Consider the following 114,157-nt stretch of genomic DNA (forward strand, 5'->3'; position numbering starts at 1 on the left):
CCTCCCCAGGAGCGCCTCGTCCAACACGACCCTCTTCGCCACGGGCACCCCCGGCACGGCCCCGGACACGGTCTACGCCCTCGCGCTCTGCCGCGACAGAAAACGGGAAACTCCTGACGGCCAAAAATCGTCAAGAAAGCCTGAAATACCGTCAGAAATATGATTCCTGACGGCTCACCATCAGGAATTCGCCGACAGAAGTCCATTGTCAGGAAAAGTGAAGTTCTCCTGTCGGTTGGCCGACATGAATCCTTTCCTGTCGGTAGTTCCTGACGGCCTTCATGAGGATGCCTTGAAAGATCAATTCCAGACGGTAAAAACCGTCAGGAAGTCAGATAAAAGAGCTAAAAAAATATATACATGCATGCAGACCTACATCCGAGATTACAATTTCACAGTTCCAGCAAATCCAATTTGTATGATAGTTTCATATACATGTCTTTTACAATTTATACATACAGACGTTGGCATCCATCAAGTTATTTCCTAAAAATGACTACTGCACCACATATACATCTTTTCAGATATGTAGAGAACTTAATATATCATAGTGCTTAAAATTCTATATACAACTCCTTGTATCTATGACTCCCAGCTGGTTTTGTTAACTTCTAATCTACTCAAATAAGTCAAATAAAAGGTAACTGAAAGTTAACCTTGAAATTGAATTGTAGTGACATAAAGGATGACAGTTTGTGCTAACTTTGTTCTGCTGTATTTTTGTACCTGATGAAGAACCAAATTAACTCAATCATATTGCAGCCATGTTCAAGTTGTCAAAACTGAAAGGAACTTTCGACCTAAGGCAGAGGATGCATATTACAAACTTAAATTCAGTAAACACCAACAATGAATAAATGATCTAAAGTCTTATGACAGTTTGGTTTGGCACAAATCTACTTACATAGTTACATGAGAAACTTTGGGGTGAGTACCTACAATATATATTCAGATCAAACATCAGCAATACCTACAATATATTCAGAGTACAAATTTAATCCATCAGAATTCAGAATCCAAATTTGGGACATAGAAATGCTAGAATCATTAAATTGCAATGTTCGAAAAAGATTATATCTAACCTAGAGATTGAATTCAGCCCAACAATGAATTTGACATGATTAAGTGGCTGCTGCTGCTATGCATGCTGGTTACACCAAGTAACGTGGAGGTATAGAGCAAATTTTGAGTAGCTAGCATGTACCATGCTAATTAATCCACCAGTAAGAACAACCTCAAGTCATGTCTAGGAAAACTAAGAAGTACTACATAATAGAGGTACTCACCTTCTAGGAAAACTGAGAAGTACTACATAATAGAGGAACTCACCTTCTAGACTATATCATTAAGAACATAACATAGTCAATGTTAGAACTAACTTCCATTACCACAATTGTACATCATTTATTCACTTTCATTTCACCAACAAGATTATAACACAATCATGAAATGAAATAATTGGCATCCACTGTATGAAATATATCCACAAATGCAATTATTTCAGAGAAATACACACTAGATGCTACACTTGCAAAAAAGTTTAATGTCCTAGTCTTATCATTGGATCTCAACAGTATCTATCATACACGACAAGTGAATGGTGTTTATTTATACAAATTACTTAACAACAATATCGTACAAGCTTATTTTGCATATTTTAATTCCCTCTGATAGACAAGTAAATGGTAAATGTATTCCTGTTGGGAAACATAGAAAAACATGTAGAAAATCTCACCAGAACAATATAGTTTGCAGTCAAATCTTTACTCAGTCACCTAGAGAGAAATTAACACCACGGAAGAGAAAATGTACCATATGGTGCTGAGGAAGACGGTCTTGATGGGCACGCATCCAGCCTCATCGAGCGCCTGATGGAGAGCACGGACTTCTGTCCGGCTCGGCGGCGGCGGCGCAACCAAATCTGCGCACGACTTCCATCTGCGAGGCGCGCAGCACCCGCACCTTTTGCACCTCCTCCACCGCTAGGCTCGCTGCTGCCAAAACTGAGTCCGCGCCCCGCTTGTCCAGTGCCGGCGACACCGGCGACGCAAGCGAGATCCGGGAAAACTCGAAGGCGACCCCTAGCTTCCGGATCTGACTTGGAGGGGAGGACACCATGGGGCAGCATGGACTAGACCTCGAAGCCGGTCAGGCAGCGAGGAGTGACGTAGGGAGCGACGACGGCTTCCAAGGCCGGGGAGATCGCAATCGGCGGCGGTGGCGGAGGTCCGATTTGGAGAGCGGAGAGGATTAGGTTTGGGAGGAGAAGCAGGTTCCTGTCGTTTTTTTTCTTTTGGGCTGGGTGATTTGGTGCGGGGCTGCGGGTGCTAGGCTGGGCATATTGGGATCCTGACGGTCGGCCTCTACCGTCAGCAGGCTCCCCGTTTCTGGTAGTGCGGGGACATCGGCGCCTCCGCCTGCAACACCTGCGTCGCCACGGGCTTCCAGGACACGCAGCAGTTCTGCGCGTTTGCCAAGGACGCCGCCGTGTACTATGACTCCTGCCTCCTCTGCTTCTCCAACACAAACTTCATCGCGACCGCCGACAACGATGTTGTGATGATCCTCATGAACACCAAGAACTTCACGGGGAACGCCGACTCCATGAGGCTCATGCTGTTCACGCTGCTGAATGACACGACCCAGCAAGCGGCCGGCAGCTCGACGAGGTTCACGACCGCGCGCCTGGACATCAGCTTGCTGCCGACGATGTACTGCCTCGTGCAGTGCATGCCCGACCTCGCCGCCGGCGAGTACGCGGCGTGTCTGCGGGACTTCCTGCAGCTGACGCTCCGGTACCTCGACGGGAAACAAGGAGGTCGGCTGATCGGGGTTCGGTGTAACATGAGGTACGAGATCTACCCTTTCTACAATGGGGACCCGATGCTGCGTATTATCTCACGGGCCCCTGCAGTACCGGCGATCAATAGCACGCCGCCGGGAACGCCTATCACAGTGTTTCCGCAGCCGCCACTGCCGCCGGCGTCAGTCCCGGCCGGTCCAGCACAAGAACACAGAGACAGAGGTACGTAAGCCATCCTACGTTTTTTAGTTGCTTTTGATTGTTTGTTTAGATTAAGGCCCGAAAGGATACTTCCACGTGTAAGACGTTGGCAGATAGATAATTTAGACCAGAGTGTTAAATACACTAGTGACCCTTCAACTTATAACGAGGTGCCATTTAGGTCTACGAAGTTGTAAAATTGAAATTTGGCACCCTGATCTTTTTAAGTTGTGTCACTTAGATCCACACCTCATGACGTGGTGTCACACGACATAAATATATGAAAAAAAACCTGAGTTTCGTCATTTTCTACCTTCACATTCTAGAGGGAGAGATAGAGAGAGGAGGCAGGGCACGCCTGAGTGCCAGCAGCAGGGAGGGGTGCGCCGCCGTGGTGTCCTCCTCCTCCAACTCTGGGGAGCACGAGCGCGAGGTGGGCACCGAGGACGACGGGTTGCGTGCAGAGGACAGCAGCGGCGCGTGCTGGTGGCGAGGAGGTAGCAAAGGCTGCGTGTGCATGGTGGAGTGCAGAGGCGGGCGAGCGGCGTGGAGGTTGGCGGCTCGCCGGAGGCGGGCGTGTGGGGCATGGAGGCTGGTGGCTCGCATTCACGAGAGGCGTGCTCGCGACGTGGAGGCCGGTGGCTTGCAGCCACGGGAGGGGCTCTTGCAGCGGTGCGTGTTGGGGCCAGGGCATCTGGCGGCGGCGCACAGGCGGGCTCTGCGGGGCAGCGCACGGGCGGGCTCTGCGCGGCAGCACGTAGGCTCGGTCCCATGACGGCGCGAGTGCAGGCTAGGGAGGGGAGCTCACAGCAGGTTGAAGCGCCGCTCCCTCGCCCAGCGGGCTACAGCGCGCGGCGCGAGCCAGGGGCGGCGGTTGGAGCAGAGGCGGCGGCATAGGCAAGACGTGGAGGTGAAAGGAGGCGAGGAGGATGTAGATATAGAAGATGATAAAACTCAAAGGTTTCTTTTCATATAATCATGTCATGTGGCGTCACGTCAATGGATATGGACCTAAATGACACAACTTAACAAGTTATGTTGGAATCGGAGGCGACAAGCGACGAAGGAACACGATCAATCAAGCACACGGGACACACGATTTACGTGAAAAACCCTCCTAATGCGAGAGGGAAAAACCACGGGCGCCAGCCAGCAAACACTTCACTATTTTTAGAGTCTGTTACAATGCCGTATGGCGGCTTACAAGAGATGAATGGAGTAAGCTTTGTTCGGGCCTCCGCTTCGCTATGGCAGAAGTCGGCCAGCCCAATATGAATTTGGAACATATTCAACAAACTCCACCTTGAGACAAATTCTCTTGCAGCATCTTCACTTCATCCTGAACATCATGAAGAAAAATATAACTGGCGCCAAATAGCCTCTTGGGCTAATTAATTAAACCAACTAAGCTTGAGCACAGCTCAAACTTAGCAACAGGAACTGGTTTAGTCATCATATCAGCTGGATTATCATGAGTGTTGATCTTGCATACCTTTAGCTTACCTTCCTCGACCACATCACGTACATAATGATACTTGATGTCAATATGCTTTGTCCTCTCATGAAACATCTGGTCTTTGGTAAGGTAAATAGCACTTTGACTGTCACAATATAAATCAATGCACGAATCAGCCCCAACTAGCTCAGAGTACAATCCTTTGAGCCAAATTAATTCCTTGCACGCCTCAGCAATAGCCATATATTCTGCCTCAGTAGTAGACAAAGCCACAACAGACTGCAAAGTAACCTTCCAGCTCACAGCACAACTGCCAACAGTGAACACATAACATGTGAGCAACCTTCGCCTATCAACATCAGCAGCAAAATCTGAATCAACATAGCCAATAAGTCCCTTCTCAGTTCTGCCAAACTTCAGGCAAGAATCTGCAGTGCCTCTGAGGTACCTAAAAATCCACTGAACTGCCCTCCAATGTTAGCACACTGAGCAGCTGACAATCTAAAATGGGTTGCAATAGGAGTACTGATAGGCTTAGCATCATTCATGTTGAAACGCTGAAGAATTTTCTGAATATAATTCTGCTAACTAAGAAATAGCACACCAGATTTTCTATCTCTAGTAATTTCCATGCCTAAAATTTTCTTAGCAGCACCAAGATCTTTCGTGTCAAATTCGTTACTCAACAATTTCTTTAACTTAGCAATTTCGACTCTACTCTTGGCAGCAATCTATATGTCATCAACATAAATGAGCAAATAAATAGGCGATCCATTAACATGCTTGATGTAAACACAGCTATCAAATTTAGACCTCTTAAAACCATGCGACAGCATAAATGAATCAAGCGTTTTATTCCACTGACGAGGGGACTGTTTCAAACCATACAAGGATCTCTTCAACTTGCACACAAAATTTTTCTTGCCTGGCACTATGAATCCTTCAGGCTGGTCCATGTATATATCATTCTCAAGTTCACCATGCAAAAATGCAGTTTTCACATCTAACTGCTCAAGCTCAAGATCATGTGCAGCAACAACACTAAAGAATATACGAATGGAACTATGCTTTACCATAGGAGAGAAAACATCATTATAATCAATACCAGGAATTTGACTGTAGCCCTTCGCTACTAATCTTGCCTTATACTTTGGAGGCTCGCTTGGAGATAAACCCTCCTTTCTCTTAAAGATCCACTTACAGCGGACTGTCTTCTTCTTCTTTGGCAATGGTACAACATACCAAGTATGATTCTTCTCAAGTGACTGCATCTCCTCATGCATAGCAGAAATCCACTTCTCTTTTTCACCATAATCAATGGCCTCAACATATGCGACTGGCTCATGTGAATTCTCCACCTGTTCAGCATAACTCAAAGCATAATATGTTAGATTACACTCTTCAATAAGATGTTTAGGAGGTCCACAATTTCTCTTTGACTTGCGCTCAGCAATAGGTAATTCCTCCTCTTGCTGCAAATGAGAAGGTGAGTTTTGCTGAACACTATCATGAGCCTCAGAATCATCAGCATCATTTCCTGATCAGTAATAGACTCCTGCGCACCTAACTAATCATCTAGAAGCTCCACCTGTATACTGACATGCTGCTGTGCAACATCATCACTATCTGAAACATCTGAGGACAAACTGTCAGTAAACATCACAGATTCATTAAAAACAACGCTCCTGCTTATGAAAGTCTTTCCTGTTTCTGAATTCCACAATTTATATTCTTTGACTCCAGAACCATAACCAAGGAAAAGACACTTAATAGCTCTAGGCTCTAATTTTCCATTATCAACATGTGCATAAGCAGTGCATCCAAATACTTTCAACTGTGAATAATCAGCAGGTGTGCCAGACCATACCTCAACAGGAGTTTTCTTATTTAATTTAATAGAAGGTGACCTGTTGATCAAATAGCACGTGGTGTTGGCTGCCTCTGCCCAAAAATGCTTGCTCATGCGTGCATCAGACAGCATACAGTGCGCCCTGGAAATGATGGTCCTGTTCATGCGCTCAGCCACTCCATTCTGCTGTGGAGTGTACGGAATGGTGTGATGACGGACAATGCCTTCCTGCCTGCAATAATTATTAAAGGCATCCGAACAAAATTCACCACCATTATCAGTACAATGCAATTTCACCTTCCTTTCAGTTTGGTTCTCAATCATAACCTTCCAATCTTTAAACACAGCAAAAATATCATCTTTAGTTTTCAGAAAATAAGGCCAAACTTTTTTAGAGTAATCATCAATAATTGTAAGCATGTAACGAGCACCACCAAGTGAGGGCTTACAAGAAAGACCCCACAAATCAGCATGTACATAATCAAGAATACCTTTGGTGGTATGAAATGAGGTGTTGAACTTTACCCTCTTGTGCTTCCAAAAAATACAGTGCTCACAAAACTTCATGTCACTCAAAGTGCAGCCCTTAAGCAAGTTTCACTTCATCAATTCAGCCATACCAAGGTGACTCATATGCCCCAAATGCTTATGCCAAAGGTTAGCCTCTAAGGACATATGAAGCGTCCCCTCATAAGAGAAGACTTAAATGTGATACAAAATACCAGTCCCAGGAGGCTGATGCCACATTTATTACATCAGATGGTTCAAAACCGTACAAACCTTGGAGGACACTCGATACAGATAATAATAATAAGTAGCCAAGCTACGACATAACACCAGACCGCAAACCACATGGGATCTAGCGCGGGCTCAGAGTACTACGACAGCGAAGGCATCTCGACAGGGCCGGTTCCACAGGCAAGGTTGGGTGTAGAACGAAAACCCTACTCAACGTCGTCTGGCACGAAGTCTGGGTCTTCTTCTGTAAAAAGTAAGAATGGGGTGAGTACAAACGTACTCAGCAAGTCCAATCACACCCACGGAGGGGGTTATATTAGAATAATATGCATAGGTAAATCAAGGATAAGGTTATGGTTTAATTTACAGAAAAACGATATTTTATGCAGGGGTTTATTTTAACAGAAACCTTTTTGAAAATCAGATTTTGTAGTAACACGGGGTTCAAGTTTTAATCTGCTACCGGACTCCCCGTCTGTCGTAGCACACGGCACAACTGCCGGACACAATTCCAAAACAACTCACGCTAGCCCATCCCAAGAAACACTAGTTATGTGACCGCACCATAACTCGCCCAATACCGTGGGCACGACTATTCGAATAGTTTCTTAACTCTGCAGAGGTGTGCAACTTTACCCACAAGTAGGATACCACAACTCGAACACCATCGTATCGGTGTAGATCCCAACATAGCCATTACCCACCATAGCTAAGCCTGACTAACCATCACGGGATGCACCAAGGGGTCATCGACCGTTCACTTAGGTATAACCGGGCATAAGTCACTCGGGGCTTATCCCTTTTCCTTAGTCACCTGTTGCTCTCAGCTCTCCTGATGGCTACCACACCAACTAGTGGGATTTATGCTACGCCGTTGCCCATTCAACGGTCGAGTGGTTTGCACGAAAGTAGAGTTAGGTGAGATGACACACCAACTCGGTCCTTAGACACGACAAGATGTATATCTCCCTCCTTACTCTGCCACACAGGCACAAGCACACCAATCGGCAAATCACACAGAAATGCCGTCCATCCCGTCTATACTCCTCTTTTGAAAATCCACAATTTATCCCTTCCCACATACACGCATTTTCTTTATAAAATAAATCGTATTATGGGTATTGTCCTAAGTGTTCTAATATCGATTAACGTCCAAGCGAAAGCAGACATTAATCTAGGTAGTCAAGGAATGGTTATAACAAATTAAGGGGTGGCTATCCAACCGTGTTTTCATGCAAGTAAAACATATGCAATTTTATAAAACAGACCATTGGGTTGTGTTTATAAAAACTAGGGCAGAAACATGCATCAAAGGATGGGATTGAACTTGCCGTCTTCAAAGCCTTCCGGGAGATCCTGCTCGCGGTACGGTTCTTCAGGTTCCGGCTCGCGGTACTGCTCGGCGAATTCCTCGACAGGTTCTCCCTCGTTCACACCGGTGTCTACGGCGCACACAAACAAAACATACAATCATTACACAGAAAAACAGGCATTATCGTTAAGCTCGAATCAGAAATAATTAAGATACGGAGATAGGAGTAATATTGTTGGACGGTTTTCTAATGGCATGGCCGAAATAATATTGGGAATGGTGTGGTCGAGCTTCGGAATAATTGCATGAGATGGTAGGTTAAAGGGGTATTTAGGGAGTAAACAAGGATCTCGGGACCTTGTAAATATTTTTGAGAGTGATAGGGCTTTGATTAGAATTTTCTGGAAGTGTCAAGGCTGCCCTAGAAAATAGGTACAATGTATAGTATATGAGTTTTTAGGATCTTAGGAAAAAGAATAGATAGAATCGGAGTTGGTATGGATTAGATATTGTGGTTATAAATTGTAGTGCTTAATTAATTTCGAAAATAGAAAAAGAGTACTGCTTATGTGCGTGATGTCCTCCCAATTAATAGGTGCTGCGCGGGCTGCTTGTGCATTGGTGGGCTGGCCTGGTTCTCTAAAAGAAATAAGAGGGGGTTTTCTGGAAAAGTACTTAGAGAGTGGGGGATGGCTCTTAAAAGAAAAGGAAGATAGGAAGGGGGCTCAGCACAAAAGTGCCTTCTTCATCCTCCTCACGAACGCAAACAGAGCAGGGGAGGGGGCTCACAGTGGAGGCCTTGGCGCCGGCTCTCCAGGGCACGGCGGCGGCCGGGGCTTGGGGCAAAACAGAGAGGAGGTCGTGGGGGTCTGGTTCCCTTACTCACCTCGGCCGGAGGTGGAGCGAGGAGGGCTGGCGACAGTGGTGGGCGGAGGTGGCCGGCTATGGCCGTGGTGGCGGCGCTGCAGACTTGGGGAAGGGGCGAGCGGTAGTGGAGATGGTTGTGGTGCCCGAGAGCTGCGCGGAGGCCCTCTTTATAGGCCGGGAGAGGCGGTGGAGAGAGGGGGCGCTGGTGGCCGAGCTCGGCGGCCATTAATGGCGGTTCGGCCTTGTCGGGGTGTCGCGAAGCGGCGGCGCGATTCGCGGCAGCGTAACGAGACGGCTTAGGCAGCGGCGAGCGGCGCGGCGAGGCGGGCAGCGCGGCGTCCGTGCGCAGCGACGGCCAACGCGGCACGCATGCACGCGGTGGCTTGTCGCGGCGTGGTGCGGTCCGACGCGAGGTGCGCTCGTGGTGCAGCAGCTCGGCGTGAGCGCGGCGAGCGCGTGCGCGCGTAGCAACGGCTCGCGCGGCGCGAGCGGAGGGGCAGTGGCGGTACGCGCGGGCAGGGAGGGCGTTGAGGCATGGGAGGCGTCAACGGCGAGCGCGACGAGGCGGAGCTAGCAGGTACAGCGAGGCAGCACGGCGAGGGGCAGCGATGGACAGTGGAGCTTGGAGAGAGGAATTAGTGGTGATGGGCCGGCGGCTGGCAAGCGGCACTGCTCAGCGGCGACCGGCGTGGTCACCGAGGCGGGGACGCGGGTCTCCGGCGATGGGCGGCACGGCAGCGCAGCAAGCTACCGAGGCGTGCGATAGCTCGTGAGTGTGCTCGCTGCTGCGGCCACGACGGAGCGTGCGTGAGCGACGAGGTGGCAAGTGGGCACAACAGTGGAGATGCATGGGATGGGGCGAGCGCGGTCGTCGGCTTTTGCTCAGCGTGCGTGCTCGAGTGCGAGGGGGCCTGGCACAGTGAGTCTGCGAGTGGCATTGGATTCTCTCGAGAGCTCGTGCAGGTGTGTGGGTACTGTGCATGGAGAGAAGGATGGAGTGAGATCAGAGAGAGGAAAAGAAAAAGGAAAAGGGAAAAGAAAAAAAAATTGAAAAAAAAGAATAAGGGGAAGAGAGAGAGATTCGCTCGGCAGATTTCGCGGCAGCGACCGCGGCCGGTCGCGCACACGCGCTGGTCGGGCGTGGCGCGGCGGTCGTCGGTACGCGACGCGCGGAATAGGAAAAAGAAAGAGACGACACAGTGATTGATTTCGGGTGTCGGGGCGGAGATCCGATGGGATAGGTTTCGGGAATTAGGGCTTAGGGGTTTAGGAAGATTTTGAGCTCAACGATGAAAAAGTTTTTAACAAAAAATTATTTTTAGCGGGTGTTTTAACTTGGTGAATTTTTCAGGACGTTACAACATATATCAAAAACAGCAGCAACAGTATCAATAGAACCATGTTAAGTGCTACCTCTAAGGACATATAAATGTGACGAATTCATATCACCAATCAAACAAATGAGAGAACCTTTAGATACCTTCACGACCCCATTTGAACCAGAGTACTTAAAACCTTCTGCATCAAGAGTACTGAGCGAGATAAGATTTCTCTTCATCCTCGGAATGTACCTCACATTCTTCAGTGTGCGTGTCATGCCATCATGAGACTTGATCTGAATTGAGCTGATCCCCACAATCTCACACGGGTTATCATCTCCCATACGCACCACATCTCCATTCTGCAACGGCTTCAAGGAACTAAACCAATCTTTATTAGTGTATGTATGAAATAAACACGCTGAATCAAGTATCCACTCATCATGACTAGCAACGCAACCAGCGAGTACAGCCAAACAGTCTCCTGAATCAAAATTATTGGTAGCAGCAGAAACAACATTTGAGGTATTACCATTAGTGGCGTTTTTCCTCTTCTCCTTATTCTGCAACTTCCAACACTCTTCAATAACATGAGTCTTTCCTTTGCAATACTTACAGAATTTCTTTCTAGCAGGAGGCTTGGACTTTGAGCGGCCTCTGCCATCATTGCTCTTCTCACGACCACTGTTGTCGTTGGAGGGCCTATGCTCGGATCTGCCTCGTACATGCAACGCCTCCCCCTTGGAGAATGACGATCTGTCTGACTGCACCATGCCCTTCATCTTCTCCTTGGATTGGAGTGCCTCATAAACCTCCAAAACGGTTAGTTCATCACGGCTTAAAACAAGGTGTCACGGAAATTTGCAAAGGAATTTTGCAGAGAACATAATAGTAGAAGACCTAAGTCCTCATCATCATATAGAACCTCTATCGGCACTAGGTCAGAAACAATCTCCTTGAACACAGATATGTGGCTCATTACCGAATCACCCTCCATCTCGAGCGTGAACAGCTTCAACTTCATATGCATCTTACTGGTCAGATCCTTGGATATACAGATTGTGTCGGTACCTCAGAACCGGGGTACCCCCTCTTGCCGTGTCAAGACTCGGGTAGTTATCAGTAATTACGCCCTAAAGACCTGAGCAGCCGGACCCCTGGGCTCCGGCTCCATCTCACCAGACCAACGGCACCGAACCCGCTTCCCGCTCGGGGCAGGTCCGGTGTCGCCATGTGTCCCGGGGAAGGGAGCCCTCAGGGTAAAACGGCTGGGGGCCCCGGACCCCCCTCGGGGTCCCGGACCCCCACATACTATGCGGACCTCTCAGCGGGGAGAAAACAGGCACCCCACCCGGGGGTCCGGAGCCGCCACGTGCCCACAGGTGGTGGCACGCGCGCGCGGCCGCGATGCTTCCTCGGAAAGGCTCGCCCACCTACCACATTCAATGCGGTAGACGAAGGTGCACTCTGCTGTAGAGCCCGAGGTGACTTTTGCCAGGCTGTACTGTTGACCGCGCGTTACCAAGGTGCACAGTGCAGCCGCTGGTGCCACCCACGCCACACTCGTCAGTCTACTACGCCAGCCAGACACAACAGCTCGGCGACGGAGTATCATAACTCCTACGAGGTAGACCCACAGTCTACGCCGCAACCTACATTGCTCCAACGAGTGCCTCGCCGATGGGACAAATAAAGACCCCCTCGGTCAGAGAGTCCACAGGACGAGGAAGCGTATCCGAGAAGAGATCCCCAACCACTGTAGCACCATTAGTATCTTTCCAGTATAGTATACATCCTTATGGGGCCCATCTGCCGGGGTCCAACGCCTGTGTACGCGTCCTCCCTTGCTCTATAAAAGGGAGATGCCTGTTAGAAAAGGGCTCAGGCCCGAGAGAAGCCCGGGCGGGGCAGAGGATAGACTCATTCATACCAAGAGCAATACACCACACAGTGGATGTAGGGTATTACGCTCTGGCGGCCCGAACCACTCTAAAATCCGTGTGTTCTTGCATTCTTGCCCCGAAGCTAGGTCGGCCTGATAGCTTAGCACTTCCCCAAGTACTCCCCATCGGGGAATAGGCGGGTGCGTTCCGCCACCCGGCTGTGGGTACCTTCAAAAGCCCACAACATTTGGCGCCGTCCATGGGGAGGAGCAAGTGTTGGCTAGATCTCCAGGCTTCTGAGGCTGAGCTCATCCTCTGCAACGGCGACGGAAAGATGAAGAGAGGCATGGCGGCACCTACGCCGCATGTCACAGCGCCAAGGCAGCAGCGCCCTCGGTGCGGCGGTGCGCGGCGGCGGCGCCTGCTGTGCGTCGCCACTGCGACACCTCAGAGCCTGCGCAGTGGCGCGCAGCGGAGACGCCCGCTGTGCGCCGCCCTACAACACCCCCGCGTCGGCTCAAGGTTTTCTCTCAAGCAACCACTAGAACTCCCCTGCGGCGACATGGCGTCGGCTCAAGGCTTTCTCTCAATATGAAGCTAGGGGCCGACCACTGTGGCCCAGGGGAAGTTTACCGTCGTCTCCTCCCTCGCCAGGACCGAGTCTCTCTTGGTGCTGCTGCAGACAGGATTCCGCCACCAGGCGTGGGGGCCTAATGCCAGCACCAAGGTCGAGCCGGCGAACGACCGCCCTTCTCCACGCTCCATGCTCATCCAAATGAGCACCCAGCTCGTGGTGAGCAATCATCGGGCTGGCTTCCGATGGCAGGCGGCAGCGGCAGGGCCACTCCCATTCAAAGCCAAAGAATTTGTTCTCATGCTATCTGAGCGTGGAACAGTTCTTGTGCTGGGAAGGGCCCCGCAAGCTCCCGAGGTGATACTGGATGATGCTATACAGGCACGTCCAGACCGCCTTCGCCCCCAACAACTGAGGAATTTCCAAGGTGGCAGTTCCACTCCGACCAGGGACGAGCATGACTCACAGGGCGACAGCTGAAGGTTAACATTAGATAGGGTTGGATGTATTTCTCCTTTGTAATAACATGGTGCCTACGTGTGGTCCAGAGGGGTAAAGGTCCGCCTTTGTAAACCCGACCTCTAGCTTTATCAGGCAATGCCAACAAGTGGTACAGAGCGGTAGAGGTCCGCCCTCATAAACCCGATCTCTGATGCACACCACTAGCCAAGAAATAAAGGAGATTTGCTTCCTCAGCCTTATCTTTACATTAACTTAACAGCACTCGCCTGATCAGCTTGCATTTTTTGCTAATGATCCAAATAGAGTTGATGGCTAGTGGTCAGGTTGGAATGCCCCTTCTAGCTGGAAGGCAGTTCGGACCCTTAGGGACCTGCTCAGGAGAAGTGGTGCCCGTATCCTGGGGAAGAGAAGCTCCGCGTGGCTTAGCCTGGTAATGTACCCTAAGCCTACGTACTTCTCTGCCCTATTACGAGTCCCCTAGTATCCGAGGTTGCTGTTCCTAGGGGTCCCGGGCTCCTTTCTAGAATAAGGCTTGGTTTCCAGTACCATACCGCTAGGTCCGGATACATATCTCGATGGATCGATGGCAACACTCCAAGTCCACTCCGGTGGCTCGCTCCGGCGGAGACCGCTCGCCATGGTCGCTCCAAGTCCACTCTGGTGGCCCGCTCCGGCGGAGACCGCTCGCCACGGTCGCTCCAAGTCCACTCCGGTGGCCCGCTCCGGCGGAGACTGCTCGCCACGGTCGCTCCAAGTCCACTCCGGTGTCCCGCTCCGGCGGAGACCGCTCGCCACGGTCGCTCCAAGTCCACTCCGGTGGCCCGCTCCGGCGGAGACCGCTCGCCACGGTCGCTCCAAGTCCACTCCGGTGGCCCGTTCCGGCGGAGACCGCTCGCCACGGTCGCCACTACCAGGTCCGGGGAAGTTCTTGCCCCCTGAGCGGTCCGAGGTCCGTGTAGCCGCTTGGCTTGGTTCTATACCCCAAGCCTACACCTTCGCCGCCCAATTGAAAGCACTCTAGTACCTGAACCTGCCGATATGTGCTACGGCCTTGAAGGGGTCCGGAGCACCCGCTCTCGACATGAGCATGCCAACGCAATCAGCATTGTGTCATGATAATGGCCCCACCTGCGGGTTCGTACCTCTCCCAAGGTGGGCCCGGGGGCCACTATCGGTACCTCAGAACTGGGGTACCCCCTCTTGCCGTGTCAAGACTCGGGTAGTTATCAGTGATTACGCCCTAAAGAGCTGAGCAGCCGGACCCCTGGGCTCCGGCTCCATCTCACCAGACCAACGGCACCGAACCCGCTTCCCGCTCGGGGCAGGTCCGGTGTCGCCACGTGTCCCGGGGAAGGGAGCCCTCAGGGTAAAACGGCTAGGGGCCCCGGACCCCCCTCGGGGTCCCGGACCCCCACATACTATCCGGACCTCTCAGCGGGGAGGAAACAGGCACCCCCACCCGGGGGTCCGGAGCCGCCACGTGCCCACAGGTGGCGGCACGCGCGCGCGCGACCGCGATGCTTCCCCGGAAAGGCTCGCCCACCTACCACATTCAATGTTGTAGACGAAGGTGCACTCTGCTGTAGAGCCCGATGTGACTTTTGCCAGGCTGTACTGTTGACCGCGCGTTACCAAGGCGCACAGTGCAGCCGCTGGTGCCACCCACACCACGCTCGTCAGTCTGCTACGCCAGCCAGACACAACAGCTCGGCGACGGAGTATCATAACTCCTACGAGGTAGACCCACAGTCTACGCCGCAACCTACATTGCTCCAACGGGCGCCTCGCCGATGGGACAAATAAAGACCCCCCCTCGGTCAGAGAGTCCACAGGACGAGGAAGCGTATCCGAGAAGAGATCCCCAACCACTGTAGCACCATTAGTATCTTTCCAGTATAGTATACATCCTTGTGGGGCCCGTCTGCCGGGGTCCAACGCATGTGTACGCGTCCTCCCTTGCTCTATAAAAGGGAGACGCCCGTTAGAAAAGGGCTCAGGCCTGAGAGAAACCCGGGCGGGGCAGAGGATAGACTCATTCATACCAAGAGCAATACACCACACAGTGGATGTAGGGTATTACGCTCCGGCAGCCCGAACCACTCTAAAATCCGTGTGTTCTTGCGTTCTTGCCCCGAAGCTAGATCGGCCTGATAGCTTAGCACTTCCCCAAGTACTCCCCCTCGGGGAATAGGTGGGTGCGTTCTGCCACCCGGCTGTGGGTACCTTCAAAAGCCCACAACAGATTGATTCCAGTTTCAACCAGAGGATCGCAGCGGTCCTTTCCTGCAGCACCTCTTGCAAAATATCATTATGAAGATATAGCTGAATTAGTGACAGAGCATTACGATCCCGACGAATCTTCTCGGCGGTCCAGTCCGCCTTGGCCTTCTTCCCGAAACTCTCCAACGCCTCGTCGGCGTCGTTGTTCTGCGCGAGGATCGCGCGCATCTTGACTTGCCACAGGTTGAACCTCATCTTGTAGTCTAGCAGCGGAAGATCGAACTTCATCGACGCCATCAATCAACCCAACCTAGGCTCTGGTACTACTTGTTGGAATCGGAGGCGACAAGCGACGGAAGAACACGATCAATCAAGCATACGGGACACACGATTTACGTGGAAAACCCTCCCAATGCGAGAGGGAAAAACCACGGGCGCCAGCCAGCAAACACTTTATTATTTCCAGAGTCTGTTACAACGCCGTATGGCGGCTTACAAGAGATGAATGGAGTAAACCCTAATCAAAGGTATATGTACCATACCGCGGGGGGGGGGGGGGTCCGCACCCCCCAAGCGTCCTCGCTCCGGCCCTGCCGTTGGCTTTGCTCGGGCCTCCGCTTCGCTACGGCAGAAGTCGGCCAGCCCAATATGAATTTGGAACATATTCAACAAGTTGAGGGCGCCAGATTCGATTTTGCGAGTTCATAAACCTTATATTTGGACTTCTTTTACTAAAATGAAGGAGGCCCTTTACCTTTGGACTTCTTTTACTAGAATGGAGGAGGCCTACCTTTGCATTATTTTTTACAAAGTAAAAGGAAGAGGGGGTGCGGAATAATTAAAATGGGGGAATCGTGGACTCAGAAAAAAAAACTAGCTAGGCCTTGTCAGAAATTAAGAGACTGTTTCTGTGGAAAATATCTGTTGACGTATTTGTTTGATGATGTTGTATTTACACATAGGGCACAAAAGGAAGCTGTGGAGTATTGGTGTAGCAGTTCCTTTGCTGGCAATTCTACTCTGGTCTATTACCTTTCTATGGTTGAGGAGACGCAAGAAAGGTTTGTACTGCTTTGTGTATGCTATTATTCTTAATCTTTTACTACTCTTTGAGTCATAAAAATGTATACCAAATTGTGCTGTATATGCTCTGCATTCAGGAAACGTGAGCTTGCAGGATAGGACTGAAGAAAACGCCTTGGTTTGGAGAATTGAAGAGAAGAGTTCAGAGTTCACTCTTTTTGACCTTTCTCAGTTACTGCAGGCCACGGAAAACTTTTCAGAAGGAAATAGACTTGGACAAGGAGGTTTCGGCCCTGTGTATAAGGTGAAATAAGCATCATGCATGAGCATATTTAGCTGAGACATATGAAGCATTACCTTTTCTGCAGACAATGGTATTTAGTAACAATATCATAACCTCTGTAGCTGCGGGAATAATTAACAAAATATCATGGTTTACCATGTTTCATTGGAATGGTAAAATTATGACTACCAGCTTATCCTACACTTTCAAAACCTTCCTCCAACTTTCAATGAGAAAAAAATAAAGTAAACTCCATGCTGAAAATAGGAAAAAGAAAAGATAAGCAAAACGAAGTTCCGTCTTACATCCTGCAAACTGGTTATAAAATCATATTGATAATGTCCATGAGTAATTTCTTTGACGTTGTCTTCGATAACTATGAAATACTACTATACTTATGCAGTTATTTACTGTTTTTCCATTTGGAGCCTGTGGCCCTGTACATATGAAATGAGACAGGGTTTCCAGATATAACTTACTTTCTTAAGGCCAGTAACCTTGGTAAGACATTGTGTATGTATCAGTGACACTTTCTTTTTGCAATACTGGTTAAGTAAACACTAAATAACTTTAATGTTATTAAGCCACACTTAGAATTATATTAATATATTTTCTTACATACTTTTAGGGGCCATTATCGGATGGGCAGGAAATTGCAGTTAAAAGGCTTGCATCGCATTCAGGGCAGGGTTTTACAGAGTTCAGGAATGAAGTCGAACTTGTAGCGAAGCTGCAACATACAAATTTGGTTAGGCTCGTAGGATGCTGCATTGAAGGAGAGGAAAAAAATTTGGTCTATGAATATATGCCAAATAAAAGCCTGGACTTCTTTATCTTTGGTAAGCACCATATAGTTTGCTCAGATAAAAATGATCATGCCTGAAATTCAAATTTGTTCGTTACCGAATACACTCTCTAACTTATTACCACATCCGTGTTGCGTGTAGATGAAAATCAAAGCAGTTCACTTAATTGGAGTAAACGACGTGTTATAGCAGAAGGAATAGCACAAGGTTTACTGTACTTGCACAAACACTCCCGGCTGCGCATCGTCCATCGAGATCTTAAAGCTAGCAACATTCTATTGGACCAGGATATGAACCCTCAAATTTCGGATTTTGGGCTTGCAAGAATTTTTGGCTCTAATGATACCGAAGGAAACACAAAGAGGGTGGTTGGAACATAGTAAGCACATGCTGTGTATTTGACAAGATTGCTACGTGTCAGTATTATTATGAGATCAAACAATTCTAATATGTTGACATACCATTTTTCTCTTCCTTAATCATTATTTCAGTGGTTATATGTCTCCGGAGTATGCCTCTGAAGGCATCTATGCCGTCAAATCTGACGTGTTCAGCTTTGGTGTTCTACTTCTTGAGATCCTTAGCGGAAAAAGGAATTCCGGTTTTCACCAATTTGGAGACTTCCTTAACCTTCTTGGATATGTAAGTATACATAGATTTCTCCAAGTTGTAATGCGGCCACAGTCCTAAATATACCATGAATTCTTAATGAACTTTCTGCAGACCTGGCACCTGTGGGAGGAAGGAAAATGGCTTGAGCTTGTAGAAGCCTCCATTTCTAAGGAGATGCATGAATCAGAGGCTAGGAGGTACATTAACATTGCACTACTGTGTGTCCAAGAGAATGCAGACGATCGGCCCACCATGTCAGACGTTGTTGCTGCGCTAAATAGTGAGAGTGTTCTACCTGAGCCTAAGCATCCGGCGTACTTCAACCTAAGAGTGTCCAAAGCAATGGAATCAGCTACTGTTGTTGAGCGTTGTAGTCTGAATGATGTAACCATCACTCAAGACCCAGAAGGCAGATAGGTCATCCTCCTCGTTTTGTTTCAATGGTCGACATTTTCACCAACATTATTAGATTATCACAATTGGAACCTTTGGCATGTTCCTGCTGGTGAAAAATCTAAGGCCTCCTTTGGAACACAGGAAAGAAAAAACACAGGAATAGGAAAAACATAGGAATGCCATAGGAATACAGGTGCAAAACAGAGGATTTAGAAACATAGAAATTTTGTAGGAATGATTGTTTGGATGGGCTATAGGAAAAACACAGGAATCTTAGTTGAGTGTTAGCCATAATGCCTTGTGTTACTTTATTAGTTTAATCAGTAGTAACTATTTCATTTGATGCTCACTGGAAAATGGGCCCATGAGCAAGAGGCATGATTAACCGCAGCAGTAGCAAGTAAGTTTCTCGTTCCTTGTGCACAGGAATTTTACAAAGAGGTTCGACTGGATGCTAAAATTCCTATGGAATTGGTGTGCAAAGGGAAAGATTCCTATGGAATGCTAAGCATCGTTCCTGCAATCCAAAGGATAGGAAAGGAAAAAATCCTATGTGAACAGCATTCCTCCAAAAATCCTACAAAAATCCTATAATCCAAAGGAGGCCTAATTGAGGATGCCACTTGTGAACTCATATGGCCCCAAGGACTGCAACCACTTGTTCCTCACCTGCCCCTTTGCTTCCCAAGTTTGGTACTACCCTTGATGATGTTGACATTAAGGCTAGGGAATGAGTCCATGACAATCGAGTAATTTTTTATTTTGTATCACTCAATTTTCTAACGCAATGATTTGTTGCCATGTAGTAGTAGTAGTAGTAAAATGTCAGGATTTGGGTAGCAGGAAAGCTAAAAGCAGTCGGTTTTTGTGTAGATGAGGAACAGAAACATCGAGTGAAAACCTACGTTGCATCAATAAAAAAAAGTTGGCAGGGGAAAAGAAAAATTGACACAGCTCTGTTCGTTGCTGTCAGTTTCCGAAAATAACGAAACGGCGACGACAAACACATGGGGATAGATATGAAAAAAAACATACTTTAGTCTTACAAAACAGTAAAAATTAATATTCAATTAGCTTGATCTTATATAAAAAAATTACATCCTACAAAGACAAAATTATCAAAAATTTAAAGTTATCAGAATTTGAAAAGGAACAATTAAAGATTGAACAATATAAACAATAACATGACACATGCTCGCACTAATTTATTGGAGGGCGTAACTTGCAGACACGCACGAGCAGCTAGACGAGGCAAGTGTCGTACTAGCTGGACCGCCGCATTCGGCCTTGTTCGTGTGTGCTGCGTCGGTCGAGCTGGGTGTGGAAGACATTGGACACAAAAAATTCGACTGATGAGACATACTACCAGCTTTTATCCCAGTAAAGCCCTATTTGATTCCAAATAAATCACCTATTTATAAGTAAAAGTGAAAAATAAAGTGACTTAATTTGCCAAACAACCCTAACTTATAAGTCATCTCAACTCATAAGTTTTAAACAGCTCCACCCCAACTTAAAACTTATAAGTTCTCTTTTTCGCGTGAGGCCCACACCTTTTAAGTTACTTAACAACCAAACACCCCTAACTTATAAGTCACCTGACTTATAAGTAGATGACTTATTTAGAACCAAACAAGGCATAACATTTAGGAATTTCGTTAAGGCTACGAAGCTTCCAAGGTATGGACTGTTCTCTGTCAGGCAACCGTAAGACCATTCCCAACTCTCCTACTAGAATGGTTTCCATAGCATTGATGAGAATGCCACATAAGCAATTTGGTGACATGGCAAGTGAGTTAATGAAGAAAAAGATAGGCATGATTTCTCATGCAAGACATCATGTTTACACAAGAACCAATAAAGGGAGAACAATGATTGGATGAGGAAGTAGAGAGATGATTGGATGTGATTTATTTTCTTCATTTATCATGAAAATTATACATTAGAGAGGTAGGATCTATGAGTAGTTTCTTACTCTCTTTTTTATACATCATCTATAGACATTATGGGTTGAGAATGGCCTAATATAAGCACTATGATGGTTTCCTCCTGCTAATCTGCTGGAATAAGCACCGGGCGTATAGTTGTCCATGCAGCCCGCAGCCCGATAGCCCGCCCGATAGCCCGGTTTTTTGGCCCGGCCCAAACCCGGCCCGGCCCGCTACCCGTCGTGCTCGGGCTGGCCCGGCCCGTTAACCGTGCCCGGGCTTGGGCCGGCACGGCCCGGCACGGAGTTAACAGGCCGGCCCGTTGGCGGCCCGTTACCCCGACCCAACAGGGACCACCTCCCTCCCTCCGCCTCATCCACTCCGCCTCCGCCCTCCTCTCCTCAGTCGTTCCCCAACACCAGCGCTCCCTCCCTCCACCTCCGACGCCTCCCTCCCTCCACAGTCCACCCTCTCCTCCAGGCGCCACCGCTCCACCTCCGAGGCTTCGACGCCTCCGCCGCTCGCGGCTCGCCCGCTCCGGCGCTCCCTTTCGGGCTCCCGCTCCACCGAACCGAGCGGCCGCCTCCCTCCCTGAGCTCCCTCCCTCCATCCTCCCTCCGTCTCCGCGCATCAGCGGGCCGCGGCTCCGCCCCCTCCCTCTGGCAGAGCAACAGATCCAGCCGGCAGAGCAGCAGATCCGACCGGCGCACCAGCGGCTGGCGGGTGCGGCGTCGGTAGTAGACGCCCACAGCGGCTAGCGGGTGCGGCTGTGGGGGCAAGCGACTCCACCAGATCCCGGCGACTGGCGCATCCACCAGATCCCGGCAGGCGCCGCCGCCTCGTCTCCTCCCCGCCTGCCGCCGCCACCTCCTCGTCTCGGCCACGCCGACCCCCGCCGCCTCCTCGTCTCCGCAGCGCCGGCCGTCGCCGCCGCCTCCTCGCCTCGAATGGGCTTCGGGCGGCCCAAACACTGTTGTAGTGCCGGGCTATGCCGGGCCGGCCCGGCACGAAACAGGCCTGCGGGCCCGTGCTTGGGCCGTCGGGAGAGCCCGCGGGCTAGCACGGCACGGCCCGGTGGGATATTGGGCCGGGCTAGGCACGGCCCGATAAAGAACGGGCCAAGGCAGGCCCGTGCCAGGGCCGGGCCGGGCGGCCCGAATGGCCATCTATAACCGGGCGCAATGCCTTCACCCGCGCGCCTCTGGGCGCTTAACCCATGCCATATGTCGTGTAGTTGAAGCTGCCTCGTTGATTGGGCCGAGGCCCACATAAGTGCGGCAGATGAATTTGGCATAGGATAGGATTACCTGCGAAAACAAGAAAGTCAAAATAAAAAATCTATAGTTTCCAAATGGTATATCTAAATTAAAATTTGATTACAAATCTATGTTTGTCGCAGCAAGATTTTTCAAATCAAGACTACACTTGAATATGTTTGGATGATTCTCTAGGAGAAACATTTTTTTCTGAAAAATAGGACAATTCTATTGTGAAGGTAGAACAATTGTTCCAACTTTTCAAAAAAAAATTGTTTCAAATCACAAAATAAACGTTCTAGAAAAAAATTTATACAAGTTTAGCAAAGTGTGATCTTTCTTTAAGATCTCAACAGAAAAAATACAATAGTGCAACCAAAATTTGATTTGTACACTTAATTTGAAAAATATACACTTTCAGCATTGAATCTTCGGTTTTCACGGAAGCTTCCCTCGGTAAATTGCAATCAACCCGTGTAATGTACGGGCCAATAATGGGCCAGGAACACAAAAAAGTACAAGAGATCTGAAGAAATGAGATCGTATGGATCTTCAGCGACCTGCCATCTCCAGGTGGGGAGTATTGGACACCCCAAAAAGGGAAATAAATGCGACAGGGTAGTCCACAAAGGACCAGCAAAAAAGTAAAAGAAGTAAAGGCAGCAGATAATCCAAAAAAAGAAACACCAGCAAAGAGGAAGATGATGCTATATTGATAGATGGCACGAGGATGATAGATGATCATATCCGGGCTGGTCGTTATATTTTGCTTGTCCCAAATTTCCCCCGAACTTCTTTTCCGTGATCCTTTTAGGCTGTGTTTAGTTCGCGAAAAAGTTTGGGTTTGGTACTGTAGCACATTTTATTGTTATTTGATAAATAATATCTAATCATAAACTAGTTAGACAGTAGGTGGAGCTATATTATAGCTTCTGGTGCATGACGTATCAAAAAAAAACTGCAATCACTTATTACCTATAGATTTTCACCATATTTGCTTAAATATCATACATATTGAATGCCATGAAGTGCCGCACACCCTCTATTGTTGTAACAACTGGATTTTTTTATGATTTAGGAGTGGATCGTATCTAATTCAGTCTCCTGGACTTACAATTGAGATTAATATACAAGCCGCAACACTCAATGTTGCACTCAATCCTGGACTTACAATTAAGATTAATACAAGTCTCACGGCCGGACCCAATAACCGTGCATCAAGACTTCCAATCCCATCCCAGGGTTAAAAAAAAATAGTTACCCTGCTGAGAAAAAAACAGTTAGGCCCAATTTAGTTCGCGAAAAATAGGTGAAAAATTACTATAGCACATTTCGTTGTTACTTGACAAATAATGTTCAATCATGAACTAATTAGATTTAAAAGATTTATCTCGTATTAATCAATTAGACTGTATAATTAGTTATTTTTTAACTATATTTAATATTCTATGCATGTGTCCGAAAATTTGATGTGACGGAAATTATTGAAATTTTTTTGGAAAAAGAACGGGGCCTTATACCCTGCTCTAGCAAAAGAAGCCGCAAGTCAAACTAGGACAATGACCGTCCATCGTTAAGACGTGACAGAAGCTGAGGACAAACGTTCGGATGCGCTGGATGGGCTGGCTGGCTGGTCCTGCCCTCTCACAAAAAATCAGCCGCTACAGTGCCTGCCCTCTCAAAAAAATCAGCTGTACAGTACCAGCCAGCAAAAATCACCCATCCGAACGGGCTGGTACTACGGCAAAGCTGCTTGCGGACGTGTCAGCACACACCACCGAGTCTGGGCACTTGGCCCCTCCCAGCCACCCACGGCTACACCCCCCTCCTAGTACGTGATAAGCACGAGCCGAGCCGTGCCGGCCACACCTACTGAACCGCCCTGAAAATTCAGAGCCCCTTGCCTCGTTCTCAGCTAGCTACCTACCTGGGCAGGAAAACTGGCGGTGAAATTGTGATCACTCGAACTGCTCCGATTAAAAAAACTAACAAATGAGTACCGAAACTAACACATGTACTTCTGAGTTATAACGTGGAGAGTTATATTATCTGGTGTTTTTAGTGACTCTTGCGGATAATAAGGAGTTCATTTCAGTTAGTCCACCCATCAGCCATATTAATCGTACCAACTTTGAGAACGATGTCCAGAATGCCTTAGGATAGATTTTGAAAGTTTATTTCCGAATGCAAGCCCGGTTAAACCCTAGATAATAATATATGCATTCAAATTACTCGAAATCGTTTACTGACGAAAAGATAATTCTTATTGCCACCAAAACGGTAGGATGACACGTACTCTAGTAGAAGTAGAACAAGATAGGGTCTGTTTAGTTGCCAAATAAGTTCTTACAGTATCCGTCACATCGAATATTTAGACACATACATAGAGTATTAAATGCAGTTGAAAAAAATAAGTAATTACACAGCTTAAATGATTTAGACGAGACAAATCTTTTGAAGCTAATTAGACCATAATTAGATATTAATTGTCAAATAACAATGAAATATGGTACAATATTAAAATTCAAACTTTTTCATCATCTAAACAAACCATAATAAAAGAAAACTTTCTACGAACGATGTAGTAATAATCAGCCAGTTATTGTTTTAAAAGTCAAATGTTACTAGCTCCGTGGTGAAGGAAACATGTCCGCCGAGCCCATTTATTTTTGGCCGGTTTGGCAGCTACCTCGTCGGCGGCAGTCGGCAGACGGGCGCGCCCGCACGCAGCTTCCCTTCAAGCTTGACCGCCCGTCCGCACCACCTGGCCATCCGCCGGCATGTGGGCCGCTCCCACGTGGCCCTGCCCGACACGGCGTGTGGGGCCCACCACCGCCACCGGCCACTAGCCACCATTTCCTCCCATCATCCTTTCCTGCGCAGCGGCAGGCGCGGAGGCGCCGTTTCACACCCACCTCGGGCGGGCGAGCGTCTTAAAAGGAGTCCACGTGTCATGGCCGCACTGGATGCAGCCACTGGAGAAGCTGCCTATATCAGAGATGGATGGGGTGTGCCACCAGTCCAGCCAGCTCCCAGCTCTCCTCTCACACTGCACCACTCCCTCACCTAGAAGAGAACACAGAACCGGATCCAGAGCAGAGCGTGTTGCGCCGGCCTAGCTCTTGGGTCGTCAAGTCTCCGTTCGTTCTTTCTTTCTCCAACCGGCAGCTGATCTCCTGTGTTAATCCCGACCGGAGCTGCCTGCGATGGGCATCGTCGACGTCGTCTCCGTGTTCTGCACCCTGCCGAGGACTCGCCGGCACCTCAAGAAGAGGAAGCAGTTCCAGGTACCGACCGATTATTGACTGAATCACTTGAGATCTGTTGTTAATCCGGGAGATCGAGGATCGATCGAGAACTTGTAATTTTTTTTTTCTTCCCATTTTCTGTATCCTAACTAATGATGGGATCTTTGTTGATTGCTGTCGAACCAACCAACCAACCAACAATCCGAGCAGACGGTGGAGATGAAGATGCGGATCGACTGCGAGGGGTGCGAGCGCAAGGTGCGCAAGGCGCTGGAGGGCATGGAGGGCGTGAGCTCCGTGGAGGTGGCGCCGCGGCAGCACAAGGTGACGGTGGCCGGGTACGTGGACGCCGGCAAGGTGATGCGGCGGTTGGCGCGGCGGACGGGCAAGCGCGTGGAGCCGTGGCCCTACGTGCCCTACGACGTGGTGGCGCACCCCTACGCGCCGGGCGCCTACGACAAGAAGGCGCCGCCCGGGTACGTGCGCAACGTCGTCGCCGACCCCACCGCCGCGCCGCTCGCCAGGGCCTCCTCCACCGAGGTCAGGTACACCGCCGCCTTCAGCGACGAGAACCCCAACGCCGCCTGCGCCGTCATGTAGGAGTAGCTAGTAGCCGGGGAGTAGTAGTAGATAGAGTAGCAAGTTGCTGCTGGTGTTTGTTGCTGTTGGATCATTTTTTTTTTCCTACTTTATATTCTCTGCTACGCTTGTGTGTGCTCTAGTTGGATGTTGATTTGGAAATCCTTAGTGGTAGTAAGGCTTGTAAAGGCTAGCTAGTAGTAGTGTTTGTTGCCTTGTTGATCTCTGTTTCATTTCTGCAAAGGAAGATATTTTGACAAACGACAGTAGATATTATCAAAGCTGCATTATGGAGGCTAATGATGTGTTTGTTGAAAATTAGTACACTTGATCCACTGTATTGGTAGTTGAGCTGTCATGCATGCTGAAACAATCGAGGTGAGCTAGGACCACATAAACAAGGATGCTTTGTTTCAAAAGGGGGAAAAAACAAGGATGCTGTCCCACGGCATCATCAGGGAGGGAGCTCTGGATCAGATTTTGTTTATGCCGCTTATATTAACAAAGGGACGCGAAGTTCGAGCAGTGAAGATGCATGCATGGCCTTTTGTTGTTATGCTAGGTGAAGACCCCCCTTTCCCTCTCTGATATAGTAGAAAAGTTCAGAATCTGCACTTGGTAATCTAGGTCGTCTGACATTAGATGCCAAGTTCAGATTTAAATACAGACACGCCACATGGCGCTTAATTTGTCTGCCATTTCTGCTTGTTCAGAACATGTTATGTTGTTGTTTTTGTTTTTCCATCCATTTGCATATCCAGTTTCCTGCTAACAACAGCCAGTGTTCTTCACCATCGTTCCGAAGATTCAGAGCAAGAAACAATCTGCTTCTCTATACCTTTTTTTTTGATAATACGCATCTGTATTTTTGGTTAAGGAAAAGCGTACAAATACAGGTACGTATGAACAGATACAAGGACAGCTGTCCCGACCACTTTGCACTAAGGCCCCTAGGCAAAATGAAAAATACAGAAAAGTTCATGGACCCTGTGCTACTCGAACCCTCCAGAGGACATCGCCTATCGCTGGTTTGCCGGCCATCGCCGCCGACGAATCCTGCAAAACCTCGGATCATGAGCATCTCCTTCGCACAAAGGTTTTGACACGAGCCACAGATGATGAAGCCGCTGAAGATCCATCGTCCTGGGACGCACCCCGAGCTGCTCTGACCATGGATCGAGCATCGACGTCAGCTGAAGACGGACGCCGAAGAGAAGACGAACTCGACCCACTCACCCTGCAACCACGCACCCAGACTGCCCTGCACCTGAGAAGACAAGAGCCACCAAAAACTCACCCGGTAGCTTCGACTCCTGTACAAGATCCGAACTCGTCTGACCACACCTCCACGCGGTCCGTTGCCAGACGATCAAATTACAGTTTTCCCAAATTGCAAGAAACCCCTTATGAGTTGTTAGATTTAACTCAACTGAATATTACGTATTCGGACTTTTTGTTATCTCTGGCTCTGTGCTACCCTGAAAGATGGGCCAACTGATACCGAAACTGCACCTTGTTAGGTCTACGTCAGCTACAGGAGACATGATTGTCCCCTTGATTTCGCCCTTGCCCTGTTTGGTTCACTGGATAAACGTACAAAAACAAAGGAACTATCGAGTTCCTATCGTTTACGCACTGTAGCAGCGTTTGTATCGATGAATCGGCGTGAACCGTTCCGGGGGAACGGCGGGCAAACCTGTCCTTTTTTTTATAGTACGTATCTGTATTTTTAGATAAGGAAAACGTACAAATACTCATATGCATACAGAGACGTACATAAAGGATACAGAAGAAGCTGATACAGCTGAATTTCACAAAGGACCCTAACGAAAGAAGAAATTGCAAAGAAACCCCTGGAACCTTCGTGAATCCCCCGCAGCCGACCTCGTCGTCGCCAGCTATCGCCGTCGAGGAAGAAGCCGAGCTTCACCGTGAGCCGCAAAGGCCCCATCGCACCCTGGCTTTTGAAGGAGTCGCAGTAGAAGTCGCCGTCGGCTGTTGCCCAACGACCGGGAACACGCCCCAACCTCTGCAGCTCCCGGAACTACGCTCACCATCGATGACCGCCGCTGCCGAGGGGAAGCCGAGCCAGATCCGGCCACCCATCATCCACAAAGCCACAGCTTGCTCTGTCTCCACCAAGCAAAAGGCCAGCGGGCTCACCTGCCGACGAGCCGCCCGCCACGAGCTCCTGAACACCCCTCCCAAGGCTCGCCACCGGCGCTGGAGCGGAGCACCGACTAGACGGGAAAGAGCCCTGGAGGACAAAATCCACGACGCCACCGCCGTTGCCACCCCGCCGACGCTGCCCGGAAACGAGATCCACTCCACTGCAACCGCAAACAGTAGGAGAAAGAGCCGCGCCGTCGCTGCCGCCGCTCCCGATCCAAAGCTCTGCCGTAGACACCAACGGCGAGCAAACCTAAACTACACCTAGATCTAAACCTATCTAGACTAGTTTTCACACCGGCGGTCGATTCCCTCCTCCTCTCCTTCTCTCAGCACTGTAAAGGCCGCCGGAGAAAGAGGGGAGGCGACGGAACCGGCCCCGGACTCGGTTTCCCCTCCCTGTCGCCGCTCTCACCTGTAGCACCCAGAAGGAACGGGAGAGGAGGAAAGGAAAAATGCGCTCTTGAGCTAACTGCAGAGCTCGCGCGTGTGCTCACGCGAACAGAGCCTAGCTGGCGTTCTTTCTCACGGCAGAGCTACCAGTTTGCTCAGGAAACAGATATACCAAGTGTACCAAATCAAATCGAGATTTCAGACAACAAAGGAGAAATGGAAAAAAAAAGGAGATATTTGTTTCCATTTCTCCACTGCAACAATCTCGATTTCAGACAACAAAAGGAGAAATGGAAAGAAAAGTGGAACCACAGCACAAATCTCTCAAATTGTTGCAGAATATTCGAACCCCAAATCAACATAATAAAACAAAACAAAAACGAAAATCCCCCGCCGGTAAAGAAAACAGAGTGGAATTGGAAGCTCCCTCCCGTCCCACGACCACCCTACCACAACCCCGGCCAGGGGCGGCCGCCCGTGGCCCTGCGGTCACCTCGTCGATGCGGAGCAGAGAAGAGCACGCATCACGCGCGGCATCATCCTCCCTTCAGCAACCCAACGCTGCAACGCAACCAGACTACGGATAAGGCCAATGGTGCATGCTCTACGTTGTTGGGTGACAATTTCTATTCATCGCCCATGCGAGCGCGGGGGAGTGGACGCATCGCAGAAGGGGTGTGTATATATATATATATATGACCGTCTATTTAGCACTCCGGTTGTTAAATATTATTCAACATCTACGCAGAGCACCACCAACACTCCCGCGAGGGAATATTACGGTACAACAATGGGAGGCAGTAAAATCCTTTGACTGTGTTCTTTCAATGCATAATTAGCCATGAAGACTGTTTTGGCGCGGTTATTGACTGTATTAATGCACGACTGACTTTCTCGCACATCAATAAAACATTGAATTAACATTAAAAGTGGCGCCATGCAAGGGGTCGTTCAAATATGGTCAAGTCAGCAATTTCAGGGATGCACGGAAATGGGCGAGTGGTGTATAAAATGGCATGCGTGGAAGTAAAAATAAGTGGTTCGCCCGTTTTATTATTCAACTTCCACAGCGGAGCGCCGCCCCTCCTCCGGCGAGAGGTATTTACGGTGCTTTGTTAAGACGGGAGTAAAATGTAGTATTGAGTTTGCATTTAATGTAGATTGTGGTGGGTCTGGTAAAATTTGCATGGTTTGACGTGGGACTGGAGTATTTATTACAGTTTCAATTTTCTGCATATTTTTTAGCATTGTTTGACTAATGAATATCAGCGTTTCATTACTTTTTGAATTTTAAGTAGATGTGAAGAGTAAGTATAAACTGGATTCTGTGAAAATAAAAATCTAGGTTACAGTTACGTGTGGGTCTTGGCACCCAAAAAATTGTTGTTCCAGTCGTCTGTGTCTTATGGGCTACCTTGCCGGCGTAACTCTGTAGTATAAATTAGATTGTGTGAAAGTAAAAAGTAGTGTTTGATATAAATAATTCTCTGCGAAAGTAAAAAGATAGTTTGAGTTTTGTAGGTCGTGTGGGTGCATCTATATCTAACCTTGCCTGCAATCACGGGCCAGAAAATCGAAAGAAAGGGGGTCATGTGGGAGTTGCACTGTTGGAGTAAATACTACGACCAACAACTTTTGAGAGGGGATGGACCGAGAAAGCGTGTTTATGTGACACAATCTTTGCATGCACGCAAAATGAAGGGTATAAAATTAATGTTTTCCCTTTCATGTGTGATTTGAGAACCCCTTGAATGACGCAGAAAAAGGGCTCCATGAGCGATTAATTGCTTTCTGAATATGATGTAATTGTGCTGATGGAGTATAAACTTGAAGATGTGAAAGTAAAAAACCTAGGTTACAGGTACTCTTTTGTTGGAGACATGTGTGTATTATGGGCCGCCTTGCACGTATACCGCTAGAGTATAAATTAGAGCGCACGGAAGTAAAGAGTAGTGATTCGATGGCCTTAGCACAGTGAAGAGAAGATAATACTTGTATGAAATGATTGCAGTTAGCCGTAAAACACAATGTGATTCTCCACCGTACATATCAGAGATGGTGGTTCGAACACACTAGGATGGCACATTGCTATCATGGAGATGGTCAACGTATTCCCATACTTCCTTATCTTTGTTTTTGTGGCAGCGCATCTGCTTTACCACCCTCGGTGTTTTTGCGAGTGGGTGGTTATGTTCCGTGCATACTTGCTCGATCATAACCTTTCCAGAGTACTCCTCACCATCTGTTTCAACATCCTTAAGCTTTATCATGTGAACCTTGCACCCAGTCTTCTTGCTAAACTTGTTACGGACTCATTGCTGGCCAGGCTTGAAGTAGGGCCAATGACCTGACATTGAACAGGATATGTCACGCACAGTGCCTTTTGCCCTATCCCACTTGATTGGGAATCCAGCCTTCTCTGCGTATTTCCTGAAAAGCTCGTAAGCCTCCTCCTCAGAGTCAAAAAACATGCCAACCTTTGGGACCAGCTCCTCCGGCACGTTTGGCCCCTACGAATAAAAGTGAAGCGGACTGGGTAGTCAGTAGCTGGGGAACACATACAGAACAAGTAAAAAACTAGGTTGTTTGGCAATAAATTGTGTAGGTTAAAATGCGACGATGTTGTAATGAAATGCACTATGGTCGGACTAAGTACAGAATTCAGAACTCGCTGACACGGTAGGGAGTAACTGGTGGTTATTGCACTAGTGATGGAGGGCAGGATTAAAAAAAAGTGTGATTACATTAAAGTTTGGGACGTATTTTGTTGTAGTATATTGTCACACGAATTCGAGTAACAAGGGATGTGCAATATTTTGTGTTAATGGGTGTAGTATTTTTGTCATACGAATTCAAGTAAAAAAAGGATGTGCAGTATTTTGTTGTAATGGGTGTAGTATAATGTCATACGGATCTCGAGTAAATAGGGTTGTGCAGTATTTTGTGTTAACAGGTGTAGTATTTTGTCATACGAATTCGAATAAAAAGGGATGTGCAGTATTTTGTTGTAACGGGTGTAGTATAATGTCATACGAATTCGAGTAAAAAGGGTTGTTTAGTATTTTGTGGTAACGGGTGTAGTATATTGTCATACGAATTCGAGGAAAAAGGGTTGTACAGTAAATGATTAAATTATTTAACCGGATGCGTAAGAAACGGGCCATCCAAAATGATTGAAGGAATTCATGGAAAGAAGTAAAATGATTTATCAAAAATGTTCTTATTGCTGATGGTAAATTCAAAATGGGTAACGTTTGTAATTATTGATCTTTATTGCTGATAGCGTGAGTTTGTTTTAAGTTCACGAAAAGTAGTGCCGTAAGATGTAGGTGGGTGGTGCAGATGTACGTCATTCATGGCATTTTAATATTGCAGTAAAAAATGACGTGGGGAATAAATAATATAAGTGGCATCTGACAAATAATGTCTACATTATTGCTCGCTGGGTAATGCTAGTATTTATACTCTATGGTTGTGGTAATTTTCCATGCCTAATGCTGGTGCTTCGAGTAGTGATTGAAAAAAAATGGTGCGTGATTTAATAAAAGGAATATTTGATGGAATTAGGTGTTTGGAGCAGTAAAAAATCGCTGGACATTGAACTATAATAAAAATTGTAAGTCAGGGCGCAGGTATGGATTACGAAACAATTGGGTACGCGAAGCTTACGTGTGTGTATGTCTGCCCCTCCTCCGGGGTGGCCATTTCAGCGGCAGTTAGTGTTGCCGGAGGTGTCACTTGAACGTCGACGTCCTCTGGAGCCGGTGCGGTGGCGACATCATGTCTGACAAAAGCCGGCGTACATGATGATGTGATGCATCCTACGTCATTGATTCCTGACGCACGGGACGGGAGTGATCAAAATCTGACGATACGCGAATTTAATTTATAAATTTCAAAGATGAACCGTGGTGTTGGTACCTGATTCGCGTAGGAGGCTCTTGATGCCGCCGCTGGTGTGGATCGACCGGAGGATGCAGCTAGTGGGATTGGCCGCGTATTAATGGCATGATAATGTATTGGCATTAACTCCCGAAGATGGTGCCAAGGAGTGGCTCAATCCGCTATCATTAATTTGTTTTACTAGTATTAAAAGGGTAGTATACTGTAGATAATGGGGTGCGCACTTTCCGTGGGGGTAGTATCTTGCGTGAATATTAGATCGGGAGTAAAAAGCTAGTGTATTGGAACAGTGTTATGGCACCGTAAAAAGCTGCTTCCAAGACTGTGAAATTTATTCCGAATTATTACGGGGTGTATCTTTTCAATGGCATTGATTAATATGGAATCGGTGGTGGTGGCAGTAATTAGCGCAATGTGATTTTACTCGCTGGAGTGCGCCCGGCGCCGCCGGAGTGTTGAATAGTGTTCAACACCCCGTGTGTGGAATAGACAATATATATATATATATATAAATCTAAAGCATGTAAAATTTCCATCTTAATTTTTAGTTTGGTCCGTCTCGTGTCGTTACATGTGGGTCTTAGTCCATTTCATATGCAAGTCGGACAATCCCTTCAATCCATCCACGACCCGATCACATAAATTCTTATACATTAATGTATGGACAACTATAGTATCTGATATCTATATCAACTTTATCCGTAGCACGCACGGGCATATTTGCAATCAAAAATCTTAATCAGAATCCGAACAAATCAAATCGAATCCCAATCAAAATCTGGACAATCAATATCCCACATGGTCAAGGCACGGTTTGTACATGTAGTGAAAGAGGAAAAAATTGATGGATAAAATTTATGTTACCTGTAGCAACGCACGTGCACTATGCTAATCTACTCAAACAAAAATACCCTTTTTCACGAACCAATTATCCAAATTAATTTTATTTTTGCTATTGTGTTTCTTGCTACGAGATCTTTAAAATTAGACCACTCGATTATATTAAGATAATATTGTTTTTGAAATATTTTTTATTTGTTCTAGAACATTTTTTTAAAAAAAATTATCTTGTTCAAAAGCATTTTATTTCGTTCTTGGAATAATTTCGGTTTTTTATAGAATGCATCTGATTCATGTACAACACTTTTATTTGTTCTTGCAACAGTAGAACACTTTTATTTATTCAAGATAGATCAGTTCATGCGGCAGTGGGGAGCTCGTGTGTGAATAGAAGTGGCTTTGTTGGGCGCAAATATTAGAAGTCACGCGTGTGTTTGCCAGTTAACTCATCACATAAGACGGGATATTTTTTGTTTCCGAACACATTTTTTTTCTGGAATAATTGAAAATATTTTACAACACAAAGTTGTTCCGCAACAAATTTGACTGAATTACGCATGTAAACCGATTTGTTGACTGGTTTAGATCCAAAACAAAAAACATGAGCGAGGTGCTTGGGTCAAGGGGGTGACCTCGAGCAGCGCCCCTTTTGTTGGGTGGGGGCGGGCGGCCTGCTGTCGGACTGTGCATACGATTTTAATTGGGCTGGGCCGAATTTGTGGTACAAAGGATTAAGAGTAGGAAAGAGCTTATTTTGATGGGCCCCGTTGGGCACCCACAGATTGAAATCTGAAACTGGCCCAAACCCATCTTAATACGGGTCAGGTCCATAGCATTTTCTGCAGCTTTATAGTCCAAATTTACCCAATTGCAATTTTTGGCTTCATGTGTGTTTTGTGGCTTTCTGTCCATTGCCAATTCTGTAGCATATCAATGAGATGGAGAACTCTAGATTAGCTTAGAACGTTTACCTGCACAGCGTATCAATGAGAAACTAGGGTTGTTCTTCACTTTTACTTAGGTGCACCTCCAACACTCTTTAGTTTAAATATTTACTAATTTTTTAAAATAAGATATCACTTTGAAGTAATATAAATATTTGAACTATAAAAGGTTGGAGGTGCACCTAAAGATCATCAATTTACACCCCTAGTGGGTCACAAGCCAAAATTGGGCTTCCCCATTACAACACTCATTAGCCATCCTATGCATGTCCCCTTCAGAACTGAAATCCCATTTAGAAATAAAATTCGGTAGCTAAACTAATTGGAATTTACCGAAATATAGACACAGAATGTTGGCTAAATAAGAATATTTAGAGTGAGATTTGGCTAGACTTTTGAAGATCCTCTAAAGAGCAACTCCAATAGTTTCTGATCTCTCTTCCTCATTCTTGTTTTTTTAAGAAAAAAACTCTCTAATAGTTCTCTATCGTAATTTCTCGTCTCCTAACAATTGGCATATTGCACATCTTTGTGCGTAAAGATGTGCACGACTCCGAGACTCCCAATCGGCCTCCCCGCAGCCGATTTTTTCTTCGACGCCTTTTGCGGAGTAAAAATGGGGCCACAACTTTTTATTTTTGAGAGTAAAAATAGAGAACTATTGGAAATTGACTTTTTTGTTCTCCATACCTATTTGGAGAGTTGTTAAACCACAAATTTTGGGGGGAAAATTAAAAACTATTGAAGATTCTCTGCATCAACGTGAAAAAGTCGTGAATCGTGTTGGTAACCGGTGTGGGCGTGTACTATGCCGTGAATTGTGTCAGGATGTTAGCCACGTACTCCGCCGGCCGTCTTCCCTCCTGGAAGCTGAAAAGGGAACGAAATCCCGATCGATTTCCCATGTATACGAGCCTGACCTTCCCCATGATGGCGAGGAGCCCAAGAGGCCAAGACTCCTCGGCTCCCTCACCTTCGGTGTTCAGATTGCCCAGGTAGCTAGCTGGCCACTTGACCGTCGTGTGAACTGGCAATCGCCCAGCGTCTATATAAATCACCTCTGCATCTAGTCATTTCCTTCAACCAATTACAACCCACTTCCTCCTGCCGGCCACGATGGCGAAGCGCCGCGGCAAGAAAAAGGCCGGTGATGGGCGACCCCGGAACAAGGAGGAGGGGGCATCGGCCACGGCGGCGCCGGCGCCCGTCCTCTTGGCCCCTCCTGCCGGACCACCTCGTGGAGGACATCTTCACGCGGCTGCCGCCCAAGTCCGTCGCCGTGTCCCGCTGCGTCTCCCCGTCCTGGAACCGCCTCATCTCCTCGCCCGCCTTCGGGCGCCTCTACCACAAGGCCAAGGCGGCGGAGGCGGCGTCCGATCCGGCCAGGTTCGTCTCCGTCCCGGTGAACCCACACCAGCACCGGCACCAGCGCGCCACCAAGGTCTGGCTCGAGAGTGACGTGATGCCCAAGGATTCTGCGTGCGTGGAGTGCCCCAGGGTGTTCGCCGGCGCCGGCATGCCGTGCCACGGCGTGGTGCTCGCCGGCAGGCCGTGCCGGGGGGAGTTCTTCGTGTGCAATCCCTCCACCGGCGGCGTGCTGCTCCTCCCGCCGCGCCGCCCGCCGTGGTACTTCTACAGCGCCGGCCTCGGCTACGACGCGGGCGCCGGGAAGCACAAGGCCGTGCTGCTCGAGCGCGTCGGCGGCCTGCCGCCGGTGCCCAAGCGCTGGGAGATCCCGAGGCTCCAGTGCAACGTGGTCACCGTCGGCGCCCGCCAGTGGCGCTGGCGGGCGCCGCGAGGCCGGAGGACGCCCATCATCTGCGAAGGCTCGCTGGTGTCGGACACGACGGACCCGCTGTTCGCCGACGGGCGCCTCCACTGGATGCTCACGGAGCGGGCTGCAGACGGCGCCCAAGGTGACCTCGACGGCATCCTCGCTTTCGTCCTCGGCAACGAGTCCTTCAAGCGCATCCCGCTGCCGCCTCTTGCACTGCCGTCGGCTGACCACCCGCCAGGTTATCCGCCGCCATTGGGTGCGACTCTAGCCGAGCTCGACGGCCGCCTCTGCTTGCTGCAAGACCTCCGTCGCCGCAAACACGGTGTCGCTTTGTTCGATCTTTGGATGCTCCGGGACTTGACGTCCGGGTCCTGGTCGCTGGATCGCCGCATTGATCTGAAGCCCCATGTAGACAAGGAACTGATGCTGCCATTGCACGTTTCCGTGCTCTGCTATGTCGGTGGTGAGATCCCCGCCAAGAGTAAGAAGAAGATACTTCTTGCGACCACCATGGGGAGGGTATACTTGTATGATCAAGACACCGGAGAGCTGCACACCGTGGCCAAGAATAAGGGCTGCGCAAAACAGTACATGCGCCTTGTGCTTTACCAGGACTGCATTGTCCAATTTGATGGCATGGAGTATGGCAAAGAAGACATCAAGTTCAAGCTTGTCACGGAGGAAAGCAACTCTGAACCTGGTGTGGCGTTCCATTCAGAGGTTTAAGCGGTCTTTCTAGAGTTTCTATGCAGCAGTTTAGTTTTAATTTCCAGAAGATGGTAAGGATAGTGGTCCTGTTTGGTGCTCCCTGCATTTTCCAAAATATAAGTCATTTTAGCTTTCCAAATAAATTCATAGTGTTTGTTATGTACTTAGATGTGTATGTCCAGGTACAAAATGAAAGCTATGAATTTAGAAAAGTCAAAACGACCTATATTTTGGATTGGAGAGAGTATATATTTACCGTTGTCACCCTTCTATGTCGTTTGATGTTATTTCGCTTATTTTAATGTGTCAGGCTGCCTGTGGTTTATTTCCTCCCTTTTAATTTAAAATTTTCTTTAATTCGTTTGGTGTAAACTTGTATATGCAGGCATGCCGAATAGATATGCACAATCTTATCATCAAAATAACATCATTATGAAAGCAGCCATTGTAGCATCTGAAATTAGCATATAATTTCTTAGAAATGGTAAAGAAAAAGATATCAAATTTGATAATAGTCCCTTTTTCATTCCACATTCATTATATGTTGTCTGATTCGTGCGGAATGAAATGTCAACCATTAAGCTGTTTTTTTGCTATGACATGCTTCCTGTGTTTTTGTGTGTGTGTGTGTGTGTGAAAAAATTGATTTGCTTGTTTAAAGCAACAACACCCTACCCGCCACCAAAATATTCAGAGTTAATCAAAATAAGAACCCAAGGAGAAGGGATATTAAATTTATTATAAATTTACAAAATAAAATGATAATTGTTCCAAGTCGGATTTGGTTTAAGAAATTCACGGGTTTACGGGTTCGGATATTGTAGAAACAAACCTGAAGCGTCCCCTCATTAGAGAAGACTTAAAAGTGATACAATATCAGTCCCAGGAGGCTGATAACACTTTTATTACATCAGATGGTACATCACCGTACAACTCTATACGGAAGTGGGCAGTGTAGCGCCACTATCGCGAGGATAACAACTAACACCCACACAACGATATTAACTATGAAGAGGGGGTTATCAGAGTCTTGCGCCATACGGAACTTCCTGCGGGTGACCCTATCCACAGGCAAGGTTGGGTGCAGGACGGAACCTCTACTCAACGTCTTCGGGAACGAAGTCTGGATCTTCCTCTGTAAAAATTAAGAATGGGGTGAGTACAAACATACTCAGCAAGTCCAACCACACCCACGGAGGAGGGTATAAACAGAATATAATGCACAGGGTAAATCAAGGATGAGGCTAGGGTTTTATTTGCGGAAAGCAAAATTTTGATGCAGGGGTTCATTTAAAAGAAATGATTTTCAAAGCAAGTTTTCTTGTACCAAGTAACACGTAGTGTTGATCCACACATGATCCAAGTTTTAAGTTGCTACCGGACTCCTCATCTGCCGTAGCACACAACACAACTGCCGGACACTTTTCCCAAAACAACTCACGCCAACCCGTCCATTCCTAGAAGAAACACTAATTATGTGACCACACCGTAACTCGCCCAGTACTGTGGGCACGACTATTCGAATAGATTTTAACTCTGCAGAGGTGTGCAACTTTACCCACAAGCAGGGTACCACAGCTCGATCACCGTAGTGTCGGTGCAGATCTCAACAAAGCCATTACCCACCTTAGCTAGACCTGACTAGCCATCACGGGATCCAACAAGGGGTCATTGACCTATCACAGAGGTTTTAACCGGGGCATAAGTCACACAGAGCTAATCCCTTCTCCTTGATCACCCGTTGCTCTCAGCTCTCCTGATGGCTATCAGACTAACTAGTGGGGTTTATACTAAGCCGTTGCCTATTCAACAGTTGAGTGGTTTGCACGATAGTGGAGTTAGGTGAGATGATACATCAACTCGATCCTTAGTAGTGACAAGATGGATATCTCCCTTCCTTGCTCTGCCACACAGGCACGAGCAACCCATTCGGCAATTCACACAGAAGTGCCATCCATCTCGTCTAATCTCATCTTTCGAAATCCCACATTTTCCCCTTCCCACACACTCACACATTTTCCTTTTATAAAACAAGTTGTATTGTGTTTAAGGTCCTAAGCGTTCTAGCGGCGATTAACGTCCAAACATATTCAGACATTAATCTAGGTGGTCAAGGAATGGTTATAACAAATCAAGGGGTGGCTATCCAACCATGTTTTCAGCAGGCAAAACATATGCAGTTTTATAAAACAGGCCAATAGGTTGCTTTTATAAAAATTAGGACAAAATATGCATCAAAGGATGGGATTGAACTTGCCGTCTTCAAAGCCTTCCGGGAAGTCCTGCTCGAGGTACTGTCCTTCGGGTTCGGGGTCGCGGAACTGGTCCTCGTTCGCTTGCATGCAGTACTATTCATCGACGGGTTCTCCCTCGTTCACACCGTGATCTATGACGCACACAAGCAAGCACACAATCAGGAAAAAGAAATAAAAGTTTTATCGTTGAGCTCGAATCGGAAACAATTGAGATATGGAGATAGGAGTAATATTTTTGGGCGGTTTCCTAATGACACGGCCAAAATTATGTTAGGTTTGGCGTGGTAAAGTTTCAGGTCGATTGGAGATTGTTTGGCGCATAAAATGATAAGTTAACGGAGTGTTTAGGGTCTAAACAAGGATCCAGGGACTTGTTTGTAATTAGTAAAAGGACCTGATTAGAATTCTGGGGAGTGTTTGGGTTATTCTGGAAAAGGTAGGGGTTTATTTAGAATTAAGTTTATATGGTGGAAGGGTTAATTTTGAAATATAATAAAAGAGGGGGTTTCTTTTGCAAAATGGTTAGAAATGGGGAGGGACTCTTTAGGAAATAGAGAGAAGGGGAGGGGCCAAGGGCAAATCTGCCCTCTTCTCCTACCTTCCGACTGGGAAACAGGGGAGGGGGAGGCAAGGTGCCGGCGGCGGCCAATCCGGCCGTCTTGAGCTCCGGCGACGGCCGTGGAGGGGGGGGGAGGAAGAGGGAGGCGAGAGGATTTGATTCCCCCGCTCACCTTGGAGTGGGACGCGGCGAGAAGGCAGGTGTAAGGATCACCGGGGTGTCCGACCCTAGAGGTTCAAACTACTTGCATAAGATAAACCTAACACATCCTACACATGCTAGTTATGACTAAGGTTTATCTATGCTACCCTCTACTTACCCCTAAAAACTTGCAACCTATAGCCAATCCTAATCAAACTAACTAGGAAAGTAAAGTCATGCAAGATAGAGTAAATGCGGAAACATAATACAGTAAGCAAAGAGGTAAGTGCAAGAGGGATGCAAACTCCCGAGTAGACACGGTCATGTAACGTGGTTCGGCACAAACGCCTACGTCCACGGGACACCGAGGCTCTTCCGATCACCGTCTTGCACTACGCCACCAAGGCGATGCCGGCAAGCAAAGGCAAGTGTCCACAAGACACCGAGTCTCGTGCACCGCCACCGTCTCTCTCGGTCACCCGGCCGAAATCCACTACGGAGCTTCTCCACCAAGGAGGGGGTCTCCTCTTCCCCCGCACAAAGCGTCGTTGCCACTCCACACCAAGTCGGAGGATCACACGACGGATCACAAGGATTGCTTGCCGCAGCAAGACTTCTCTCAAGGGAGCTCTCGCAAGAACTAATCCCTATTACAAGCACTAAGCACTCTCACAAGTGTGCTTAAGCCTATATGATGTAAAATGAAGTTCTAAGGTGGTTGGAGATGATCTTTGGCTCTTGTATACTTCCTTGGTCTCTAGCACACTTCAAATGGCCGGGGTGAGGCGTATATATAGGCCACCAAGTCTTGTAGCCGTTGCTCCAATGGTCAGCTGAAAATCTGCGTATCACCGGAAGAACCGATGCCTCTGGCGGGGTAGCGTCGGTTCTTCCAGTCACTCATAGACTGAAGTAGCCGTTGAACTTCTGACAGCTGACGCGGTGATCACCGGTTGAATCGATGCTTTGTACTGATGCATCACCGGTTCATCCGGTGCTTAAGAGTCTTCTTCTAGGCGCTGACATCATTGCACCGACGCAATACTCCGATGCACCGTCGGTTGAACCGGTGCTGAAGAATCTTCTCCTGGGCTCTTGACATCGTCTCTGGAACATAGGACGCTCAATGCACCGATGCCCCTTTTTGACCCGTCGGTTCATCCGGTGCCCATAAGCTGACTTGGCTTTGATTCCCTTCTGCCATGGCGTCGGTTCTTCCGACAACCATCGGATGCACCGATGCTTCATGCGGAACCCCCGTAGGGGCGGCCCTTCGGGCCTTACTATGCCTATCTTCTCTTTCTCTTTGTCATCACTTGAACCTAAAAGCCTGAGAATGGTCATCTTAACAATCATGTTAGTCCAAGTGTTGTATTGTCATTCGATCACCAAAATCACTCGAAATGGCATAAATGGTGCCATGTTCGTTACAGCAGGGCAACGGCGGGGGCGGCAGCCGGAGAAGTCGTGCGTGGTGCCGGCACTAGAGGCAGGGAGGTGCTGGGCTGGGCGGAGCTACGGGTTGTGGGGGCGCCAGGGGTGCTCCTCGGCCCCTTTTATAGGCGTCCGAGGCGGTGGAGGGCGGGGTGCGTCGGTGGCGGCCCGGCGGGCTTCATGGTCGGCTTTAATGGCGGTGGGGGCGAGCTGCTGTGCTGCTCGGCATCGCGGAGCGGTGGCGCGGGCGACGAGGTCGGCACGGGGTGACGCGACAGCTCGGGCAGGTGGCGAGCGGGGCAGGCGGCGCTGTGCAGCTTGACGGCGGGCGGCGCGGCGAGTGCACGTGGGAGCAGGGCCTAGCATGCGTGGGCGGGCCCGGGAGCAGTGGCGAGCGGGACCGGGGGCGGCCGGCGTCGAGCCGCAAGCGGCGAGCGGCACGGCGGGCGGCACGGGGTGACGCGACAGCTCGGGCAGGCGGCGAGCGGGGCAGGCGGCGCTGTGCAGCTTGACGGCGGGCGGCGCGGCGAGTGCACGTGGGAGCAGGGCCTGGCATGCGTGGGCGGGCCCGGGAGCAGGGGCGAGCGGGACCGGGGGCGGCCGGCGTCGAGCCGCAAGCGGCGAGCGGCGTGGCGGGGATGGCGGCCGCATGAAACGCGTGCGGCGCGCGGCGTGGGCAGGCGCGCGGGCAGTCAGCCGCGGCGTGGCGCGGGCGTCGCGGCTCGGTGCGCCGAGCGCCGCGTTCGTGCGTGCGCGCGTGCGCGTGTGTGTGGGCAGGTCGGGGGCGGGGCGCGCGCGCACACAGGGACGGGGAGCGGCCGGGGTAGCCAGCAGGCGTGCGCGAGCGTGGTCGGGGCGGCGCGGCGAGGGGGCTGCAGCGCGCGGAAGAGGAGAGAGGGAAGGAAGGGAGGAGGAGGAGGAAAAAGAAAAAGAAGGAAAATGGAAAAAGGAAAAAGAGAAAGAAAAGGAAAGATATATATATATATAGATATATATATATATAGAGAGAGAGAGAAAGAGAGAGATGGCGGGGATCGCGGCGGCGACCGCGGCCAGACGCGCACGCGCGCCGGTCGGGCGTGACGCGCGTGATGAGGGCAAACAGGGAGACGGGACAGCGATTGGATGTCGGGACCGGGTTTTTAGGAGATATGGGGATCGGGCGGGGATCGATTTTGAATGGACTGAGCTCAACGATTGAAAAGAGTTTTGAAATTATTTAGCGCGTGATTTGATTTGGTAACTTTTTGGGATGTTACAAACCTACCCCACTTAAAATGAATTTCGTCCTCGAGATTCGGCTGGCTTCTAAACAGGTGGGGATGTTCTTCGAGGAAAACATCTGGGTATTCATTTACTACTGGGACTTCTTCCAAGGACTTTGCTTCCATGCTAAGCACCATTGGGTCAAATCCACTTCCCCGGGTATGGCAGGTCACTTGTACTCCCTCTGGGTTCGTTAGGTGTACCACTTTGTCAGTACAACCTATGAGACCATTGTGTCGGCTTAACCAGTCCATTCCAAGGATCACGTCTATTCCCCTAGACTTAATTGCTACTAGGTCTGCTAGAAATTCTACCCCACTTAAATTGATCCTTACCCGTAGACAACCTAGTTGACACTTGATGTCACATCCAGGCGTCCGGGTTAATAGTGGTGTTTTTAGTAGTACTGTAGGTATATTGTGCTTTTCCACAAAACTTGAGGATATGAACGAGTGTGATGCTCCAGAATCAAATAATACCGTTGCAAGAGCTGAGCTGACTAGATACTCACCGAGCACTACGCCCTGAGCTCCTTGAGCCTCTTGCGCGTTGATGTGGTTGATGCGGGTTCATCCAAATGACTACTGGGGCTGCCTCATCTGCTGACTGTTGTTGTTGATGTTGTTGTTGTTGCGGATGGGCACTCGGTTGGCACCTGACAGAACTGGCCTTGGTCCATTCACAGAGTTGGAGAAGGCTGATGTAGCAGGCTTGTTCTTGGCATATGGGCAGTTAGCAATGAAATGCCCTGTCTCTCAGCAGTTGAAACAGGCCTTACCATTGCTGTTGTTGGTGGTGACCTGGCTTACATTGATTTGCGGGGCCTTCATGGTGTTCTGGCTCCTGAAATGTGTGTTAGAGGCATGTGGGCCTGTCACCTGAGACTGGGTCCTATACCGCATTGGGGCCTGATATCTTGGTGCCATATAGCTGGAATTCCTTAGTTTCTGGAAGCGGTAATGCTGGCGGGCCTTGCTTTCCAGAAACTTACGCTTGTTATCCTTCCTTTCTTCAGTTTTGGCCCTCTCTGTGAGAATAGCCTTGTTCATCAAAGTATTGAAGTCGGGGTAGATCTGAGGGGTAAGCAGGGTCCGAAGTTCGGGGTTCAATCCCTTCTTGAACATGTCCTGCTTCTTTTCATCATCATCCACTTCCTCTGGTGCATATCAGGCCAATTCCATGAACTGATGGGTGTATTCTTCCACCGACATGCTTCCTTGCTGCAGTGCGCGGAACTCATCCGCTTTGTGCTTCATGGTGGCCGAGGGGATATGATAGCGGCGGAACTCCTTCATGAATTCCTTCCAAGTGATGGTGGAAGCATCTTCGGCAGCGGCGCAGTAATTCTCCGACCAGGCTAAGGCAGTCCCGGTGAGTTGGTGGGCTGCCAGGAGAACCTTGTCTCGATCTTGGCATTCAAACGGCTCGAGCTTTCTCTGAATTACACGTAGCCAGTCATCTGCATTCAAGGGGTTGCTGGATCCGTCAAAGGTGGGTGGCTTGGTCCTCAGAAAAGCTGTCAGCTTGTCATTCATGGTTTGCTATCGTGGCCGCTTGTTGACGAGAGCATTGGCCAGTGTTTCCAGTATGAGGGTCTAGTTGTGTATTATCTGTGCCAGGTCCCCGAGGGGTGGTGGTGGTGGCAGTGGCACTTCTCCTTAATTTTCTCCTCTGTTCTGGCTTACTTCCTGTTCTTCTTGAGGAGGGTTCTGTCCATTAGGCTGTACTCCTGCATCAGCGGCTGCAGGGGTCCGGTTGCGGGAGGCCCTCGTACTGCTTTGGGAAGCCATCTGTAGATTGGGTAGAGTCTTTGTGAGATTGGAATTAAGATTACGTGATGTTTAAGTTGTTTAATTCGTATTTTTGAAAAGGCAGAATCTTCCTTCCACCGGAAGCACACAAACAAGCAAACAACAAGTACAACGACTTTATTATTGCAGGAGAGGGTACAACACGGGGACAGGACTAGAACACGTACTACACGTCCGGGTACAGGGTCACACTTAAGGGTACAACTTAAGCCAAAGGGGCTGGGAGGGTACAATACTAGGATGGCGTCGGACACTCTACTCGCGGGGCAAACCTTCTTCCGGGGTGGAGTGTGCGAGTAGTCCTTGCTCGCCGTCCTCTAGGTTTCCGTTTTCCTGGGGTTGCGTAGCAGCTTCTCTTTCAACGGCGGTAGTAGACCTTTCAGGGTTCTCGGGTGGGGCTTGTGGGTTTCCCAAGAGTGGTCCCCATCCTATGACAGGCGTCCCGAGTAGAATATGGTCTTCTCCAATTGCCGGGACTGGTGTTCCACTTCGGGTCCATTCTTGCATACGCCGGTCTCGGGCCTGCCTGAGGCTCTCTTGGGCAACTGCTTCGCTGCTGACAGTGGCTGCGGCTCTTGCCTCGGCTTGGGCTGCCCGGATTTGCTGCAGTCTCACCGCGAGCTTTGCTTGTTCGGCTAGATGGGTCTGTTCCCTCAGAATGTTGGCTTGCTCATCAAAGAGCTGATCCAAAGAGGCTTGGTAAGTAGCCATTTGGTACGGGGGTCTTCTTCATGGCAGCGCCATTCCAGACTTCTCATGCGAGCTTCCCAAACTGGGGTCCTGATGGCCGGCGAGAAGAACCTCATTGGTGTGGGGGCGAGGTGTCTTTCAAAAATCCGGCATAGATAACGGAGCGCCTTCCTGACGGCCAAGGGATAGGTGTCTTGGTGCCTAAACCCTGTGGCGGTCACTCGCCATGGCTGGATGTCGGGGTAGCGGTCACTTCTGGCAATGACCAGGATCACCCTGCAGCAGAGGGTACCATGGTGCTCGTACTCTCTGCTGTAGTACCTTGGACGTTCCGTAACGCCAAGGCTTTCCAGGGCATTGATCAAGAGGCTGGGGAAACCAGGTGCAGCTTGGCAATTGCCCTGGGTCCATCCTTCCTCAGCCATCTGAAAACAAAGATAGGGTGAACAAGCTTGCACAAATATTTGGGTACAAAAGGGGGTAGATGGTATTTATTACAACGTGGTGGGATACAGATTTCAGGGATACATGATTATTAGGATAGGGTTCTAGCTTGGAGTGCTACTCCTATTATGGGGACTCTTCTTCGGTCTGGATAGGGCGTTTCTTTGGGGGAAGACACTGCTCCATCATAACATCTTCGGTCTGAGTACCCTTATCCCAATGGGTCTCTTCGGGTTCTTCTTCTTCTTCTTCTATCCATCCACCTATTCCTCTGCGAGCCTTGTATTCTTGCCATTGGGCTTGGAGAGCGGCTAGGGAATACTCGGCGCGTGCGGCTCTTGTCCGTTGTTCCTCCAGTTCTTGGGTTGCCTTTTCTGCCCTGTGGATTTGGTGCTTCAATTGTGCCGCTTGTTCGCGGTAAAGTTCATCCAGGCCGGTGAGGTAGATGGATAGGTGGGAGTCCGTATCTTCTAGGTCTTCCACTTCTCTTCCAAGTTCTCTCATCCAGGCAATCCATGAGCGTCCTCTTCCTTCAGTAGGCGGGAAAAATCCCATAGAAGTCCGCTGAAGATGATGCTTGTAGATCACACGCAGACGTCGCAGGGCTTTTCGGGCGGCCTTTCAGTAGGTGTCAGGGAAGCGAAAGCCAGTGGTGGAGATGAACCAGGGGTCTACGTCAAGGTAGCGGGTGCTTCTTCCCACGAAAATCATCACGTCGCACCGAAGAGTGCCCCTGGAGTCGTATTCCCGGTAGACATACTCCGGTGGGTCCACCACTCCGATGCGTTTCAGGCTGAGTATCAATAACTTAGGAAGGCCGGGCTCTACGTGGCAGATTCCGCCACTCCATCCATTGTCAGCCATCTGGCCGACCCGGCACGAAAAAGAGGCATTAGTGCCGGGCATGGGCCATGGGTTAGGCACGATGCCCGACACAGCCTGGCACAAAGAATTTATCGGGACTGATAGTGCCGGCCGCGTCGGGTCGGGCCAAAATGGGCTAGTGTTGGGCTAGGGCCGAGTCGGGAATCCTATATATCTTGGGGAAGGTAAAAATCCGCACAAATATAAATCCAGCAGCAATAAATCAAGCGGGACGGCTGGCCGGGGGTTTGGAAAAAGAAAGACACGTGCCCGCACGTGACTTGCAATTGCGTACCTGCATGCAGGATGAATGATTTATCAACCGGACATTTAAATGACCGTTACTTTCAAACCATATGTCCAATTTAAATTCCGTTTGAACCATGTGCTGTTTAGAATCAATGCAACAAAATGAGATCCAATTTGTCTATTTTATTTACTTTTTAAGTAACTCGACAAATCAGATGTACCATTTATTTATACCATTTCAATATTATTACATAAAATGTTGAACTAGTTTACTTGAAATGTTAAACTTGACTTACAAGAATATTGAATCTATTATTTAACACCGAATGCATGCTGCAACCTAGTATCTTTAACAAAAGTAATGGATTCAATAATACAAATGAAAAAAAAGAGAAAGGCATATACCATATGTCGTGTCTTCATCAATAAAAGGCAGGAGATAGATCTGCATGCTCGCGCTCTGTTGTGATTAGTAGGGGTGGTAAACGGCCAAAGATTTTGAACTAGAAAATCTAAGGACCGGGCTCTAATTTTATATATTTTAAGTTAAATAATTTAAGAGTCTTGTTAGACTGTGAAGAGGCCACTAGGACTATGACCCATTACCATCCTAGTTGTGATGTTTCGACACGTTTAAACAATGGTTGGCAGAAGTGGGCTGTGGTGGAGTGGGCTGTGTTGGGCTGTGCGATATGTTGCTTACGCATCTTCCGGAATGTGTATAGGAGCTCTCGGGCCGGGCGGCCCATTTGGAAATCTATAGCCAGGCTCCGCAGCAAAGCCAATCACGCCGAAAAGTTCCCCGCCACCAGGTAAATCTATTTGTCGCGCGCGCTGCCAGAATACGACCTGTCGCAGAAGAGCAGACGTGCGCGGGTCATGCATACAGCCCACAGGACGCAGGTCCACTCTTGCCTGCATGTGTACGGCCCACGGATATAAACGCGATCTTTTTTTTCATTGGCTGGTATCTGGTTCTTTCTTTCTTCCTCCTCACTGCTCGGAAAGGATATACATCAAGCGCTATAAATGATGGATCCATCGCCTGAAACATTCTGGTGTGATTGGTGTGTAAATTGGGCCCATTATCTTTTTCCACCTGTTGTTACGCGGCCCAAGGTAAGATTAAACTATCAATTTGAGTGGAAGGCTGCTGATACTTTTGTGGAAGGTTGTTGCGCTATAAATGTAAAGTTGCTGCTGCTCGTGGAGGGTTGTAAGACTGTTGCTACTTTTAATGGTGACAACCAGATCTTACTACTTTCTCGTTACGATTTTTCTACTTTTTCTTCTTCCGTTGCTAGTTTTATTTTCTCCGCTCTACTTCTCTTTCATTGCACTTACTCTTCTATCCATTCTTACAATTCTTTTTAGTCTTTTTATTTTATTATTTTATTTTTTCTCCTCTTATTTACTTACTTATTTCCTCTTCTATTCCTAAGAAGATGTTTTCTCTATTTTATAACCATATCATTCTCTCCTCTTTTCTTGCATGTTCACAAATTCATAATTGACTCTTTAGAAAAAAAATGTGTGTCTCACACGTTCTTTATTTTTTTATTCTCTTTCATGTTTTCTTTTACATTCTTTTTCCTTCCACTTTTCCTTCCATATTTTTCTTTCATTTTTTCTTCCATTATTTTTTTCTCCCTTTTAACATATTTTTTCTTCTTTCTGCTTTTCATTTTTTCTTCCATTATTTTTTTCTCCCTTTTAACATATTTTTTCTTCTTTCTGCTTTTTTGTACTTTTGTTTTCAGTTTTTCACCCTTGAATTTTATGTTGTCTGCTTCCGTCAGTAAGAATAAATTTTTTTTTGTAGATTAAATTGTTCCATGGTGCTTACTCATTTGTTCACTTGATAGATTAAATTTGTTCTGTGTGTCGATTCATTTGCTCGTGATTCATTTTTTATATCTATCCTATACAATCAAATGTGTGAGATGTATAATAGTTTGTTCATTATACATTATTATGTGTTTGTTCTATTTAGTTTTTTTGTTCATAAAATAATTATTTGTTCCCATGTTCTGAAATTAATTATTTAGTTCTGAAGATCTTGTCAAAGAAAGATAATGGTACAATTCAAATCTACGACAAGAAATATAATGGTGCAATCCAAATTTAATTTGGATGCGCGGTTTAATAGTTATAACTTTTTTTTTAATTTGCATGCATAGAGATAAAGTCATCTTTGTTTATTTTTTTATATACATGCGTAGAATCTCTGTCCTATTTAGCTGACAATAAGCATGTACCAAATTTTTTATTCGTGATTTTTGTACTATTATTTGTTCGTCGGGTTTAACATTTTGTTCCCGAAGAGATATGTACTTGTTCGCAGTAGTCCATACGTTGAGCTTTATCAAAATAATATTTAAAAAATAAAATTCTCGAAATATAGTCAAGTATGATCTTGTTTTGAGGATCTTGACGAAAAAAATATAATGCTGCAATCGAAATTTAATTTGGATATTCTCTCTAGGATATATGGATTTTTTTTGTTTCAAACATGTTTGCATGTGGATGATGTCATTGCTTTGTTTTATCTGCATGCGTATACATATATTTTCCTCTCTCCATACACAAACAGTCAGAACTTTTGATTGGAGAAATGTGGCCCACGCTTCTTCAGGCGATGGTGGGACAATGTATCGCCTTAAGTGATGTACAACTGCCCCCTCACTGCTACGCTGGCTTGACTTCGTGATTTCGGAGGCTCATTAAGAAAGCGCGGCCCATGTTAGTGTTTAATAACATCCCAAAAGTGTTTAAAAGTTTAAACATTTTTCTCCAATGGAACAAGTTTAAAAGTTCCAATGGAACATTTTTCTCCAGAACATTCTGAAATGTTTTTTTTGATAATTTATCAATAAACATTGTGACTTGTTCTAATTCAACAATTTGAAATGTTTCACAAAATACCTTGAGAACTTTTTGAATTCTGGAACATTCTACAAAGTTCCAACGAACATCCCGAAATGTTTTCAAATGTTTTATTGGATGTTCTGGAACAAACATTTTCAGAATATTTAAAATATTTTTTTAAAATAGTTCAAATGTTTAGAAACATTTCAAATAGTTCAAATGGAACATTCAAATATGTTCCCGAACTTTTTAAAATGTTCATGAATATTTTTTTCTCAAGAACATTCTACAAATTTAAAGGCGATGAAATCCAAAATAAAATCTTAACAACATGAAACCCGTGCTATGAAGCCCACAAGAGAGGCCAAAAAAAATATTTAAGTCCTCAGCACACGAGAGAGAAGCCCGTAATATTTAAGAACAAGCGAAACAAAAAGAAAAAAAATTAACGCCTTCAGCCCAACAAGCTTCATGAAGCCTAACAAGAAAAATATTTTCGTTTGCTGCGGAGGCGCGCGCATTGCGCCCGCCCGTGCGCCTGCCGCCAGCCTGGCGCGCGCGGCTTCTGCGATAGAAACAGTTGAAGTCGCAGAATGCGATGGATAGAAATAGGGGTGCGGTTGTATGTCACTTAAGGCGATGCATGTCCATCATCGCCTGAAAATCCGGTTGTATATGTAGTGGGCCGCATTTCAGCCCAATAAATCTGACCGTTTGCGTATAAAAAGAGAAAAGACATGTCTATGCATACAGATAAGATAAAACAATGACATCATTTATTTGCAAGTATAGTTGAAACAAGAAAAATCCATAAGTTTCAGAGGAAATATCCAAATTAAATTTTGACTGCAGCATCATATTTCTTGCGTCAAGATCTTCAAAACAAGACCACACTTGACTATATTTGAAGAATTTTATTTTTTTAAACATTTTTTTTGATAAAGCTGGAACGTATAGACTACAGTGAACAAATATATATCTCTTTGTGAACAAAATATTAAACCCGATGAACAAATAATAGTACACTATGGAACATTGAACAAAAAAATTGGGGATGCATGTGTCAGATAAATAACAAAGAGATTCTGTGCATGCATATAAAAAAGGCAACAAAGATGACATCATCTATATGCATGTAAATTTTAATCTAATAAAAATTATTACTGTTAAACCATATATCTAAATTAAATTTAGATTGCACCATTATATTTCTTGTCATAAATTTGATTGTACCATTATGATTCTATGACAAGATTTTCATAACTAAATAAATAATTTCGGGTTCCGAGAATGAATAATTATTTTTACAAACAAAAAATTAAATATAGCAAACACTCAATAACGTACAAAGAACAAAATATAATACATCACGAATATTTAATTGTATAGGATAGATATGAAAAATGAATATCACAAACAAGTGAGTTAACATCACGGAATAATTTAATCTACAAAGCGAACAAATTTATCAACATCACAGAACAATTTAATCTCTAAAACAAACAATTTAATTTTATTGGCGGAAGAAGTCAACGTAAAATTCAACGAAGAAAACTGAAAACAAAAATGGGAAAAGAAGAAAGAAGAAAAATATGTTAAAAAGAGAAAAATAACAAAAGACAAAAAAATAAAATAAAAATACGGAAGGAAAAAAATGAATTTGTGTATATACGGAAAACGAAAAAGAATGAAATGGGTTATAAAATAGTGAAAACATGTACTTAGAAATAGAAGAAAAATAAGTAAGCAAATAAAAAGAAAAAGAAAAAAATAAAATAAGACTAAAAAGATTTGTACAATAGATAAAAGAGAAAGTGTGTGACAAAAGGGGAAAATGGATGGGAGAAACCAAACTATTACTCGATGGAAAAAAGTGTTGAAAAAATAAAACAAGAAATAACAAGACTACATATTTCCTTCTTACATGTAACGCGTGATGGCATTCCAGCTTCGTGTGTGCGTAGCACATCAACTAGTGGCATGTAGCATAGAGACATTCCAGCTCCATGTGTGTGTAGCACATCAACTAGCAGTATGTAGTAGAGAGATGTGGGACTTTGAGCTAGCACCTTGGGCCACGAGAAAAAAAAGAGAAAAACGCACGGCAACCAGTGCAAATATGATAATGGGCCGAATTTGCCAAATGATACACGCGCAGATTTTTTTCAGGCGATGGCTTATCGTTTTGTAGCGCGTGTGATATATAGCCTCCGCCTAGAAATAGGGGTGGTAAATGGTCCAATATTTTGAACTAGAAAATTTAAAAACCCGACCCTAAAAGAACCGGACTCTAATCATATATATAATTTTGAGCTACAAAATTTAAAAGTGTTGTTAGGCTGTGAAAAGCCACTTGGGCCATAACCGCGCCCCCCCCCCCCCCCCCCCCCGGTCTGCCTCCCTCGTCCCGCCGAAACCACCTTTCCCGCGCAAATCGACCGCCATTCTTTTCCAGTGGCGGGAACACTTTCTTTTTCCCAATCTCGCAAATCCATTCCCATTCTCCCCAACACGACCAAGAAATCCTCCGAGCCGAAGGACCGCCATGAAAGGGCGCGCGGTGAAGCTCCGTGAGGCGCACAAGTCAGGCTCGCCGGCTCTCTGCTCCGCCGCGTGGGGCCCCTGCGGGCGACATGTCGTCACCGCGTCCGCCGCCGACACCGCCGTCCTGGTCCACGACGCCGCCGCGTTGCTCGCCGGCGGCCGTGTCTCGGGTTTGGCGCCGTTGGCCACGATGCGGCTCCACAAGGACGGCGTCACTGCTGTCGCGGTCGCGCCGGGCCCCGGAGGCTCGCTGGCATCCGGATCCATCGACCACTCCGTCAAGTTCTACACCTTTCCAGGTTCGTGGATCCCACCGCCCTGATGCGAGCATCCCGTTCGAGTCTTTCTGTTTGTTTTTCAACGTAAGATTTGTGAGGCTTTTTCGCTGCAGAGGGAGAATTCTTGAGCAATGTCGCCCGATTCACCCTTCCTATCCGGTCACTTTCGTTCAACAAGAAGGGGACCCTGCTGGCGGCCGCAGGCGACGACGATGGCATCAAGCTGATTGCGACAATCGACAACACCATCTCCAAGGTGCTCAAAGGCCATAAGGGCTCCGTCACCGGGCTGGATTTCGACCCCAGGAACGATTACCTGGCTTCTGTGGACAGCTTCGGCACTGTCATTTATTGGGATCTTTGCACCGGCAATGTGGCCCGTACCTTAACCCGCGTCGCTCCCACATTCCATTCGGATAATTCGGTCAGGAATGTCCTGTGTTGGAGCCCTGATGGGCAGACCCTTGCTGTTCCCGGGTTGAGGAACAATGTGGTGCTGTATGATAGGGACACGGGCGAGGAGGTGTCCACACTGAAAGGAGATCATGAGCAGCCAGTGTGCAGCCTATGCTGGTCTCCTAATGGGAGATACCTGGCCAGTGCTGGCCTGGATAGGCAGGTGCTCGTCTGGGATGTGAAGTCAAAGCAGGACATTGAGAGACAGAAGTTTGATGAGAGGATATGCTGCTTGGCCTGGAAACCAGATGGAAATTCTTTACTTATGATTGATGTCATGGGCAGGTTTGGCATTTGGGAATCAGTCATACCTTCAACTATGAAGTCACCTACTGAGGGTATACCAGACTTCAAGTCCACTAAAGTTTCTTTGTTTGATGATGATGATGACATTGATGATGATGATGAGAAGCCGTGTACCTCTGGTGGCTTGGAGGATGATATTGATGAAAGTCTTTGTGATTCAACTCTTTTCAGCCACAAGAGACTGAAGAGGAAGTCCGCATTTAATGGAGACAGTGAAGATGAGGATTTAATTCATCAATTGGAATCATCCAAAAGAATGAAAGATAAGCATAAAGATACAAAGGAAGATGCTGGGAAGGCAAGAGGTGATTCTGCAACTTCAGGGAGGCTTGTTAATGAAAGAATGCAAGCTGCCTTCCAGCCTGGATCAACACCGCCTCAGCCTGGCATGCGAAATTTCCTCGCCTACAATATGCTGGGTAGTATCACTACCATTGAAAATGAGGGGCATTCGCATGTAGAGGTAAGATGTGCTGCTACCTGTTGGCTGTTGCATCATAGCCAATTGTATGAACTCTCTTGATTGCACCTTGCATATGCGAAAGAATCTGATGGCATTTCTGTTCTTCCTTATTAAGTTCAATAATTGCATGTGCATTTTCCAGGTTGACTTTCATGACACAGGAAGGGGCCCTAGAGTTCCTTCCATGACGGACTATTTTGGTTTCACAATGGCTGCACTGAACGAATCAGGAAGTGTCTTTGCAAATCCATGCAAAGGTGACAAGAATATGAGCACTCTAATGTACCGCCCTTTTGATAGCTGGGCTGGTAACAGTGAGGTATGTTACTTACAAGTTGTACTCGTTATACAAGTTCAACAAATGGCAATCTTAAATTTTACAGCTGTCTACGATTATTGATACAAAAGTGATTTTTATGTTCAAATTAGTGGTCAATGAGATTTGAGGGAGAAGAAGTGAAGGCTGTGGCTCTTGGTGCTGGGTGGGTTGCTGCAGTCACAAGCCTAAATTTTTTGCGCATTTTCACAGAAGGAGGCTTGCAGGTTATATTAAGTTTCCTGCAATTTACATTTTAAATATATTTTTATTTATCTAGTCTTATTCTTGTCTGGGATTTAGCGAATAGCTTTTTTACGAAAGGAAGCTGCCTCCGTTTTAAATTAATTTCATGTTCACAGCTTCCACCTGGAGTCTTTTTTTTCCCTTCAAGGAGAGTTGTGTATCATTACATTAAGAAGAAAAAAGGGATAAGAACTTACAACACATACCCGCTTATATCTCCGTAAGGCTGAAATTTTGACAGGTATTAAATTGCTAATAACAATTTGTTTTACACCACTCTTCATTCTCACTCAAAGACCACAACCAAAACGTAAAAGGAAAAGAAACGAACCAGTCCACTGATAATGAAAGTTGAGTACTCTGTTGGTCTGACTGGTATCTAACGTTTTCTTTTACTTGAAAACTGATGAGGAAATACAATTGCTGTAGATCGTATAGAGTTATTGTAGTCTTGAAGATGCTGTGCATGTCAGGTAGAGGAGGGCAATAGTTGGCTAAGCAGGCTAAAAGAGGGGTACGATCAATTTAAGATTCTGAGTAAGACAGTTGTATAAGATATGATAGAATGCAAGCTCAAGTAGAGGTCAATGTAGTAGTCGTAGGAGGGTTAAGTCATATACATTACCAAAAGAGGTCAAGATATACACAAGAAATGGAAAAATACATCTCCATTTTTACAGTTGGTATCCCCAGTACTCCTTATTTCTATTTTCTACTGTCACTCAATGTATCTAATTGTCAACCTGCATTCTGGTCACATCCTTAGTCGCCATGCATCTGACCCTATCTCTTATGGAAGACAAAACAGCATCACAACGCTAACCAAACAAATTTGCTTTTCCGCAGGTGCATATCCTATCAGTTAGTGGCCCAGTTGTTACGGCAGCAGGTCATGGGGATCAGCTAGCTATTGTATCTCATGCTTCCGATTGTCTGCCCTCAGGAGATCAGGTATTTGCCACTTGTCAGCATCTTAATTTGTCATAGTGATAAGGATAGAGATTAAGTAGTGACCTATACATTTAGTCAATACATTTTGTTCAGGACTGAAATGATGCTGTAACTGACTAAATATTTGTGACTTGTATTGACAGGTGCTGGATGTTAAGGTATTCAACATATCTGAAAGAGCACAAACATTTTCTGGCCGCCTTCTTTTGACTCCATCGTCCCAATTATCCTGGTTTGGATTCAGTGATAATGGTCAACTTAGTTCATATGATTCCAAGGTGTGTATGATCTATGAGTATATTATTGTTGAACATAGCTTGAGTGATATCAATATTAAGGATGTTCTAATGAACAACAAAATTTCCAGGGAATACTAAGGGTCTTTTCCAGTCAGTTTGGCGGAAGTTGGCTTCCAGTATTTAGGTATTGAATATTCCTCCTGTACTGGATAAACACTTTGCTAAAGCACAGTAAATCACTCTTATTTAATTTCAGTTCGGTCAAGGCAAGAAAATCTGAAGATGAAAGCCATTGGGTGGTAGGTCTGGATGCTAATAATGTATTTTGCATTCTATGCAAACAACCTCAGTCTTACCCACAGGTATGATTTGTATCTTTTCGGCTACTTTCTTATTCGTGGAACTTTCAATTACACATAGTTCCAGCAAGCAGCAAAAGGTTTTAGGTATGTAAACTGTAAGGTTGAAACTTAGTAATGGAATGGCAAGAGTTTAGTTTGAATGCCTTTGTTATGCTTATTTTGAGGAGCCATGCTAATTCTGCAAAAAGAAAATTGTAGACTCTTATCTTTCTCTTTCCTCTTGAAAACTGAAGAATAATGTAATGCTTAAATATTTGTTGGAAGCTTGGACAATAACTAATTGTCAGTTTGCTCACTGCAAATTGGTTTGCTCTTCGACTTATCTTCTCCTGATCTTAGGTGATGCCCAAGCCTGTGCTAACCATACTCGAGCTGTCATTTCCCATTGCTTCATCTGACCTTGGTGCTAATAGTTTGGAAAATGAGTTCATGATGAGGAAGCTACATCTGTCACAGGTTTTTACTGTTCCTTTCCAGTACTGGGTTTTCTATGTTCTGTGATCTGGTGATTAAAATTGCTGTTTATCTCAGACTCGAAACAAGATTGATGAAATGGCTGCATTGGGTCTGGACACAACTGCATATGACGATGAAGAATTCAACTTGGAGGCAGGACTTGACCGGTGCATTTTGAGGCTCATATCTAGCTGCTGCAGTGGTACCTGACTTCAACTAAAGAGATTCACAAATCACTGCTAATTTTTGCTTTTTATATTCTTATGTTTTTGTTTTCCCAAAGGTGATAAGCTTATTCGAGCTACTGAGTTTGCAAAATTATTGACACTAGAGAAGTCAATGAAGGGAGCACTAACACTAGTTACGCGCTTGAAACTTCCCATGCTGCAAGAGAAGTTCAGCGCCATACTTGAGGTGAAAGCTACACACCTTAATTTTCTACTTAGTTGAAACAATCTATTTTTAAAACATGATTCGTGTGCTTTCTATAACACCTTGTTGAGTTCGACTGATGGTTATGAATATCATGTTTCAGGAGAGGATGTTAAACGATAGAAAAATAGCTGAGGCAGCAAGTTTTTGCTCCAATGCTACAATCACAAGGAACCCAGCAGTGTTGACCACTCACGCAACTGTACCAACTAAGTTTGTGCAAAATGGAAACAGTTCATTGGAATCTTCATTACCCATTCAGAGTCTTGGCAATCAAGAAAGCAGTTTGATTGAACTAAAGAAGCCAGAAGGAGAACAGGCGAGAGGAATTAACAAAAGCTCCCTTAAAGTTTCACCTGCCTTTACTCCATTGGCCAAAGTACCCAAAAGTAATGAAACAAAGAAAGACAGCATTGGAGCATCAAATGCATCTGTAGTCGATCAGAACAAAAAAGGAGGCATTGATGGGGCAAAAAAGATGAGCACTGAAGACTGCGATCGAACAGAGCCTCAGCGACCAATTAACCCTTTTTCAAAATCATCAGCCAGCAAAGAGCACTCACCATCCCTATTGGATTCCATAAAAAGGATGAAGGTTGAAACTGAAAAGGTTGAAAAACCTAGTAGCAAGGTGAAAGTGCAGGTTCAAAAAAAATAAGGTGAAAGTGTAAACTGTTTTTGAGTATGCAAGTCATGGAATACAGGAGGGCAACACACTTTTTGAAATCTATTTATACTAACATCTGTACTACTTAGATTTTTCAGTTTTACTGTAGTAGCTTAGGTAACCACTGGGCCATTTACATTCTAAATTTGTTTTTAATGGCTTCTGAACTTAGTCTGTTGTTGGGGTATTTGGTTCAAGATTGTGTAATATATTACCCCTATTTACGAAATAGGTTTCTTGATAGCATTTTTCTGTTGTATATCCTGTCCTGTTGAGATGGATATTTGCTACCCATCTCTTCGGGCGCCTCTACCACGAGGCCAAGCGGCGGCGGCGGCCTGCGACCCGGCCAGGTTCGTCTCCGTCCCGGTGGACCCTGGCGAGCACCGGCAGCTGCTCGCCGTCACGGCCGGGGCGGCGGGCCGCGTGGTCCGGCGGCCATGTCAATGCCGTGCGAGGACAGAGGACTGCCCCAGGGTGTTCTGCGGCGCCGGCATGCCCTGCCACGGCATGGTGCTCACCAGCAGGCCGTGCCGAGGGGAGTTTTTCCCCTGCAACCCCTCCACCAGCGGCGTCCTCCGCCTCCCGCCATGGTACTTCTCAGCGCCGCCGCCGCCGGGAGGCACAAGGGCGTGCTGCTCGAGCTCGTCAGGGCGCAGCCGCCGTGCTGCTCCAGTTCCAGTGCAGCGTGTTCAATAATTATTAGGTTGAATTAGAGTCAAGCCACCCCGAACCATCTTCGCCCGTGATGGATGTGGAATTTGTAGCATAGGCGATGTACAGCCGCCCTGCAACTAGTAATCTTGCCGGAAGAAAAATAGATAACAGATGCACGTATGCAGGTGGAGACAAATTGACGATATCAATATCACTTGTATACAAGAGTTCATATTAAAAGTATAGATAAATCTTAAATTGTGCATCCAAATTAAATTGTGTATATTTTTTATGACAAGATTTTTAAAATAAGACCACACCACACTTGTCTATATTTAGATGATATTTTAAAAACAACTTTAATAATAAATAATTAGTTTTGGAAACAAGCATTTTAACAAATATTTATTTTAGAAATTAAATGAAAAATTAGGAAGGAAAATAAAACAAACAAGAAGAAAAGAAATAAAGAAATAGATTATCTACACGCGTCACCACTAATGTATAAGTGAAAAATCAATTTACGTCGCTGGATAATATATCTACAATAAAATAAATTAGTATATGCATGAATATTCTTTGGTATAAAGGTGTATAATATGAATTATAAAAAATACAACTGCAACCAAAAATAAAGAAGAAATAAAGAGGAACAAACAATAATATAAATATAACAAAGGAAAAATGGAAAGGAAAAGATCAATTGGTAGGAAAGAACAAAAGTAAGAAAGAAAAATAGAAAAATAAAAGTAAGGATGGAAAATATCCAACTCAGCATTAGCAAGGAAAAGAAATTACAAGAGAAAACATAATGTAGTCTTATCAGTATCCACCCACCAGCAAACTTGTATGTGCACTTTTTTTCAAAAATATATATTAATGGGCTAAAAGCTGCAAACTGACGCTGCATACGGTATAACGGCTAAGGTCAGTCTCAGTGGGAGTTTCATGGGCACAGTTACCTAGACTGAGAACTAGATAACTATGCCAGATAGATTTTATGATGATGAAACTCTCCTCACATCTCATGAAACTCTGTCATTCTATCTCCTTACCATATCAGTAAAATTAATAATATTTAATATAATAAAATCCTCCATGAAACCTCATTGAGATTGGTCTAATTATTTATTTTGACTCACGAGCACACTTCAGGTAATTATTTAGAGCCGCGCCCGATTAGCCACGTACTTCGCCGACTGTCTTCCTCAATTTCACATGTATACGAGCCTGACTTTCCCCACGATGGTGAGGAAGCTCAAAAGGTAAGTTGCAGACCAGTCTTAATACATAGTTTTATTGAGCAAAAACTAGGTAACTAAGCTTATGTGTTATGGTGATAAAATTCCACTCAAAGCAAGTATAATAACTGGATGAGAGCCCGTATAACAGTATAGGATCTTCGTGGAAGAAAGAGGGGATACTGTTAGAAGTAAAACGAATGGAATGGTTGGATGTATTGATTGATGGTTTAGACCACTTCTTATATATGTATAAGAGGGAAAGAGTGCCTATTCTTGAAGGGACATGCCCCTTCGTGAATTGGCCCTTTCGAGAAAGGTAACCGTCTAATGACTAAACTAATTAACTATTATAGAAATTGATCACTAATACTAATTTCTTCATAACACTCCCCCTTGATCAATTTTCTTCTTCTTTGTAATCAATTTGATCTTCTTGTGGTCTTGTAATCAATCAAATAACTCCTTGAAAACCCAATGGGAAAATCAGGAGATGTGATATATATAACTCCCCCAAAAACCCTTTCAGGAAAAAAGTGAGGAGAATCTTTGGAAAACCCTGTGGGAAAAACCAAAGTAAAATTGGGTATACTAGGCAAAACTCCTTCAAACCCAGTGGGGAAATAAGGAGAAACACCATAGTATACAATAACCAATGTCAGTAGACCCTTTAGATAACCCAAAGTCTTAGTCTAATAACACCTTGACCCTATGGTCAATATGCTTCAAATATCATCTTCTAAAACCTCAGTGGGGAAAACTAGATGATATAGCATATAACTTTATGTTGACATTGCCTCATCAAAAACTTTATATGAGAAACCTCAATAAGAAAAACTCACATAAAGAAAAGAGTACAATGTATCATATGTCTCAATATCATCCACCAAAAATCTTTTGAGAAAAATGGATGATATGACATAGTCTTGTGTCGATATTGCTTCATTAAAAACTTTATATGAGAAACCCAAAGGGAAAACTCATACAAAGAAAAGAGTGCAATATGATGTTTTCAACAAGTTATTAATCAGAGAGACGAGAGACTCTCCCCCTGAAACTTGCAAACATTTCATACCAATATATTATACACATATGAAATGTGGAGTATGGTAGACCTTGTGAATATCTCTTCGAGATTATCACAAGTACTTAGTTTGCAAATGTTCATATGCCCATATGACCTATGAAACAGAACCATCTTAATGCAAAATATTGCATTTAGTATAACTTGTCTCCATCTAAACAACACAAGCTGCATTACCTTTATAGATAATGACCTTTGATTCAATAGAATCAATACCACATAACTTCAGTATGTGATATATCATTCTGTCAAGCTATACACATTCATGTGTAGCCTTATACAATACAATATCAGAATGATTAATGGAATTGACCATTAAATGTCTACGTACTTAAAGACTATTATATATTAGTCTTTCCATATTCATGTAAAGCTTATTTCAATGATCTGGAATTTTGGGGATCTTATAGATAACCAGAATCATGATATCCACGTAATCGGCCAAATCCGTATGTGCTATTTTAAGATATCAAAGATATTCTTAACTTGAATCTACCGGCCTTAGGTAGAATAGCGCAACTATTAGATAGCAAATTATTGCAAAGATAATATCCGGCTGGGAACTTTTGCAATATATATATTAGCGCATAAATAGCACAGGAATAATGGACCACATGTCCTAATATCTCAATTCAATCACTATGGCATAATAAACAATCTTCCTCATGCCTTTCTCTATCATGAGGTAGAACCACCATAGGATTCCCTTTTCATATTGAGTCATTCAATATGATGTGGATATAGATAGCTTTACTATAAAAATCTGGAAGAAAATACTTGGATCCTAAACACAAAATAAAATTTTGATTTAGACCGTTATCTTCCATCTCTAAACTCCGTCTTTAGATTACAACATGTTCTTGACAAGTGTTCATTACCAATGATGTCAAGATTAATGACCATCATATAATACTAGAAAATCCAATTAAGAATTCTAAAATGAACACCACGTGTAATCAATCTTGTATCCTTTAATATAAGGAATACATACAAAGTCAATTGTACCAAAATCAACTTAACTGCCTTAAGTCATATATTGACTTAAGCAATACACGGTATTTGTTGCGATTTTATATATAAGTATTGGATATGTAAACTCCTTCCCGGAAGTTTCACAATATACCAAATCAAGTGATCATATGTAAATCACTACATCTATCAACTATCAACTGCAAAGATAGATGCTTTTGTACTGCCGGTCAAAAGGTAGTATCGGAAATTTATAACTTACTATGGAGAATAACCTGCATTGAAATCAATGCTCTGGGCTTTGCGTAAACCCCTTGTGCTACTAGTCTTGCTTTAATCTCACCACCTCATTGTTCTCAATCCATTCTATGATGAAAACACTTTTGTACCCACAGTAAAGGTACGTCTAGGTGTTGGCTTTACTACCAAACACCTCTCTTTTGGTGAGCAAGACTATCTCTGTATGTATAACTTTACTCGTCAAGTTCCAGTAAGAGTGACAAAGTACTCTGCCATGGTCTTATTAACTGGATAACTTTGAATAATGTATATAATTTATTCAGAGAAGTATGAGTCGACTCATGTAGCCTTTATATGATATAATTCTCCGGTTATCAAAACTCAAAATGGACCCTGAATGACTCATCGTGACTTCCTTAAACGAGAGTCAGGGCTTTCCGATATCCCAACATCAGTATTTTGGTGCACCTCTGAGCTGGGTTGTGGATTATAAATATCCACAGGACATAAAATGTCCTCTAGGTATCTTTCAGCCAAAAGTTGAGTTGTATTTACTAATTTAGAAGAAAATTCTTCTATTGCTAGCATGAATAATCCTGCTTTATGGCCATACTGCTCCCCCTCTTATTTACAATTGGGAGTTGAGTGGTTTTACTTAGTACCACTACTCTTTCTGGCACATACTTGCATTAGATTAATGATTAGTAAATGCATGTGGCAGTTTATTTGCAATACTATGCAAATCTTTGAACTCAAAGTTCAGTTAATTTAGTACGTGATCCTGAGCTTGAAATGCTTTATGCATTCAAATATTTTCCGGGCATTATATATGGTACTTCAAATCTCCCCCCAATGCCTGGAAAAGCTCATTTATACTAAAACCCAGCATACAGGTTGTAAATAGATCCTCTCTAAGAGATATAGATACTGAACAATCGACAGAGATTTGAAATCTCAGATGATCCCCAATTTTTTGTGTGAACCCATCAATGTATGCTGCAGTGGTGAGAGTGGTACGTATACAACGTAACCAATCTTACGCAAATAGGAAATCTTCATGGATCTCCACGTACTAAATGCATATAGGGGATATGCAGTTAATTATAAGTCAGGAGTGTGTAAATCTACCTGACTGCAACACGAAGTTGGTAATAGCATTTTACTAATAATGGTCCTGCTATGACTTAATGTCATACATCTAGATTCCAATTTATCTTTTTGGATATGTAACTAAATCTATGTTATACCAAACAATCATCATTGAAGGTACAAAAATTTAGTAGTGTTCAGGATAATGCTCATAACAAAAGGCATTATCTACCAAATGCATGGCTGAGTGTGTAAACTTTAGACACTCTAGATCATCTCATAGATGTATCTATACAACCATGAAATGTCTGAACTGTCCATACAATCTTTGTATCGGACCCATACATATTCTTTTGAATATGATCAAGAATCTAATAGAGTCAACCTGATTTTAAGATAAGAGGATCTTATAATCCATATCCCTGTGGTACTTACAGTATCCACACTTTGGGGAAATCAGGACCAAAAGAATTACCAATAATTTTTTACGCATTCCTATGGATGGCCAGTTGATCATTCCAAATCTTGAATGGATCAACAATGTGAAAAATTCTTATACACAACATGTTGTACGGGAATGGTTGTATGCATAATACAACCAAAATGAGATCCATCTCATTACTTATATGCCATATCCAAAATTATCTTTTTGTGTTTTCCTAAAAACACATGTGGATATCTCTATACTTTAGTAAAATATGAGTTGAATTAGAACATAATTAAATGTCCTCAATTATTTACTCATATCCTTAGGAAGAATGATAGTGGAAAAGAGTCGACCAAACTATCATTGCATCGCATCAGCGATAGCCAAAAATATTCCCTTTTCTTGTCACAAGAACCAAGAATATTTTGCTTCTGTAATTATAGAGTTTGTGGTACAAATTATCCACTAGGCACAAATATCATTCCACATTGGAATGATTCCCGTACAATCTATATATGACAAAAATTCAATGTAATTCTCATCTAATATATAGAAATCCATAAATATTATCAAGTATCAAATTCATAATATGATACGTACAATACTTATGCGTTGACAATAAGTATTACAACATGTTTGATGTATAACGAACAACTCTAGATTGAGGTTCATGAAATTTTTCTTAGTCAATGGGATAAAACCAATGCTATTGTCCACTGTCCATGTGGGATAGTGATACCATCTAGAGCGAGTTCATCAAACTCCTCTAAAGTCAATATCCACAATTAGTGACAACCCGTTGATGTAATGAGTTTATACCTAAGATAAATTAAAAATCACTATGGTGATGTTGTAATCTCCAATGCAAAATTTAGGGGAAGATCCATATCTTCACTTTGTTTTTGGATAGTTGGAGATAGTCAATAAAAATTTCAAACCTCACAACAATTAGAGGTAGTCACAAGATGTGTATACCTCATAGACAATCATTATTAATATGGCACACACATAGTAGATAATCTCTATGTCCGAAACATAGAGTAAATCTCTCAGTAGTAGGCAAATAAATTGCTGCTATAGGCACAGTCTCTAGGCTGATATATTCACATGAATATACCGCAGCCAATGCCTAAGACTCTACTACCTGTGTGTAACCTTTAATAATGAATGATGGTAATCACCATAAAAGTGTACCATTTGTATATTTCCAAAACACTTATTTGGGAGAACACAATGTTGGTAATCATCAAGTTTAAAATAAACGTGATGTAGACCTCTCAGCAATGGGCGAATAATCGCTGCCATAGGCACGGTCTCAGGGCTGAATAATTCAATATAAATTAAGCGCAGCCAATGCCTAGGTCTCCATTACTTGTGTTGGGATTCCAAATGTATCCAAGATATGGATATAACAATTTTGCATAAACCATCATAAATTAAGAAATTCTTAATTAAGAGGAACAATCTTTATTAAAATGTTACTTATAGAAAAATAACCAAATTAACAATGTTAACAAAGTACTCTACCATATTGATACTGTTTAATTCAGATATTACAACAGAAAATTTACTAAGCACATAGTGCTATAGATGGATAGTGGCATAATTTGCGCAAATTCCGTAGGGATTAAAACAAAAATTTACTTTTTATGTTAGCCTTACTAGCAAAAATGGTGTGGCTGCCATTTTGCCTTTCTAGACTAGGCTAATATGTGCCTAAATACAGCCGTCATTAATTAAGCATCACTTAATTAAGAGGATCCAATTTTATTGCAAATAAAATAATTGCCAACCAACAAAATTGAAATTATTTATATTTACATATACAATTTTCTGGTCTCAAAAGCAAATAATGTATAGGAGTAAAGATTCTACCATACAAATTCTGTCAGAGTCCATGACTAAAACAGAAAATCATAGACACAGAGAAACATATGTAAATATTAAATAGTAAAAATCTCCGTAATATAAAGTATTATGATGCAATTTCTAAAGACTGATAGGTCTCAAAAAACTATATATTTACTCTAGATAAATAATTTGCATAATTTTTCGTTTAAACACAAGGTCTAAAACAAACACTTATATTTTTAATTATAAATGTAATATATTGCAGTGTTGTATTAGTTTAGGGGCTAAAACGTATCAATTTAAGGCCTCAAAATATAGAACTAAATAATCTAAAACATGAAAAGATAAAGTTCTAAGAGTCTTATCGCAATTTTGCAGAGAGAGACGGCCTGCCAACAGGCAGCCTGCTAGTGGCCCGGCGTGGCGGCCTGTGGGCCGATCTGGCCCAAGGCGACCCAAAAACCGGCCTGGCAGTTGCCGGCCCGTTTAAAAGGGAGAGGGGGGCCGCCTCCTCCACCCCTGTAACCGCCGCCGCCGCCGATCCCGTCAAGGCGCGCAGCCGCCCCTTGGTCGCGCCGTCGCTGGCCGTGGTGCGCCGCCGCGCACCGCCTGATGGCCTCTGCGCCGCGACCTCCGGTGTGCGCCGTGCTCAGCGCTGTAGCGTCGCCTCCTCTCCTTGCTCTTCCCCTCCCCCGTGCGCCGGGCTTGGCCGGCCCGCCGGTCATTCATGGCTCGGAGGGTGCCCCTGGTCGGGGAGGAGCAGGCGCCGTGGAAGATCACCGTGCATCTTCGGAGTTGACAGGTTCTTTGCCTGGGCGGAGAAAATGGTTTGCTTCTTACATTTTCATGGATGTCGATGAGGCAAAACGCATCTGTTCTTTTCCTCTTCTCTATCAAGGCTGAGAAACCAAATACTTGATTCTCAATGCTGTTGCATGTACTCGATTTGTGATAAATAACAGTAAAGAAAGAAGAAATTTTGAAGAAACAGGTTGAGATGATGGCTGGCCGATAGTTGTAGTTTTCAATTCTTCTTTCGTTTTCTTATGCTCTTTTGCTTTGGGCGATTATCCATCGATTCTTATTCCTGCAGTTGAGGTCGGGCCTCTGTTCGGGATGGCGACTGCAGAGTTCATGGATGAAGAAGTTGATGGCGCCCGTTGTCATCGCCGGCGAGTGGCCGTTATTCATTGCGGTCTTCTTCTTGCCTAGCATGTCACCGGCGAGCCCATGCGTCCAGTGGGGAAACGGCGTTCGCGACCACCACGGGAGCGCCGACCATGGCGGCCTCGTCGACGACGACCAGCACAGGCCGAAATAGCGTGGCCTATCGGCCTTTGTTCATGCAGCAATTCGGCGAGTTCTTCTCCACGGTGATTGTGTTGTTCTTGTTTCTTCTTGTGCTCAGAAGATTAGAGCGTGCGTTTAGGCGACTCCGCGAGTTTTTCTCTCAGTGGAGAGCAAAGTGCATGATAACGTGTTAGAAGTAAAGTGAATGGAATGGTTGGATGTATTGATTGATGGTTTAGACCATTTCTTATATATGTACAAGAGGGAAAGGGTGTCTATTTTTGAAGGGACATGCCCCTTCGTGAATGGCATCTTCGTGAATTGGTCCTTTCAAGAAAGGTAACCGCCTAATGAATAAACTAATTAACTATTATAGAAATTGATCACTAATACTAATTTCTTCGTAACAGATACAACAGAGAACAAAGCAGGCGTTTCGTGATGCGCTCGCCTGAAGAGAGGCGCTTCTGCACCACGAGAAGCAATAAATACCAGTGGAGTCTACCACTACTACGAAGTTGTTGCCACATTAGCAAAATTAGGCCTTGTTTAATTGCAAAATCAAAATTCTCATATTGAATGAGAATCTTACATGTATTAGACATTAAATTGCTACAGTAATTGCTTTGACTAGGTAGCAAGCTGGCCACATTATTAGCATGATTTGACCGTCGTTCAAGCAAGCCGTGTGAAGTGGCGATCGCCCAGCGTCAAAGTAAATCACCTCTGCGTCTAGTCGTTTCCTCCAACCAAACCCACTTCCTCCGGCCGGCGGCCACGATGGCGAAGCGCCGCGGCAAGAAGAAGCCCGGCGCTCGGCGAACCAGGAACAAGGAGGCGTCTGCGGCCACGGCGGCGCCGGCGCCCCTCGCCCCGCTGCCGGACCACCTCGTAGAAGACATCTTCACGCGGCTGCCGCCCAAGTCCGTCGCCGTGTCCCGCTGCGTCTCCCCATCCTGGAACCGCTTCATCTCCTCGCCACCCTTTGGGCGCCTCTACCACGTGGCCAAGGCGGCGGAGGCGGCCTCCGATCCGGTCAGGTTCGTCTCCGTCCCGGTGGATCCTGACAAGCACCGGAAGCTGCTCGTCATCGGGGCCAGTGCGGCGGGGCCGCGTGGTCTTGCGGCCGTGTCAATGCCGTGCGAGGGCTGCCCCAGCGTGTTCTGCGGCGCCGGCATGCCGTGCCACGGCATGGTGCTTGCCGACAGGCCATGCCGGGGGGAGTTCTTCGCCTGCAACCCCTCCACCGGCGGCGTCCTCCGCCTCCCGCCGCGCCGCCCGCCGTGGTACTTCTACAGCGCCGGGCTCGGCTTCGACGACCCCGCGGGCGCCGCCGGGACTGGGAGGCACAAGGCCGTGCTGCTCGAGCTCGTCAGGACGCTGCCGCCGTCGGCGCGGCCGTGCTGTGATATCCCCAAGCTCCGGTGCAGCGTGTTCACCGTCGGCGACCGCCAGTGCCGCTGGCGGGCGCCGCTCGGCCAGGTAACGCCCGTCATCGGCGGCGCGCTCGTGTCCACCCAGACGGACCCGGTGTTCGCCGACGGGCACCTCCACTGGTTCCTCTGCAGGCGGGCTTCCGACGGGAACCACGGTGACCCGGATGGCATCCTCGCTTTCGTGCTCAGTGGCGAGTTCTTCAGGCGCATCCCGCTGCCCTCCTTCGCCATGGGCGGCGGCAAGCCGAAGCGGCCAGTAGTACACGCGACGCTGGCCGAGCTCGACGGTCGCCTGTGCTTGGTGCGAGACCTCTTCCGCTTCCCTCGACACGACGCGCCCTTTTTCGAGGTCTGGATGCTCCACGACATCATGTCCGGGTCGTGGTCGCTGGATCGCCGCATTGACCTGACAGGCCATGTGAGCACGGGATTCAGGTATCCATGGCAGGTTTCGGTGCTGTGCTACGTTCATGGCGGCGAGTCCCCTGGCGAGAGGAGGAAGAAGAAGATCGCCATTGCAACCATCGACCAGATGAAGTACTGGTATATGGCCCTGTTTGGGGGAGTTTGAGCTTCTCCAAAAGCTCTACTTGGAAAAGCTCAGGTTGATTCTCTAGGAAGCTGTTTTTCACAGAAGCTAACAAGTCATGTTTGGGGGAGATTGTGGGTGTCGGCCGTCACTGAGGGAGCACGGTGCGAGGGAGGAGCTCCAGCAGACGGCGGCTCGGCACAGACGCCATCCGCCCGCAGTCCTGTCCCCGCGTCGTGTGAGCCCGTCTGCCCCAGCGTGTAGCCCCGCCTCCACCGCCTCGCCACCCGTCGGCCGCGCCGGCCGCCAGCGGATCCCGCGCGCCGCGCCGCCGCCGCCGCCGCCCGCCGCCACGGGCGCCTACAGCCCGCCTCCACCGCCTCGGCCGGCCGCGCCGGCCGCCGGCGGGGGAGAGAGCTCCGGTCGGCAGGAGCGCGAGCCGAGGGGAGGGACGGCGGCGACCCGCGCTGAGGGGAGGAACGGCGGCAGCTGCTGCGGAGGGGAGGGGAGGGACGGGGGAGAGAGAGCTCCGGCAGGCGGGAGCGCGAGCTGAGGGGAGGAACGGCGGCGGCCACTGCGGAGGGGAGGAAGGGCCAACAGCCAGCGCGAGGATGAGGAGGGGGGCAACCGGTTTAAGTGGAAAAGCTCGGGAAGCTCCTCCCAGCGAGCTTGTTCGCTTGTAGTGTAACGGGAGGCTTTTGCAGCTTCTCATCGCTTGAAGAAGCTGGTTCGTTTGGCGGAGCTTCTCGCTTTTTCAGCTAGTTGGAGTAGCAAAAGCTGTAGCAAGCTAAAACAAACACGGCCTATGGCTGCCCACCAGAGTACATGCGACATGTGCTTTACCAGGAGAGCCTGGTGCAGGTAACTGGCATGGAGTATGATGGCCAAGAAGGCATCAGATTCGAGTTCACCACGGGTGAAACCGCTGCTGAACCTACGGTGGTGGAATGCTCAGAGGTTTACCAAGAATCTTAACTGAATTTGTTTCCCAGTGTGAGTACATGCGACATGTGCTTTACCAGGAGAGCCTGGTGCAGGTAACTGATTCGAGTTCAAGAAGATTATATAAGCAGGAGATTTTCAGGGCAGCTTAGCTTCCCAGAAAATCACTTCCAAAAAACTGTCCACTCGATGACCGAGGGAGTAGCAATGTGTTAGTTGACCATTATCCCTACATCTAAATCCCACAAACAAAAAAGGCAGTTATCTTGTTTTCTCTCAACGATGAAACTGAAGCAGTTGCTTTAGAAAAGAAAAGTTTGGAGTTTAAGAAAGTAGATTGTGTTTATTATTAAGGAAAAGCAGGAGAACAAAAGCAGAACAGGTCACAATACCAGCATTGGGACCAATAGTGAAAGGCTGAATCTGGGAGGTATGGTCGCTGCAAGCATTACCAATACCCATGTGCAAGGATAACTGTTTAAGCCATAACGAGCAAGGGATCTAGACAAGGCCCAAATGAGTAATCTTGAAAACATAGATTCAAATATCAAGCTACAGCAAAGCTGACGAGGATCAAGTGGAAGCAAAACTAACAATGGCCAGCATATTCTACCAAGCAAAGAGTACACATTTTTCATCACGCAGTTGATCAGCTACATTGTACTTAGATGACAATAGATGTGCGATACATCAAATTCTGGTAACTTCTGGGCAAAACTTGACAAGGGTAAACATGTTCACTTTCACTAATCTAGGCCTTGATAGCATACTTCCTCATGGGGAAATACTTCTCCCGCTTCTTCTCCCTCTCAGTCTTCAAAGAGAGCTGCAGGGCAAAAGAAACCCATGTCAACAAACTGAAAGGAACAAAGAAATTGCCCTACAGATGATGCAGTGCAAATGCGGCTCCATGTTACTGCAAAGAAAATGAATATCTATCCAACTGACCAGTTAGTTCAGTGGCCATTATAACAATAACTGAAGACCCCATGCATGTAATCCCACAATAATCAAGAACTCTAGTATCAGTTCAACATGCAAGGGTGAATAGCATTTACACACAGTTGATAGCTACAAGAATTCAATATACTTACAGCTAATTACAAAAGGAAAAACAACCACTAGATTGAAGCATACAAACTACTTTATGGAGGCTTTGGACATGTCATTTTGCACAAACCATACAGTGACTAGGACCTATGACACTGTCCAACCACAAAAACAAGATAAAATGGTCTTTATGCTTACCAGTTCACTAAGAACAGAAAGTTTAGTGCCAAGACAGTAAGCCCCAATAATCATATAACCACATGTATATAAGAGTAATGGAAATGCTAGCTTCTCTCCACTCTAAGGCAAACCATCTGCTTTTAGACTGTTGTTAAAAGGTAGAGATTGATAGGGGTTGAACCTTAGAGTTACACCACTAAGTTAACTCCAAGGAAATATTCAAGCTGCCTAGCATTTCACCATATCATACAAATAAGAACATTTAACACATCAGTGCTAGAACAGCAGGAACACAATCATTTTAAAACAATAATATCAGAACCCTAACCACAGTCAATTGGAATCATGTTGCTATAACCATGATGGCAACAGGGATGGAAATTTTTACCTACATTTGCATCATTCAACGATTTCACGAAACAGCACATCCAGCAATGAACAACTGAGCTAACCGCAAATGCTCAAAAAAAAAACTGAGCTTAACCGCACCGCATCAACTTATCCAGATCGAAATTTCAACAAGGAAGCAAAACAGCACGTGTAGGAGATGCGAGAAGAAGCGGCGGGCACGGCGTGTATACCTGGTGCTTGGTGAGGCGCCTGCGGATGGCGCGGGTCTTCTTGGGGCGGAGGTCGAGCGGGAGCAGCTTCTTGTTCTTGTACGCCTCCCGCAGCGCCGCCTTCTGCTTCTGCGAGATCACGGTGAGCACGCGCGCGATGGAGGTGCGCACCACCTTGCTGCAAGAGAAAAAGAAGCCGCGGATCCACGCCTCGGTTTCAGTTCGCCGCGAGCCCGGGGAAATCGAAACAATGAAGAGGGAGGAGGGTTCACGGAGCAATCAAGCACGCACATCTTGGAGAGCTTGTTGGGGGCGCCGCCGGTGACCTTGGCAACGCGGAGGAGGGAGAGCTCCGACTTGAACTCCTTGAGCTGTGCCTGCAGCTCCGCCTTGTTCTTCGCCCGCAGCTCTGGCACCTTGATCCGGGCTGCCATCGGTAGAACGAAAAGGTCAGATCCTGCAAGGAAAACGCGACCAGGGACGCCGGCGAGCGTGGCGAAGGGGCTTACCCATGGCGATTAGCGAGCCGGGCTTCCAGCGGCGGCGGGGGGTGAGGGGATGAAAAATGGGGGGCGAAGCAGGAAGGGAGGCGGCGGCTTGCGGCTTATATATGTAGGTGCTAAAACCCCGTGGGAGCGAGGAAACCCTAGACCTGTTGGGTGGGCTCTTGGGCCCATACAAATGGGCCTTTTTTGAAATTAAATGGGCCGTTACTAATATGCAAAGGCCTCCACAAAATATTTAGTTTATCAAAGACGACCTTTTTCTTTCCTCCATACACTGATTTAGGCACAATGACAAATGTGTCGCCGATTAATCAGTCAAGATTGTTTTCTGTCAGCACAGGATAACAGAATTTGCAAATTTCCCTCTTCTAGTGATCATTTTAATTTTCAAAATCCACAAGATTACCTATCCGGCATTTTGAAGAAGGAAAACCATAAATGCCACGGGCCAAGGATTAACCGATGGCATTCACATTTGTGCTGAAAAACTACATACAAGAAAAAGTTTGATACAGTGCATATTCTCATATTGAAGTGCAAATCCACTCACAAAGAAAAAGGTGCAAGCGGCGTAACAATTAACAAAGTACAAGCATTTGCAGAGATGTTTTTAGCCGTCAAAACCTGGAAGTACAGCGCCTACCTCTTTCATAGGCATCCCCAAACGCCCAAAGTACAGGAAAAGGAAAAATACAGATCTCAATGTTTTCTAACACTACGGTTTCAGAGACAAAAAGATATAGCACCTAAAAATCATTGGTAAGTGGTCCTCCAAAATGCAGTGTATCTAGGGATCCTCCTTGTCAAGTTTACCCAGTGCTCGCTGAGCGAACAGCTTTTCCTCTCGAGCTTTTTTCTTAGCCAAAGCTTCCTCATCCAACACTTGGATCGGTGACCACTCGGGTAGTGTAAACCAGTCTTTCTTTCCAGAGAACTGTTCTTTCCATGCATGCCATTCAGGGGCCAGCTTCAGCGCGGCGTAATCCAACGCGGTACCAGCAGCTGCAAAGGTGACCGCATACTTCACTGCTCCGAAGTGTCCACCTGCAGTCACACAGAAGGATGAAAGAATCATTTTCAGCAATTCATATCAATAGATGGTGAGGGATCCCAATTAGAAAATGAGATTCAGAGGAGCCAGTGTATTTCTCCATCTGCAATTCAAAAGCAGATTCTCTTGAGGAACATTGAAACCTAAAATTAGAAAACACATAAACTTCTAGAATAAGCACATGCACAAGTTTAGATAGAGCTCCAATCATCTGTCACTGAAAATTAATAGGATTGACAAAATACCAACACACGACAGCAGATTCTGTTGCAACCCTTCAACTTCCAGAATACAAATAAAAACGGAAGAACATTTAAAAATTCAGCTGATTGCTAAATAGTGGAGGATTGAGTTTTAGCAAGTTCAGAACAAGAATGCTAACAAGTAATAAAGTTAAGTAGGCAGATTGACAGTGACCAATAAAGATGAGCCATTGCGACAGCATTGTTATCGTACACTAATATTTAACTGAAAACCAGGAATTTACTGGATTTGAATTCAACAGAAAAATTACTGTGGTCTCAAATCAAGGCCAATCCAAACATGACCAATTCAAAATCTGACCTGTGTGCAGTATATACCGTCTACTTACTAGTATCTCACAGCCTGTAAGCTATGGATAAGATATCTCCATATGAAATTATTGAAAGTTATCAGGATTAGGCATGGCTGACTGTTGCCTCCTGACCCACGAATTGGGACCCAAGTAGATGTAAACTAAATACTATTCAATTACGCACCTTGCTGAGCATTTGAAGACACTTAAATTTCGTAATAGCAGCCTTAAGGGTACACATGCACCCCGCATAAACATATATGTGCACATGCCCATGATGATTGATGTGAGCATGCTTCTTTCTATTTCTACAACCTTCATCGGACTAGGGAATCCAGTGCTAGAACTTTGTTTTGGCCACTTATGAATATGCACAGTTAAGTCAAGCTTTAAATATTGTTTGGCTGCACCTGTTTTTTTTTTTTTGAAAAAAGAACTGACCATTATGAAAGGCCATTATCTTCATAACACTGACAAGTGATTTAGACTGTAAAGTTTGTCCCACTATCCAGACAAAACTAAGTGACAATGTTAACTGAGCAATACTAGAAATACTTCTCACTGTAACACTTGGTCTGGAAAACTTTCAAGTATGAAGGATGGTTTTTGATCTAGTAACCAACCTTGTATTCGACCGAGAACAGCTCCACTTGCTAGCCCACCAACAACAGAATTCATGGGATCATCGGGTGTTGTGGCTCGAGCATCTCTTGCGAGTTCACGTGCTCCTGGAAGGCAACAAAAATATATGTTTTACTGAAAGACGTCACATCTACCCACGAAAAATGCAACTGCACAATCCTCTGTTATCTTGATCAATGGATCAACTGTTAGCTTCCTTTTCCTGAAAACTGAACCCATAATATAAAAGCATTTAAGCCTTAAATATCTTGTTTATTTGTTTTTCGAAAGGCTTTTACTGTCTTATTCAACAAGATAGGCATGCTTACTCCATTTTCTATGCTCCTGTGATGAAAATAAATGCAAATAGATGAAAGGTTGTTCCTGTGACAAGACTGAATGCCATACATAAAACGTAGCTTAAGGCAAGCCTGTGCCAGACAAACCATAGACCATCATATAGCATAAAAACTACAGCTACCTCATACATTTACAAGGTACCATGCCTGGTAAGTTGCTAGGCATTTCCCTACTTCTGTCATTTTGAGCAAACACACACCAGTCAACTTAACTTTCACTAATCTAGATCTGCCAAGGTCCCCACAACTGACATCCAACAGCCTGCAGGCACTGCAAATGTCGATAAAAGTATTAACCATAGCTACCACTACTTCTTCAAGAGATGTTGAAGTGGGAAATTTCTCCGGTTATCCCCTCCCACACCAGGAAAGCATAAAATCATGTGAAGAAATTCTACTGCACATCCGCAATCAAATTGTAGAGCTTAACTTACAATGACCAAAACACTGATCTTTGCTCATACCAGAACCGAATGAACAAATTAACTCTGTGTATAAGTCGCAAACCTTGCAAGAACAGAGACCTCACCTCCGTAGCACCCGGCGACGATGGCAAGGTTAGCGGCGTAGGTGACAGCGGCGCGGGCGGCTCCAAGGCGCGCCCGGTGCCGCGACAGCAGCCCGAACGCGGCTCCAAGAACCCCTGCAGATCCAACCAAATCGACAAGACCCGACGGATCAGGAACGCCTTCCCAGGCTACGACCAGCTAGCTCCAAGAAACGTAAAAGAGGGTTGGGACGGGGGCCGGCTCACCGGCGGCGGCGACCGGGATGATGATCCGCTCCCTCCAGTCCTCGGAGAAAGGCGAGGGTGCCTCCGGAGTCGTTCCGTCGGCAGCCTCGCCGGCGGAAGCAGCCATCCTCGCGTTGGCGGCGCCGGCGGTGGTGCCTCGCGGTGACGGAGCACACGGCTCGAGTGAGTGGAGAGATTCGGGCTTCAAGACTTGGTCGTTTCGGGACCGAGCCGTAGCTCGGGTGGCGAGACCTCCGGGTGTGGAGGCCGCCGGTCACGGTTCGAGCGCGCTCGAACTCGTGATTTTCCCACCGGAACAGTAGTTCCCTATTGTATAGTCTCCGCTTGGATGGATTCCAAGTGTTTGCCTCTCACGCGTGGTGCCACAAAGGGACTGCAACGCGCCCGTTGCCTACGGAGCCTTGGAGGTTTCCGGTGATTTCCAGAAGGACGCGGTCTTCATATCTGTGTGTAGTTGTAGGTCTACTTATACACGTGTGGTGTGAGTGTGGTGTGCGTGTGTAAGGTGGTGCGTGCGTGCGTGCGTGTATGAACAGATGCTACAGCTGTACCCAGATGAGAGGCGTTCAAAAAGACTTGGTCGTTTCGGCCAGGGCCTGCTTGCGTGATTCGGCCCGTTGGTTACTGATGGGCCAATACCTCATGGGCTGGACACGGAGGCCTGTCGCCTGTCGGCCACTTGCACCAGCGTCAAAAAGTTAGAAACCCTACTGAAATTCTTTCACATTTGCTAACAGTGCAAACAAAACTGATTCAGAACCATGAAATTCATACTACCTCCGTTTCAAATTATAGTTTGTTTGAATTTTTTTATTCTAAATTTGATCATTTGTCTTATTCAAAAATTTTGTGCAAACATTGTCAAATTTAGGTCATTTTTGAAGATCTTGTATTTATAAAGCAATCCGCAACAAAAAAAAGTGATATTTTGTGTAAATTTTTGAATAAGACGAGTGGTCAAACTTAAGATCAAACGACCTATAATTTGAAACTTAGGGAGTACCTGACATCTGTTCCTCGCTAAAACAGCTGGGCAAATAACCTGTATAGCTTCCTTGTCTTTGGCAGAGCTACCGCAGGATCGGAGTGGACTAAGTCAGATTCCAGGTCTTTCTTTGTCTTATACCCATCGGATTGATTGTCCTGACACAACAATGTCACGCTATTAATGCTTTACCAATATTAACTTAGGCCGTGTTTAGTAAGTTTTTGAAAAGACATCTTTCTACATTTGAAGTACTAAACATAGACTAATCACAAAAATAATTTCAGAACTTGTCTGTAAATCGCGAGACGAATCTAATGAGTCTAATTAATCCGTCATTAGAGGTTATTTACTGTAGCATTACTGTAGCAATTTAGCATCTAATTACAGTCTAATTAGGTTCATTAGATTCGTCTCGCCATTTACAGACAGCAGTCGCAATGCGTTTTTTATTTCGTCTAAATTTAAATCTCCATACAGGTGTCGGAAATTTTTTTGAAATTTTAATTTTTGTAACTAAACACGGCCTTACTAGAAATCTGTGAGAAGATTTTTTTGTCTTAGAAACTAATCATGCAAACACATATATTCAAAATTGCATAGGATGTGTTAACACCATTGGCTGTCACAGAAATAACACTAATGAAATTCTTTCAAAATTGCTAATCACGCAAGCAAACACGATTCACAACCAAGAAATTCATACCTGAAATCTGTCGTTCACAGCAGCAGCTGGCCGAAGCATCCAGTGCTTCATCCTTATCTTTTGCAATGTCACCCCAGGAGTTAAATAACTCAGATCAAGAATCTTATTTTTGTGATCCGCTTGATTTGGTTTAACCTATTAACCACAACCGTGTCAAATCTCTTAATTATTTATCAAAATTAACTTAGTAGAAATCTGTAAAAAGTTTTTCACCTAACAAACTAAGTTTTCTTGCCAGGTAATATACATAAAAATACAACAGATTTCTAAAAACACCCCAATGACTTAAATAACTTGAATTCAAATTTTGTTTTTCTCTGCTCATCACATTCTTTATCCTGTTATAATCATAGTTATATGCAGTGTCCAAATCTAATCTGTTGGCTACTTTGACTTCAATTAAATTACACTACTATCGCAGAAGGATCTAAAGCATGAAAGCATTTCCAACACAAACAAGAAAAGAATAAGATTATACCTTGTCTCTTATCATAATCCCATCAACGATTGGTGTTCTCTTATGCAGTCTAGTGGACTCTTCTCTTTTCAGATTTCATGCCTTGAAGTGGGGAACATGTTCTGTCCTGACTATGTTCAAAATAGCGGGTTAAGACATTTAGTAATTAGTTTTATAGAGCCTAAGAGAAGGCTATAGCAGGGATATGGCCCCCGCTAACCTCATTTAGCTGTTTTGCAAATTGAGTAATTAAGTTTAGAATTTATATGTTCAGAATATCAAATCAAACACATGCATGTCACAAAGTTCATTACATCATGCACTGAAGTACATCTAGAGCTTCATTCCCTCGTTACATCACTGTAAAATAGCAATGCATACTTATGAGAAGCTTTTAGAAATAGCAATGCATATTTATGAGAAGCTTTTAGAAGATTAGAGAGTATGCATGAACTATGTTTGTCATGCTTCATGATAAAATGTGGAATACTCTAAAAACTAGATATTTGTATGGTTAGATAAACATGACAAAAATTGTAGAGTTAAATATTTTATAGGAAGTGTGTAGAAGATTGACACATGGTAAAACCATACGAGCCATGAAGTCCTATAAATTGGGGTCATTCCCTCCCTCTTGCCATACTATGGCATAAGAGGTCTCAAGTAGAAGATGATGAGGTTGTCATGTAGGGTAGTAGTGTTATGATAGGGTAGCCACGTAAAGAGTGTAAGAGTTTTGTTTTAGGCTATGTCTCGGCATCAGTCGATTGATAATTTGCTATCTGTCAATCACCAATTTCCACCACTGATTATTCATCCAACGAGTCTAGTTACCAGCTATGTATATTTTCATATTTCAGCCTGCTTTTGAGTGTTCCGTGCCCCTAAAATCAGACTGACTGCTTGCTACCAGTACCGTTAGTGCTTGCTTTCAAATAAAAAAATGCCAGTGCTTTGGGGCACAATAATTTTCTCATAGATGGAAGCCTTTAAACAAGGGTGTTGTTGCTGTTATAGGCACTGCCCAGTTGCCACACACTGAGCACGTCCTTGTGTGTTTGTCTTTTTGCCAACTTTAGTATAACTAAAAATAGCAAAACAGAACACTGATATTTTTTTTGGCTGACTAGAATACAAACAAAAATCACAATAGACAATAGTAAATAGAAAACATGTTCTGCTTTCTAAGCAGCAAAATAAACATAAGAAATGAAAAGGTACAAATAAAATTATTTGTTGACTAGAACACAAATAAAAATACAAGAAAAACAATAAATAAAAACATGTTGTGTTTTTCCAACATTAGTTGAAAAAATAAAAAAAAATAAAAAAATAATTTTTGGGCTGACTAGAATACAATTAAAAATCACAAGAAAAACAACATATAAAAATTACAGGTATGGGCTGACCATAAATCCAGCAGAAATAACCTAGGCGAATCACTAATCAAACTATCACACTCTGATTTGGGATTGAGGGCACGAGAGGAATAATAGAAATCTAAAGAGGAAAACTGCAGAGGAGCAATAAATTACTAGGCCATTGATTCGCCGGCCACTCTACTTCCCTTGTCTCGCCTCCCGCAGGAATGAATCTCCACAGGGAGAGGATCTGAAGAGGTGATAAGAAAAAGTGGAAGTCGGGCAATTTCACCTCAAGACCTAGCAACACTGAATTTTAACCCGATAACACTAAAGCGAACCCAATAAATGCCGAAACGGGCACAATATATACTACAACGGACCCGATTACATCAATTAGACATGAGATTGATCCTAAGCGTCCAGCCATGAATCAATGGTTGATGGAGGTGATTGACAAATTGACAAGATCTCAATCGATTGACACTGAGTAAATCTGTTTGTTTTATACTAAATTATGGTGAATATAGAGTTGAGTCCCCAAATAGAGTTGGTCTTCTATACTGGCAACTAGGTGAAGGTCTTTTTGGTGTAGTGTGATATAGGGTGGTACCACTTCTTGAAAGTCAGTGTCAAGTTAGTGGCACCGATTTTGCAACAAATACTAAACTAACAATAAATAATTATCTAGTTTAGCTTGCTAAATAGCTCTTAATTTAGCGGCTATAGCGGGATATATGGGACTATTAGTGGATTTAGCCTTTTAGAGATAAAAGATATATATTCTAGTCTTCTTTTCTCTCATATGCTATAATGGATTATAGCGGACAAAGAAAAATAAAATCCAACCAAATTCCGTCATCACAATGATGTAAAGCCGTCAAGCCATATTATGTGGAACCAAGAAGCAATCAACAATGTATTTGGCATATCCAAGAACAAAATGAGGCTGTACAATAATCTTAGGGTTGAAGTAATCAAGAACGCATATGGGGATCCCAGGAAACAAGACCCACCTCTGTAGCTGTGTCAGCTGGAGATGAACACAGCACATGATTGAAACTCCAAGAAGATGGCGATGGCAGTGGCGGCGGCGGTGCTGCTTCGCTGTCTCCTTGTGTCCCAGCTGACTTCCACGCCTCCACCGTCACCTCATCGTCCGCGTACACCTCCACCATCTCCTTTCCTGCAGTGCCCCGCACCGGCAACGGGCTCGGCTCCTCCGCCGTCGCTTTTTCAAAGCATCGTCCCGCTCCAGGGACGGGCTTGATCCATTGTGGTGGCGGCGGTGGTGATGGTTCTTGTCTGTCTGTCATGCCACATGTGGACTTTGGTCTTTTTCTAGTGTTTATTTCTTATTTTCCCGTCCTTCTTGGAAATTCTGAAATATATAGCTGACTGCTGAGATGGTGCTTCGCTATACTTAGTCCTTGATGATTAGTAGCAAAATGAGAGAAATGACTATTTCCCTTTTTGGGCATTTGAACATTGTTTTAATCTTTTCATACCCAAAGTGGCAAACTCCTACCAAATGGTTTTCAATTCGCGGGTATTTTTGCTTTGCATGCAAGTTGGAGTGGACCCTCCCTATCTGAATAGGTGACAATAGGTGTGCATGTCCATTGCCATGTGGCAACATTTGCACGAAATTTAAAGGTAGAAAATTCAGATTGTGGTATTAGATTGATTGATTGCATTTGAATATGGCATTTATGTGCAGTTTGCTTTAACTTTGATGAGTCAAAAACATTTACTCACTATGGACATTACAAATCTAACTTCAAAAATGTAGAATTAATTTAAATTTTAAATAAATACTTGACTCTAGATTTTTTTAAAAAACTGAGTGGTTTTGATCGAAAACATTAGCTTTAAAGTTCCAAGTGAAAGTTTAACTTGAAAAAAATGAGGCCGCACACATTAGTGTTGTCTTTATTCATCGGACTTTCTCATCGATTTTGGGGGCATTGCATTTGTGCTCAAAAGTTACCATCACTTTTACCAGGCACATTTTACATTGGTATAACTATAAATCAAATTTGGGTGAAATCCACATCAATGTATAGTCTCAATTGCAGTTACTACTATCGTCCACAGCCAGAGAAATGCTTATTAGTACCGGTCATAGGGGCTGTTTTGTACCGGTTGATTCAACCGGTACTGGCTGGCCGGTACTAAATGGTCTTCCATTTAGTACCGGTCGCAACAACCGGTACTAATTATGCCACCCATAGAAGAAAAAATGCAAATGGTTGTGAAGATTCGAACACACAACCTCAAGTCTCCCGTATAGCTTCCTTTACCATCCCATCTCTGCATCACATGTGCCTACGTGCGAGATACTTTCTTTTTGAAGTAACCCATGAAGGCCTATTTAGTACCGGGTCAAAACACCGACTGGTACTAAATGTCACCCTTTAGTACCGGTCGGTGTCATTGACCGGTACTAAATGGCCGCGCCATTTTAGTACCGGATCATAACACCACCCGGTACTAAAATATGGCATTTAGTACCGGTCGGTGTTACCGACCGGTACTAAATGACTTTCGAGGACAAAAAATTTCTGCCCAGTACTAATTTCGCACGTTAGTACCAGACGAAAATGTGTCTAGTACTAACGTGTTGGACGAATGGCCATTTTTCATGTAGTGGTCACATGCAAGTGCAGGACTCCAAGGCAGAAGAGAATGCGGTCATCAAGATCGGTCAGCACGAAGAGGGGACCTGGAGAAAGAATTTGTTTTATATATTAAAAAGGTGGCGTTATGGTCAGCACAAATGTTGACACCAATACACCATGCAAGATGAAACGGGAAAATATTTGGTGTGAACCACTTCTTCGGTGGAATTATGAAAACCCCTCTAAAAAGCAGACTTAAAATTTGAAAGAATATTGAAACGATACACATCCATAGTTCATCCACACACACACGTCTTTGTTGCAAAAGTTGAGATGCAAAAATGAACGGATGTGAGGGTACATATAGGCACACATGGCAGTAGCATCATTAGGTATGCATCCGCACGCACTATGCAACAACTACGGATAAACGGCAGGGCCGGTCCTGATATTTTGGGGCCCGGGGCGAAATTGGAGATGGGGCCCTCTAAATTGTAGTGGTGACTAATAATAATGGTGGGTAATGACTTTGTACCGGTCGGCCTTAAATTTGAGCGTCTTTACGGCCGCCTCAATCTGCCGTTGATTTATGATCGGAGGATTCACGGAGGCACGCAACTTTTCCATACTCCACTAGGCAAATAAGCTTCCCGGAGACCCGGACCCACTAGCTCAATGATATCCCGCACCCCTCCAACCATTTCGCATTTTGTGTGTCCTCCCCCATCTCTATCTAGGTTAGCATCTCCCTCCTCTCTATCTCATGCATTCCCTCATCAATTCATCGTTGTTGCCCTCAGATCTGGTGATTCCATGCGGGGTGGGAAGTGCAGATCAGGGATCGAGAGGCAAGGGCACCCACGGAGGTGAATCATTGGGCTGTTGTTCCCATGGATTTTGTTGACGCTCTTCCTTTTGTCATTGCAAAGCGAACTGATTTTGGGCGGATTTTTTCTGGTGGATTTTAAGGTGGAGATGCGAGGTGAATCCAATTGGTGGAGGTGGAGCCGATGCTCACAAAGGTGAGAAATCATCTGTACATGAGTCAGTGATTTTCTCCATTTGGAATCGATTTGATTTTGGGTGCTTATTTTCCTAGGTTTTCTGCTAGAGGGAGAATCCCAAATCGAGGAGGGAGGAGGAGCTACTCACACGGTGGTGCATGGCAGGACGCCCTCCGGCTGCTCCTAGTCTACGGGAACATCCCCAAGGTACCGTCGTGGGTGTGCGGGCTTGGCTTGGCTCCCCTGCTCCCCTGTTCCCAATTTCGTGCGCATTAGCTAGATTTGTTGGTTTCATGTGCGATAGTCTGATGGATGGTTGCCGTGGCAGTCTACTGTTGCAAATGATGCCCCGGAGCTACCGGCGTGCTGGCTATCGGGGGGATGCATTCTGTTGGTGGGAGTGTACATCCAGGATCTCGCGTAGATCGCCGACCGCTGCTACACCATGACTGATCACAGATGTGGCCCTGAGGGATGCCATTTGGGCGGAAAGAATGCCACCATGCCCGAGTGTTCCTGAAAGGAGGGATCCCGGTGAAGTTGGGGGCATTGTTATCGAGATTTTAATCTTTGTTTCCTATATTTTATTCATGCATCCACGGTTTGCTCGTCTTGCTTCAAGACTACAGCAGCGAGTGCTGGGGATGCTGCTGTGACATTGCTTGTGAGAAGATCTTTGTATTTTTTTTGTACCCACCATCTTGATTTGAATTTCTGTTGTTAGTCCAAATCAAAGAAAGTGGTATCTTGATTCGAGTGCGGCATGGTTGCTAATCGAATGGTACTAATGCAATGAGGTTGCTTTTGGAAACTGCAGAGACGTGTGCTGATGATGGTGCGGCTATCGTAGGCGAGCTCGAGAGAGTGCTAGACAAGGCCAATGCCTATGCTTCCAAGGTCAGCATTCCTCTTGCAATCTTTGCACTCATGCAGCTGCATCATGCTTTCTGTTTTATCCCACACACTTACCTTGCATTTTCATTCATAGTTTCAACTTGCTGGTAGTGGCCGCGCGTCAACAGTGGCTGGAGCAAGAGCAATCATGACCTCCCTAATGTTCTCCGAATCCTCTTGGTCTATGTCTCATGGCTTCAGGTTAGCATTCCCGCATGAGAACAGAGGATATTTAGACTTATGAAACCCTTAACTAATGCCTACAGAATATTACTCAAACTGCATTATGATACTAAAGAGCATTGAAAAGCACTGACCAATTTGTTTTCTTTTTCGCTAGTTCTATATTGATATATCATATTGGTAGCTGTTATTTTCATTGGTATGGTCTAGTATAAGGCTACAAGCTTATGATTTGTTGATTTACTGAAACTACTCGTAACAAAAATTAAAAATGCTTAACTGATATTATTAAATGTGTACTTAGTATTAACTAAAATGCTTATAATGTGTCCCTTATGATATTATTAAGAAAATTTCCTTTGTTCAGTACTGATATGTACTTGATTTGTTCTAAGAATATGGTACAATACAAATCTCACTAAAGTGGATTTTATAGTACTTATAATAGATGGAAAATGATCTCATCCCGTCTTGCTCATATTTCTACATTTTTCATGCTTGTTTCCATATCTTCGTAAAACATAGAAATGGGATGGGAAACAAGTCATGAACTCAGTTTTTATATGCATCAGATGCTTTTTATAATTTATCCTAGACATTTACCATGCACTTATTCATCTGTTTTCTCTTGTTGGTGGGGCTAGGCCTCAACCGCTACCGGACCACATATTTCATCATGCAGGCAACATACCGTAAACCAACTAACAAATATGTGGTCCAGTAGTAATGGTTAAGAATATGGCAAACTCGGTGTATTTATTGGGGCAATTCTTCTGATTTTTCAGATACGCAAATCAATATATGTATTCAGACAACAATGTGTTAACAACTAGGCAGAATAATGCAAGTCTTTAAGCAATTTTTTTATCTCTCATGCCACCATGTGTTTCCACTGCTACAAGTTCTCTAATCAAATCATTGTTTTGCTGGTATCCAGCTGGAAAAGAGGAAGGATCGAGGCAGCTAGCGCGGAGGATCGGAGGATCTGGTGCGGATCTTTCAAGTGCATGAGGTGCGAAAGTAATTTCATTCCATATCTCTCTATATTTCTCTCGCAGCCCACTTTGCATCCGTAGTAATCCCCCTCTCCATTTTTTGTGCACAGTGGTGATGAGCTAGCAACTAGTTTCCTTCAACTATTGCAGATTGCAGTTCTTAGGTTGGTGAGTAGCTCTATCTATCGCAACCTCCACAGGGATGCACCGGTGAACAGATTGCAGCTCTTTGGCGCATATCCCATCATGGCTATTAGGTGTGCAAGCAATTTAATCCATTTTCTCATCCGTTGCCGTCCTGCCCCTCTCAAATGCCCTTGAGCATACCCTTTTTTCAAATCGAGCACTTATCTGTAGGCATCTATATATTTTAGCATAGTAGTGGAGATGAAAATTCTGAACTGAACAAATATTTGATAAATTCTGAACACCTAAGTAGTTTACTTATTATGTTTTAGCAATTTTTTTAGTCTAGTACATTCTATTTTTGCAATCATATTTTGGCACTCCAGCATATCCGGTAGTGTTTTAGTATCGCTCTAACATTGACTCCTAGAAGATCATAGTTAGAAGCTCATTTAAATACTTAACCCCTCAGCTCCTATTTTTTACCTACAATTCAGTAAGCAAAACGGTGTTATTTACCAAGCAAATTAGGGGGGTATAGCAGGCAAATAGGTGCTATGTAACTAGCAAACAACAAATGCATTCAAGACTAGCATTTGATCACAAAATAGACATGGGGCATCACAAAATAGGTAGGGGGAAAATTTATATAATTAAATTGGATTCGCAGTAAGCAAAATAAGTAAATTAATTGGCAATTTTTTCTCAGCATATTCATGCACTTATTGGGGTGGGGGTGGACTCCAGTTCAGTAGTGAAATCTTGCAATTTTTTTTACTACATCTCTTTTTTTCTTATGTGGTTTGTGACTACATGTTACCTTCAACCTTTTTACCATAACATTATGTAGGTGACCAAAATCAGAAAAATATAGTAGAATCAAGCAGATTATTAGAGTCAGCTAGAGAGGAGTTACCTTGTGTGGTTAGTCCGGGGGATTTTATATTTCTATTTGCTTGGCAGGATAGTGCAATTTCTCCAGGCAATAATTTGTTCATATAAAGGCATAACAGAGTACTTTGTGTAAGCAATTTTCACAATATTACTGCTAGAATCCACAAAACTAACATGCTGCTTTTCCCCCAACTACATTTTGCAGCTTGAACACAAAGGACCTTTGGGTGGGGTGATTGGGGGTGGAGAGGGGCCAGCAGCGTGCAGGTGGAGCATGGGCGCGTGATCAAGCAAGTTCTATTTTGGATAGATGACAACTATTTGTAGATGCATTGTAGACATAGAAAAAATTGGGGGCTCAGATTCTGTTTCTCTTGGGGGAAGGGGTAGTTGCTGGGGATGAACCCTAAAATCACTGCAGATGAACGCAAAAACTAATCTGCAGCAGCATTTTCTCTTGGGGAGCGGTGAAAAATGTATTTCCCTGGTTTAGACAGTCAATTTTATGGCACTATCTTCGTTTTCCTTTGCATCTACTTGAGCTTTTTTTTTTCCTTCGGTTAATGGTGCCGGCGGCTGGAATTTAGCAGTTTAAGCTTTTTTTTTTTGCTATATAGGGGCAGCAGGGGCGAGGAGCCAGCTAATTTATCTCTGGAGGCAAGTTGATCACGTGGGGAAGAAAAGAAAGGGGGCACGCAAGTTAGCGGGGCCCAAGTGGAAAGCGACAGTTTTTTTTTTCTAAAATAGAGCGGCCGTACGGAAGACTAGTCTTATGGCCGGCCGTAATATAGCCGGGTCCATAATGGTGATGGTAAATCTATAGAAATTTTTTCCAATAAACAAATTCTTGCCAAACATTTTATACTGCATATTATTTTTTTGCAAAATACAGTATAGATGTAGACGCTCATAAACACACACTTATATCTATGAATACACGCACATAATCCTACCTCTACAAGCACCTCCTAGAGACTGAGGCGCCAAATCCTCAAGACCGACGAAGCCACTACTGGCGCCTTGTGAAGAGTAACATAGCTATAACTATCAATATCATTTAAATATTTCTTGAAGCTTAAAAACTAAAAGACAAATATCAATCGAAACTTTAAAGCTATTGCAAAGCTACAAATTAATAAAGGTGTTGGCTCAACTGAAATGTATCACTTAGAATTCTCAGATCACAATATTATCTTTCTCTAACTAATGTCCAACGATACATTATCCATGGCCGGCTTAGGAGTGAGGGCTAAATTCTTACCTCTCCTGTTGCCTTCTTCAGTTCTTGAAGCGCTGGTGTGCTCGTCTTTGTTGCCTAGCTTCCTATATTTGAGAGTCGCCGCAACGCATCATTTCGTTTCTCATTCACTCTGGCTTGTACGTTCTAATTGTATATGTACCTCTATACATATTATACCTGAACGTACGTGCACTGTGGGGCCCCTAGATTTCAGGGGCCCGGGGCGGTGGCCCCTCTTGCACCCCCTCAGGGCCGGCCCTGATAAACGGATAAGTGTCACTCTGACTGGCGTCGGCTCGTGACCTTACTTTTCGAGCAAGTAGTATAGTGGGCTTTAAAAAGGTTGAATCCTAAGTGGAGGGGAAAATAAGAGAGAGAATGAAGCCGGCATTTCCCTTGCCACCCGGCTAAATGAGCTTTGTACTGCTGCATGTGGACTCAGATTAGCTGAACCTGCAGCACGCAGCCAGCAGCAGGCGCAGCAGCGGGCGCATGGCCGTGCATGCCGCCGTCAGCTGGCTGCGTTATTGCTCTTCCAGGCTGTCCCACCTAGAATTTTGGGTCTACTCAGCCTGCTTAGGGCGCTCGGGTCCCTAGATGCCCTCGATAAGACAGCCACGTCAGCATTGTGTGAATAAAATAACATGAAGAGAGAGAAAGCGTCGCTACACCTAGCGAGCGCCGCTAGCACGAGCCTCCACGTCGAGCGGGCCACACTCACGCGGTACTATTTGACGAAGATGCTCAGGATGGAAGTAAAATAATTTATCATGCGGGACCTATGTTTGTTGTGCTAAAGATAAATTGTTGGAGCAGTTGCAGTTTGTGCTCTTTTTATTTGAGCTGTATGAAGAGAGCACAAACTGCAACAGCTCCATGGTGGTCACCTGGTTCAGACAATGAGACAAACGTAGGTGAGTCATGTTAATTGTTGCAGGTGCCCTTACGCGCGTGTTCTACGTTCTAGTACCATGGTGGTTACCTGTTCAGCCAGCCTTTCTTGCTTTTCCTGGCTGCCCCACCTAGAATTTTGGGTCAGCTCAGCCACCGCTTATGCGCGTGTTCTGTGTTCTACCATGGTGGTTACCTGGTTCAGCCAGCCTTTTCCCGCCATAGGTAAATTTTTGATCCTGGCTACACCATCGAGGATACGCCCTCTCATTTTTCTGAGAAATTGTAACCGACCGTTGTGCAGGACGTGAGCATGTAAATTTAATAATTTATAGAGGTGAAAGGAATTAATACGGAAGCGAGCTCTGGTGCGAGAAGAGCTAGAATGTTTCCTTTTGAAAAACTACGGTACCGCTACTGAAATAACACAAGTTGCAAGTGAGAATGTACATTTTCCTCTGTTTTCTCGGAGAAGATAACAAATGTAGCAGCATAGCTAGATTTTTTTTAAAATAAAGCTTAGCTACACAGTATGTCCAAGCCTGATAAATTCTTGTTTTGACATCTGCTTGGAACAATAGCTTTTTTTTTGTGAATATGGAACAATAGCTTTACTCATAGGGACAAATGATTTCTGAGATTTTCACATTACGATGAGTCCAAGCTTTTACGTTGTAACTAATGACCCAGTGTGGTTTCGAACTTAAATGTCAAGAATATTTCATAGAACTATTTAAACCGTATAATTTAACCCCTAAGTGATCTGTACATTGGTTTTCGCCTCGATAGCATACATCAAGGACGAGTGGGCATGGGCATACATTTCATTAAGAAACAAGAGATAGTTTAAATACAAACAAGGACGCGACCTGTGAATGATTAAAATTTTGGTAGTGTTTAGTCGGAACATTTTAGGGCAACGCAAATGGTATCTGATAGCACTGGTAATGGATACAAAGTAAACCAATGCGGACATCGTTGGTCCAATCCTGTTTCTACACTCGCTGTACGCAAAGCCAACTCATGGTCGATTCCGTCGTATGCAGTCCGCGAGTTCACGTGGTGGGTCCCACGCCAACTCGATTACTCCCTCCTTCCCCGTTTATAAGGCATGGTGGAACATGATACGGTCTTCTAAACAACACTTTGACCATTTATTTATCATATATTATATCACTTTTGATTATAAGCTTATAATCATTGTAAACTATATTTGATTATGAATCCAATCATATGAAATTTGCATTATAAAAACAAAAATTTAATAGTCAAATTATTGGTCAAAGATGAGAAGGTTTGAATCTTGATATACGTGTATGCCTTATAAACTGGGAAGGAGGGAGTAGCTTCCAGCGGCCGGCCTTATCCTTTCCTTCCGGAGAAAATTTCATATTTGACACCGTCAAAATTACAAATCCCTTCCTTACCCTCAAAAATTGAAAATTCCCTATTTGATACTATTCAAACTTTCATTCCTATTATGACATTGCCATCTATCTGAGGTACTATCGGCGGCGACGGATGGTAGCGACAGGGGTGGGGTGGCCGGCCGGAGCTGGAGGCCGGCGGCTCTGCAGGGAGGGAGGCAGGGGAGGAGAGGTGTAACACCTCAGGTGTTTAAAAATAATTAGCAGGATCTTTAACTATGTCATCATGCATAATCATCGAGATTAAACTAAATAATACATTTCTTGTATGTTTACAAATGTATGTGTATGTATGTATGTGTATGTGTGCAAGTATAGTGTGACTTGGTAACTTTTTATAAATAACTCAAAACAATAGCTAGTAAAATACATTTACACATCCCTAATTACAGGGTCTACAAAAACCTAGTTGACATCATGATAAAAAATAATGATGACTCCTCATAAAATGACAAGTATTTTTTAATCATAGTTTTAGAAAATTTAAAATAACTTTCAAACCTTTGCTCAAATAAAATTTTGCCTAAAACCAAAGTGGTAGGATTTCAAATGATGAACAACTTTCGTATTCAAAATTTTTCGAGTTTCAGTTGAAAATTTTGAGAAAATTTTGGTCAAACCTCGCTCTCTCTCTTTGTTTCTCTCTCTCTTCTCTCTCCCCTCACCCTACTCCTTTGCTTCGGCCCTGGCAGGGCAGCTCGCTGCGCCCTGCCGCTGCCTGTGCCGTCGCTGCGGCCATTGCCAGCCATGAGTGTGTCTCTTGCACGCCCCGTTGACCTTTGCTCCATCCCATCGCCGCTGCAACACGTCTCCTCCACGCTGCGCCCCTGCTCGGCTTCGATGGCGCGCCGCGACGCCGCCGTGGCGACAAGCAAGTCTTGCCGCGCGCGTGCTCGCCACCACTGCAGCTCGCCTTGCCCTCTGTCGTGCCTGACCTCTCCTCCCCTCCCTGGCTCGCCTATAAAAGGGCCGGCGGCCCTCCATTGCCGCGCCCAAGACCCGGCGCACGCCCACGGCGCCGCCGCCCCCGCCATTGCCGCCTGCCGCTCGAGCTCACCGTCGAGCCCCCTGCTCCGCCCCTCCTCGACCCAAATCGACCCCCCAAGATAGCTTCCTCGTGGTCCAGTGAACCTCCCTGTCTAGTCCTCACCCTCCTTCCCGCACTGGAGTGCCGCCGCCGCCGTCGACTCCTGCCGCCGCCCTTACTGCTACCGCGGCGAGCTCCGTCCAGTCACCCCCGACGCCGTCCAAGACCACCTTTGGGTCGCTCTCGATGTCCTCTAGCTCTTCCCCCACTTCCCCCTCGCCGCCGGCGAGCTCACTCGCCGGGAACCGGACCGCCGCCACCTCCTCTGTTCCTGGCTCCGGCCAGGGGCATGTTTGCCAGCCCCCAAATCATTTCAGGGGCCTAGATGCAAGTTTTCGTTTTCGTTTTCTTTTGTTTTCAAAAATATTAAAATTGTAAAATCTATATAAATTCGTAGAAAAATCGGAAAAATGCAAACTCAATTGATCTGAGTTCCTTGTTACTAGCTCTACAAGTTTCATTAAATGAACTTTTTATTTGCTCACTGGTTTTTGTTATTGATTAAATACAAATTTATTAGTCCTTTATTTAGATCTCAAGTTCTAGCCACGATCTGTTAGTTATTTTTGGACAGATTATTGTAGACTGCAAGTGTAGGACTCTGTAAAAATGTGAGGTCTATTTGACACTCCTAGCTATAGGTTTTATTTAGGACTTGATGTATGCCTAGTATAAATAGTTTTATTTATCCGAGATGTTCTGATATGATTCATGGGTTCAAACTTTTACAATACCTTTAGTTTAGTGCCCAGATTCTACAGAAAAAGTTTGAGAATTTTTAGTTAAACCCAACTGGACCAAATGATTTTTGGTAAGGATAAATACATTAAATCATGAAAAATAGTTTGTGCATCTAGAAAAATCTTATATTTTTACCAGAGATGGTATTTGTGCACTGAAATATTGCTGGAAATATACGAACCTCTGAAACTTAGTAGAACTACCTCTAGAAATTATTTTCTTTACTGTAGTTGTACATTGTTCTATTTTTCATGACCTGTGTGATGCTTAATTAAATGTGAAAGTTTTGCAGCATGCTCATAATTAGGTAAACAACATTTATTAAAAGTTTCATTACCAGAACTTGCATATTTTGCCCTGTACAAATTCATGTTGTTTTCAGCAGAGGCTAGGTAAAATATTTTTCATGGTGTTTCTGCTGCAGGAAATGGACTGAAATTTTTATGGTAGATTTCTTATCATGAATTGCCTGCGGTGTAAAAATTTCATGACCAGGGAGTGTAGGAAACTATAGATTTTGATTTAAACATGGATAACTAGTGTAAATAAAATATTAACTAGGACTTTACCCGACAGCACTGCCGGATTACTCCGTTTGAAGTGTGTGTTAGCCGGGATTACCTTTAGAGTGATGGTTAGCGCACTTGAACCGGATTAACTAGGGCGGTTCTGCCACAGCTGGTATCAGAGCCGAACAAAGCGCCAGCTGGACCCTCTAGTGCTCAGCCACAGAGGTATCGCATTGTGCAGAATGTTGCACCCCAGATTCCTCAGAAAGCCCCTCAGCAAGGGCGTTGGGTTATCAGGCCTCCACTGCAGCAGGGCGTTGCACGTTTCCATATTCCTCAGTTAACTGGCCCAAGGCCAAATGCTCCACAGTCCGCCCGTCCAAGTGATGGAAATCGTTGCTTCAATTGTTGGAGCTCAACTCATTTCGCCCATGAGTGCCCGCAACCCAAGCGACAAAACCAGGGCCAAGGCTCTAATCAGAACAACAAGAACAAGGGTAGAAGGCAGACTATTCAGGTCAGGCAAGGGCGCATCAATTTCACCACTCTTGCAGAATTTCCTGAGGGCGCACCAGTGATGACGGGTATATTTTCTATCCACAACAAGCCTGCAGTTACATTATTTGATTCTGGTGCTTCACATAGCTTCATTGGTGCAAAATTTGGTGCAAAAGTGGGTTTGGATTTTATTCACACGAAAGGGTCATACATGATATCAACCCTAGGGGGTAAAATTGCTTCAAATCAAATAATACGACTTGTGCCAATCAAGCTGGGTAGCCTAATCATCAACACCGACCTTATACTCCTACCTCTTGAGGGTATGGATATCATCTTGGGGATGAATTGGATGACTCAGCATGGGGTTATAATAGATATACCCGCCAGAGCTGTTGAACTAAATTCACCAAAATATGGTGCCACTACTCTCTATTTACCATTCCGAGAGTGTATCAATTCTTGTGCATTTGCCATTAGCGCATCCAAACTAGAGGAAATTCCTGTGGTATGCGAGTACACCGATGTTTTTCCGGATGACTTGGCAGGAATGCCACCAGATAGAGAGATTGAGTTCGTTATTGAACTACAGCCAGGCACTGCCCCTATCTCAAAGAGACCATATAGAATGCCACCTAAGGAGTTGGCCGAGTTAAAAATTCAACTTCAAGAACTTCTAGACAAAGGCTTCATTCGCCCTAGTGCAGCTCTCTTTATAAAGAAAAAGGATGATAGTTTGAGGTTGTGTGTGGACTACCGACCTCTCAATGCGGTGACAATTAAAAACAAATATCCACTTCCCCGCATTGATGTTCTCTTTGATCAACTGGCTGGAGCTAGAGTTTTCTCAAAGATTGATCTTCGCTCTGGCTATCATCAGATCAAGATTCGTCCATGTGATATTCCTAAAACCGCATTCTCCACACGATATGGACTCTATGAATATTTAGTCATGTCTTTTGGTCTCACAAATACGCCTGCCTACTTCATGTATCTCATGAACTCGGTATTCATGCCTGAGCTTGACAAGTTTGTCGTGGTTTTCATTGATGACATCCTTATTTATTCTAAGAATGAAGAAGACCATGCTAAGCACCTGCGCATTGTTCTCCAACGTCTTCGGGACCATCAGCTCTATGCTAAATTTTCCAAGTGTGAATTTTGGCTAGGTAGTGTGAAATTCTTGGGCCACACTATCTCTAGTGAAGGCATAGCCGTTGATCCTAGTAAGGTGCAAGAAGTGATGGACTGAAAACCTCCTACCTCCGTTCATCAGATTCGTATTTTTCTTGGTTTAGCCGAATATTATCGCTGATTCATTCCGGATTTCTCCAGGATTGCTAAACCGATGACTGAACTGTTGAAGAAAGGAGTAAAATTTGTGTGGGATGAAAAATGTGAAAAGGCTTTCCACACCCTAAGGGAGCAGTTGACTACAGCACCTGTCTTAGCTCAACCTGATAATACCAAGTCCTTTGACGTGTATTGTGACGCGTCGGGTACTGGTCTTGGTTGTGTGCTCATGCAAGACAATAGAGTTATTGCTTATGCGTCACGAGCTCTTTGATCCCATGAGCAGAATTATCCTACTCATGACCTCGAGTTAGCAGCTGTCATTTATGCCTTAAAGATATGGAGGCATTATCTTATGGGTACTCATTGTAATATCTACACCGATCACAAAAGTCTCAAATATATCTTCACTCAAGCTGACCTAAATATGAGACAAAGACGGTGGCTAGAATTAATCAAAGATTATGATCTTGAGGTGCACTATCACCCAGGCAAGGCTAATGTGGTAGCGGATGCACTGAGTCGTAAAGCTCATTGCCATTGCCTATCTGTGGAATCCTATACTAAAACCTTATGTCATGAGATGAGGAAGCTCCATTTGGAAATGATTCCCCAAGGCACTTTAAATCACATCTCAGTTGAACCAACTCTTCAGGATCAAATCATTATGGCCCAATTACATGATAAAGGTGTTGGGATCATTAAACAAAAACTCTCTCAAGGAGAAAGGAAATATAAGTGTTTTCGTCAAGACCATAACGGAGTCCTATGGTTTGAAAGTCGTTTAGTTGTTCCGAAAAAGCATGATCTTCGAAAGCAAATTCTCGACGAAGCACATCTTTCCAAATTTTCTATTCACCCGGGCAGTACCAAGATGTACCAAGATCTTAGGCAAAATTTCTGGTGGACTAGGATGAAAAGGGAAATTGCTAAATATGTCTCTGAATGTGACACCTGTCAGAGAGTAAAAGCCAGCCACTTGAAAGTAGTCGGTTTACTTCAACCTTTGCATATCCCATCGTGGAAATGAGAAGACATAAGTATGGACTTCATTGTTGGATTGCCAAACACATCCCAGAAGCACGATTCCATTTGGGTTATCATGGATAGACTCACCAAGATGGCACATTTCATTCCGGTACATACTACTTACACTGCCAAGAAGTATGCTGAGATCTATCTCGATCGCATTGTTTGCTTGCATGGGGTACCCAAGACAATCATTTCTGATCGTGGTACACAGTTCGTTGCACGCTTTTGGGAACAGTTGCAAGCATCTCTTGGGACCAAATTGATTCGAAGCTCAGCTTATCACCCACAAACTGATGGACAAACTGAGAGGGTGAACCAAATCCTAGAAGACATGTTGAGAGCTTGTGTCATTCATTATGACAAGAGTTGGGACAAATGCCTAGCTCTAGCGGAGTTCTCATACAATAATAGTTACCAAGAGAGTTTGAAAATGACACCATTTGAGGCCTTATATGGTCGACAGTGTCATACTCCTTTGAGCTGGTCGCAAATCGAAGAACGAGTGGTATTCGGACCCGATCTAGTAGCAGAGGCAGAAGAAAAAGTAAGGGTAATACACATCTAAAAGCCGCCCAGTCTAGACAAAAGAGTTATTTTGATAAAAGGAGAGAGCCTTTGCAATTTGAAGTGGGTGATCATGTCTACCTTCGAGTCTCACCAACCAAGGGTGTCCAGAGATTCGGAGTAAAGGGCAAATTAGCTCCCCGATATGTTGGCCCTTATGAAATCACTGAGATTTGTGGACCCGTGGCCTATAGAGTGCGACTTCCTCCTCAACTTGTAGCGGTACATGATGTTTTCCATGTCTCTCAACTCAAGAAATGTGTCCGAGTCCCCACCAAGATCATTGAACAAACAGAAATATTGGTAGAACCAGATCTCTCTTATGTCGAGTATCCTATCAAGGTTCTTGATCAAAAGGAAAGGGCCACTCGAAGAAAAGCAGTTAAAATGTACAAAATTCAATGGAGTCACCATACCGAAGAGGAAGCTACCTGGGAAACTGAAAGCTACCTAAATCAAAATTTCCCCGGTTTTCTGAATTCAACTGGAGGTACACCCCCTTTTCCGCACTTAGCTTGCTTATCTGAATCTCGGGATGAGATTCTTTTTAAGGGGGTAGGCTGTAACACCTCAGGTGTTTAAAAATAATTAGCAGGGTCTTTAACCATGTCATCATGTATAATCATCAAGATTAAACTAAATAATACATTTTTTGTATGTTTACAAATGCATGTGTATGTATGTATGTGTATATGTGTATGTGTGCAAGTATAGTGTGCCTTGGTAACTTTTTATAAATAACTAAAAACAATAGCTAGTAAAATGCATCTACACATCCCTAATTACAGGGTATACAAAAGCCTAGTTGACATCATGATCAAAAATAATGATGACTCCTCATAAAATGACAAGTATTTTTTTAATCATAGTTTTAGAAAATTTAAAATAACTTTCAAATCTTTGCTCAAATAAAATTTTGCCTAAAATCAAAGTGGTAGGATTTCAAATGATGAACAACTTTCGTATTCAAAGTTTTTCGAGTTTCAGTTGAAAATTTTGGTCAAACCTCGCTCTCTCTCTTTCTATCTCTCTCTTCTCTCTCCCCTCACCCTGCTCCTCTGCTTCGGCCATGGCAGGGCAGCTCGCTGCGCCCTGCCGCTGCCTGTGCCGTCGCTGTGTCCACTGCCGGCCATGAGTGCGTCTCTTGCACGCCCCGTTGACCTTTGCTCCGTCCCATCGCCGCTGCAACACGTCCCGTCCACGCTGCGCACCTGCTTGGCTTCGATGGCGCGCCGCGACGCCGCCGTGGCGACAAGCGAGTCCTGCCACGCGCGTTCTCGCCACCACTGCACCTCGCCTTCCCCTCTGCCGTGCCTGACATCTCCTCCCCTCCCGGTCTTGCCTATAAAAGGGCCGGCGGACCTCCATTGCCGCGCCCAAGACCCGGTGCACGCCCACGGTGCCGCCGCCCCGCCATTTCCGCCCGCCGCTCGAGCTCACCGTCGAGCCCCTGCTCCGCCCCTCCTCGACCCAAATCGGCCCCCAAGATAGCTTCCTCGTGGTCCTCACCCTCCCTCCCGCACCGGAGCGCCGCCGCCATCGTCGACTCCTGCCGCCGCCCCTACTGCTACCGCGGCGAGCTCCGTCCAGTCACCCCCGACGCCGTCCAAGACCACCTTTGGGTCGCTCTCGATGTCCTCTAGCTCTTCCCCCACTTCCCCCTCGCCACCGGCGAGCTCACTCGCCGGGAACCGGACCGCCGCCGCCTCCTCTGTTCCTGGCTCCGGCCAGGGGCATGTTTGCAAGCCCCCAAATCATTCCAGGGGCCCAGATCGAAGTTTTCGTTTTATTTTTCTTTTGTTTTCAAAAATAGCAAACTTGTAAAATCAATATAAATTCGTAGAAAAATCGGAAAAATGCAAACTCAATTGATCTGAGTTCCTTGTTACTAGATCTACAACTTTCATTACATGAACTTTTTCATTTGCTCACTGGTTTTTGTTCTTGATTAAATACAAATTTATTAGTCTTTTATTTAGATATCAAGTTCTAGCCATGATCTGTTGGTTATTTTTGGACAGATTGTTGTAGACTGCTTATCAGGAAATGGACTGAAATTTTTATGGTAGATTGCTTATCATGAATTGCCTGCGGTGTAAAAATTTCATGACCAGGGAGTGTAGGAAACTATAGATTTTGATTTATACATGGATAACTAGTGTAAATAAAGTATTTTTGAGTTGCTTGGTTGAGTAGTGTTTTGGGAAAAACCACCCTGGTTCCCTGTGAACTAAATCATGTTAATTAATACCCGATAAATGATTGCCCCGTGACATGGTTTTAAAAATAGTTGTTTTCAAAGTTGGGTTTTGTTGGATTACAACTCTATAGTGAAGAAATGAATAAATCGTTACTACTAAAGTAACTCACGCATATGCATTCATGTAGATTCGACTACTCTCGCTGACGGTACGTACGAGCTGGTGCCGGAGTCCGAGAGTGAGCAGCGTGAAGCTCAAGTTAATCTAACTGAAGTTGCTGAAGACCTGAACTAAAGTTCAGAAGAGCTCAAGGCTAGCTCCGCTCAGGAAGGCAAGCCCCAGCATGTCCTATCTATTTTAAATTTATGCAACTGCTTATATTGCTATCTACTTGTGCATTTAAGTTTGTAGGAATTGTTTGGAACCCTAGTTGCATAATCTTAAGTACCGATGTTTGAATACTAGAATTGATAGGTCGCTAGTTGGCTATGCTAATGGTTCGGTAGAAGTCGAGTGATTTCCTGTCACTCGCGAGAATTATAGGAGCTGAATGCTTACTACACAATGCAATATAAGGTTTATGGGCGGGGTTGTTGTACTTGTGATACCCCATCTGTTTAGTGAAAATGGATAAGGCCGCGGTGTGTGGTAGTGGTGGTTAAGCGTTTGAACGTACTAACCACATGCCGAGAATATGGTAATCGATAAGCTTAAGTACCTGATGGAACCAGCCGTGGAACATACTCCCTAATGTCTGGTCTTTGGTCACGCACGGGTGCAGGGCACCCTAGGGCGGTGGGCCTGTTCCATGCCCTGGGAAAAAGGGGAAAAGTCGCGTGGGTGATTTCATTCCCCATGCGTGTGTTTAGGTCTGACTGGCCAGATTAACAAATTTGATTCGAATCGTCCGCTTCTCACAGATATTGAGACTGCTTAACCCTTTTACCACATAGAGTAAGAAGTGGAATAATGATGATGAGGAATATGGTTGAATGATGAAAAATAATTATTTTTCACCATGTATGCTATTGGATAGATGCTAATGTAGAATGGTTAATCGAACTAGAACTTGAAAGCTAAAATCCGAAAATAAGGACTTACTCTTTGTTGCTTTTCGGCAAAAACAAACCTCTCAAGCCAAAAGCCTTGCATGTTTAGTTAGAGGGCTAAGTATATCCCAGTCGGATAAGCCTTGCTGAGTATTAGTATACTCAGCCTTACTTGTGGCTCAACTTTGTTTTCAGGTGATACGTTTGAAGATCAGATAGCTAGCTTGACTTGGCCGTGTACTTTACCTCCTGGTTGGTTGGTGGAGTGGGATACGACTCCGGCCAACGATGACAATGCCGAGTGATGTCATGTACGAGCTTCATCATGACATCTTGTATCATCGTTTAGAACTCGCTTTATTTCCGCTGCAGTTGAACTCTGAACTACTTTCAATTTGAACTTCAAGTACCTTTCTGAGATTTCAAACTTGGTTTGTAATAATTAAGTTAAGACTCTGTAATAGTATTTGTGAAATGTTGTACTGTCTGGACTCACCTTCGTGTGAGTTGCATGTAAGCTTTGGGTTCGATCGACGCTCAGGTGGATTCTTCGGGACTTTACCCAACAGCACTGCCGGATTACTCCGTTTGAAGTGCGTGTTAGCCGGGATTACCTTTAGGGTGATGGTTAGCGCACTTGAGCCGGATTAACTAGGGCGGTTCTGCCACAAGAGGGAGAGGGAGAGGAGAGGATGACATGTGGGGCCACCTACCACGTCAGCGAAAACCACAGTGAAAACTAGCTAGGGGTTATTTGCCAGATTTCAAGAGTTGGGGGGGGGGATGATTCCTGGTTTTGCAGTTAGGGGGGGATCTTCCGAATTTCTTGACAAGTTTAGGAGGGTAAATTTGACTTATTCCCTATTCAGATACATAGTTGAATTGTATTTTTTTAAAAACATATCAGGTGCAAATTAATTTCTCTGTGCAAACTATGAAAACTACAATCTGAGCCACCAGATCAACATCCAAAGGAAGGGGCGCAGAGAAGTGGGAGGGGGAATTTGCAAAAGTGTGATTACCCAATCTAAGAGCGGGTACAGATTATAAAATTACTCATATCTCTTGGATGTTATTCAATGACTTAAATTTGAGTTTTTATAGTTTGCACTGAGAGGTTGATTTACACTTAAGATCTATCTCTTTGTAAGTTGATTGATATTTAGATATATGTCAATCACTTGTTCTTCATGTATTGTGAATCACTTGTTCTTCATGTATTGTGGGTCTTGTCTTTTGTTTCTATTCGATATGGGCCTTATCTTTTGTTCCTGTTGGCTGTGTGGGCCTTGTCTTTCGTGTCTGTTGGCTATGAATCTTATTTACTATTAGCCCAATAGAAATTACATCATTTTTCTATTGTACCTGTGGACAGTGAGACACATTTACATCTGGCCCGATTAAAAAAAATATGTTGTCCCTATGGGCCTTTTGTTTGTTGGATAGATGCGATGTTAGACATCACATCACATCACATCTATCTATTACAGTAAACTCTCAGATACCCCTCAAAAAAAAGTAAACTCTCAGATTCAACTAATTCTTCAGGCTCATCTTGGACATCATCACAACAACCTCGGCGTCCTGATTGCTCATCTAAACAAAAAAAGAAAATGATAGATATATTTAATAAAATTTGTTTTTAGAATAAAGTGAAATATTTAGCTTTGACATATTATACAAAATGTTCAAGTTCTGTACCTTGATGATGGCTCTTGAGCAAAAGCTATGATTGTAGCAGGAGCTACAAAACAAAAAAAAAAGAATGGAGCAAGTTCTCATATGGTGGTGCTGTCTTAACAAAATGTTAGAAAAAATAATAACTTGCCACTAATTAAGAAAAAAATATGCTATATAATTTGACTTACAGCTAAGACAAAGTATGGTATAAATTAACAATAATTTTTTTCTAGAGACTATAATACTAGATATTCACCCTATGCTGGTACTGCCTGACCTTTTGGTTAATGCCATGTAATCTCCTTAGTTCTACAACATTCTACATCATATTACCCTTAATGAAAAAGTAGAAGCTATAACTTTTCAATCAGATGAGATCACAGATTACTTGTGTCAAAAAAGGTACAGTGTATAACTCAAAACAATGACATGGCCACTAATTGTAATAAGGTGGGATCACAGATTACTTAATTCAATTAACTTTAGCTGGGATATATAGAATGCCATGCAAAAACCATAATAGACAGTAAACCACAGAAATACAAACAAAAAACGACCCAGGCAGTGAAGAAAACAAAGTAAATATGGTCAAAATAGCATCAGAAAATTTGGCTTAGCTAAAGTGATTAAAATTTTTCAAACCAAGAAAATTCTTACAGCTATGCTCACTGGTACAAAGAAACACACAGCGATATATATGGGGAAAGAGAACTAATCAAAACAATTAATAAGAGAGAGAAAATAGAGACAGAATAGTACAAAGATAACCAAAAAAAATAATGACACAAATATAGCAGACAACTATGCTACTATGTAGAGAAGAAATGGAGAAAAAGTATGATAGAATTTTTTTGGTAGAGGCTAGCTGATATGCTACAAATCCATACCATCGCACTACTCCAGTCAAATCCCCCTAGGCAAAAAAAAATGTTGAAGAAAAGCACTCTGCAAAAAGGTTTACACCCGCACAACCAACAGATCAACCATTATTTTACATGAGAAAAATATGATTTAATTTTAGAAGTAAAATATAACTAGTCTAGATTGTTAGAATAAGTGTCCATGATAAATTACGTAAAGACAAAAACAATATCAAAGTTTATAACATAGAATAAGTGTCAGAATTAAAGAGTATATCAAAATGTACAATGTAAATTATATAATTATGAACTATAACTAAAAGAACAGATCAATAATTGAATAGGAAAACCCAAGTTATAATTTGACAAATTGTGTAATAAAAATTACTCCAAAATAAACAGAAAAGTTACAACATAAAATAATTGATGAACAGGAAGGGTACATCACATTGCATTCCTACCTTTGCGAATGCAACTAGCAGCGCAGTTTAGTGGGGGGGAAATGCTCCTTGGAAAAAATTAAGAAACACATGAGTGAGAATACAAAATTTCACTCCAAATGAATGGATTTTGTTACATTACCAACATCTCGACTGCTATACAAAAGCTGGTACTTGAAGTCCAGAACATCAAATTTTACGAAGAGCAAAAATAAATGATAACTAGTGTGGAGTGTTAGAATAGTGTCCATGATAGAATCCATAAACACAAAAACCATAAAGCAAGTTGAATTTAATATCATACTTAAAATCTCTCCATTTAGAAAAAGAGGGCATAAAACAACACAGACAAAAAAATCAACTAAAATCAGACTGATGGTGTAACCCACGCATACCTAGATCTGCTCACCTTTAGATCAGCTGGCCAGACCTGAGTTTTCAGCATATACATGAGAACTGAGGTAAAACAAGTAATATAGTAAATATCACCAGAAATTTGCCTTAGCTAGAAAATAAATTGATTAAAATTTTTGAAAACAAACAAATGCTTGCAGTTATAATCAAATCAAATAAGGAAATAGATCGACTCAAATCAAATAGAATGGGCATCCAACAGTATAAACAGTTTAGAATAGAATGGGCAAAAAGCCATACTGAACTCCTGCAGATAACAATATGCATCTCACCCTCTCTAAAAAATTGGTAAACACTTTTATCCGCATTAAGTTATAAAATATAATAACTGTTCAAAATGTATCTCACTCTCTTATCTAAAAAAATATCACTAACTAAATCATGATTTTGTAGCATGGAAGGTAGGAACAATTACAGTGATATTTTTTGGAGCAGAAGAAAGAAACTGGTTCAGACAAAAATATCACTGAATTAAATCATTATTTTGTAGCATGGAAAGGTAGGAACAATTACAGTGACACACACACAAAAACTAATTAGCAACATGACACTTGTGGCTTCACTAATTATTGGGTGACCAAAACTAAAGCATACGGTGCAAAAGCATAAATGGATTAAAGATAAAAGCAACTATTAATTAGCAAAAAGATATGTGTTGTATTATTTGTCGATGCACAATGAATGTGAAACGAGATCACTTGCTGTCAGTAAAAAAATCATTGAGAGTAATCTTTCTTCTTGCCGCACAAGGAAATACAATAGGAAATTTTATTTGCCTAGTAGCATTGATCTAACGACATAACATTCAACTGCTCAGAAATATCCATTTCTACCATGCTCTAACTTTATTATAAAGATTACATGTGTCCAATACCAGATACACCATGAAATTTGATTCAGATGTAGAAAATACTACGAAATTTGCAGTAAAAAGTACCAAAATTGATACAAAACTAACTGATTTTATTTTTGATAACCCTCTCCCTCACACACGCACACAAAAACAACATTTGCCTGGCTCGCAGCTCCTCCGTCCTGCCTAGCTCTCGCCGGCTCGAGTCGCCCACATCAGTGCGCGGCCTGCGGCAGCCTGCTCGCCTGAGCTTGCGCCGCTTGGGTGCATACTTCTCCAGCGCCGAATCTGCGTATGCCTAGTGCACGCAGACATAATCCCCCTTCTAGATAGAGACCTTCCCCCAATTCCGAAACAGAAATATCAAAATCTATCCCAAAAATATCTGAAACCTATACGAAGCAAAAGCACCGTGCGGACCCCCCCCTCCGCCCATCACACACACACACTGTCATGTGCTCCTCCAAATCCCTCTCCTCCATCCATGAAATGGAGTACGAATCAAAAAACAACAGAAATCCCAGAAAAATCTAGGGAAAACCCTAACAAAATTGTAGAGGGCATGCTCGCGGATAAGAAACCTACAGCCAACAGCGCCTCCTCCTCCTCCTCACACTAGTTGGTGTCGCCGATGGGGACTCCGGCGATCTGGCCACTGCCCAGGAACCATCGCCGCCCCCTGCTCTCCTCTCACATGCAAGAGTGGGTGGGGGTCGGGGCTCGTGAAGAGAAGCTGAAAGGGTTTGGTGGGGTGGGGGAAATGATGACCGGGTAGCTCCCCTAGATAATTAATGCGGTTTTCGTTGTGGGCCCAAAAACAAAATAAACAAATATGATCGACATCCGTTACAGATCGGACGAACCACGTCGTTGATTGACGAGTAACCAAATTTCAATCGGCTGACGACGAGTAAATCTGTTACACTTATATGTTTTTTAAAAATATAATATTTGAGATTGGTTTGCACTTGATACGTGCACTTCCAATCTTAGGTTTGGGGGGAGCGATTGGCGGCGCGAGACGGACGACGCCTAGATACGGCGAGGGAGGGTGGCGTCTACCACGCAAGCCGCGAGGCAGCGAGGGAGAAAGGCACCCAGCAAGCCGCAACCGGCGCAGGACACGCGCATCTTCCTTCACCGCACCGACCACACTGCAATTTGCAAGCACCAAGGTAATTCACTAATTTCGGTAACTTGTAACTTGTTTTTGATCGGCCCCTGCCCTAGCTAGGTCGGTTGTTCCTTTTTTGCATCTGTTGTGGAGATTTGTTTATGGTTACTGTTTGCTCTGTTTGTAGTTCAAGCGTGGACGGTAGCAACGCTCTGATTTTGCCCTGCGAGAGTAGGTTCAAGGGAAAGCCAAGGTACTGCAAATTTAATATAGAACCTAATTATCGGGTTTCATTTGAACCTATTGTTAGCTCTGTGGCCAGCATTTCTGACGGGAAAAGTCCTTTTTTGTCATCCTGAATAATAGATCGAGTCCATGTTTTCACCCTAGACTTGAAAACCGGCTATTTGGGCTACTTGAACTTGCGATACCGGATATATAACCTCCATGGCTGGTTTATATCATTGTTTTTTCTTTTTTTCTTTTATATTTATTTTCGATGAATATTTAAAAATTATAGTAAATCAAGAAAAATTATAAAATGAAAAATCTAATTTTATTGGACTCCAAATGATTACATCTATACAGTGAACATATGACATGATAAGATATGATATAATTTAGTAAAAATATTTTTTTATTTTAGATATATATTTTTCTGTAATTACTACATATCTACATTTTTTGTGGTCCAATTATGATGAAATTTTTATGATGGGCTAATCATTATATGATTGAGGTGTAGTAAAAATTTCATATTCATTGGGTCATGTATACTTGAGCAACTTAAGAGTCTGATATAGCTTGGAATTGAACTCCTGAATCTATATGTCAGGCATACATCTATACCTATTTCTAAAGCGAGTAAAGTTTTCACCTAAATTTTTAGTTTGATCCATCTTGTATCATTGACATATGAGTCTTAGTCTATCCCTTATACGAGTCAGGACAAGCCCGCCGTCCACGACTCGATCACGTAGATCCCCATAAAATTAACGCATGGGGCAATTATACGTGTCTGATACTTATACCAACTTTGTTCGTAGCAACACACGAGCATAATAGTCTATTTATATATATATATATATATTTGAAATACTAGTAGGAGCATTGCCTTGTCATTTAAGAAAGGAGAAGCGATAGTAGTGTCTTACAGGTGATGATATAATAGTTTCAAACATATTTGGAATTGCTTGGCAAATGCTTCTTTAATGTTGTTTTTCTTTTGGCAAAGCCAAATACATCAACGATGCATCAATTTAGCAAGTCAGCATTGAATTAGACTTTTTTTTTAAGTTGTTTGGATCAGTACGCACCTATATCTCCCAAGTTTTGTATGCAGGGTCAAAAAGAGAAATTTAGTCCACTACTTGTGAAACGTTTAATTATTCGGATGTATCAGCAGAATTTTTGGATTAATTTGGTTAATCAGCCTAACCAAGATCAATGTATCTGCTCTGCTCCCGATAGAGTTCCACCGCAGTGATCGGATCGGATGGCTCTGGGAAGATCTATCTGGGCATGGGCTCTCCGGTTTCTGCCGGCCCAGAAACCCCAATTAACAGCGTGCGCGCCGCCGCGCTTCGTCCACTGACGTCAGCACCGCGTCCACCCCCTCGTCGCAACTCGCGACACCCGCTGCGCGCCAGCAGCAGTGAAAATTCGAGATCCGAAATTGTTGTGTCATGTTTGGACATCAGCTTTATATATATTCTAATAATTAGCAAAGGTGGCCGTGCGTTGCTACAACATTTTTATTATAATTACATCATACTCATATAATTTCGTGGATCTTGTAATTAACTAGCAGAGACGCACATGCGGCACGCACGTATTTTTTTTAAAAAAATTAGAGTAATCTTATAAATAAGAATTTGAAAACAATGTATTCAAGCAAAATGCCTATAATAATTGGGGGCAAAATAGAGACAATACCAGTAATAAATGGCATTGGTTCAATTTACATGCCATAAATAAATTGATATTCAGACATACCAAGCACATGCTTTGGTACTGCATCTAATAAAATGGTCCTACATATCAGAATGGTGACAGCAAAACTACTCTATTTGGAAGCTTGAAGAAACCATCTCCAAATGATACTATCTGACTCAATTTTATTTAACAAAAGCAAAATCTTGAGGACCACAAAGAAAAGAAAAGCTGTCATGAAGTGGAGGTACCTGACTTACAACCACACGGTTTGAATACCCAAGTTAAACCTTCTTGGATACATCCATGCATGTCGACTTGCGGAGTCAGTCGATGCCAAACATGACAGCAGACGGCTGGAACCATAACCAAATATATTTTCTTTAATGATACTTATATTTTATAACATAAATGTTGATACTGTTTTGTATAAATTTAGGTAAACTTAAAATTATTTCACTCCTTGAAAGCTAGAGTTGTATTTTTTTTGGATGGAGGGAGCGGTACTACCGCGGGCTCTGGCCTAACCTGCTGCTGCTTGTCACTTGTGTGAAGCTGTGGTGGCAGCAGTGGACAAGCCTTTCTGCTTGTTGTGGTATTAAGGGGCTGTTTGTTTTTTGAGATTAAAGTTTAGCCCCTATCATATCAAAGAGAATTTTTCTATTTAAGAGTATTAAATAAAATATGTTTATAATTTTTTTTGACAGATGAGTGCTAATTCGTGAGACGAATCTAATGAGCCTAATTAATTCATGATTTGCTACAGTAATACTACAGTAACCATATATCTCATTAGATTCGTCTTATAGTTTAGCTCTGAAGTTTTGCAATTATTTTTATAATTAAATTTTATTTAATACTTTAAAATAGTGAGATTCTTTTTTATGTGATGACATGGTCTGAAGTTTAGTCGCCGGAACCAAACAACCCCTAAATGGACTTTAGAACTAAAAGTAGCAATTTGTTTCTGCAACCTATCTAAGCCTAGACCTAACATTACTCTTTGTACTTGTAGCAGCTAGATGTTCAAGACTTTCCACTACAAAGGATTTGACATCCTAAAGTGTCCAGAATGCGCCGCGAGATGCCGGTTGATTAGCACAGATTCAGGCTTATAGATTGCGAAAGGTTGTCAAAAAGTAACCACCAATGTTGTCTCCGTCGACGTAGGAGGACGACAGCTGAGGATAAAGAATAACAATGGTCATGCATAAACAGAAACAGAGATCTACCAGCGAGGATCAAATTCAAAAGGCCTTGACAAATTGGCACACATCATGAGTCATGACACCAAAGACATATATTTCAACTTCAACACGCCGATTTATAATCCAAAATACATCATGAGTCATGACACATTGGTGGGTACTACAAAACACGAGAGTACTACAAAACAAGAGACAGCCCTAAAATTTGTAGTCCAAAAATCGCCTCATGCACAGGAGCGTACAACACCATTATAGACTAAGTCGAAGTCTATCAAGCTCACTCATACCTCACATTACCATCCCTCCGTCAATGGTAAGCACCTGCGTGTAACAAGGGTTAATTGAAATGCTATGAAATAACACTCTGAAAAATTAAGGGCAAATGTAGTCATTGTGTCATGCACCTGTCCGGTGATATAGTTGGCCGCAGGATTAAGGGCCAAGAACTCGACTAACCCTGCAACTTCCTCTGGTTCGCCTAGTCTCCCTGGAAGTCGTATGATAACATGCAGAGTTAGTGGTGAGAGCTGCCATTTCAATGCTGAGGACAAACGAGAAGCACGAAATATTCCAATATGATGTACTTTCATATTCTACCAAAACTAATGCATTATGGTTATATAAATCCAGCATGTTCCCCTCTGCATCAATGAATAACTGTACAAGAATATGTTTGGGTTTCATAAAAGATGAAGTAAACACGGCTTTTGGTTTATTGTTTTCCTTTCTAGTTTCTGGAAATTATTACTCTGCTCTTGCAGTCTATTCTAATATCAAAGGCAGTTTAAATTGTAGCCATCCCATGCCCCTATCTGTAATAATAAATACTAGAATGATCTTCCTCTTACAATCGTTAAGTGGTGCATCACTAACGAATACCAGCAAGTAATTTTCATTTGGGGCATCACTAAAGAACCATAAGACAAAACAAGTTAATAATGCTACTTGTACAATGGTGCAGCTTAAGAAGCTAATACAAAGGAACAGTTCACAGGATCGGCGTAAGATGCATACAACTTACCTAATGGAATGGTTGTCACAAGTTTCTTCATAAGATCTTCCCCAAGTTCGGCAGTCATATCAGATGCAATGTACCCTGGTGCAACAGCATTAACCTGCATGTATATTAAGAAGACTTTCAGAAATGCAGACTATCTAATGTTACATGTGAGCTAATAATGAAAGATAAAAATCATACGATGATATTTCTGCTTGCATATTCCCTGGCAACTGTTTTTGTGAAGCCGATAACCCCAGCCTTGGCTGCACTATAATTAGCTTGGCCAACATTGCCAGTAACACCGACGACTGATGCTATGTTGATAATTATTCCCTGCATTTTGCAACAAAAATACACACATTACGAACCATGAAAAAAAAGCAAACAGGACAAATTTTGACAGCAACTTCTTGAAGGTCAGAGACCCAAAGAGTACAAGACAAATACAAATAATAGTGGTAACAAACTATCAGTCCATGACCTTCCATGTGTATTTGCCTACCTACTGAGGCACAACACAATAAGAATGCATTACAAATGTGCGCTATGGATTAATATTAGCTCTTTTGCTTCATACCACTTTCAGTTATACAATATTTCACAACTAGAAAGTAAGAAAACCATGCAACAAGGCACTCATTTTGTTGTGCTTCTGCAAGTAAATTAAGTGCAATATGAAGAGCTGAGAAGCATTACCTTTTTCTTCTTCATCATTACTTTAGTAACAGCCTGCAAAGAATATGCTTCTGTAAGACACATCTAACAATTCAGGTAATTTCAAAAATAAAGAAAGGTTACGAACTCACCTGTGTGCACAGGAAGACAGCGGTAAGGTTCAGATCAATTACATCTTGCCACTGAGATTTCTTCATCCTCATCAATAATGTGTCTCGTGTAATCCCTAATAAAAAAAATACAGTTTTATTTGACAAAACAAATCAACTGAAAATGGTAGCAGGCAACGTGCAATTTGCCATGGGGAACATACCTGCATTGTTTACCAACACATCTATTGTTCCCCATTTATCCAGAGCCTAATTGATTTAGAGACTAATCATAATCATGTTCAAATAAACATTGATGTAACAGTGAAAAGGAATATTTTCATTCTCTATAGAAACTACACTTACTGCTTTCATCATAGAATCTACATCAGCTTCTTTCGAAACATCTCCTCCAAATGTGATGGCCTCACCACCAGCCGCTTCAATCTGGAAAACAAGCACTGTAAGCATCTGAATGAATGCATGTTCAAGTGGGAAAGGAGAATGTAGGTCTCTAGTCTATACATATTTGTAGGCAGAAAACTATAGCCGGATTTAAATAGATAGTTAAATAATAATTTTTCCTGATTAGTCGAAAAGTGGTGAATTTGAATCAACCAAATTCAAGAAACACCATTCTATTTCGTTATAGTTCTCGCACTGCTGTTACTATATACTAATCTCTATATTTGCCATTATAATAATTAGAACCATGAAACATAATTCAAGGTGATTCTTTAATTGTTCTGTAGTTGCAAAGTCTTAAAAATGGCAGTGAGAATTCAGAATAATGACACTATCGCTTCCCCAGATAAATAAATAAAAAATGATAATAGTTCAATGTTTTCCTTTGTAAGGCCAAACATAAATAAAGAATTCGGATTGCGATGACAACTTTGCAATGTTGAGAATCAAGGAGAGGGATAGAAATAATGATGTTCTGAAAGGAACAAGTCTGATCACTTGTAGTGAAATAAAAAGCAATAAATCAAAAACTGTTAAAGATTGTCTTTGTGTTAGCCCTCTAACAGAAACAGACAAACAAATAATTGCCAAGTTGCCAACAAAGTAATTTGTTAATCAACATGCTCACCTCTTTGGCGACATCTTCAGCCTCTTTTGATGACCGGGCATAGTTCACCAGAACCTAAAATGTCAAGCCAGATTCAAGACCCTAAGGTTAGTGCTAACTTGCCATTCCATGGGAAAGAAGATATTTGCATTTGTAAGCAGGTGAGTACAATCATACATATACGGTCACATGTCTATTCATACAATAGGAGTAAAAAATAAATTAAACAGCACACAACCACATATGTATTGTGTACAGATACTTGCTACAAGAGTCACATTGATTGTTGAGTAAGTTGCTGACCCTCTCTGCATTTATAAAACATTTTCCCAATGTACAACGATTCTTTTAAACAGCCAAGTAGCTAACCTTGCACCCAGCTTTTCCAAGGGCTAAAGCAATGGCCTTTCCAATCCCTCTGGAGGCACCTGTAACAATAACAACCGGTGCTTGCAGCTTGGTAGCATCTTTTGCAACAGCTTGTTGAACAGCTGCAACATGGGTTCGCACTCCTGCAGATAGAAGTTTGGTCAGTACTGAATGCAAATATGTTGTTTCCACTAGAGAAGTTTTAAAAGATACTAAATTCTTTCTGATTATTTCTGAAATAAATGCATCAACTATGCATACAAAAAATTCATGAACTTGTGAGGAAAAAAGAGTTGAGACCTTCATCTCTAGCTACTTGAACGAAAGTACAAGCTTATATAAGTTAAATCCATTGGAAAGAAAAATGTTTTGATTTCGAACTAAGGCATGCCTACAACTTATCTCAAGATACCATTTTATTGTTTAGTTCGACTGGATCTAGTTTTCTTCAGTTGTTCGTCATTACCATAATGATCAGTAAGTAGAATCAGCGCGTTCAACATGATATGCCATTACAGCATAGTGAAATATATTGACTTATATTTAGGGGTGGGCATAATTAACCGAACCCCAAGAACCGAACTGAACTAACCAAGCCCGAACCCAAACTAACCGAAACCGAATTTTTCGGTCTCTAATTCGGTCTTAAGATATAACTAACAAAATTTAGTTCGGTTAATTCGGTCTTGAGCCTCGATTAACGGAATCACCCGAAATAACCGAAATGCACAAAGAAGCCTAGTAAAACATTCAGTCCAGGCCCAACAGCCCTTTCCAACCTAGGTATATAACAAACATTTCCTACCCCACCAACCCACCCCCAGCTAGGCAGCCACCGCCCACCAGCCGCACGCTCACACAAAGCATCCAAAATTTGTTAGCCTGCACCTGGCCAATAGCGTCCAGCTCAAGCGCCGCAGCGGCAAACACTTGCTCCCACCAGGCAATCAAGGTCTGCCGTATCTTCCACACACGGTGGACCTCAACTCCTCCCACAGTGACAGGCAGCGTCTACGGCTTGCGCTTTCTTGCCCACAACGCGGCCTGCAATACTTCCCCACTCTCTTGCCGCCAGAGCTCGAAGATGAGGTCCTCGTGCCCCATCGGAGCGCTGGATCTGCGGCGGGGCGGCTTGGCAGGTGTTAGCTTCTGCTGACAGCATAAGGTGGTGCCCTTTGCGGCAGACACGGAGATTGTGCTCCACCATGATAAGGATCCATTGTGAACACAGAAACGTTGTGCTGGATTTTTCTTCTTCTTGCTGTTATTTTTTGATCGGTCAGTTCGGTCTAGACCGACACCGAACCTGACCGAAACCGAATAGATCGGTCTTAACAATTTTGAAACAAGTTTCGGTTCTCATTTTTTACTAACCGAATTCCTCAAATAACCGAGAGACCGAACCGCCGAACGCTCACCCCTGCTTATATTCTGCGCTCATTTTTCACATCCAATATGCTGCAATTCCATTTGCCAAAAATATTTCCAACCCTTCATCCAATTAAGGACCATGTATTTAAAACTGTTCTCAGCATTAGTTTCTTTTCACAACCGAACTGGTAGGGATATGCTAAAAACATATTCATATATTCAGCTTTCTAGAATGAAAAAAAAACTGCTAATGGTTCGTTTCCCTATGTGGAGTTGTTAAATTTAGATGTATATCTTACTGTCTAGCTTGGTTCAACCTTACAGTCTCGAGTTTCCTATTGAAAAATTTATTGTAAGATACTAACTTCATGAGCCTTAAGTTCTAGAGTTTTGGATGTTAGATAAGTCTCACAATAGTGCGTCCCTGTATTTATCTATACTACTAGATAGTGCTACGTATAGCCCCCCGGGGTGATCTTGACCATCGATGGGATCACACGGAGGTTTTTCTAGCCTGATGTGGCTGCTTAGGTGTCTATTAAGTGTATAGGAGTATATTCCGTAGAATATGCTGCAGGTGGAGTCTATATATATGTAAACTGCCCTTTGGGCTTAATTGGGTTGAGAGAAATATTTCATTGTTGGGCCAACATTGGATTCATCACATTGCTTCTGCCAAGTGGCATAAGATACAGATTTCATTGATGTGTTAGATAAGCATACTCCTATCAGCCCCAAAATGTGAACTACTTCCAACCACAACTAATACTACTAATGACACCTACAATTCAGATAGATGCTGCTTATAGTCATAATCAGACATCTCAGTTTTCCTAGTCACCACTACGAATATGTCTGCAGCAACCAGCAAACTTTGCTGTCATCACTATCAAGTATCAAGTAAGGCCACCCATCCCAATCCCTGCATGTGACTGTCCCAATCCCAGGTGGTGATGAGATTATGGCAATTCACTCAAGCCAGGTGGTGACGAGACTATTGCAATTCACTGCAGGTATGACGGGCAAGGAAAATGGTGTAGATTAACCCAGGCATTATGATGAGGAGCGACTCACTGCAATAGACGAGCTCGGTCAGCCTGAGCAACAGAGATGAGGAGGCAACGAAGGTGGAAAAGCTGCTGAGGCACTATCTTGCGCACTCAGACTAATTGTAATAAAAGGATGTCAAAACATACTACCTACAGAAATGGAAACAAGAAATTCCACTTCCAACCTGACAAATTCCAATTCGACCATAATGGCCCAGTTCCTAACTGCTAACTCAAGCCATGGATGCATGCAGCCAACCGAAAAGGAACCTAAAACCGAGCTTGCTGATCCACATATTATGCAAAAATCTCAATCAGCAAACGCGGCATCCTAGGGGGGCACGACCTGCGAAGCAAGCAACCATCCGGCCGCACAAATCTTCCGAACGCGCCACTATGCTACCGCAGACGAGCTGGATCTCGGAACTCCAGCACAGCACGAGGACAACGAACCTTTGACCACCCCAGTAACCCACAGAGATCAGATCGGGAGCACGGAATAAGGGGGTCCTCACCGGAGAGCCCGCGGCCGGGCCGCAGCGCGGGCGAGGAGCGGGCGGCGCCTCCGCCGAACGCGACGAACCCGCGGCGGGTGGCCGCCCCGGCGCGCGCGGCGGCCGGGGAGGAGACTGCTGCTGCTGCTTTGGCGGCGGTGGCCATGAGGGAGCGGCGGGACGCGGAGCAGGCGAGGAGGCGGGAAGCCAGAGCCCAGAGGAAGCAGCGCGGTTTGGAGATTGGGGCGGAGTATTTGAAGCCGCGACGGAGCACGGGGCGCGGGAGCGGAGGATTTCTATGGGTGGGAGGGGCTTTGGAAGCTCGGCGATGGCGATGCGGTGGCCGCTGGGCGGAGCGCACGAGGCGAGAGGAAGAGGGCGGAGACGGGATGGCGGGCGGCGGGCGGGGTCCGAACCCGTGGGGCGCGGCTCTGCTATTGATTGTTCGGTTCGGCGATGGGTCTGACCTGTACTGGATCATGGGTGCGTGGTCGTCTTCTCTCTCGCTCTCTAGGGGAGGCAGCTCCAGTGCTACGGTCGAATTCAACTAGCCGAGGTTGTTGATGACTTGGCCGCATTCGAAGGCTGCACGCTTTCAAAGGACCCACAACAACAATAATAATAAAGTAAGTCGCAAAAAAACAATAATAATAAAGTATACAAAGAAACACAACGCTCGCATATTATCCCCTACTTTTTAACTCCCTAGTATCCGCTTTCATGGCTGACGGTTCCAACCGCTCGATTCGATTTTAGTTTCGGACACCACAAGTCAAATCTTACTATATGTTTTAGAGCAGTCGCAATGTGCATCCGACACAAGTGGTAGGAAGATGGGACCAGCAGCAGGTGGTAGCAGTGATCCAAACATGCACACAATATATACCCGGTTTAAGTTAGGCCCCGCAATAAAAAAAATCATCAATCCAAGCTCATGTGAGAGCAGACTTCTCAGCAATGTGCGTGGTGCGAAATCATAACGGAAACAGAAGTGGTCGATATTCTCACTCTTTATATTCAATGTCCCATCAATAACGGTTACAGAGGTATTTATAGGCAGCGGTTCACCTCCTACGTGTAATTACAATACAGACTCCTTACAACGGTAATATTCTGAGAATATTCCTGGGCCCTAGGGTAATTCCCCATTACAATCATGGGTGGATTACAGCTTATGTTGGGTCCATCGGCCCCTCGGGCGGCATATTTGGAGATCAAGACGAGGATCCCATCATATTCGTGTCCTCACCTCGCCGGTGACTTGGACCGCGCCCAAGTCTCCCTTGTTGTCTTCCCCAGGTCTTTGCTCAGTTGACCGAAGACCTTCGCTGTCCTCCGGGTGTCGCCTTCGTCTTCGGACGTCCTTCGATGGTCAGGTCGAAGGCCTTTGCTGTCTTCTAGGTGTCGCCTTCATCTTCGGATGTCCTTCGGTAGTCAGGCCGAAGGCCTTTGCTGTCCTCCGGGTCTTGCTGTCTGGTTCTTCATCTTCGGACGTCCTTCGGTGGTCAGGCCGAAGGTGGCATCCCCAACAAGGTCATGATTCGATTATAAAGTGCACTGCTACCCTCAGGACGCGATGGGCTTTGGCAGCCTAGAAAAAACCATTGAAATCCAGATGACTGAATAACAACGGGTCACTTTCTCGAAAAAAAAGAATAACAACAGGGTGATTTTGTTTGAGTCATCACCTAGATTTTTTTAAGGAAAAAATTTATTTCACTACTCTCATAAATTCAATACATGTGCTTAACACGAATAAAATTTAGACTCAATTTGCTCCATCAAATAATTTAATTGGTCCAATCTACCATCTAATGAGATTTCTAATTTTTCATTTCTTCATGTACAAACTGAATTTTGAATTCAAATTTTGTGAGAGAACACGATGCCTTATGTTAAAAAATACTTTAATATTATTTTCTTGTTATTTTCATAGGCTAGGAAGATTTAATATGAAATTGACTAGAGATACAATTTTACACAAAAAGTAATCATGAAAAATTATAATGTAGTTTTCTAACATAGATCATCATATAAGGCACCTTACAAAATTCAAAATTCAAATTCCATTTGTATGCGGAGAAATAAAAAATAAAATTCATTATGGATAGATTGGACTAATTGAAATAGTTTGGGGGAAGTGAATCGAACTTAAAGTTTGTTCACGAATCTCAAAAAAAAATTGTTCACGGGTTAAGTGGACAAAACAGATTCGTGAGGGGAGTAAAATATATTTCTTTAACTAATAGAAAACCGATGCAGTACAAGTTTGTTTCATTTTGCCACCTAGGAATTGGGTGTCACAAGATGTATTTTTAGTCAAAAAAATACTGAAACAAATGAACTAAACAATTCAAATGAAAAAAATAATATCAGTTAAATTTCCTCCCATTAGGATTGTCATGACCCAGAAATTTTAAATATGACTAAAACTTAAGCAATTCCATCATGAGCATCATTAAAGAATAATGAAGTATCATGTGCATATGTTTGCATGAATTTGTTTATTTATTTTACCTTGTGTGAATGAATACTTGGAGG

At 44.4% G+C, this 114,157-nt stretch overlaps 8 protein-coding genes and 2 long non-coding RNA genes across 13 annotated transcripts; 6 read left to right on the forward strand and 4 right to left on the reverse strand.

Moving 5' to 3' along the window:
• Positions 1–2,116: 2,116 nt before the first annotated feature.
• LOC120640062 (cysteine-rich receptor-like protein kinase 6) lies at positions 2,117–3,901 on the forward strand. The gene is made up of 4 exons (XM_039915953.1): positions 2,117–2,167; positions 2,395–3,025; positions 3,331–3,437; positions 3,536–3,901. Exons 1-4 carry the CDS (start codon positions 2,117–2,119, stop codon positions 3,899–3,901), a joined length of 1,155 nt encoding a protein of 384 aa, XP_039771887.1.
• A 21,060-nt stretch (positions 3,902–24,961) lies between these two features.
• On the forward strand, positions 24,962–26,115 carry LOC120640672 (heavy metal-associated isoprenylated plant protein 27-like). Its single transcript, XM_039916577.1, has 2 exons — positions 24,962–25,275; positions 25,447–26,115. Exons 1-2 carry the CDS (start codon positions 25,195–25,197, stop codon positions 25,834–25,836), a joined length of 471 nt encoding a protein of 156 aa, XP_039772511.1. The 5' UTR covers positions 24,962–25,194; the 3' UTR covers positions 25,837–26,115.
• A 9,099-nt stretch (positions 26,116–35,214) lies between these two features.
• LOC120640063 (putative F-box protein At1g50870) lies at positions 35,215–36,567 on the forward strand. Its single transcript, XM_039915954.1, has one exon. The coding sequence runs from the start codon at positions 35,215–35,217 to the stop codon at positions 36,565–36,567; it is 1,353 nt and encodes a 450-aa protein (XP_039771888.1).
• A 15,022-nt stretch (positions 36,568–51,589) lies between these two features.
• LOC120640673 (WD repeat and HMG-box DNA-binding protein 1-like) lies at positions 51,590–57,092 on the forward strand. The gene is made up of 12 exons (XM_039916578.1): positions 51,590–51,973; positions 52,066–53,177; positions 53,320–53,496; positions 53,607–53,720; positions 54,586–54,690; positions 54,834–54,968; positions 55,058–55,113; positions 55,186–55,291; positions 55,631–55,747; positions 55,823–55,949; positions 56,031–56,161; positions 56,283–57,092. The coding sequence occupies exons 1-12, from the start codon at positions 51,676–51,678 to the stop codon at positions 56,835–56,837; spliced, it is 3,033 nt and encodes a 1,010-aa protein (XP_039772512.1). The 5' UTR covers positions 51,590–51,675; the 3' UTR covers positions 56,838–57,092.
• A 12,017-nt stretch (positions 57,093–69,109) lies between these two features.
• LOC120640674 (60S ribosomal protein L35-2-like) lies at positions 69,110–71,014 on the reverse strand. Its single transcript, XM_039916579.1, has 4 exons — positions 70,901–71,014; positions 70,683–70,818; positions 70,413–70,569; positions 69,110–69,427 (listed from the first exon to the last, which is right to left on the reverse strand). Exons 1-4 carry the CDS (start codon positions 70,902–70,904, stop codon positions 69,353–69,355), a joined length of 372 nt encoding a protein of 123 aa, XP_039772513.1. The 5' UTR covers positions 70,905–71,014; the 3' UTR covers positions 69,110–69,352.
• A 388-nt stretch (positions 71,015–71,402) lies between these two features.
• LOC120640675 lies at positions 71,403–74,408 on the reverse strand. The gene is made up of 4 exons (XM_039916580.1): positions 74,239–74,408; positions 74,014–74,127; positions 73,128–73,232; positions 71,403–71,941 (listed from the first exon to the last, which is right to left on the reverse strand). The coding sequence occupies exons 1-4, from the start codon at positions 74,342–74,344 to the stop codon at positions 71,685–71,687; spliced, it is 582 nt and encodes a 193-aa protein (XP_039772514.1). The 5' UTR covers positions 74,345–74,408; the 3' UTR covers positions 71,403–71,684.
• A 6,639-nt stretch (positions 74,409–81,047) lies between these two features.
• Positions 81,048–82,041, forward strand: LOC120640676. 2 transcript variants are annotated; one of them, XR_005661957.1, is made up of 4 exons: positions 81,048–81,234; positions 81,338–81,390; positions 81,480–81,579; positions 81,701–82,041. It is a non-coding gene; the product is annotated as an uncharacterized LOC120640676 (long non-coding RNA). The 2 variants fall into 2 exon arrangements; XR_005661956.1 differs by having other exon boundaries at positions 81,054–81,234; positions 81,468–81,579.
• Positions 82,042–82,164: 123 nt separating this feature from the next.
• Positions 82,165–85,202, forward strand: LOC120640064. Its single transcript, XM_039915955.1, has 5 exons — positions 82,165–82,269; positions 82,361–82,467; positions 83,387–83,461; positions 83,555–83,701; positions 85,082–85,202. Exons 1-5 carry the CDS (start codon positions 82,165–82,167, stop codon positions 85,128–85,130), a joined length of 483 nt encoding a protein of 160 aa, XP_039771889.1. The 3' UTR covers positions 85,131–85,202.
• A 13,093-nt stretch (positions 85,203–98,295) lies between these two features.
• On the reverse strand, positions 98,296–102,013 carry LOC120640679. Of its 3 annotated transcripts, none has more exons than XR_005661959.1 (3): positions 101,829–102,013; positions 98,698–100,406; positions 98,296–98,592 (listed from the first exon to the last, which is right to left on the reverse strand). It is a non-coding gene; the product is annotated as an uncharacterized LOC120640679 (long non-coding RNA). The 3 variants fall into 3 exon arrangements; XR_005661960.1 differs by lacking the exon at positions 101,829–102,013 and having other exon boundaries at positions 98,698–98,740; positions 99,998–100,437; XR_005661958.1 differs by lacking the exon at positions 101,829–102,013 and having other exon boundaries at positions 98,698–100,437.
• Positions 102,014–105,533: 3,520 nt separating this feature from the next.
• LOC120640680 (3-oxoacyl-[acyl-carrier-protein] reductase 4-like) lies at positions 105,534–112,155 on the reverse strand. Its single transcript, XM_039916581.1, has 11 exons — positions 111,638–112,155; positions 108,703–108,845; positions 108,355–108,408; positions 107,628–107,708; positions 107,486–107,531; positions 107,304–107,398; positions 107,194–107,226; positions 106,696–106,830; positions 106,519–106,612; positions 105,902–105,984; positions 105,534–105,818 (listed from the first exon to the last, which is right to left on the reverse strand). The coding sequence occupies exons 1-11, from the start codon at positions 112,095–112,097 to the stop codon at positions 105,786–105,788; spliced, it is 1,257 nt and encodes a 418-aa protein (XP_039772515.1). The 5' UTR covers positions 112,098–112,155; the 3' UTR covers positions 105,534–105,785.
• Positions 112,156–114,157: the final 2,002 nt, after the last annotated feature.

The sequence above is a fragment of the Panicum virgatum genome, chromosome 7K (genome assembly GCF_016808335.1).
Source record: "Panicum virgatum strain AP13 chromosome 7K, P.virgatum_v5, whole genome shotgun sequence".
Taxonomy (NCBI): domain Eukaryota; kingdom Viridiplantae; phylum Streptophyta; class Magnoliopsida; order Poales; family Poaceae; genus Panicum; species Panicum virgatum.

Excerpts from the sequence above, each read along its gene's own strand:
- LOC120640674 (XM_039916579.1), bottom strand. Across the intron at positions 70,570-70,682 it reads CCCAACAAGCTCTCCAAGAT|CAAGGTGGTGCGCACCTCCA; the intron begins GTGCGTGCTTGA and ends TTTCTCTTGCAG. Across the intron at positions 69,428-70,412 it reads GGCGCCTCACCAAGCACCAG|CTCTCTTTGAAGACTGAGAG; the intron begins GTATACACGCCG and ends TTTGCCCTGCAG.
- LOC120640063 (XM_039915954.1), top strand. The coding sequence starts at position 35,215 with ATGGGCGACCCCGGAACAAGGAGGAGGGGGCATCGGCCACGGCGGCGC.
- LOC120640672 (XM_039916577.1), top strand. The coding sequence starts at position 25,195 with ATGGGCATCGTCGACGTCGTCTCCGTGTTCTGCACCCTGCCGAGGACT. Across the intron at positions 25,276-25,446 it reads AGAAGAGGAAGCAGTTCCAG|ACGGTGGAGATGAAGATGCG; the intron begins GTACCGACCGAT and ends CAATCCGAGCAG.
- LOC120640062 (XM_039915953.1), top strand. The coding sequence starts at position 2,117 with ATGGGGCAGCATGGACTAGACCTCGAAGCCGGTCAGGCAGCGAGGAGT. Across the intron at positions 3,026-3,330 it reads ACAAGAACACAGAGACAGAG|AGGGAGAGATAGAGAGAGGA; the intron begins GTACGTAAGCCA and ends TTCACATTCTAG. Across the intron at positions 3,438-3,535 it reads CTGGGGAGCACGAGCGCGAG|AGGCGGGCGAGCGGCGTGGA; the intron begins GTGGGCACCGAG and ends GGTGGAGTGCAG.
- LOC120640673 (XM_039916578.1), top strand. The coding sequence starts at position 51,676 with ATGAAAGGGCGCGCGGTGAAGCTCCGTGAGGCGCACAAGTCAGGCTCG. Across the intron at positions 53,721-54,585 it reads TCACAGAAGGAGGCTTGCAG|GTGCATATCCTATCAGTTAG; the intron begins GTTATATTAAGT and ends GCTTTTCCGCAG. Across the intron at positions 54,969-55,057 it reads TTAGTTCATATGATTCCAAG|GGAATACTAAGGGTCTTTTC; the intron begins GTGTGTATGATC and ends CAAAATTTCCAG.
- LOC120640680 (XM_039916581.1), bottom strand. The coding sequence starts at position 112,097 with ATGATCCAGTACAGGTCAGACCCATCGCCGAACCGAACAATCAATAGC. Across the intron at positions 108,409-108,702 it reads TTGGAAAAGCTGGGTGCAAG|GTTCTGGTGAACTATGCCCG; the intron begins GTTAGCTACTTG and ends TTGACATTTTAG. Across the intron at positions 107,399-107,485 it reads TGTGTTGGTAAACAATGCAG|GGATTACACGAGACACATTA; the intron begins GTATGTTCCCCA and ends TTTTTTTATTAG.
- LOC120640064 (XM_039915955.1), top strand. The coding sequence starts at position 82,165 with ATGAGGTTGCTTTTGGAAACTGCAGAGACGTGTGCTGATGATGGTGCG. Across the intron at positions 82,468-83,386 it reads TCTATGTCTCATGGCTTCAG|CTGGAAAAGAGGAAGGATCG; the intron begins GTTAGCATTCCC and ends GCTGGTATCCAG. Across the intron at positions 83,702-85,081 it reads TATCCCATCATGGCTATTAG|GGGCAGCAGGGGCGAGGAGC; the intron begins GTGTGCAAGCAA and ends TTTGCTATATAG.
- LOC120640675 (XM_039916580.1), bottom strand. The coding sequence starts at position 74,344 with ATGGCTGCTTCCGCCGGCGAGGCTGCCGACGGAACGACTCCGGAGGCA. Across the intron at positions 74,128-74,238 it reads CATCCCGGTCGCCGCCGCCG|GGGTTCTTGGAGCCGCGTTC; the intron begins GTGAGCCGGCCC and ends TTGGATCTGCAG. Across the intron at positions 73,233-74,013 it reads CGTCGCCGGGTGCTACGGAG|GAGCACGTGAACTCGCAAGA; the intron begins GTGAGGTCTCTG and ends GTTGCCTTCCAG.